The sequence below is a fragment of the Rhyacophila brunnea genome, unplaced genomic scaffold (genome assembly GCF_057557595.1).
Source record: "Rhyacophila brunnea isolate RB1 unplaced genomic scaffold, BYU_Rbru_1.0 scaffold_1, whole genome shotgun sequence".
Classification (NCBI taxonomy): domain Eukaryota; kingdom Metazoa; phylum Arthropoda; class Insecta; order Trichoptera; family Rhyacophilidae; genus Rhyacophila; species Rhyacophila brunnea.
In genome coordinates, this window is record NW_028232751.1 from 20,120,520 (window position 1) to 20,264,698 (window position 144,179).

At 32.6% G+C, this 144,179-nt stretch overlaps 5 protein-coding genes across 8 annotated transcripts; 2 read left to right on the forward strand and 3 right to left on the reverse strand.

The window, feature by feature from the left end:
* Positions 1 to 442: 442 nt before the first annotated feature.
* LOC147079560 (D-2-hydroxyglutarate dehydrogenase, mitochondrial-like) lies at positions 443 to 21,841 on the forward strand. Its single transcript, XM_085941975.1, has 10 exons — positions 443 to 521; positions 1,182 to 1,311; positions 3,332 to 3,479; positions 3,954 to 4,151; positions 5,114 to 5,307; positions 7,008 to 7,176; positions 9,642 to 9,771; positions 12,541 to 12,697; positions 15,427 to 15,592; positions 20,689 to 21,841. Coding segments are annotated over exons 1-10 (1,572 nt in total). The 5' UTR covers positions 443 to 519; the 3' UTR covers positions 20,967 to 21,841.
* A 5,634-nt stretch (positions 21,842 to 27,475) lies between these two features.
* LOC147079561 (D-2-hydroxyglutarate dehydrogenase, mitochondrial-like) lies at positions 27,476 to 47,262 on the forward strand. 4 transcript variants are annotated; one of them, XR_015069953.1, is made up of 11 exons: positions 27,476 to 27,561; positions 28,855 to 28,984; positions 30,945 to 31,092; positions 32,843 to 33,040; positions 33,918 to 34,111; positions 35,815 to 35,983; positions 36,726 to 36,855; positions 39,522 to 39,678; positions 41,867 to 42,032; positions 45,582 to 46,340; positions 46,680 to 47,260. XR_015069953.1 is itself a non-coding variant. In XM_085941988.1 (10 exons), exons 2-10 carry the CDS (start codon positions 28,865 to 28,867, stop codon positions 45,839 to 45,841), a joined length of 1,542 nt encoding a protein of 513 aa, XP_085798114.1. In that variant the 5' UTR covers positions 27,476 to 27,561; positions 28,855 to 28,864; the 3' UTR covers positions 45,842 to 47,262. The 4 variants fall into 4 exon arrangements, 3 of the variants coding, with proteins under 3 accessions (XP_085798114.1, XP_085798121.1, XP_085798130.1); XM_085941988.1 differs by having other exon boundaries at positions 45,582 to 47,262; XM_085941995.1 differs by having other exon boundaries at positions 27,526 to 27,715; positions 45,582 to 47,262.
* A 3,677-nt stretch (positions 47,263 to 50,939) lies between these two features.
* LOC147079562 (transcription factor HES-1-like) lies at positions 50,940 to 52,232 on the reverse strand. The gene is made up of 2 exons (XM_085960982.1): positions 51,914 to 52,232; positions 50,940 to 50,974 (listed from the first exon to the last, which is right to left on the reverse strand). Exons 1-2 carry the CDS (start codon positions 52,224 to 52,226, stop codon positions 50,940 to 50,942), a joined length of 348 nt encoding a protein of 115 aa, XP_085817108.1. The 5' UTR covers positions 52,227 to 52,232.
* A 52,774-nt stretch (positions 52,233 to 105,006) lies between these two features.
* On the reverse strand, positions 105,007 to 117,686 carry Pink1 (PTEN-induced putative kinase 1). Its single transcript, XM_085942057.1, has 10 exons — positions 117,243 to 117,686; positions 114,964 to 115,078; positions 113,330 to 113,787; positions 111,038 to 111,217; positions 109,439 to 109,561; positions 109,138 to 109,289; positions 107,568 to 107,741; positions 107,365 to 107,480; positions 105,555 to 105,650; positions 105,007 to 105,441 (listed from the first exon to the last, which is right to left on the reverse strand). The coding sequence occupies exons 1-10, from the start codon at positions 117,536 to 117,538 to the stop codon at positions 105,169 to 105,171; spliced, it is 1,983 nt and encodes a 660-aa protein (XP_085798183.1). The 5' UTR covers positions 117,539 to 117,686; the 3' UTR covers positions 105,007 to 105,168.
* Positions 117,687 to 129,945: 12,259 nt separating this feature from the next.
* On the reverse strand, positions 129,946 to 136,749 carry LOC147079564 (cyclic GMP-AMP synthase-like receptor). The gene is made up of 3 exons (XM_085960996.1): positions 136,570 to 136,749; positions 133,663 to 134,286; positions 129,946 to 130,329 (listed from the first exon to the last, which is right to left on the reverse strand). Exons 1-3 carry the CDS (start codon positions 136,747 to 136,749, stop codon positions 129,946 to 129,948), a joined length of 1,188 nt encoding a protein of 395 aa, XP_085817122.1.
* Between the last annotated feature and the right edge of the window lie 7,430 nt (positions 136,750 to 144,179).

Genomic DNA, 144,179 nt, shown 5'->3' on the forward strand with positions numbered 1-144,179 from the left:
TTTCTTTCATGTTGTCAAAAGCAAAGTCAGACTTCTTGATGGGTGAGAAGCAAATGCAGCCTTCTTGAAATTTATTATTAAGATATCTTAGTAATGTAATAAAATTAATGAGTTCTAAAAGTTAAATTGTCTTTGAAACACAATATTCTACTATAATGTATAGCTCACATAAATTAAATTAAATTGTAAGGGTTTTTATTAGTTTTTGACGTTTTTCTCAAAACCACTCCCGTGGTAGAAAGCTGCCTTTGCTTTAAAGCACCTCAAATAATATATCAACGATAGCAGCACGAATATTTATATTTATATTACTGCATTAAACATTACTTATGTTGACGCATGTGCGAATAATTTCCTCCCAAACATTACATGTTCAAATATTATTTTTCAATCTGTATATTACATTAATTTATTGTACTGGCTACATTATAAGTTTATACGTCATCGCACGTCTTGTCAGCTGATTTTAGTTGTCATTATTTTTCATATTGCTGGAATACAAAACACACAGTTACTGTCATGTAAGTTGTATATATTTTTCTTTTTAATAACGTACAAATAATATGTTGACTGATATTTAATAAAGGCCAAATAATTGTGACTACTTGTCATTTGAAATTGTTTGGTTTTCTACACATTATTGTAAATGTCAACAAAATTGTTGTTATATTTACTGGTACCTAGGTTATAATACACAGTGTTTTGTTTATAACCAATACCGGTAAAATAAATCCATTTCAAAATAAAAAAAAATACATTCAATATACGTTAAGGTAATTTTATTAATACAGTTATCTAAAATTAAAAAAAAACGTTACTTTTCGTTTCAATTAAATTCATGATGATAACTATTCTAACCTCAAACTGAATATGACATTTCAAGGTTAAATAATTTTTAAAATTAAGTTATTTTTACCGTGTTGTTTCGCATCTTTTTTTTTTATCTTGGTACTGATTTTGTCTCAAGCCGTTTATATAATGCCATGTTATTCGTGAACCATGCATACAATGTTGGAAATTGACAGATATATTAGCAGTCAGCAGCAATCTAACAGTTTTATTTATTTGTTGTTTTGTATGATCAGGAAGTTTTAATCTGTAATTCTCTCACGTAATATGTTTATTTACTAATAGCAAGGTTACAGATTCACGCTTTTATTGTAGTTCCATATTTTTTGCAGGTCTTTTACAATGGGAGTTCATACAATATTTAGTAATCATGCGTCAAAGATTTTGACTTTCAAACGTTTTCCCAATATTAGTTTTCAAACACGTCTTCAATCTTCAGCATCTCTACCGGAACTCTCCAAGGTTTGTTAATACCATTTATAATAATGTCATATCGGAATCTATATAATTGTGATGCATTAAAGCGGAGGTTGGCAAACATTTTTAATTGTCAAATAGAAAATGTTTTAGACTATGTAGGCCAAGAAGTAAATTCGAGGATATCCATGTATTTAAACCTACTCAAACAACAAAAATAAGCTTCACCAATTTATTCAACAGTCTAACGTCATAACAATAATTAGTAGACAGTTGGCTCTACTAATGAGAAAAATAGAATTGCTTTTTTGAGATAACATTTCATCAAATCGGGATTCAAAATTAGTATACCTTGTCATCAAAATAGATTACAAATATTAATACTCGGTTAATGTTGACTTGTATTGAGATTTCACATATTTCATCTTTGATAATTACTTTACATGCAGGTAGGCTGCCAAATAATAAATCCCCAAGCATAATTATCTTAAATTGATCATAGTCATTGCTTGGAAGACATTTATTGAAACAGTTAAGCGCAACCCACATTGAGGTGCATGTCACGGTGCATGTCGCCAACTGTCATGCTATTGCGGCGAAAATTTTGTCTATAGTTTCATCATTTTGCAAAATATTTTGAACGTGCACCATCTCGTAAATTCACTGAAGAATGACACCGATGAAGAGTGCCTACTATAATGTATCAATAATTTGAATTATTATTAATTATTCATGCTAATTTCAATTAAATTTATCAGTTTCTACATGTGCGTACGTTAAAATACATGCGGCATGACATCCATAGATATTATAACCCAACCTGCATACCATATATATAGACAACGGTCTTATCGAAAATACATAGTGCCAACCGCTAAAAACCAAAAAATCTGATTTGGACATGACATTCAAAAAGTGCAGGCATGTGGAATATGATAAAAACGTTCAAAACGTCATGCAGGTACCGATGCAGTGCAGTTCAACGTGGAGTGACCTCATTGTTGTTTTAGTGATTATGCAGATTTTGCCAACTGACAATGTTCGTTTAAAGGTTCAAAATGTGCTACGGGATGAGAGCATCAGTCTGATAACATTTGGAACACCAAGAACAACGACATTACACACTTTTTTTCCCGTAGCGGCAGCCCGTGACAGTAGGCGACAAGCACCGTGACATGCACCTCAATTAAGGTCGCACTTTAGAGAATTCGTTTAGCATTTTGCCATTTAGCATGTTATCACACTGCAGATTGATAACTTCTTCCAATTTGGCCCCTCGGGGTCAAAGAAATGTATCTTAATCTTTGGTGATTTTGAGTTATGTATGGTACTTGACATAAAATAACATATTACGTTAAGTGATAAAGAGACAAGTTTCAATGAATTCAAAGATAGTTCAAGACATATCTCCTGAAAATACTTTTATTTATATACTTTTTTGTTAATGTCAGTAGGATGTAATTTTCTCGTGTTTGGGTTGTCCTATAAACTAGAGAAAAATTTGATACTTTTCTTTGACCCTAAGGGGCTGAATTGAAGGTTAAATGGAAGGTCCTCAATATTACAGTCAAATAGATTTTGAAATACGGATATGGTTTCTCTACTTTCATCAAAATATTCTGCCTTGAAAACACAACATTCAAACTTAGATAAATTATGGAACTAAATGACTGCTACGTAGAAGGATTTAATTGAATTTTAAAAACTAACTAACACCATCAGAAATTTGTGTTCTTAGTTCAATGATAACAAATAAGTATGTCTGACTAAGTTTAGTGTGCACTATTTATGTCAAATCTCCAGAGCCTATATCCGGCCTCTGCGACACATATAATCTTTCTCGCAACTTCTCAAATTGGTAGTCAATCGTTCCGTTATAGCATGTACTTTAAAATTGAAAAGAATTCATAAATGTAAAATCCATTCTTAGCTTCCGGGTTAAACAAAAACTGGTGGGGAGTTTATTTTGTCCCACAGGCTGTAGTTTGTTGACCCCTATATTAAAGTATGTTACTAACTTTTGTAAATTAACAGTTTTCTGATAAATATTTTGATACATTTGCAGGATAAATACAATATTCAGCGAAAAAACTTTAACAATCTAAACAGTGATCATGTCACTTTCTTCAAAAATCTTCTGGGTGAAGACAGAATAATAACAGATAGCAATGAACTGCTCAATTTCAATATTGATTGGATAAAAAATTGCCGTGGTAAGTTATAGATTTTCATTGTGTCTTTGAAAGCAGTTATATAGTTCTTTGAAAAACATTGTAAATATAAAAGAACGTATCGTAGAATATTAAAAAAATTAATATGTTATATTAAAATACTACATAAAGTTCCAATTTATAAAGAATATATTCCTACCCAATCCTTTGTGGAAATTATCAATGATTCTGTAATGAATAAAGATTTTACTAAACCATACTGTTCTGGGAACAAACAAAACTCTAAAATAAAAAATTGGTGTGTGTACCTATGTACGCGCGTTAGAAGTCATACTTCTTTGGCGTAACAAAATAAAATAATCGCACACCGCGTTAGTCAAAATTCACATCAACCCAAAAATATTCAAACAGTTAGAAAAAAGTTTTCACATAAACTAAATATGTAATACCGAACAAAAGTAACATACTTAACATATAATAAGCCATATTACCTATATGTATTTTGAATATTTTCAGGACAATCGCAATTGGTACTAAAACCGAAGACAACCGAAGAAGTCTCTAGCTTGTTAGCATTTTGCAATGAAAACAATCTAGCTGTTTGTCCACAAGGCGGTAATACCGGCCTTGTCGGTGGATCAGTCCCGGTTTTTGATGAAATTGTAATTAGCACCGCACTCATGAATAAAATCATAAGTGTAGATGAATTTTCAGGTATGTACACTATAAAGAAAATAATAATATTTAGAATCTAATTTTCACATACTTGTAATTTTGAATATAATCATTCTACAGCGGCACCATAGGCGATTCACATGTGTATTAGTATTATTTGCTACAATGCCTGTTCCAATACTAGCAATCATTAACAATACAACTACGAGCCATACCAATGGTGCCATTGTAGAATGATTTACCTATATCAAAAATGATTTGTTTATCTTCAAAACATTGTGTTGTCATACCTATATCAGAAATAGTATCCAAACCTTCCATGTCTGTTTTATGTAAATATTCAGGAGAGAGTTAAAATGTCTTATTTAATACATATCTTTTATAAATAAAAAAGTTTTTTCTACGATATTATTTAAAGTACACTCTTTTGATACATCATAAATTTAAAACTTTTTTATTTATAAAAGAAATGTAATAAATAATATGTTTTAACTCTCTCCTGAACATTTACATAAAACAGACATAGAAGGTTTGCATAGTAAGCCGACGATAATATTAACTAATTTTTTTCCATTAATTTTTTTTAAAAATTTGTTTTAGATTCAGGTATGAATAATTTATAAATAGGTACTTTAATATCGAAGTTGCATGGTGCACAATTGTTTTTTGCCTGCATGCTGCACGTTTTCACTGATACGAATATATTGGCTGCTTTCAGTGATGACAATAATTGAAAGTGAATAATATAAATACTAAGCTAATACTATTTAACTAAATTAATAATGATTTTGCCTATTTTTTAACATAATCTTATTTATATCTTACCATTTTCACTTGGAACATACTTTCTATCAAAATCTTCTACATGTACCCATTATTTATCATAACCCTGGCGCGTATCTGCTCAGGTATATACCAGGACTATTCTGGTTTTATTACTGTTTGAAATGCGATATTTTCCATATTTATATCTATTGTGTAATTTAGAATTATTTTATTAGGTGTTCTAGTGAGCGAAGCCGGATGCATATTAGAAAATCTAGACTCTTATCTCCGCGAAAGAAATTTAATGATGCCACTAGATTTAGGAGCTAAGGGGTCATGCCACATAGGAGGAAACGTTAGCACAAACGCTGGAGGACTAAGATTGTTACGTTATGGAAATCTGCATGGGTCAGTTTTAGGTGTTGAAGCAGTAAGTTAAATCAATATTTCACGGGGTTTGGAGATGGTATTGTTCTTTTTAGAGATTGGGTATGGTATAGGTTGCTTAACTGGTAAAGCACGTTGGTTGGAATCCGATAGATGCAAGTTTGTGTCATAGTCGGTTCCAATATTTTTTCAAAATTAATTTCCAGTATGTTCTGAGTCTCTGAGTGTTCCAATTTATGCATACACCTGTTCCTTACAATTTATACATTGTTCAATATGTAACAGAAATCATATATTATACCGTTTACTGTTGTATGAGTAATGTCCATAAATATTATTTCGAGAAGACAATGTTCCACCCACACAATATATTCACAAACATATTGCGAGTATTTTATATGAATCTGCCTTACTTCTATAATCAATCATCAAAGGAGGAGGGCATTTATTGAATTACGCAACATTTAAAAAAAATTCTACAATTTAATTTTCAACGACACTGATTGATATCATTCATATCTTTATGAATCTTTTTTAAATGGCCAAAAATCCTTGAAAATGTCAACTGAAATACATGAAGGACGTCTTTGAAATTTAAGTATATTCCTATTCATAATATATTTTTTATTCTTCAAGGCTATTGAATTTTAATAATGTAATTATCTTTAACGAAGAACATAACTAATATGATTATTATTAGATTATGAGGCATCTATTTCCAAATACCAATAAGTCCACATTTTAATAATAATAAATTTTTGTGTTTCAAGTGTAAATGCTTGATTTTTATATCAGTTTCTATTTACTATCATATTAATCTCTTTTCAAATTAAAAGAATATGTACATATGTACAATAATTAATGTAATTGAGCTAATGAAAATTGGGTCCATTTTTAATCACCATTTATCGTTCATTACTTTTTTAACATTTCGAGTTTTGAATGTTATAGATAATTCATTACATACTTATATGTGAAATTACACATATTTAATTTTTGTTTGATTTTGACTATTTGTGGACTTACCAATTTTTGATAATAGGCGCCTCAATTTCACAAAGTATAATATATATATTGTAAATTTATACGTAATTATCTATGCTTGTTATACCTGCTGTAAATTAACAAAAATATCATCACCTCAATACTACAACTAGATAACTTGATTTTCACTGTTTTTGAGATAGCTATTGAATATGATTCTGGATTCTCTACAAAATAATAAAACTAGGAAGTCATGGGAACTGTATTAATTTTGTGTTTGAAAATATTAGATAACTTTAAAACCATAAATGCATTAAATAAATAAAATTATATATGTACAATATTTTTTCATACAATTGAACATTATTTAATTGTTCCCAATTAGACAAGCACAGTTATCCATTTTTATTTAAAATAATAATTACAGCATAGATTTATGTTAATCAAGTATAGTTTAAATTTCATTTTCCCAACAATGACCAAATCAGAGTTATCTAGTTGTAGTATTGAGGTGACAATATATTTCCAATAATCCCAACATAGATCTAATAATTTGACTTTGACCTCACTAGATAAGATAATAGAATGCTTGAATTGTTGTTATGTCATGAATTATGTCTGTAAACAATTTTTTTTATAATTTTAATATTGTTGAATTGAATAATGTGAAATGTGATATTATTCTTACTCAACATTAATTGAAAAATATTTGTGATTACTTCGATGTTTTCTAATTTTTTTCAAAATGTTATATTTCAGGTGAAAGCTAATGGTGAAATAATTGATTGCTTGAAGACGCTAAAGAAAGACAACACGGGATACCACTTAAAACACTTATTTATCGGTTCGGAAGGGACGTTGGGACTCGTTACGAAAGTGTCAATCCAATGCCCATCGGTATCTTCATCTGTGAATGTGGCGTTCTTAGGTCTGTGATTAATAATAACAAAAGTCATCAATAGAAAAAGTCTTTCTAAGCTAATGTAACCAATCTTATTAAAAATACTTGTATAAAGTAATATAACATGTAATAGTATTAAATAATTATGCCAGGTAAATATTTTCCCTTCTCTCTCTTTCTTTCTCTCTCTAGCAAAGATGCTAATTTCTTTCACTTTCCTTAATCCTTCACAGTTTTTACAGTTGGAGTTTTCCTTGAAGCATAAGCCCAGTCGCACATTGAAAATCGTCTCGACTGGGATAATAGTCATAAAACAAAACTGAGCGCAACATTCAACTTTCTTATCTGCGTATAGGCAAGGCCGTGCGAGGATAGTGACGTCACTCAGCGAGCCAAAATGAATGACAAAATGCGATATTTCGAGATTATACCTGCCCTGCACTGCATCCCGGGTGAAGATAGTTGCATGTGCCTCCAGATGTTTTTTTCAAACAAAAATGTTTTATTCCAGCAGTGTGCGATGGTCCATAAGACAATGTGTGTTTTGTAATAACGATGAAGTCACATTAATGTATTCGACACGTAGACGAGACGAGGTTAGATGTGAGAGTCATCTAAGAGATCCTCATTTAAACAGTACAACACAATTACTACATTTTAATGAACTAATTTATATTTTTATCATTCGGCGGCATTGCACAAGCTATATTTTGCAAGGGGTCTCCAAACTTGTCAAAAATACTAACAAAAATTACCTACATGGAATAGATGTACCTATGTTAATCTGGTTACGCAAATTAAGTAACTGCTTTAAAACTAACTTTATCAATTTTATATAAAATATATTTTTTTAAAAAACAAATTTATCGCTTGGATCCACCATATAAAAAGTTCTTGACCACATGAAGATTGGAGCCCAGACCGTTAGATTAATAACAAGAGTGAGACGAAAAGAAGAATTTTTTAAAAAATGAAACATTTTTCTGCAATTGAGAACTAGGTCTGGGCACTTGATCGAGAGCATCAAGTACTACATCATATCCGTACTAGTATATGGATTCGAAGCCTGGACATTAAAGGAACGGACAATAATAATACTGGAGGCTTTCGAAATGTGGCTGTATCGGCGTATCATGAAGATATCCTGCATGATTACAAAACAAACTAGGAGGTTCTATGATGAGCCAATAAGGCAAATGAACATTTATAGCTACTACCAATCGCAGAAAAGGTGCATACTTTGGCTATTTTTTCCGCAATGAGAAGTATGATTTATTCCATAATGTGGGGAAGGTAGAGGACAGCAGAAGTGTAAGTAGAAGAAGATTCTCTTGGCTTGACAACCTCCGTAAGTGCCTCAATGTCCAAAGCATTGGAGATCTGATATCATTGGCCCAGGATATCAGGATATGAAAGTGTACTGCAAATTAATATAATATTATATGTGGTCATTGTATTATATTTATTAATTATATCTGGTGAATACCAAGTGATAAACTCAATTTATAAATTATCGTGAATTACCACCATGTAAATGCGGAATCTTTGAAAATATTTTGAATTTATATTATATTCACTAAAAGCTAATTGGCTTAATTTTTATCGTAGGACACCTCAAAATCAGTCCGCGCCTGGGGTCTGCATGTACCTTAATCTTCCACTATCTCGCCAAGTATTTCAAATTATTTTATGACGACCTGTACTCGTGTAGTGCTTCTTGGATATCACTGTATGATGGAATTCGTTCAGCAGTTTTCGAATCGTCGGGCCACATGTACATTTCACCGTTTACTTACATGCTTATTTATAAGGTACAAGAAGGTCATCCATTTTTTTTGGTAATCACTTCCTGCCAAGTTACACACATCGCGCCAACATAGATTCTATAAAAAACACTTATCACAAGTATTTTTTGTCTACAAAATTGATTTTTTTTTATTTTTAAAGGTATTTTTTAATGATAGTTTTAACCATTGTTTTAATTGTCTTTATTCAAAAATAATAGTCATCTATTTTAACAATATTTTTACACACTTAAAAATTCATTCTTACATATTGCTGACAATTTTTTGTACTTGATACATAAACATAAAAAAATTCTTGCACACAGCGATTTATCTTATTTTATTTGACATCTGCTATTCTTGATTGAAAATGATTCGCATTAATATCCATGTCTTCACCTGCACTGAAATATTCATTATTTTTATTTCAAAGTCATACAAAAAAAATGCACCATTTTGTTATAAAAAATAACTTTTTCAATATATTATTACGATGGTTATGGTATTAATAATTTTTCATTGACAAGAAATATAATATGTATTTAACACAGTCATGGGATTCGAATCCATGGACCAATAGCAATCCTACTAATCTCCATGGCAGGCGATGTATTATACTTTTAAACAATGTTACTAATTACTCTACTGCGGTATATAAGTCATTGCTCATGTCATTGTCGTTTTATTTGGTTTTTCTTTTTCTTTCAGGAGTGAAAGACTTTGACAGTGTGCTTAGCCTCTATAGAAATGCCAAATCTTCCCTGGGTGAAATTTTATCAGCATTTGAAATGGCTGATGCTGCGTCCCTGAGCACAAGTATATCACATTTCAAACTAACGTAAGTACGACGCACACACATTTTTCAACCCAGATAAGATATTATCTAGACATACACTAATTCAGAATGTAATCCTTGGTTGCCCTTTCATTGATGATTTTGATTCCCCTTAACTATTGTATTTTTAGCCGATAGATTACAGATGAATATTAATTCTAGTTCTCTTAATTTTGCATTATATTTTATAATGTACAGGTAACCTTCATTGATCGCAGGGAATATGTTTTGGACACTGTCGGGATAAGTGAAATTTCGCAATGAATAACAGATTTAACAAAAATATGATAACACTTTATAAATAAACTTATACCAACGTAAATGTCACACATAAAATAAAAATAATATAACTTTTTTTTCTGCCTTTCAAAATAGGAATTTAATTTACCTTGCTTGGCCTGTCTGCAACATATCGGCTTTATTTTATTTCATTCGCGATCGTAACTTAATTAAATGTGAGCAAGCGTGAAAGATCATACATGCGTGATTCCACTCATTATGATGATTCCTGGCACGTGGCGCATATTGAAATAAGTGCGGGACAAAATAAATATTATTAACAATCAATGGCGATATAATGAATTCGCACTTGCCAGGGTCACAACGAATGAGTGTTACTTATATAATATTACTAGCTGACCCGGCAAACTTCGTACCGCCTCAGAATCAATAATCTTGTGTTAACTTATTAGCTGAATTAAATTCAGTTTTTTATTAAGTTAAAATGAATACTCAAAATGAATAAGTACAATAAATGTGCAAAAATCTAATCAAAATGAAAAGTATTTTAATTATATTGAACTGCACACACTGTACACAAACGATGACTGCGTGGATTAAGTGCCGGTCTATAGTGTCGAGGGTCCCATGTTCGAATCCTGGGTCTGGTAAGTTCACAAATTGTAATTCAATTTCAATTAAATGATAACTACCGAGCCAACCTTCAGTCGTAAATTGTGCGGTGGCAAGCCAGGCAGATACAATGAGTTTAAAAATTCAGTTGGATAGTTGGTTGCTTCGTCTTCATTGGTTACACAGTCGATAGATTTGAAGGAATGCAGTGGATCAACGATTTGATTTTGAATTGTGAAGTTTAAGTGATCCACATCTTTGTTCTTTACCGCAAGAATGCTCGTTCACTCAACCAATTGTCATGTTTGTGATTAGCAATGATGTTCGGTAACACTTTGTTGATGAGTTCGTCCTCAGTTGAGACGATATTGGAAAAATTCAGCGGAAACGAAATCAATCCGCTCGATTCATCGACAGGAACACGGCCGTTACCGATAGTCAGCAATTGCTTGGAGAAATCTTCGGCAGATGGATCGTTTAGCAATGCAACTCGCATGTTTGTCGTCAGCTGAAGTGTCTTCACATAGTACCACGGAGTCGATGATTTGAGGCAAGCATTTATTTTATCAGCAGCGGTCGATCTTGGAACGACTGGTAGTGTTTGGCGAAAATCGCCAGATAGTAGAATCATTGCGCCTCCAAAACTTCTTGAGTCATTGCGCAGATCTTTCATAGTTCGATTGAGTGCTTTCAATGTGCGTTTGTGCGCCATTGTGCATCCATCCCAGGTGATGATTTTACTTGCTAACAAAACTTTGGCCATTGCTGAGTACATAATATTTCGCAATGTTGCATGTCGGTTTTTCAGTCGGCAATTTCACCGTTGAATGAGGCGTTCGGCATCCTTCTAACAACGTGGCCGTTATCCCAGAAGAAGCAACTGCTACAGCATTTTCGGATCTCGCACGAACAGTAGCCAAAATCAATGACATGAGGAATGTCTTCCCAGTTCCATCGGGCGCGTCGAGGAAAAATAAGCCACCATTTCCATCATCAATTGGCTTGATTAACGTATCGTACACAGGTTCAACAGTGGTACATTCGTTCGAACTGATTGGTTCAATGCATCTCGATCATATTCACGATCACGTTCCAATTCTCGATTGAAAGCGTCGTTCATTCCACGATGTGGCGTTGGCATTCCTAATTGACTAAAAAACTGCCGCACATGAGGTAATACATGTATTCGATCAAAAGCAAAGCCTGGTTATGTATCTCCTCATTCACCTCGAGATCGGGATTCCCTGAACTGACACAAATTCGATGTAAAATGTCTTCTGACATGTCATCCTTTCACTTGTTCCATAGTTCAGGTGGATTCGATGGGAAGCATGTCGAAATAATGATATCAAATAATGTGCGTATCTGACTTGGAGATGCAGAAACAATTGCTTCAGCGATTGTCATATCCCAATCAAGCAAATTGAGCTGTTGAAATGAAGCACGAAATGTTGGGCACACTCCACCATTGACAGTTAGACATTTCGACTATCATTGAATCATTCATTCTTTTGTTTGTTTGTTTCTTCTTTATTGTTTCTGTCATGTATCAGAAATGGCGTTGTATACGGATTTAAATTTTTTGTGATTTTCTTTTATTTTCGAATGCGCGAGGTTTTCATCGTTCAAATTCATCGATGTCAGTCAAAAGTCTTTCCATACAAAATGTATGACAAAATTAATTTTCTTCATAATTTATTTTTTCCGTGATTTATCCAATGTTTTAATAGTTATTCTGCTATTCGGGGCGGAGACAAATCCAACAAATCAAAGATCATAAAAATCGGTCCAGCCGTTCTTGAGTTATAAATGGTGTAACTAACCCGACTTTGTTTTATATATATAGATATAATATATAAGTAACACTCGCAATATTATTGCAAAGAGATTTCATTATAAGTACCTTTTATTTCATTTTAGAAACCCCATTGGAGAATATCCATTTTACATATTGATTGAAACAAGTGGCTCCAATGAACGGCATGATGAAGAAAAACTGTCAATATTCCTCGAAAAGAATACTGAATCTGGTTTGATCCTCGATGGAACTTTATGTAGCGAGCCAAGTAAAATAAAGGTAATTGAATACTTTTTAATTCTGTATATGTATTTAAAAAATATTGATTATTAGGTATTTTATTAATAATACGAGGGTGGGTCAATAAGTCCTTAGAAAAGCCGACAGGTGGCGCGACTAGTACTGTAAGCGGTTTGTTTTCATGCAGCGGCACTACCGATTCAGTATGCTGCGAAGTTTCAATCAGATTGGTCGGGTTGTTGTGTGTTTCTCATACATTTTAAAAAAAAATTTGCTTGTGGAAAATGGAAAAATGGAAAATGGAGAAAATTGAGTTTAGAGCTGTTATTAAACATTTTAATATAAAAGGGTTAACAGCAAAGGAAATAAAAAATGAGTTGGATTTAGTTCACGGCATATCTGCTCCTTCACTTGCAACTATTTATAACTGGTTAAATGAATTTAAACGTGGTCGTACATCAACAAAGGATGAACCACGCTCAGGACGTCCTGTAGAGGTGCTACACCAGAAATGATCAATAAAATCCACGATATGGTGTTAAGTGACCGAAGATTAAAGTTGAGTGAGATAATTGAGGTTACAGGGATCTCAAAAGGTAGCGTCATTTCTATTTTACATGACAAATTGGGCATGAAAAAAATTTCTGCAAGATGGGTGCCGCGTTTGCTCACAGTCGACAATAAACGCAATAGGGTGGTGGCCTCTAAAGCCCTGTTGTCGCTCATGCAACGCAATCCGGATGAATTTTTTCGTCGCTTTGTGACTGTAGATGAAACATGGATACACCACTATACTCCCGAGACAAAAGAACAGTCAAAGCAGTGGATTGCGAAAGGCGAACCATGTCCAAAGAAGGCGAAAACCGTAAAATCAGCTGGTAAGGTTATGGCCACTGTATTTTGGGATGCACGTAGAATTATTTTCGTTGACTATTTGGAAAAAGGAAAAACAATAACAGGGGATTATTATGCATCTTTATTGGACCAGCTAAAAAACAAAATTGAAGAAAAACGGCCTCATTTAAACAGGAAAAAAATCTTCTTTCATCAGGACAATGCCCGTGTTCACACATGTTTACGATCAATGGCTAAAATTGAAGAATTGAAGTTCGAATTGGTCGACCACCCACCGTATTCGCCAGATTTAGCCCCCAGTGACTTTTTCCTTTTCCCAAACTTAAAAAAATGGCTAAGTGGACAACGTTTTTTTTCAAATGAAGAAGTCATCGATCGGACAAATGCTTATTTTGAGGACCTTCCGAAAACTTATTTTTCTGACGGTTTAAAAAAAATTGAGAAACGTCTAACCAAGTGTGATTATGTTGAGAAATAAAAAAAAAATACAAAAATAAAAACTGTTTTAATGCTTTTTTCTAAGGAATTATTGACCCACCCTCGTACAATATAAGGTAAATGTTCTAAATGTTCATTCAAGCCTTGGGGACCTCCACCACCATTTTCCTCTAGGTAAAAACAACTGATAATGCAGGGGAAGGTAGTAAGCAGCAAAAGCGTAGGTAGAGGAGGTACTCTTAACTTAATCACATATATATTATTATATATATATATATATATATTTATCACCAGCCTAAATCAATCCAGCGCTGGGTGAAGCCCTCTGCTCTGTGCATTGTATTACTGCGTACTTCCACAGAACGTAAATATTTCATCAATCAAACGTTTACCACCTCACCTCTTGGGTACCACTGGATGACTAAATTTGTCCATCAATTGTCTCTTTGTCGTGCCATGTTACTGCCCATTTACATTTAAGGTTTTTAGCAAACTTTCCATTTTTTGTCCTTTTTTGCTATATTTATATAAATTTAATAAATGATCGCTGCAATAATGTATGATAGATTCTATATGCGAAAGAAAAAGGTTGATAAGTCTAAAATATTTGAAAAATAAGTTGAAAATGCCAAATTAATCATAATGCATGTGTACATAAAGCAGAAAAGGGACATGACATACCGATGACGCTGAATTTGTAGATTTCACAAAGAAACAGACGAAGTTGTCTAATACTCAATCTCCCTTTGGCTCTTCCAATAAGTACATATGTGATCTTAGACTAATCACCCTTTTCATTGCGCACACAAAATTGTTTATTTACACTGACAGAAAATAATGTTATTACAGCTTTTCTAGAACGCTAGACTGCTGGCCTCATTGTAAAATTATTTTCTAGCAAATCAAAAAATAACTTTATAAAAATTCTTCATGTCAAAAAAAATTACCGCTTTCAGTTCTTATATCTAGGGCTCAAAACCGTTGATAAACCTCAATGTATAATATGAAAGAATTATTGGAAGTTATAAAAACACTCTTATAATTAATAAAAACGTATTAGACACTGCCTTCAAATCCGGTGGCATGCGGCTCGATTTTCGGTGTCAATACATTTATGTGATTTTCTCAAAACCTGTTTGTTTATGTGATAGTTTCACTTCTATTACTACACTACTGTCATTGGGACTCATGGCCAGTTGTAGTATTATATATATATAAATATATATATTTTAATCTAAATAAAAGGTCAGTCTTGTATTATATTAAAATATATATAGAATATTTTATTGTAAAGCATTCTGTTACTGTAATAATGATGAACCTTTTTATCAATTATCTACTTCTGATTGAAGGGAATGATGATTCATTTTAAACTATTTACATATTAATTCAGAAAAATGAGTTTGGGCATAACAGTGATTAGCCAATATGCCACAATACACAAATTGTAATATCTTCGTCAAATATGATTTCAGCCTATATGGGCATTGCGAGAAAGCATTCCGAGCGCAATATTACTCGACGGCTACGTCCTGAAATACGATGTTTCGTTGCCATTAAATGAATATTACAATATTGTCCCCGTAATGAGGGAGAGACTTGGGAAAGATGCAGTCAGAGTCTGTGGCTATGGACACATAGGTAGTACACACCTTTAATTTTTTTTTATATTTATTAATTGATGATAAGTTTATAAGTTTAATTAATACTATCGACTGAGAGTATTTGATGGAATTTGAATTTGAATTCTAATTAATTTACATTTTGTATCCATTCGAGTAATTTTATGGCAACTCGAGTTTTGCCTTTCGACATCTTCGAGCATTATGCACAATGACCCAGAATATAAGAACTAACTATATTATGTGTGCATTTGCCATTAGTGAGTGTGAAAGTGCCTGACGATGTCAAAAGGCGAAACTTGGGTCACAATAAATTACTCGTAGTACAAAACTTTAATCAATTAGATAATTAGATGATAAGTTTTGTATCAATTGTCGCACTAATTATTCAATATGTATAATACCATTTTAGAAGTGGGTATCTTCTGCGTATTGTCACACAACACACTAGCTATCCATACAGTGTTCACTGTGTTAATTTTTTTCCATGAATCAATGCAATGGGTGGATTTTACATTATACTACTAATAGTTAGCTGGATAAAGTATAGTAAAGTAGACATATCAAAAGATCGGCCATAAATAGTGCAAACTCTGTCTGTCATTCGTATTTGTTTTCATTGAAATAAGACTACAATTAACAGATAGTGATGGTTAGTTTTTAAAATTAAATTAAACCCGAAAACAACCCATAATAGATAATAGTCAGAAAATACTTGTCTATCTATAAAATATCTAAGATTATGCAATTAAATCATACATAACTTAGGATATTTTATAGATAGATTAATATTATTTATCTATGTTAGGCAGGGCTTAATGAATTCAAAAAAAATGAACCAACAATATATATAATAACATGTATTCTTAATCCAACGAAAACAAATAAGCATGAATGAAAAAGTATGGACAATTTTGTCGTATCGCCAATAGTAGGTATACAAAAACTATTATGGTTTGTAGTCTTAGTTCAATAAAAACGAATACGTATGACTAACAAAGTTTAATACATTGGACGTAACAATCAAGGTGGCCATTCGATATAATTAGCATGCTATTTAAATGTGGTAATTAAAAAGTAATTATCTAGTCAGCAGTCAATGTGTTGTGCACTATTTATGGCGGATCTTAACAGCCTATCTCCACCCTTCGTTACTGAGATTTACATGCTGCCATGTGCTGCATTGGATATCTGGCCACATACTAGAACGGGAATATAGGGGGAGATGAGGAAAGTTCTTCAAGGAGGCTAGGACTTGACCTAAGTTGTTAAGCCACAAATGATGATGATTATTCATGTATTGGGATAATAGTAAATTGCGCGGTTGTTACCATAGACACAATGGTCACACAGAATTATAGTATGAGAATTTTATATTAATGCTTTTTTGAATTTTTGCTTAGTGCCAAAAATCACCAATTTAACATCTTACTAGAAAACGCATTTAATATTTTGCCTAAGTTCATGGCTAGAAATCACCAAAATCCTTGAAAAAATAACACTACAGTTATTTTAATTATAGGAAGATCAATAACTTTGTAAATATCTCTATATATATAAAAATCTCGTGTCACGATGTTTGTGGTCACACTCCTCCGAAATGACTCGACCGATTTTTATGAATTTTTTTATGTATATTTGTTAGGTATGAGAATAGGTCAACAAGTATATTTCATACCGCTAGGTGATTAGGGTATCTCTATCCAGAAAAATTTTTCTTTTATTTTTTTGACAATTTTTTTGGGATTGGGATCAAAAAATACCTATAACCCCAAATTTTTGACCCTCCTACCCCCACCCTCTCATTTTTTAATCGCGATTTTATTATTTTTGTATGAACAAATTTAACCGTCGTTCGTATTTCAAACAGAACGAAATTATTTATGTTGTTGAATGACAGATGGCGCTACGTCCAAGAAGAATTCAAGAGAAGCGTCGCTCATTTTCACATTTCGACAATTCATTCGGCATATCACAACGCAGTGCATGCAAAATTTTGTATGATTTATTTTAATTTATCTATTTTTGTGTGCGTGTATTACAGTGCACAATGCCTGCAAGACGCAAGTGGGGCCATTTGGGCCGTCGAACGAGTAAAGCAACAAACATGCGAAATAGTAGAGCAGAAAGAACAGACGAACAAATCTAACAAGATAACTAAATCAAACGTGCGTGTGAGCATGTCGCAATTGCGTGCATCTCAATCACAAGAGGCACGAGCTGAACGAAATCAATAACGACAATTGGAACGAAGCCAAGCGCGCCGGTTCGTAGTTAACACACACAAAGCAAATGACCGACAACGCCAACAAGTACATCGAGCATTTACATCCGCTTCGTTCCTTCGCCTCGCATTCGAGTACGAGCCAGATATTGAATATTCCGCTCATCCGAAAGTGCTGATTGGTGCTATGGACAAAGAATGTCCCCATTGTCATGCGCTCAAATTCAAACATGAGTCAGCCGGGATATGTGCGCATCAGGAAAAGTGCAACTACCAGACATTGAGATATCACCAGAACCATTGACCGGCTTGCTCATCGGCACGATTCAGATTCAAACCTGTTCCTGAAGTCTATTCGCACATTCAATTCATGCTTCCAAATGACTTCGTTCGGTGCAACAGAAATAGTTCACAATACTGCGGCAAATGGTCAACAATTCCATTCTACGTTCAAAATCAAAGCCATGTACACCACAAAGTAGGCCTATTGCTGCCAATGCCAAACGAACCAGACAAATTTTTACAAATCTACTTCATGGGCGGTGAGGACATCAATCGTGTGGATGCACGTTGCGGCTACAATAACCTCAATTCGCCTAATGCCAGGCGCATCGTCGGTGAACTAGACGCCCTATTGAATGAGCACAATGAATTATTGAAATTCTTCAAAGCACACATGCACGAATTGCAGTGATAATCAAGCTATTGTCATCAATCCTGATAAAACACCAGCTGGAGAGCACGTGCGTCGATTCAATGCGCCTGTTGTTGACATTGCTGGAATCATGGTTGGGGACCGCACATCGACGCGAGAAATCGTGATACGAAGAAGAAACAATAATCTGGAGTTCATCGCTGACACACACCGTTCATACAACGCTCTCCAATATCCGCTAATTTTCTGGAAGGGACAAGATGGATATTGCATAAACATTAAACAACGAGATCCTGTCATAGGTAATTCATTCATTATGAACATCATTACTCATTTTGAATTGAGAAAATGAATGGTGGGTGTTTTTTTGTTTTTATCGGCGGTCATCGTCTACAGCGCTCCATTCCCCTTTCTGTCATAGATCCCATCCCCACACACTTACGATACATTCGTTATTTTTTATTTAACAACCAAAATATTCACTAGAAATAATTTATATGGCAGAACAACGTTTGCCGGGTCAGCTAGTAATATATATAATAATAATTATCAAGTTAATTAATTCCTGAATACTAAAGAAGAAAGGGGATAAATCTAAAATTGTTATTTTTCTAGAAGATTTTGAATGTGAATGTCTATGCTCCTGTGTGAAATTTCAAGATAAGGAAGCTCACGGTGAAATTTTTTACGCACAATTTACATGTAACTGTGAAACTTACAAATTCACAGTCATTGATTCAACTAATTTTTTTTTTAAATTCATTTCTCTTATTATTTCACTTAGGTACACATTTATTTTTATATGAACATTTATGTTATCTTAACTGCAACCCCAGGATGTTTTATTGAATCAATTTAGTATATTAATGTAAAAATGTTTATATACAAATACAGTAAGCGTTCGGTAATCCGGTGTTCACCAATCCGGTAGGTTTCACATTAAACTGCCGGATTACAGAGCAGAGAGCCGTTCGCTCGGCAGTTCGGTGCCCTACCTTGACAGATTTTTTTATTATTTCCTATAGAAATCCAATAATCCAGCATTTCCGACAATCCGGCATAGGTGAAAAAATGTGGGTGCCGGATTACCGAGCGCCTACTGTACGTTATAACGTACAAATATATATCAAAGAAAAATATGTTTTGTTTAATTACAACTTTGAAAGCCATTATCTTGATTGTTGAAAATTTGATTTTGATAATGTTCGATAAGTCAAGCCATCGATATAAACATTACACATAATAAAATCAGCAAAATTTTATAACAGTATAACATTTTAAAACAGCATTGATGATAAATCAAACAATTATTTCGTTCACAAATAATTATTATTATTAAACATAATTATGCGCTATTTTAAGTAATGCGAGAAAATAATAAAACTGCCAAATGCATATACTGTGACATAACTAAAGAGAGAAAGACGCTGATATTGCTGTCGATATTCCAGCTTAAGTTGTCCGCTAAGTGAGTGAGGTAGATGCCAATATTTGACATATCATTCAACATTTTTTACAACGTTTTTATTAGCTCGTATTCTTGTTTGTCCGGTGGTTGTTTTGTTTGTCCAGTACAAATCTTGCAATCAATTTTTAACTAACTTCCCAACTTTTACTTTACTAAACTTTTAGAATATATCAGAACACGATGCCAATGCATTCTTTTAATACTTTTAGCCATCTTTAAGCAGAATTTCAATAATTCATTCATTTCAGAATTAAGCAGAATTTCAATAATTCATTTTCAATAAATTCTGTTTTATATGGAAAGTTATTTCAGAAAAATCCGTAAAAAGTAAAAGACTATTATTGGTTGCTAAGGGGGTGGTCCTAGCAACAAAATTATTAATATATACGTGCGTTACTATGGAAATCAAAATGACATTTCAGTATTCTATATTTTTGTTTGTTTGTTTGTTTTTTTATTTACTTCATATCAAGTACAAGTTTGAGCATATTGAGCATAATAATTCAACAGAAAATTTAAAAACATTGTATATAAAAAGTTCTTTTAATCTTGTAATTATTATACTTGGGTTTAATTCCAAATTTGAATTTGTAATGTTTATTTTTCGTGATAATAAATAGTGTATATCTAAAAATGGTATTTTATTTGCGGCCCGCCGCTCATTTTGAATTCTTGAATTTGGCCCTCCATTCAAAAAGTTTGCCCCCCCCTGGCATAATGTAATGTCTCATCAATGTATGTGTACAAAATATTTTTTTTCTGTAACAGGAGATGGCAACATACATTTAAACATATCATTGAAGGAATACTCGTCAAAAATAATTGAAAAAATAGAACCGTACGTGTTTGAACACGTCGCCAAGCTTAACGGTTCAGTCAGTGCCGAACATGGAATCGGATTCAAGAAGACAAACTTCATCCACTACTCTAAAAACCAAGCATGTCTGAATCTAATGAAACAACTGAAGACAATGATGGACCCGAAGGGTATTTTGAACCCGTACAAGGTTTTACCAGACACTTTTGTGAGTCGTATTTCGCATTAGCAAAATATAATTATCGTTAAAATGACCATATAAAATGGTATGTCTATTGTTTTTTTTGTTTCATTTATCTACACTACATAATATGCTGACTTACACTTTATTTAAATAACCCGCAGCAAAGATATACAATCCCGTTGTTATCATGATGGCTAATAGAATGTCGTAAATACTTGCAGTTATCAATATGCCATAGAGCTGAGTTTCCCAACCAATGTACCTATAGGATAACTCAGATGTGTCACGAATTTTATTCGAAAACTGTAATAAGTATAAATGTGTTATTATTTCAAGCAAAACTTTTTACTTAGTAATCCTAATTAGTTTTAAAGTGTGGCACTAACTCAAAAAGGATGTAAAATACTAGCATAGAGGACATAATGTGCTTTTAGTTAACTAGCTTGATAAAGCTGAGCTATCTTAATCGAAATGAATTTAAAATGGTAAAAGAAGTTATTATAAAAATAATATATTTGTATCTGGCAGTTAGATTGAAAAGTATATAATATCGTCACTGTAACAGGTCAATTGTCTTAACCCTCACTTTTCACCGAAGTGACATTATGATGGCAATGGACTTATTGCATACTCTTACACAATCTGGCCAAGTATCAAAAATTTGTAATTTGACAAAAAATATTCCAGCCAAATGCTGTAACTGTCAATAAAAGAAAATTCTCAATTTGTATACTCTCAATTGGCCTGTACAGTGACGATATTGAATGAATTTATAATCATTTTTGTAACTTTTATAGTAATGTTGGTTAATTAATAATATTATCAGAAATCGGAAAAGTAAAATCTGGTCTTCAAATGAAAGCCAAAATGATATTTATAATCTTTTAAGTAATTATCCTTCGTAATTTATAATAAATAAATTGATGAATGGAAATAAAAAAAATGTTTACTATTGTACTATTGATACCTTAAAACCTCTAAATGCCATCAGACTCATGGCCCCCATAAGGGGGGGGCTGACAGGGCTCTAGCCTGGGGGCCCGGGCCCAGGAAGGGCCCGGCGTGACGAGTCGACCAGATAAGTGAGATAAACATAGATCACAAATTTGCTCTAATAGTAAAAAAGTCGCCTTAAGCGCTATTTTACTATAACGATATTAATAATTAAAAATATTTAATTGTACGATGCAATTTGTAACTGTATTTTAATGGTGTACATATTAAAAATACAGAAAATCGCTAAAAAATACACCTTAATTTTACCATGTACCTACACCATTTGGAAAACGCTACTGCAGCGCATCACACTGCCTTTACCCTTAGCGATACGTAGGGGGGCCCGCCAAACATCTTAGCCTGGGGGGCCGCTTCAGGATGTGGGGGCCATGATCAGACTACAATAATTGTGTCAGTTGGTCTTGAAAGTATAGTGTCAGTCAGCCATCTTGTTTAAATGTGCACATTTTATGAATTATTTTGTTTTTACAAATACTCTCCATATAATGTGTCTTCACTGGAAAGCATTCATAAGTTGTCATATACTCAAATATTAGATAAATTTCTTAACAGATATTCAGCAAAATTTAAATACACAATAACAGCTATCTGTGTACCCACAAACTTATACTTAAGAAATAATACTATAAGTACAAATAAATCTGTGTGCGAAATGAAAGAAGTGATAAGTCCTAAAGTAATATACCGAATAAGTTGAGTATACCGAATGAACCATAATGAGAAAAAGGATGACTTGATTTAACTCTGAATTACTGATTTCCACACAGAAGCATTAGAGTTCCCAAATAAAGTGGTCCAAAAATCAATCTTTTTTGGCTTTCCTGAAAAGTAGTGATTTTATACTTATCACCCTTTCCCACACAGTAAGATAATTTAGTGACATTAGATATTAATTATATAATAACATAAAGTAACAACAATATTAATTATCTATGCAATATAATGATACTCTTATCAAGAAAAATTATAATATAAATGATAGATGCCTGTTGTATAAGGCAATATGCAATATATTATATTATGTAATACACATTTAGTGTAAGTAAATATGAGCTTGACACCGACGGTGGCCGCGCGGCATAAGCGTTGGACTATCACGCCATGGATCCCAGGTTCGAATCCTGGGACTGGCACGTACACATATTGTTTTCAATTTGTGTGTGAGTCAGGGTATGGAGCAAGTAGACGACATCCATTTCTCGTAAAAAACAAAAATCTGTTAATACAAACCTCTACTCTGTGGATGCCCATTTATAATCCTATTAGGATCGGACATGGTTGGAAAAAAAAAATATGAGCTGGCGCACGGCAACTATACAAACTCAACACTAAAGCGCCAGCTTAATTCTCAGAGACTATAATATTCTTCTTCAATATTGAATAATAATTATTGTAATAATATTATATTAATTAGTTACAGTAAATAAATATATTTTTTTATTCAGATTTTTCTGATATTTTGTAATTTATATTTTTTTGCTTATTTTTACTTTATAAATTGTATAATGTTATTTTACAAGTATCAATAAATCATTTACAAAACTGTAAAATAAATGTTTCTTTTTTATACTTATATAAAAAGCATATTTTATATTAACATAATATTAAAACATTGAAAAAAATTAAAACAAAAAGTCTAAATCATAGAGTGCAATCAATCAATTGTAAAATTTAGGAATCAATAATATAAAATAATATATCCTTTATAATATTGTTACATAAATCGCCAAGCTGCAAAGGTTTGGTAAAAAAAAAGTGAAATCAAAAAAATAACAACATTTCAACAAAAAAGCAAATTTTATATTAACATAATATTCACTAATAACTAACAATAATATCAAATAATATTATAAGTATTTAAAAAGTGACGTTAATTAAAACTTAGGTACCTAATTGTGCCGCAGATCCCGCCATGAGCTTTTATATATTTTTTACGAAAACTGTTTATTCCATGTAGACAATTATAATAAATAATATCCTTTTCTGTCGGCGCATAGGTTTTTCGATCCAATAATTGTTAATTTAAAATTTGAAATTTTCATACATTTTGAAGCATCATTATCACAAACTAAGATTATATTAGGTACCTAATATAAGGTTAGGGTAGGTTAGGTTTGGTGTAAAAAGAAAGTTATAAAATCTCATGACGGCATCAGTGCGGCACATTTACCAAAACTTGGGTTTGGGTCGAAATCCCGAAGGCCGGATTCCCGAAGGCCGAAATCCCGAATGGCCGAAATCCTGAATACCGAAATCCCGAACGCTGAAATCCCGAATGGCCGGAATCCCGAAGGCCGAAATCCCGAAAAATAAAAAATACAAACATCAATATTTGCGCAATTTTTACAAGAATACAAAATACCCATTTTTTCTGGAAATATAAAAAACATAAACATCAATTTTTATAAGAGGGACATTTTTACGAAAAATGGGTTTTCCAGATTGCGCAATTTTTTGCAGGAGAGACAATTTTGTAGAACAAATGGATTTTGTCTCTCTTGCAAAAATTGCGCAACTTTGTTAATATAATTTTATTAATTACTAGCTGAAGTACCCGGCTTCGCACAGGGTCACTTCGTGGTTATATTTATCTTAGATATTTGAAAAATAATAAGAATTAATTATTTTTTTAATATTAAAATATCTGTGTAATACAATATGGCAACATGAAAATAATTCTAATAGGAGTAAAGGTCAAACATAAGAACACTAAATTAAAATCGAATCCAAAATATGAAAACGTTATTAATGTTATTAATATGTAGTAAAAAAAAATCAAAATTGGATGGAACAAACAAACAACAAACTTTGTATTTTATATAATAATAATTTAAAAACCTTTGCAAGTGTGCGCACAACAACTGACAAAAGTTTCATCGCAATCGGATGAATGGTATAGGAACGCATACGAATATTAGAAGATGATTTTCTAAATCAGAAATCTTCGTGGGCATGCGCATGACAACTCACCAAAGTTTCATTGCAATCGGATTAATGGTATAGGAACGCATACGAATAGAAGAAGAAGAAGATGGTTGTACTAATTCAAAAACCTTCGCGGGCGTGCGCACAACAACTGGTCAAAATTTCATCACAATCGGATGAATGGCATAAGAAAGCATACAAATAGAAGAAGAAAAAGATGATTGTACTAATTCAAAAACCTTTGCGGGCAAGGGCACAGCACTTGATCAAAATGTCATTGCAATCGGATGACTGGTATAGGAACGCATAAGAATAGAAGTAGAAGATGATTTTCTAATTCAGAAATCTTTGTGGGCATGCGCACGACAACTCACCAAAGTTTCATTGCAATCGGATGAATGGTGTAGGTACGCATTCGAATAGAAGAAGAAGATGATGGTTTTACTAATTCAGAAACCTTCGCAGGCGTGCGCACGACAACTCACCAAAGTTTCATTGCAATCGGATGAATGGTATAGGAACGCATACGAATAGAAGAAGATGGTTGTACTAATTCAGAAACCTTCGCGGGCTTGCGCACAACAACTGGTCAAATTTTCATCGCAATTGGATGAATGGTATAAGAACGCATACGAATAGAAGAAGATAGAATGAAGAAGAGGAAGAAGATGATGATTTTTCTAATTCAGAAACCTCATGGATGTGCATACAACCACTTACCAAAATTTCATTGCAATCGGATGAATGGTATAGGAACCAAGGAAGAAGAAGAAGATAGTTGTACTAATTCAAAAACCATTGCGGGTGTTACCACAATAACTGACGAAGGTTTCATCGCAATTGGATGAATGGTATAGGGACCATACGAATAAAAGAAGATAGAATGAAGAAGAAGAAGAAGAAGAAGAAGATGGTTGTACTAATTCAGAAACCTTCGCGGGTGTTGGCACAATTATTGACGAAAATTTTATTGCAATCGGATGAATGGAATAGGAACGCATACGAATAGAAGAAAAAGAAGAAGAAGAATATGGTTATACTAATTCAAAAACCATTGCGGGTGTTACCACAACAACTGACCAAAGTTTTATTGCAATCGGATGAATGGTATAGGGACCATACGAATAAAAGAAGATAAAATGAAGAAGAAGAAGAAGATGGTTGTACTATTTCAGAAACCTTTGCGGGTGTTAACACAACAACTGACGAAGGTTTTATTGCAATCGGATGAATGGTATAGGGACCATACGAATAAAAGAAGATAAAATGAAGAAGAAGAAGAAGATAGTTGTACTATTTCAGAAACCTTTGCGGGTGTTAACACAACAACTGACGAAGGTTTCATCGCAATCGGATGAATGGTATAGGTACCATACGAATAAAAGAAGATAGAATGAAGAAGAAGAAGAAAATGATAATTTTTCTAATTCAAAAACCTTTATGGATGTGCATACAACCACTTACCAAAATTTCATTGCAATCGGATGAATGGTATAGGAACCATACGAATAAAAGAAAATATAATGAAGAAGAAGAAGAAGATGAGAATTTTTCTAATTCAGAAACCTTCATGGGTGTGCATACAACCACTTACCAAAATTTCATTGCATTCGGATGAATGGTATAGGAACGCATACGGGACAGACACACAGACAGACAGACATTCATTTTTATATATTAGTATAGCCTATACTCTTCCCGCAAGTGCAAGCAATAAGTTTACAAAGTTTTATCGCAATCGGATGAACGGTATGGCTGCGCATTAAATACGAACAAACAAACACACAAATACACAAACACACAAATATTATTTTTTATATATTAGATTAGATTGGTGTTTGTATTTTTTATTTTTTTATATTTCCACAAAAAATGAGTTTTGTCTCTCTTGTAAAAATTGCGCAATTCAAGATTGCGCAAGTAATGGTGTTTGTATTTCTTTATTTTTCGGGATTTTGGTATTCGGGATTTCGGCTTTCGGGATTTCAGCATTCGGGATTTCGGCCTTCGGGATATCGTCCGGCACCCTCAAAACTTATATCGATGAACCAAAAAATATATACCTATCTAGGTGGTGTTATTTGGTTGTAGATCAAATAATATATCAACGATAGTAGCACGAATATTTATATTTATATTACTGCGTTAAGCCTCAATTACATTGAACTTCTTTACGAGCTGTTTATTGGCGAATTTACAATCTGCCTGTAAAGTCGCCCAGTGTAATCATCGAATAAGCTAATAAGCAGGTTGTAAACACTCTACCGAGAAAAGTTGAAAGCCGGTCAACTTTACACGCTGCACGCCGGCGTGTGGGCCTACTGCGTCTGCGCAGTACCAACCTCCTGGTAAAAAAACGAACTACGTTCTGTCAAAATAGTCGCTGGCTTGTGGCTTCTCAGCGAATGGAAAGTTTTGTGTGTAATCATCAAATCGCAGTAGCTGAATCGCCCGCTTTTAAATTCGCCAACAAACAGCTCGTAAAGAAGCTCAATGTAATTGACGCTTTTTAAACATTACTTATTTTGACGCATGTGCGATTAATAATTTCCACCCAAACTAAATTACATGTTCAAATATTATTTTTCAATCTGTAAACATTAATTTATTGTGCTGGCTACATTATAAGTTCATAGGTACATCATCTCACGTCTTGTCAGCTGATTTTAGGTGTCAATATTTAGACAGTTGCTGTCGTGTAAGTTGTATATTTTTTCTTCTTTTTAATAACGTACAAATAATATGTCGACTGATATTTAATAAAGGCCGGATAAATACTTTTCATTTGAAATTGTTTGGTTTTCTACACATTGTTGTAAATGTCAACAAAATAATTGTTTATGACCATGCCGGTAAAATAAACCCATTTCAAAATTTAAAAAAATACATTCATTATACGTTAATGTAATTTTATTAATACAGTTATCGGGTCTTTTTACTGGTTCTCCGCCACCGGCCGCTGTCATCTGTCAGTGAGCGCAGTGTTGCCAACCGAACTATAATTATAGTACATTTTGATTCGCGTACTATTCGAAAAGTTACATTTTCGTCCGCGTACTATTAAAAAAGTATAGTACGTCAAAAATACCACAATTAAAAAAATGCTATTTTTTTATAGTACTTATTCCACTTTAATTAATATATTAGGACCGGTTTCGTCCGCCTCAGTGGGACATTTTCAACGTTGAAAATGTCCCACTGAGGCGGACGAAACCGGTCCTAATATATTAATTAAAGTGGAATAAGTACTATAAAAAATAGCATAAATAAGATCTCAGTGTGCGATTTTAGTCAATGGACATGGTTTTGCGTTGTATACCTACTCTAAAAAAAACTAATGTGACAGTTAATGACGGCGGCCGGTGTTAGCATTTTTCGGTCGTAAGAGGTGTTATAATTAAGTAGGACATCGGAATTTCTCGAATTCTCCGTTATGTTTGTGACAAACAAAAAACTTTCATTTTCTCTACACGTACTATAATTTTTGCCGAAATACTATAATGGCTTGGAACGCGTACTATAATTCGATGACAAAAAGATAGCTAAAATTCAAAATGGCGACTGACAGATTACGATGACGGAGAACCAGTAAAAAGCACCCAGTTATCTAAAATTAAAAAAACGTTTCTTTTCGTTTCAATTAAATTCATGATGATAACTCTTCTAACCTCAAACTGAATATGACATTTCAAGGTTAAATAATTTTTAAAATTCAGTAAATTATTTTTACTGTGTCGCATATATTTTTTTTTATCTTGGTACTGATTTTATCTCAAGCAGTTTATATAATGCCATGTTATTCGTGAACCATGCGTAAAATGTTGGAAATTGACAGATAGATTAGCAGTCAGCAGCAATCTAACAGTTTTATGTATTTGTTGTTTTGTACGATAAGGAAGTTTTAATCTGTAATACTCTCACGTAATATACTTATTTACTAATAGCAAGGTTATAGATTCACGCCTTTATTGTAGTTCCATATTTTTTGCAGGTCTTTCACAATGGGAGTTCACACCATATTTAGTAATCATGCGTCAAAGATTTTGACTTTCAAACGTTTTCCCAATATTAGTTTTCAAACACGTCTTCAATCTTCAGCATCTCTACCGGAACTCTCCAAGGTTTGTTAATACCATTTATAATAATGTCATATCGGAATCTATATAATTGTGATGCATTAAAGCGGAGGTTGGCAAACGTTTTTAATAAAATGTCAAATAGAAAATGTTTTAGACCATGTAGGCCAAGAAGTAAATTCGAGGATATCTATGTATTTAAACCTACTCAAACAACAAAAATAAGCTTCACCAATTTATTCAACAGTCTAACGTCATAATAATAATTAGTAGACAGTTGGCTCTACTAATGTACAAATGAAAAAAATTGAATTGCTTTTTTGAGATAATATTTCATCAAATCGGGATTCAAAGTTAGTATACCTTGTCATAAAAATAGATTACAAATATTAATACTTGGTTAATGTTGACTTGTATTGAGATTTCACATATTTCATCTTTGATGATTACTTTATATGCAGGTAGGCTGCCAAATAATAAATCCCCAAGCATAATTATCTTAAATTGATCATAGTCATTGCTTGGAAGACATTTATTGATACAGTTAAGCGCAACCCACATTGAGGTGCACGTCGCCAACTGTCACGCTATCGCGGCGAAGATTTAGTCTTTAGTTTCATCATTTTGCAAAATATTTTGAACGTGCACCATCTTGTAAATTCACTGAAGAATGACACCGATGAAGAGTGCCTACTATAATGTATCAGTAATTTGAATTATCATTAATTATTCATGCTAATTTCAATTAAATTTAACAGTTTCTACATGTGCGTACGTTAAAATACATGCGGCATGACATCCATAGATATTATACCCCAACCTGCTAAAAACAAAATAACGTGATTTTGACATGACATTCGAAAAGTGCAGGCATGTGGAATATGATAAAAACGTTCAAAACGTCATGCAGGTACTGATGCAGTGCAGTTCAACGTGGAGTGACCTCATTGTTGTTTTAGTGATTACGCAAATTTTGCCAACTGACAGACAACTATAGGACCACTACGTAGAAGGATTTAATTGAATTTTAAAAACTTACCAACACCATCCGAAATTTGTGTTCTTAGTTCAATGATAACAAATAAGTATGTCTGACTAAGTTTTTAGTGTGCACTATTTATTTCAAATCTCCAGAGCCTACATCCGGCCTCTGCGACCAGTGTCGTCCCTAGACAAAAGGCCGCCCCTAGGCAGCGTCAAAATGCTACCCCATTTTTGTTATACAATATTTTTTATCATCCTTCCATGACTCCAATATCTAAAAAATGTGTTATATGGGTACATTACAAACACAATGTATAGCACTAACTAAATCTAATTTAAATGCCATCTCTACTTCAATAGACAATATTGCGAGTCCACGGTTTTAGATACATTTAAATAAACACCTGACAACTTTCAAAACTTGTGAGTGTCTGACAAAAATATTTTGATAAATTAATTAGGTAAGTATGTACCTACTTATAATTCAAATATAATTCTGACATCTGCACGTATCATTGCTGGTCATCAAGGCATGTGACGTCCAAAGACAACGGAAATAAACTAGACATCGCAAGCCCGACAAAAAAATACACTCTGGTTAAACATCACAAATGTTAATTAATACATTTTGTTTCCAACCAGTGAGCTGATTTTTTTAATAGAGAGATATTTCTGTGATTACTAAGTTTATGTACCTATTTCTATATATTCTTTCTTCTCAATCTGCCGCCCCCAAGCGACGCTTAATCTGCCTACCCCCATGGGACGTCATTGTCTGCGACACATATAATCTTTCTCGGAACTTCTCAAATTGGTAGTCAATCGTTCCGTTATAGCGTGTACTTTTAAATTGAAAGATTTTGTAAATGTAAAATCCATTCTTAGCTTCCGGGTTAAACAAAAACAGGTGGGGAGCTTTTTTTGTCCCGCAGGCCGTAGTTTGTTGACCCCCTATATTAAAGTATGTTACTAACTTTTGTAAATTAACAGTTTTCTGATAAACATTTTGATACATTTCCAGGATATATACAATATTCAGCGCAAAAACTTTAACAATCTAAACAGTGATCATGTCAATTTCTTCAAAAATCTTCTGGGCGAAGACAGAATAATAACAGATAGCAATGAACTGCTCAATTTCAATATTGATTGGATAAAAAATTGTCGTGGTAAGTTAGAGATTTTCATTGTGTCTTTGAAAGCAGTTATGTAGTTTTTTGAAATATATTGTAAATGTAAAAAAATGCATCGTAGAATATTTAAAAAATTAATAGGTTATGTTGAAATACTACATAAAGATCCAATTTATAAAGAATATATTCCTACCCTATCCTTTGTGGAAGTCAATGATTCTGTAATGAGTGAAAATTCTACAAAACCGTATTATTCTGGGAACAAACAAAACTCTAAAATAAAAAATATGTTAATTACATTTATGCAAGGTTCATTGTTCAAAGAATGAAAATAAACAATAAACATTTCTATTTAATGGGGTAATATAAAAATTTTACCCAAAACATGACAATGAAAATATTGAAAGCCATGCAATTATTATTATATATATTTTATTATATTTCATTTGTTGTAATTAATACCTAATCCAACAGATAGTTTTCACTACTGCAACCGGCAAACTCTAAAATCTGCAAACCGGCTGGCTAACTCCATTTGGGCAAATTGTTCAGGAAGGAGAAAAACTTAATAATTTAACTATCGAGCGGAATTTAACAATTTCAAAAATACACTTGGAAACAATTCCAAAAATATTTTAGCTTTCCTTTTATATATGTTACGCCGAATGTGCGAAATTGACTATTACATGAAATGGGCAAAATTTTGCTTAAATCATGAAAATGCAAGCCCATTGCCTTATTCATGAATTAGGCAAATTATCTGCCGAGTGCATGAATTCATCAGTAATTTTTCTGGCTAGTTCATGTATTGGGCAAATTAGATAGTAGCGCTTCGGTGGTTTTTTGCAACTAAACCAAATGTGTCAAATACTCATGCATTGGCCAAAATAGATAGTGGCGGCTCCGGTGGTGTTTTTTACAACTAATCAAACTAACCAAATGTGTCAAATGTCATTGATTATATAAAAATCAATAACTAAAATGACGTTCATTTCCATTTACTATGCCCAAAAAAAATCTAGAACTATAATATTATGATAACAGAAGAATTTTATTAAAAGGTATTTTCACGATTTGATTCGTGCTTGGGTATCAGGCAATGGTCGATTGTTTGTTTGTGATAGTATGATTTGATAGTTTGTTGACAGTTGTTTGCTAACCTCAAAATGGACATTCAGTTGAATTCAGAATTACAAAACCTAACCTAATCTAACCTCAAAATTGTATATCACAATTAATAATTATATTATATTAATAATAATAATATATATGATGTTATAATTATATGATGTCCAAATATAACTAATAATACCATCCGTATTAAATTTACTTTTTCTACTGTCATGTTGAAAGTTTAAGAATTCCATACCCTGACAAATTCACGCACTCGGCAGATAATTTACCTAATTCATGGATAAGGCAAGAGGCTTGACTATTACATGAATTAGGAAAAATTTTGCCCATTTCATGTAATAGTCAATTTTGCACATTCGGCGTAACATATACAAAGAAAATTTATATAAAGAGTGGAGTTGTTCCATTTACGATATTGGACATTTGGCACCTGCAGTTGACTATTTTGTGTGAAGAATGATAAACGTGTTTATTTATAGGTTTGGGAGTTTGAAATTTCGTGTGAGCATAGAAAACATGCTCTATAACAAAATGCAATTAAAATCTCATTTTTGGTCAAAAATGCAATTAGCTGGTTTGCAGATTAAGCAGTCGATATCTAATCTTTTATAGTAAGCCATATAATACCTATATGTATTTTGAATATTTTCAGGACAATCGCAATTGGTACTAAAACCAAAGACAACCGAAGAAGTCTCTAGTTTGTTAGCATTTTGTAATGAAAACAATCTAGCTGTTTGTCCACAAGGCGGTAATACCGGCGTTGTCGGTGGATCAGTCCCGGTTTTTGATGAAATTGTAATTAGCACCGCACTCATGAATAAAATCATAAGTGTAGATGAATTTTCAGGTATGTTCACTATAAAGAAAATATTATTATAGGCACAATATGCGATTCACATGTGTATTAGTATTATTTGCTACAATGCCTGTTCCAATGCTAGCAAACATTAACAATACAACTACGAGCTATACCCATGGTGCCACTGTAGAATGATTTACCTATATCAAAAATGATTTGTTTATCTTCAAAACATTGTGTTGTCATACCTATATCAGAAATAGTATAACGTCGGCTTACTATGCAAACCTTCTATGTCTGTTTTATGTAAATGTTCAGGAGAGAGTTAAAATGTCTTATTTAATACATATCTTTTATAAATAAAAACGTTTTTTTTTCTGCGATATTATTTAAAGTACACTCTTTTGATATAGAATAGAAGATATATATATTTGATACAGACATAGAAGGTTTGCATAGTAAACCGACAATAATAGTAACTACTTTTTTTCCATTCATTTTTTTTTTAATTTTGTTTTAGATTCAGGTATGAATAATTTATAAATAGGTACTTTAATATCGAAGTTGCATGGTGCACAATTGTTTTTTGCCTGCATGCTGCACGTTTTCACTGATACGAATATATTGGCTGCTTTCAGTGATGACAATAATTGAAAGTGAATAATATAAATACTAAGCTATTAATTACTATTTAACTAAATTAATAATGATTTTGCCTATTATTTAACATAATCTTATTTATATCTTACCATTTTCACTTGGAACATACTTTCTATCAAAATCTTCTACATGTACCCATTATTTATCATAACCCTGGCGCGTATCTGCTCAGGTATATACCAGGACTATTCTGGTTTTATTACTGTTTGAAATGCGATATTTTCCATAGTTATATCTATTGTGTAATTTAGAATTATTTTATTAGGTGTTCTAGTGAGCGAAGCCGGATGCATATTAGAAAATCTAGACTCTTATCTCCGCGAAAGAAATTTAATGATGCCACTAGATTTAGGAGCTAAAGGGTCATGCCACATAGGAGGAAACGTTAGCACAAATGCTGGAGGACTAAGATTGTTACGTTATGGAAATCTGCATGGGTCAGTTTTAGGTGTTGAAGCAGTAAGTTAAATCAATATTTCACGGGGTTTGGAGATGGTATTGTTCTTTTTAGAGATTGGGTATGGTATAGGTTGCTTAACTGGTAAAGCACGTTGGTTGGAATCCGATAGATGCAAGTTTGTGTCACAGTCGGTTCCAATATTTTTTCAAAATTAATTTCCAGTATGTTCTGAGTCTCTGAGTGTTCCAATTTATGCATACACCTGTTCCTTACAATTTATACATTGTTCAATATGTAACAGAAAACATATATTATACCGTTTACTGTTGTATGAGTAATGTCCATAAATATTATTTCGAGAAGACAATGTTCCACCCACACAATATATTCACAAACATATTGCGAGTTTTTTATATGAATCTGCCTTACTTTTATAATCAATCATCGGAGGAAGAGGGCATTTATTGAATTACGCAACATTTAAAAAAAATTCTACAATTTTATTTTCAACGACACTGATTGATATCATTCAAATTTTTATGAATCTTTTTTAAATGGCCAAAAATTCTTGAAAATGTCAACTAAAATACATGAAGGACGTTTTTGAAATTTAAGTATATTCCTATTCATAATATATTTTTTATTCTTCAAGGCTATTGAATTTTAATAATGTAATTATCTTTAACGAAGAACATAACTAATATGATTATTATTAGATTATGAGGCATCTATTTCCAAATACCAATAAGTCCACATTTTAATAATAATAAATTTTTGTGTTTCAAGTGTAAATGCTTGATTTTTACGCCAGTTTCTATTTACTATCATATTAATCTCTTTTCAAATTAAAAGAATATGTACATATGTACAATAATTAATGTAATTGAGCTAATGAAAATTGGGTCCATTTTTAATCACCATTTATCGTTCATTACTTTTTTAACATTTCGAGTTTTGAATGTTATAGATAATTCATTACATACTTATATGTGAAATTACACATATTTAATTTTTGTTTGATTTTGACTATTTGTGGACTTACCAATTTTTGATAATAGGCGCCTCAATTTCACAAAGTATAATATATATATTGTAAATTTATACGTAATTATCTATGCTTGTTATACCTGCTGTAAATTAACAAAAATATCATCACCTCAATACTACAACTACATAACTTGATTTTCACTGTTTTTGAGATAGCTATTGAATATGATTCTGGATTCTCTACAAAATAATAAAACTAGGAAGTCATGGGAACTGTATTAATTTTGTGTTTGAAAATATTAGATAACTTTAAAACCATAAATGCATTAAATAAATAAAATTATATATTATGTACAATATTTTTTCATACAATTGAACATTATTTAATTGTTCCCAATTAGACAAGCACAGTTATCCATTTTTATTTAAAATAATAATTACAGCATAGATTTATGTTAATCAAGTATAGTTTAAATTTCATTTTCCCAACAATGACCAAATCAGAGTTATCTAGTTGTAGTATTGAGGTGACAATATATTTCCAATAATCCCAACATAGATCTAATAATTTGACTTTGACCTCACTAGATAAGATAATAGAATGCTTGAATTGTTGTTATGTCATGAATTATGTCTGTAAACAATTTTTTTTATAATTTTAATATTGTTGAATTGAATAATGTGAAATGTGATATTATTCTTACTCAACATTAATTGAAAAATATTTGTGATTACTTCGATGTTTTCTAATTTTTTTCAAAATGTTATATTTCAGGTGAAAGCTAATGGTGAAATAATTGATTGCTTGAAGACGCTAAAGAAAGACAACACGGGATACCACTTAAAACACTTATTTATCGGTTCGGAAGGGACGTTGGGACTCGTTACGAAAGTGTCAATCCAATGCCCATCGGTATCTTCATCTATAAATGTAGCATTCTTAGGTCTGTGATTAAGCTGATATAACCGATCTTATTAAAAATACCTGTATAAAGTAATATAAAATGTAATAATATCAAATAATTATCCCAGGTAAGTATTTTCCCTTCTCTCTCTCTCTCTCTCTCTCTCTCTCTCTAGCAAAGATGCTAATTTCTTTCACTTCCCTTAATCCTTCTCAGTTTTTACAGTTGCACATTGAAAATCGTCTCAACTGGGATAATAGTCATAAAACAAAACTGAGTGCAACATGCAATTTTCTTATCTGCGTATAGGCAAGGCCGTGCGAGGATAGTGACGTCACTCAGCGAGCCAAAATGAATGACAAAATGCGACATTTCGAGATTATACCTGTTTATTGTTCTATTAGTAACAATAATAATATATTCATTGTCATGTTTTCTTTTTAAAGTAAATGGGTAACGTTTTTAGTCATCTTTACACGATTTTAGAATTAATTGACCCGTCGCCATCACGCAGCAAAGTGACGTGTTCCTGGCTCGACATTCTCTCACTGAATGGCAGCGAGTCCAAAATTTCGTCGCGCGTACAGTTGAAAATTATTTGGCGTTTCACTGATGCGTCACCTTAACACAGTCATGGAATTCGAATCCATGGACCAATAGCAATCCTACTAATCTCCATGGCAGGCGCTATATTATGTATTATACTTTTAAACAATGTTACTAATTACTCTACTGCGGTATATGTCATTGTCGTTTTATTTGGTTTTTCTTTTTCTTTCAGGAGTGAAAGACTTTGACAGTGTGCTTAGCCTCTATAGAAATGCCAAATCTTCCCTGGGTGAAATTTTATCAGCATTTGAAATGGCTGATGCTGCATCCCTGGACACAAGCATATCACATTTCAAACTAACGTAAGTATGACACACACACATTCTTCAAACCAGATAAGATATTATCTAGACATACACTAATTCAGAATGTAATCCTTGGTTGCCCTTTCATTGATGATTTTGATTCCCCATAACTATTGTATTTTTAGCCCATAGATTACAGATGAATATTAATTCTAGTTCTCTTAATTTTTTATTTTATTTTATAATGTACAGGTAACCCTCATTGATCGCAGGGGATATGTTTTGGACACTGTCAGGATATGTGAAATTTCACAATGAACAACAGATTTTTAAAAATATGATAACACGTATGTGATTAAATTTACAACGTAAATGTCACACATAAAATAAAAATAATATAATATTAACACATTTTGCGCGGGCTTCCGTACAAAGGCGCAGGTACACGCAGCGGGCGAAAACCAGCGGAAATTGAAATAAAATCGAATTTTACAAAAATCGCTCTATCTTCCAAACTATCGGTTATTTTTTAATGAAATTTCGAATTTACACTCACCATATATTGCTCCCCAGTGCTGTGTTTCTTTTTAGAACAAATTGTTTAAAATAACATAAGTACATGGTGCTAATCACATATTTACAGGAAGGTTTCGTAAAAAATATTCCATTCACTATAAATAAATTCCCGCACAAAAATTATTATTCTAACATTTGGATAAAGTATGATACTTATGAAAACACTAATCCCTGTGTAGGGGGACGTCACAAAATATACACATATAACTAGTCAAACTTTTCTTTTTGTGCACCGAACACACTCGACACTGTCTTTGAGGGTATTTTTTTTTTACCACCGGTAACAATTTTTATCATTCGATGCTTCTTCATATCAAGTGATAACCTCCCAGCACCGCGATTTCCTAACTATCGACTCGTGTGGCACCAGACGACATGACGTAATTGTGACGTCAGCCAATACACGCTCGAGGCATGTCGCCCTGCGCACAGTGCTCACATTAGATAATATTATGATGAAACACCTATATGTGTATGGTGACAATGAATAACGCCGCTGTCTGACCAGCGTTATTTTCTCGAGTGCTATTATCACTCCGGTAGTACGTCACAATGATGTCATATGACGTCATGTCGACCGGGCAGCTGGCACTCGCAAGTTCTAACATAGGGGGCCAGGATGATCACTTTTAACCACTCTTCTCGGTAATAGTGATGTAGATGGCCCCGCTTCTTCCAAAATTACGTCGGTTTCGACGATATGGTCGGCTGTCCAAAATTTGCTTATACTACGCAAAAACTGTTTGTAAGTTAGTCTTTTGGTCGGATTTAATACCTTATAAACTTTAAAAGAATTAAAAAATGAACAATTTAACAAATACATGACAACTCTCTCTGTCCATTTTTTTGTTCTTCGTATGATCGAGTAGTAAGAGAGATACTGATCCTCACGGTCAACCACTTTCATATATTTATTATATTCTATAACACACAGCGGTTTCTAAATGTGTAGTCACTATCGCTGCCTAATTCAGGTAAATCTTCGCCAGAATAGGCAGACAAATTATCGTCGAATATTTCGTCATCGCTTTTATAATTGTCTGAAGCCATTTTTGAAAGATTAAATAAAATATCGATTACTTAAATATATTTCACTTGTAAAAACATACCCGTTCTATAGCGCCTTATTTCAAAACTAAAAATTCAATACTGATATTCAATATAGATCGCAGTAGATTACAGACATCTAAATAACATTGGTTTCCACTCATGTAATAATTTATTGCTCCGCTCACATACCAGCGTTATCTTACCGCACAATATTACAACAAGTGCGAAGAATGCATTCTGTCGATCACGAATTGTCGTCTCTTCACTCGCTCACAAAGGATATTATTATAGTTGAGAAAGAGACATATGTATTTATCACACATCATAAAAATATTCAAATAATCGCATTCACAGTACAGCGAACAAACCATATTTAAAAAATACATCGATATTTCACAAAATGTTGTCTTCTGTTCACCCATCAAAAAATCAACAATTGTGAAAAGAAGACAGGTATAGTTTTATCATTCTTATCGTCTACAGAAATATAGTTCGCCGATTTATCGACTCTAAACAAATTTCTTTATTACGCACAAGCTCTCATATAGGCTGCGCAAGAGTATGTGTGTAAGTAAATGAAACGACGGTATATTATTTTTTTTTGTAGATGTGTGTGTAGTTTGAAACATTTTTAAGCCATTGACATAAAATATTCGTATGCAATAAACGGGTAGAAATACCTTTCCCGCACTTCAAGTGGAGCCGGCGTAAAAGGTATTTCTACCCGTCCCGCCGACAAGCACCGGTAAGGCGCGCGGGTAGAAATACCCTTCCCGCTCAAAATGTGTTAATACTATCAACCGAAGGTACTTGGTGGAACTTGAATTTAAATTCTAATGGATTTAAGTTTTGTACTCTTCCATTTGAGTCATTTTTTCCGACCCGGGTTTCGCCTTTCGGCATTTTCAGGCGCCGTGTACACTCACCAATGGCAAACACACACTGCCAATGAAAACTCTTAACTCTAGCTTAAATAATAAATCAATACAATAAAGTAGGTAAAAACTCCATTACCTATCTATCAAGTCAAGGTTCACAAAAAATTACTTATATATTGCAAAGAGATTTCATTATAAGTACCTTTTATTTCATTTTAGAAACCCCATTGGAGAATATCCATTTTACATATTGATTGAAACTAGTGGCTCCAATGAACGGCATGATGAAGAAAAACTGTCAATATTCCTCGAAAAGAATACTGAATCTGGTTTGATCCTCGATGGAACTATGAGTAGCGAGCCTAGTAAAATAAAGGTAAATGAATACTCCTTATTTCCGTATAGATATTAAAAAAATATTGATCATTAGGTATTTTATTAATAATACAATACATATAAGGTAAATGTTCATGCAAGCTTTGGGTTTTCCTCTAAGTAAAAGCCACAGTTTTCCTCTAAGTAAAAACAACTCATAATGCAGGGGAAGTTAGAGAGCAAAAGCGTAGGTAGAAGGAGGTAATCTTAACGTAATCACATATATATTATTATATATTGATACCAGATGGAAGTCTCCCACAGGAGACCACCTCAAAGGGCGGACCGAACCATCAACTTTCCCATACCCTACAGCCAACGTCCACTCTTCGCGGTTCTCACAACCCTTGGCCGAGCGAAGCCCGCCTCAAAGAATCAGAAATTCAAATTTGTCTGCGCTCCGCCAAAACAGACGCGGTCTACCGACAGCGCCGCCACTACTCAATTCGTCAGTAAAACAGAGAGCGCGTTAATGCTGGCAATCTGACAGTTGGACGCGCGCGAAAATCACTCTCTCGTATCAGACGTAGACCAGCCAGCATCTCTCTCTCGCCTCGGACCCCGAACAAGAAGGATCTCCAGATTCTCCAGCCAAGCCGCAAGCCCGATTCTCTCTTCAATTAGACGCCGGACAGCTAGCATCACCTCGGACGCGAAGCCTAGCCAGCCTCTCCACTTCTCCAGCCAAAAATACCGCGTCGGCGCCAAGCAAGCATCCCGGACAGCCCAGCCAGCATTTCCCGCCAAAAAGACTGCATCGCCAAGCCGCGAGCACTGACTCTCAACTCGGATGCCAAGCATCAGCAGCCCAGCCGCAACACCACGTTTACAGCCCGCCAATTACCGCCAATGACTACCCTGCATAGCGATATACTAAACTGCCAGTAACAACCTCAACGTGCGTTTCTCTCAATTCCACCCCGCTTCTGGCATGCTAATGAAATGGCCTTCACCATTCTCCTCGACGGAGAAAGGCTGGTATCAATGTATGTATATATCTATCATCAGCCTAAATCAATCCAGCACTAGGTGAAGCCTTCTGCTCTGTGCATTGTATTACCGCGTACTTCCACAGAACGTAACTATTTCATCAATCGAACGTTTCCCACCTCTTGGGTACCACTGGATGACTAAATTTGTTCATCGATTGTCTCTTTGTCATGCCATGTTTCTGCCCATTTACATTTCAGGTTTTTAGCAAACTTTCCATTTTTTGACCTGTGCTATATTTATATAAATAAATAAATTATCGCTGCAATAATGGATGATAGATTCTATGTGCGAAAGAAAAAGGTTGATAAGTCTAAAATATTAAAAAATAAGTTGAATATGCCAAATTAATCATAATGCATGTGTACATAAAGGAGTAAAGGGACATGACATACCGATGACACTGAATTTGTAGATTTCACAAAGAAACAGACGAAGTTGTCTAAAACTCAATCTCCCTTTGGCTCTTCCAATAAGTACATATGTGATCTTAGACTTATCACCCTTTTCTTTGTGCACACAAAATTGTTTATTTACACTGACAGAAAATAATGTTATTACGGCTTTTCTAGAACTCTAGACTGCTGGCCTCTTTGTGTAAAATTATTTTCAGGCAAATCAAAAAATATGTTTATAAAAATTCTTCATGTCAAAAAAAAATTACCGCTTTCAGTTCTTATATCTAGGGCTCAAAACCGTTGATAAACCTCAATGTGTAATATAGAAGAATTATTGGAGGTTATAAAAACACTCTTATAATTAATAGAAACGTATTAGACACTGCCTTCACATCCGGTGGCTTGCGGCTCGATTTTCGGTGTCAATACATTTATGTGATTTTCTCAAAACCTGCTTGTTTATGTGATAGTTTCACTTCTATTACTACACTACTGTCATTGGGACTCATGGCCAGTTGTAGTATTATATATATATAAATATATATATTTTAATCTAAATAAAATGTCAGTCTTGTATTATATTAAAATATATATAGAATATTTTATTGTAAAGCATTCTGTTACTGTAATAATGATGAGTATTTTTATCAATTATCTACTTCTGATTGAAGGGAATGTTGATTCATTTTAAATTGGTACCTATTTACATATTAATTCAGAAAAATGCATTCGGGCATAACAGTGATTAGCCAATATGCCACAATACACAAATTGTAATATCTTCGTCAAATATGATTTCAGTCTATATGGGCATTGCGAGAAAGCATTCCGAGCGCATTATTACTCGACGGCTACTTCCTGACATACGATGTTTCATTGCCATTAAAAGAATATTACAATATTGTCCCCGTAATGAGGGAGAGACTTGGGAAAGATGCAGTCAGAGTCTGCGGCTGTGGACACATAGGTAGTGCACACCTTTAATTTTTTTTTATATTTATTAATTGATGATAAGTTTATAAGTTTAATTAATACTATCAACTGAGAGTACTTGATGGGATTTGAATTTAAATTCTAATTAATTTACATTTTGTATCTATTCAAGTATTTTATGGCAACTCGAGTTTTGCCTTTCGGCATCTTCGAGCATTATACATAATGACACAGAATATAAAAAGTAACTATATTATGTGTGCATTTGCCATTAGTGAGTGTGAAAGTGCCTGACGATGTCAAAAGGCGAAACTTGGGTCACAATAAATTACTCGTAGTACAAAACTTAAATCAATTAGATAATTAGATGATAAGTTTTGTATCAATTGTCGCACTAATTATTCAATATGTATAATACCATTTTAGAAGTGGGTATCTTCTGCGTATTGTCACACAACACACTAACTATCCATACAGTGTTCACTGTGTTAATTTTTTTCCATGAATCAAAATCAATGCAATGGGTGGATTTTACATTATACTACTAATAGTTAGCTGGAAAAAGTATAGTAAAGTAGACATATCAATTATAGAATATTAGATTTATAGTAGAATTACCAGTGGTGAAGGGTGGAGATAAGCTGTTAAGATCCACCATAAATAGTGCAAATTAAACTCTGCCTGTCATTCTTATTTGTTTTCATTGAAATAAGACTACGATTAACAGATAGTGATGGTGAGTTTTTAAAATTCTATCAAACCCTGCGAAAAACAACCCATAATATAGTCAGAAAATACTTGTCTATCTATAAAATATCTAAGATTATGCAATTAAATCATACATAACTTTGGATATTTTATAAATAGATAAATATTATTTATCTAAGTTAGGCAGGGCTTAATGAATTTAAAAAAAATGAACCATTAATATATTTGTAATAACATGTATTCTTAATCCAACGAAAACAAATAAGCATGAGCGAAAAAGTGTAGACAATTTTATCGCCAAAATTAGGTATACAAAAACTATTAAGGTTTGTTTTATATAGGGTTTAATTGATTTTTAAAAACTAACCAACACCATCTGTAAAATATAGTCTTAGTTCAATAAAAACAAATACGTATTGATACCAGATGAAGGTATCCTTCGGGATACCACCGCGACGCAGCGGATCGTAACATCAGCTTTCCCAAAAGAAACCACAGCCTGCCGCAGCCTACTTCCACCCCGAAGTAGAAAACAAGCACCACTATTTCTGCTAATTTCATTAAATAATTACTACGAACAACCTACCGCAATCAATCCGCACAAGGCAGCCTGTCTATTGATCTATATGTGAATTCTTTTGCTATTAATAAATCTATTGTGCATAAAACTGTCATACCGTGTTTTTGACCACCACCCACTTTCCTGGCCTATCAATGTTAGTTGGCTAGCAATATTGCATATTGCGCAATATAGCCGGTGACAGTATGACTAACAAAGTTTGATACATTGGACGCTAAAGACGCGCCCAGCGCGTAACAATTAAGGTGGTCATTCGATATAATTAGCATGCTATTTAAATTTGGTAATTGAAATGTAATTATCTAGTCAGCAGTCAATGTGTTGTGCACTATTTATGGTGGATCTTAACAGCCTATCTCCACTCTTCGCTACTGAGAATTACATGCTGCCATATGCTGCATTGGATATATGGCCACATACTAGAATGGGAAGAATTGCTCATACAACATAACCGGTGCTCTATAACCTATTCCATGAAGAAAGTGTTTTCATATTCGATAAACTTGGTAAACTCGGATAGACGGGCCATGTAGCAAGAGAGAACAGTGCCCAACCACCAAAGGGCGTTCTGGATAACAAACCTGACGATTGGAGGTCGACTGATTTTCTCAAACTTCGCTGGTTGAATAGTGTCAACAAGGTTGTTAGAGCGGCCAGTGCTGATAGGACACTGGCCCATTATAGGGGGAGATGAGGAAAGTTGATATTTCATGACATTCTTTCGTGGCTAGAAATCACCAAAATCTTTGAAAAATTAACAGTACAGTTATTTTAATTATAGAAAGATCAATAACTTTGTAAATATAATATATATAATAATAATTATCAAGTTAATTAATTCCTGAATACTAAAGAAGAAAGGGGATAAGTCTAAAATTGTTATTTTTCCAGAAGATTTTGTATGTGAATTTCTATGCTCCTGTGTGAAATTTCAAGATAAGAAAGACCGTTCACCGTGAGGTGAAATGTTTTACGTACAATTTACATGTAACTGTGAAACTTACAAATTCACAATCATTGATTCAACTAATTTTTAATTTTTTTTTAATTCATTTCTCTTTTTATTTCACACATTTAGTACACATTTATATTTATATGAAAATTTATGTTATCTTAGTTGCAACCCCTGGATGTTTTATTGAATCAATTTAGTATATTAATGTAAAAAAAATTATATACAAATACAGTAAGCGCTCGGTAATCTGTCGTTCATCAATCCGACACGTCCAATAGTCTGGCATTTTGCAACTCAGTTCTCCTGATTTATAACCCGGCAGGTTTCACATTAAACTGCCGGATTACAGAGCAGAGAGCCGTTCACTCGGCAGTTCGGTGCCTGACCTTGACAGATTATTTTATTATTTCCTATAGAAATCCAATAATCCGGCATTTTTGACAATCCGGCATAGGTGAAAAAATATGGGTGCCGGATTACGGAGCGCCTCCTGTACGTTATATCAAAGAAAAATAGGTTTTGTTTAACAACAACTTTAAAAGCCATTATCTTTATTGTTGAAAATTTGAATTTGATAATGTTCGATAAGTCAAGCCATCGATATAAACATTACAAATAATAAAATCAGCAAAATTAAATAAAACGCAGCAATGACAATAAATCAAACATTTATTTCTTTCACAAATAATTAAAACTAATTAAACATAATTATGCGCTATTTAAAGTAATGCGAAAAAATAATAAAACTGCCAAATCCATGTACTGTGATATAACTTAAGAGAGAAAGACGCTGGTATTGCTGTAGATATTCCAGCTTAAGTTGTCCGCTAAGTGAGTGAGGTACATGCCAACATTTGACATATCATTCAACATTTTTTATACTTGGGTTTATTCCCAAATTTGATTTTTTCGCACAACTTATGTTGGTTTATCTATACTATAGTTACAATCAAGGACATATGGAATCTAAATTGTCAAATCGAAAGTGCGTGCGCAATAATAGTACTGTTAGAGCTGTTTTTCTACATAATCAATCTATTATATGTGGAATAATATGCCCATCTACGTGTGTTTAATTTTATGGATGAAAAAATCAAACATAACATTCAAATGTGTAATAATAATTTGTCATAATATATTGTAAGTGATAACACTGAGAAAAAATAAATCAAATCAAAAGTTTTAAGGTTGCATTTGGCAGACAAATAATATATAGTGCATTTTTGAAGATGGCAAACAACAATAATTATGTTGCATTTTTTGAGTTACAATATTTTCTGTATTGACATAATGTAATGTCTCATCAATGTATGTGTACAAAATATTTTTTTCTGTAACAGGAGATGGCAACATACATTTAAACATATCATTGAAGGAATACTCGTCAAAAATAATTGAAAAAATAGAACCGTACGTGTTTGAACACGTCGCCAAGCTTAACGGTTCAGTCAGTGCCGAACATGGAATCGGATTCAAGAAGACAAACTTCATCCACTACTCTAAAAACCAAGCATGTCTGAATCTAATGAAACAACTGAAGACAATGATGGACCCGAAGGGTATTTTGAACCCGTACAAGGTTTTGCCAGACACTTTGTGAGTCGTATTTCGCATTAGCAAAAATATAATTATCGTAAAAATGACCATATAAAATGGTATGTCTATTGTTTTTTTGTTTCATTTATCTACACTACATAATGTGCTGACTTACACTTTATTTAAATAACCCGCAACAAAGAAATACAATCCCGTTGTTATCATGATGGCTAATAGAATGTTGTAAATACTTGCAGTTATCAATATGCCATAGAGCTGAGTTTCCCAAACAATGTACCTATAGGATAACTCAGATGTGTCACGAATTTTATTCGAAAACTGTAATAGGTATAAATGTGTTATTATTTCAAGCAAAACTTTTTACTTAGTAATCCTAATTAGTTTTAAAGTGTGGCACTAACTCAAAAAGGTTGTAAAACACTGGCATAGAGGACATAATGTGCTTTTAGTTAACTAGCTTGATAAAGCTGAGCTATCATAATCGAAATGAATTTAAAATGGTAAAAGAAGTTATTATAAAAATAATATATTTTTATCTGGCAGTTAGATTGAAAAGTATATAATATCGTCACTGTAACAGGTCAATTGTCGTAACCCTCACTTTTCACCGAAGTGACATTTTGATGGCAATGGACTTATTGCATACTCTTACACAATCTGGCCCCAAGTATCAAAAATTTGTAATTTGACAAAAAATATTCCAGCCAAATGCTGTAACCCTCTAAACGCAAGCCACTGGTGTGTCAATAAAATAAAATTCTCAATCTGTAATAAAATAATATAGGTACTTATATAAAATAATAAGTAAATCCAATGCCCACAGTTTGTTTCACTTCCTGAACAATTCGATATTTGAGGGTAACGCCAATTGGCCTGTACAGTGACGATATTGAATGAACTTATAATCATTTTTGTAACTTTTATAGTAATGTTGCTTAATTAATAATATTATCAGAAATCGGAAAAGTAAAATCTGGTCTTCAAATGAAAGCCAAAATGATATTTATAATCTTTTAAGTAAGTATCCTTCGTAATGTATAATAAATAAATTGATGAATGGAAATAAAAAAAATGTTTACTAATAAATTGATACCTTAAAACCTCTAAATGCCATCGACTACAATAATTGTGTCAGTTGGTCTTGAAAGTATAGTGTCAGTCAGCCATCTTGTTTAAATGTGCACATTTTATGAATTATTTTGTTTTTACAAATACTCTCTATATAATGTGTCTTCATTGGAAAGCATTCATAAGTTGTCATAATACACTCAAATATTAGATAAATTTCTTAACAACAGATATTCAGCAAAATTTAAATACACAATAACAGCTATATATGTACCCACAAACTTATACTTAAGAAATAATACTATAAGTACAAATAAATCTGTGTGCGAAATGAAAGAAGTGATAAGTCCTAAAAATTGAAAAATAAGTTGAATATACCGAATGAACCATAATGAGAAAAAGGATGACTTGAATTAACTCTTCTGAATTACTGATTTCCACACAGAAGCATTAGAGTTCCCATACAAAGTGGTCCAAAAATCAATCTTTTTTGGCCTTCCTGAAAAGTAGTGATTTTAAACTTATCACCCTTTTCCCACACAGTAATATAATGTTAGTGACATTAAATATTAATTATATAATAACATCGAAGTAACAACAATATTATTTATCTACGCAATATAATGATACTCTTATCGAGAAAAATTATAACATAAATGATAGATGCCTGTTGTATAAGGCAATATGCAATATATATTACGTAATAAACATTCAGTGTAGTAAATATGAGCTGGCGCACGGCAACTATTCAAACTCAACACTAAAGCGCCAGCTTAATTCTCAGAGACTATAATATTTTTCCTCAACATTGAACAATAATTATTGTGATAATATTATATTAATTAGTTACAGTAAACAAATATATTTTTTTATTCAGATTTTTCTGATATTTTGTAATATATTTTTTTTTGCTTTTTTTTACTTTATAAATTGTATAATGTTATTATATCAATAAATCATTTACAAAACTGTAAAATAAATGTTTCTTTTTTATACTTATATAAAAAGCATATTTTATATTAACATAATATTAAAACATTGAAAAAAATTAAAACAAAAAGTCTAAATCATAGAGTGCAATCAATCAATTGTAAAATTTAGGAATCAATAATATAAAATAATATATCCTTTATAATATTGTTACATAAATCGCCAAGCTGCAAAGGTTTGGTAAAAAAAAAGTGAAATCAAAAAAATAACAACATTTCATAATTGAAAAAGTTAGCTTATATTTATTTTCATCACATAAATATTTCAAATAAAATGTATCAACTTTAAAACAAGACTACAATGTTACTATACATAATCATGTAGGTACCTAAATATGTATTTTTTATCTTTGGTAAAATATTTTCCTCTCTATTGAACTAAAAATATTACACTCATCTTAAATACAATAATCTGTAATAAAATAAATAATATATCATTACATAGTAGGCATTAATTACACTACATAGTAATTAAAGAAAATAAATAAGTAAGCAAGTACTTTTGCTCGAAGAACAAGCATAATATTTACCTCCACAAAGTGGCAGTTTTCTTAAGAGACTTTTTGAGAGTAATGGGCTTTCAGACTTTTGCTCCACCAAGCTGCCCCATTCTTTGGAGCCAGAAACATATTGAAAAAATTGAGTGTGTGTGACGAGTATACGCGATATAAGTGAGGCTTTTTATTTTTATCTCAATTTTCGGACACGTAACTAGTCATAGTAAGTAACATAATATATTATATTTTGTGTTTTAATGCAATTGATTTTTTTTAAATTAATTTAAAGTAATTAAAAAACTATTTTCTACCTATAATATATTTTTAAGTTTTTATGTCAATCGTTATGGTTTTTCAACTCGTATCAGCAAGATTCACTGTACTGGCGATTTTCCTTTACCACATGTAAAAAAATTTCACTTCAAAGACAGTGAATTTACTCTAACCGCAGGAATCTTTATCTCTATCTTTCGCAGCTTTATCTCCACTAGTTCACTTAAAAAAATCATAAAACTAAATTGAACCTTACACTGGTTTTTTTCTCTCTTGGTCACAATGTTTAATTATATAAGTATCTTATTTGAAAAATATTTAAAGTACCTCTGTCTTAAGCACTTACGGTTAGGTATTCAAAATAAAATATGTCAACTTGGAAACATCCGCCTATAACTATGTAAATTATATGTAGGTACTTTTGAATTGAAATCAATATATTTTTTTATATAAGTAACAAAATTGAGAATTGACAAGCTCTCTATTAAATGTATTTGTTTTTATTAAAATATCAAATTTCTTTATCTTATACTCATTTCATAATAAAGTAAATGAAATAATAGTGACTGATTAAATTAATTAACTAGTAGATTCACATATTATGATAATACACCTATAACTAAATCAATTTCATTGAATAATATCTGATGTCAACCAAATAAATTATATAACAGATATGTAGTTAGTTAGCCTTTGGAATTTTTATTATGTTCAAAACATATAACTATCAATTCAAACTTAATTAAATAATAAGTCCCAATTTAATGAAAACAATGAGTATTTGGTATTCACTAAAAAAAAATGCATAATTTAGTGACTTAATAAAATGATACATATGTCAGTGAAAAATGTTAACTTTCATATGTATTTAAAATGATAATTTCCAATACTTAGCTACCATGGTCTCCACATGGGATCATTTTGTGCCATATCTGAACTCATACTAAAGTCTAACGGTTCCTCGATATCTTCATTATCCCTGCTATTAGTCGGCAGCTTAGAGAAATCATATGTAGCCACATCGTTTTCTCCTTGCATATAATTAACGTCGTTATTTTTTTCGACAGGTTTAACATTTTTCACGATCTTTGCTGTGTTATTATCGCAATTCAACGGTTCGGTCATGCGTTTGTCTTCTTCTGGCATGTTTGACAAAAACGGCGTCAAGAAGTGTGGTGTGTTGCCAATGTTGTTAATGCCAAACACATTCGCCGGCACCAAGAATACAACCTGGCCTGGCATGTTGACCGAAGGCATCATAGATAGCATTGTGTTATCTTGAAAAGCGTTCACTTTAAAAGCGGACTCTGACACCATTTTCTGACTACTTTGCGAAGTATCTGCATCATGACTTGAGGCTTCTTCGGAAAGAGTAATAGTGTCAAGTGGTTCTTCTTTCACCATAGTATCATTTAAATCCATATTGAAGTCAATCTCAGTTTCATCAGTCTCCACGAATAGGTTTTCTTGTTCACTCAGTTTTTGATTACTCATACTTATCACAAGTTCTTTAGTCATTTGCTCTTGGAACGAATTTATATCGCTGATACCGGAAGGTTTCAGCCCGTAGATGCTTCTCTCTGTGTTATCAGTCATCTGTTGAGATAATTCATTAGAAGATGTCTTCTTAGACTCAATTTCCACAATGCAACTTTCCAGGTGTCTCATAAGTTTTATCTTAATGTCCAGATCTGCCAGCTCTGGCAAAATTCTCGTATGGATATCTGGAGTGTTAAAAAAGCGTTCCACCTCCCTGACACAATCGCCGAATCCAAATCGGTATTTATCCACATCTGAAAATAAAAATATTCAATACATTCAAATTAATTTAACAGTAATATATTTTGATCTCTTGCAAATGGATTTTATTTACGAAAAAATTTCACTTTTCTTTATCAACTATAGATACTTGATGAAAATTGAATTTAAATTCTAATTGATGAGAATTATGTACCCATATGAATCATTTCCTTCAATACTTAATTCAAGTAAAATTTTAGACAATCCTTGCAAGTAACTGATAAATTGGTTTTAATAAGATACCCAATTTGGAAGCCTCAGATATAATAAATATTTGTACCAAATGAGACTTGAACCGACAACTACTGTAATCTGGGTGCGTTCTTTATCAATTAAGCTATCAATGCAATCACTGTTTTAGAACTTCTGATGCACAACCTTTTTATCATCAGGACCAATATAGGATCCATTGTCTAATTGTTTGCATAAGTGTCACGGGAACCATATTATATTATCTCCTGTGTAATATTGTGATTTAAATTGAATAGGATTTTGATATATTTTTTATTTAAGTCTACACTACACCATTTACACCATTATCAATGATATCTATTACAGTTCAATAAATTTTAAATTTATAATTAACAGATGAAAGCATGTTACCATGTTTTTTCTGAAAACTTAGTCTAGGTCTATCTAGGAAAGAAATTACATCTTTCATTTAGTCGTCGCGTTTATAGGAACCGCAGGTTGTATACCTCTGTTTTAGAGGATGGTATATTAAATTTCTTTCACTACAGGTTACAGTCCCACAATACATACATACTGAGTACAACAACGCCATATTAAATATGTCATTCAATTCAATAAGTTGATACACTGGATTGAATGTGGCTCCTTCATCAATTGTATAGATAAGTTTGTGGCACTGTACTCTATATTTCGTCACTCGAGAACTGTAGTAGGATATCTAAAAAAGTATATATTTTTTTATCTGCTTATAAAATTCGTTATTTTTCATAGTATTGAGTGCTGTACTATGATATTTGGTGTTACTAGTAAAATTTCTTTGTATGAGAAATATACCACTACATCATTGAATAAAAAATTCCACTATGGTAAATGTTAAACTGGGCTAAGATACATGTCTTACTATAGTACTCAAACAATTTAATAAAAATATGTTACAAACTAAATATATGGTCGTATGCCTTCGGATTTTCTTTAAATATTTCCTTTATAAATATATGAGATGATTAACAAGTTTTAATTTTACTAAGAATATAAAATAATGAATTTCTTTAAACCTCAATATCTCAATACTATGTTTCTTAGATGTCCCACTACAGTTCTGAGGCAACGATTTTCTAATTAAAAATACCAATGATGTATGTATATATTGTCAACAAGTTAGCTTAGCTAATCTGAGGTTAGGGTTTACCTTATCTACTCAGGGGTGATAATGGGTCTAACCAAACTGATATTATGTAACCCATCCCTGTGTGCACCTGTACTCTATCACAATATAATATTAAAAAAGAAAGTCACCTTTACCGTTCTTATCAAAAGCGCGCGTCATCTGAAAGTGGCGCACGGTCATCTCCAGAATATCGGCTTTCTCCAGTTTAGTCTGCTTCTGCGGTTTTTCGCCGACGATGTCCTGACGACTGGCCAGTAAAATATTCTTGAGCAGCGCCACGCTCTGGTTGATCCTTGCTCTGCGTCTCTTCTCCATCAACGGTTTGTTGCTCCTTCTTGTCTCCGTCGCCGGCTTGGTGGACGATGTGCTCGTCCACGGAAGAACTGGGGTGGACCGCTTCATGTCCCCTGCGTTGCGAACATTACCCTGTGCATCCATCATGTTTTTTTACCTGGAATGTATTAGTATGCCTGATTAGAAAAAATACCAGTAAAATTTTGGGAGAGACCTAAATCCAGCAAATCCTGAAAGGATAGTAGCTTATTTAAAATGCTGATGTACCTACATAAGTTACACCCCTAGGCAAGGTGCCGCAGACTCAAAATGTCACCTCTTCTTAAGGATGGTCTCTCTAAAGAGCTCAGAACAAATTCACAAAAGCCCAAACAAAATACAATACCTACAATATTTTATCGATTTTTCGTCACTTTGTTGAACAGATAAATGCATGAACATACTTAAAATTCTGATATACACATCCACTGGGGTTTAAAATAGGTAAGTTAGGATGACGCCTACGATGGCCGAGCAGCTTAAGCGTCGGCCTATAACATCGTGGGTCCCAGGTTCGAATCCTGTGTCTGGCAAATACACATATTGGTTTTCAATTTTGTGTTTGAGTCAGTATGGACCTAATAAGTTGAGCAAGTGGCCAACATCTATTAATCATAAAATCACAAGTCTGCTAATAAAAACCTCCATTCAGTGGAGGCCCATATGATCTTATTAGGATCGGATATGGTAAAAAAAACATAGTGTTCGCACCATAGATAAAATAATTACAAGATAAAAAGAACTTTTTAAATACAACGTTTTCAAATTTTCTGTTGAATTATTATGCTCAATATGCTCAAACGTGTACTTGATGTGAAGTAAATAAAAAAACAACTACAAATATAGAATACTGACATTTTGACTTCCATAGAAACGCACGTATATATTAATAATTTAGTTGTTAGGACCACCCACTTAGCAACCAATAATAGTGGATTGGATTACGGATTTCTTCCGAAATAACTTTTCATACAAAACAGAATTAACTGAAAATGAATTCAATTCTACTTAAAGATGGCTAAAAGTATTAAAAGAATGCATTGGCATCGTGTTCTGATATATTCTAAAAGTTTCAAATGTCTAGCTAGTCGGGAAGTTAGTTAAAAATCGATTGCAAGATTTGTACTGGATAAACAACCACCCGACAAATAAGAATACGAGCTAAGAAAAACATTGTAAAATGATCTCTACTTTTGTAGATTATTATTATAATTTAAATCTCTTATTTTAAGCTCAGTGAAGACTTCGCCTTAATTCTGTCAATTTGATCAGAATATAAAAACAAGATTCATTTACCGATTTACACAAAACATTACTTCTTCAGATTGTAAAACTGGCCATAGGCTTCTCCGATTTATCTTCACTGCGTCCAGCTACGTGATTTCCGCATCTGATCTGCTTCATTGCTTGCTATGCCACTCGTAACTTTTGTACCAGGCCTGCTGTTAAGTTCCAGGCATTGTTGTTAATAAGCGAAGATAATATATTATTATATTAGGTACAATGTTTTTCAGCTTACTGAAAGCAACAACCTGATATGTTTTTTAAAGTACGTTAATTGTTTTTTGTATAAGTAGATATTTTACTTGTATTGAAACTATATAAATTCATCCCTAGATGTTGTTACACGTAAAATAAATCCAATAAAAAAAATATCAAAACCTATAAGTATGTACATTTTCATTTTTTATAAATCGACGTATTTTTTTAAAATATAAAGTACATTAAAACAATGAGTCTTTAAAAAATATTTTCACTGTATAAGAGAAAACTTAATAAACTAAATTTTAATGAAAGACAACCATAAAATTCGTTTAAAAAAATAATTTGTTTGACTGTAAATAATAAAAATATTTTTCATTTTAATGTTTTTACAAACATATTAATTAGTTTTTAACATTTTAAATAATGTAAATTATCAATAAAGTCGTATCGTATTTTTCCGCTAGGTGCCCCTGTTAGACGATTCCCCCAATCAGATACAAACACACTTGTGTTCCCAATTTGAAGACTTTCCCGCGAAACTCGTGTTTTTTTATTTCTTCAAGATCAGTATTTTCCAAGATGGTTGGTATTTGTGTTGTCCCGATGTACATATACCTTTATTTTTTTCTATATTATTATACACATTAGACATAATTATTTCCTGGATATCCTAGTTAAATTCATTCTTTCAAGAGCTTGATAAAAATAAATAAAGTCTAGAACGGAAGTTCACAGAGTGATCTTTACATCTCCGTGCTGGTAGTTTATATCTCAGACGAGTATTCCTCGGGGACACGTCACTGAACAAAGGATTACAAAAACGATAGTATCGAAAGATAGCACAGATACAGTTTAACTGTGGGCGATATAATATTATAATCTAATAGTGGCGTATTGGTGAATTAACCAATTAATTTGTATCCGTGTTTGATGTGTAAATATCTTAGTTCGTCACCACATCACTTTCGTACGGTTATCTGAGTGAAGGCGCTTTTTTACAGGGTCGCTTATATGGCTACATATAGACACGGTGTTTTTACTTCATTTCTACGTTATTGACTGCACACAAGATCATGAGATATCCTAACGGGTGATAATTTTTAATTATTAAGCCCTAAAATAATGTGACATTACTTAGATACATAATCATATCACACACGTGATTTTTGTACATAAACATGAGAATACTAATTAAACTTTTCACTAATTTCACCGGGGTGCTAGGAGAGTGAAAGGAGCTAGGCGGAGCCTTCGTTCAACAGTAGATTTATAGATCGACCCGAGCTCATGATGGTTTTTTTTCAAGATTCAGATTTATGAAACTACCCGAAAGGACAGTGAAAAATATTTTAATAGAAATAAACCACTAAAACAACAAGATATGATAACTCTATAGTTTAAAATAAAAACAATCCATAATCATTAACTCCAGAACAACGATAAATTGAAAACAACGCGTGAGTTTTGCGGACGCTGGATTCGAATGCGCGATTCTTGTCTTCAGAGGCGGACACTCCACCAATGCTCCACAGTAGTTATAAATAAATTAAAGGTTCTTTCAATAATTTGTAACTAATAGTTATTAAAACTAATCTTCCCAAAAATTCTAAAAACAAACATTTTATATTTGAAGTTGATTTAAAGTTTATTTTCACATATGATACTTTTACAAGCTCCAAATATTCACTGCACCATTGCATACGCACGCTTGACGACATTTTTAAGTCTACACAAAATGCAGCTTCGCCAATTTAGCGTTTTTCTTGCCAGATTTTGCACCTTTGAATAGGCGTTTGGGTTGCAAAATACACATCTGGCATATAGCGTTAAATCTATTATTTTTCGCTTAAAATTTGTCAAATATTTTTTTTAATAGTAGGTAAGTACACAAGATTTTATCGGAAATCAACATGCAGGCCTTTTGTACATTGTATACGTTAATACGTATCTTAACAAGAAATTAAATGTAATACACGATACGTAAGTAGGTACACTATTTTTTTAATTGTATGACTTATATATTAGTGGCGAAACAATAAATTATCCGCCAATTATTTATGTTTTTCTGAAAACAATGTTCATAATACATAAATAATTACAAGATAAAGAGAACTTTTTATATACCACGTTTTCAAATTTTCTGTTGAATCATATAAACTTGACAATTCTATGTATTAATAAAAACTTTTTATTGTACTTGATAGAAATACTGAATAAATATTATTGAATACTGAAATGTCGTTTGGACATTTCATATTGATTACCATAGTAACGCACGTATATATTATTAATTTAGTTGATAGGACCCACATAGCAACCAATAATAAAATAATAGTGAGTAGTAAATATTACTTTTAACGATTTTTTTTCCGAAACATACAAAACAGAATTAACTGAAAATGAATTCAATTCTGTTTAAAGATGGTCAAGAATATTAAAAGAATGCATTGTCATCGTGTTCTGATATATTCTAAAAGTTTCAAATGTAGCTAGTCGGGAATTTAGTTAAAAAATTTGTACTGCACAAGAAAAAATCTGTACCGGAAAAACAAGAATACGAGGTAATAAAAACGGGGTAATATGACGTATTTTTTATATTCTGGTGTGTGGTCATTTTTTGAATTCTTGAAAATATCTAGATTTGTTCTGTCAACTAGCTTTTAATGAACGACTTTTGTCAACACTATGTAATATGCTCAAAATAAAATCACTCCATGTAATTGGTCACTCTTTCGATAAGCATCTAGATCAGGGGCGGGCAAACTTTTTGGATGGAGGGCCAAATTCAAGAATTCAAAATGAGCGGCGGGCCGCAAGTAAAATACCATTTTTAGATATACACTATTTATTATCACGAAAAATAGACAATACAAAAAAAATAATGAGAAGAATGAAACTGTTGTACATTTTTGAACATTTTTTTAAATTTAGGTGAATTTTGTAGTTGATATTCTCAAAACTGCTAGTAAATGGGCATCGGAGATATATTTTGATCGTAAAGATTTTTTATTGAGGTTCATGATCGAAAATGTTTGTTCACATATATAGGTTGATCCAAAAATAACGAACATTTTTCTTGCATACCTACTCTTTAAGTTGGTCGAATTTGTCTGAATTAAGGGCATTGTAAAATTTGGAGATTTCTTCACGACGATGCAATTCTCTTAAATCAGTGTCACACTGCAGATTAATAATCTCAAGTTGTAGCTCTGTCGGTACACTATCAATATCTATTGAAATCGATGTTCAACGTAGAAAATCGTGGCTACATAGTGTGAGACGAGACGCAAGGAATACGTACTGAGATAATACATTTACGAAACAACAAATTCTTCAAATTATGATCTATTATCAATATTTTTTTAAAAATTATAAAAAAGTTATTCGTAATCACAAGTACAATTATCGATGGCGGGCCGCGAAAAAATACCCGGCGGGCCACATGCGGCCCGCGGGCCGCAGTTTGCCCTCCCCTGATCTAGATTAATTTATAATTCAACCAATAGTGTTCGACATAGCTCTTTGTTGCGCACATTTACTGCACGGTTAATCAAGGGTGGTTTATCCTGAATGAAATTAATTCAGTTAGGTACATGTTATATTATGGTCCTAAAAACTTTACATATAACAATACCGAGTTGTTTGAATGGCCTTAAGTGGTAGAAGGCAATTCTGCTTTATAAATATATGTGCATGCATGCTGCAGTTTGTCAACGACACGTAAAAATAATTCACACCACACAACACTGTGTTACACTGAAGTTAACTACCTCACTAAACCACAGCCGCCCGCACCACACCCGGTATTAATCGGGCGTGTTAACGGAAAAGTCTGTGTTACAGTTTGCATTCTCACTTATAATTTTGCATTCCTGCTGCACGCATTGCTGAAACCGGAAAATAATTTCTTTGATTCCATTACCGTTCTTTTGAGTTATCTGCATGACCAATTTGATAGCCACTATCAAATCCAGGTAACACAAAAAAGAGCGTACGGGGGGTGGTTGTAACAAAGTACAATTTTCAAGTGTGGAAAAATATGGTGTTAAATAATATTATATTGATGTTCAGTATTTACGTCTGTATCGTAATAGGAATTAAAGTGTGTCACGGAAACGAAATGCGCATTGGTAATATTTGAAGACATTCAGCTGATATTATATTCTATACACAAGGCTGCTATCGGCAGCCTTTGGCGGCTATCGAGGGTAGTTTAACATATTTATGTATTGAGGTGGTTAATTGTTACAATAAGTTAACCGTCTGAACTGTCAAAAAGTGCTATGTTTTAACAACAACTCTCTTGGCTGTGTTAACTTTTAGAACGAGATAGACAGTTTTGACAGTTTAGACGGCTAACTTATTGTAACAAGTATAATACTTCAATACATAAATATAATAAACTACCTTCGATAACCGCCGACAGCAGCCTTGTGTATAGAATATATGCAAGGGGAGCTTTTTATTTCTTTCTTTTAATAGATTTTCTCTCTTAGTCATAAACCAAAACTGCTGTCAATGTCTTGGTCTATGGCGACTAGCTCTCGCACTACTAGCTTCATAAATAATATTATATTAATAACATTAATACTATCGACCGAAGGTACTTGATGTAATTTGAATTTACGGCTTTTGGTGCACGAAGATGCCGAAAGGCGAAACTAGGGTCGCAAAAAACGACTCAAATGGAATAGTACAAACTTAAACCCATTAGAATAATATTATAATATGTCTATATGTAGCTGCCCATAAACATACTGCCTTATATCATTTACCAATCTTATATAAATTCATTATCTATAATATTTTATTATTATCTTAAATACAATAAAAATGTCAAAAATTCTAATGCGCACAATATCTACTGAGATTTCTATGACGTCTTGGAACAAGCAAGTAAAAAAAAACTTTTCTCTACGTGAAACCGGTCTCAACACTTAGGAGGTAGTATTACTTGCGTTCATTTATTAATTTGCAGTCAATGTGCATATCATAATATTATGAATACCACTAATTATTCGTATAACATCGTAAAAAACCAACTGTAACAAGATCATTCAATCATATTTATTTTTAAGTTTTATAAAATACATGAACTTACTAATAGGCACACATGCTTAAAACTACAATGAGTTTATTGCTTTTTACATACGGGTCGTAGTATTGTTACAAATATAAATACGACAGCGAATCGGTAAACAATAAAAATCTCGTTCCAACTGACAAACAAAGTAGTAGTGAAAATATTCCGCACAATTTTTGAGCGTTGCATATTTGCTCGCCTCGGCTGCGTAGGGGTTGGGGGTGGGGGTGGGGGTGGTCGTGGCAAAACCGAGAGACAGGTAGGCGCGTGCCCGACGTGCCTTTACGGTAATCCCCTACCTACTGATTACGGACCATACTGTGACACGCTCCCGTCGACCTGTTCGACCCTATCAATTGATACCAAATTATACTGAACAATATTTACAAAGAAACAATATGTTTACCTTTAATATTGTATAAATCAAATCGGTATTTTATATTCTCTATATATTATTACGAAGCCGTTTGGGGTATTGATACTTAGATAGTCATATTTTTGTGGTAATTCATAAACCCGTTTGGGGTATTGATACTTAGATAGTCATATGTTTGTGGTACCTAATTCATAAAATGATATAAATTAATTAAATGCAAAAGAACTACTCTCCATTTTTTAAACAGCCACTTACGTAAATATTCAAATTAGACCAATAATAACGATGTATTTTTTTTTAAATTTAAACAGTGGTTTAAGTATCACAGTAAACTCTATAAAACTTTAAAACAATGTAATTGTTTTTTTTATCCTGAATAACCATTTTTGCTCCAAATAACTAAAGACTATGTTCAACACCAGTGGCGAAGGGTGGAGGTAGGCTGTTAAGATTCAACATAAATAGTGAACATTACATTTTGTCAGTCATATTTATTTGTTTTCATTATACTAAGAATACAATTTGCAAATAATTTGTTTTTAAAATTCAGTTAAACAATGCCTAAACCGAACCCTAGTTAATGTATGCTATAGGCAATTCGACAAAACTAGTTTTGTTTTTGTTTAATTAAGAATACATAGTACAGGTGTTGTTGGAAAGATTTTTAAATTCATCAAGGCGATGTCTTTACCTACCAGAGGCACTTAGCGGAAAAAAACAAAGCTTGCAATTTGAGACATGTTATTGATAATTTACAATTTCAACTGTGTTAATTGATAAATATGTAGGTATATAAAAACATTAAAGACAAAAATATTTTCTATTTGAAGTCAAAGATTACTTACAATTGTTTAAAAAAAAATGAAATAAAATGTGAATTTGTTGCAGGACCCGATCATATTATTATGTACATATATTATTTTTATGGTCATATTTATTATTAAAATTTAGTTTATTAAGTTTTCTAAGCTTCGCCTAAGAGATTTTTGACGAATTCATAGTTATAATATTTATTATAAAAATATAAATGTGCATAAATTGAAATCCTTTTTATTTATATCAAATTTTTGTCCCAATATTGAAGCTCGATTTGATATAAATAGAAATCTGGATCGATGAAATCGTCAAGTCCTGCGGAAGTACGTGGCAACGCAACGCACAGGACCGAAATAAGTAGAATCGGCTTGGACAGGCGTCCATCCAGCAGTAGATAGATTCAGGCTGATTATGATATTTATTTGATTGTACGAAGTAAAATTGTCAACAACACCCTCGACTGTACCTAAATACATAACATTGAGATATTTGTTGTTTTTATTTAATTAAACGCATTTTTAGGACCGGTTTCGTCCGCCTCAGAGGGACATTTTCAACTGAATACATTTTTTTAAAAAACAATATTTATCAAACAAAAACCAAATAATATAACAATAGGTACATAAATAATTATCCGTCCAATAATACCTTCCCAATAACAGACTAATTTAAAACTAATGAGGTTGGACATTAATATTTCATACTAGGTCAGGGGCATTAAACAAATTATTTTAAATATTAACAAACCACAAAATATGAAACAATCTACACTTACAATAACATTAATAATGAATAAGTACTACAAAAAAAAATGCGTTTTATTAAATAAAAACAACAATACAATGCAGTTCCACCATGAATTGACAGTTAACAAAATAAAAGAAATTGAGATATTTAAAACATGCTAATTTTAGGTGGGTAAACATTAGATGCGATTTGATGCATATAACACGTGTATTGGTTGTAGATTCGACGATTTGCCGAAACGATATAAATGTAATCGAGTCTACGTCGTACGAATAGTAGGTATATCATGTTGCATGGTCAGTATCCGTAGAAGGCAATTAGCGTAGCGCTACGCTGCGAACGTCAGCATTAATTACACCGGTCTTCAGAATTTTATTTGTTAAACGTTCCAGTTTTATAGCACAAATAACTTATGAGTAATTAATGTCATAATGACACTGGAATTTGCAATTTCTTTAAGTGGCAAATGAGAGAAAATACAATTTGAATCTTGATAGTTCTTACGTCTTAAATCATTAATATGTTTTTAAACACATTGACTGCTGACTAGATAATTACTACTTAATTACCATATATAAATAGCATGCTAATTATATCTAATGGTCATCTAATCGTTACGCGCCTAGCGCGTCTTTAACACTGAAAGACTCAATTTCTGACGTGGTTTAAATAATACCTTTAACCATTTAAAACACAATCCAGATCGAAAAACGTAATATAATGGTATATAAAGTTTTTCGGTTACGGTTAAGATAAAATTATTAATTGTACAAAACGTAACACCAAAATTTCTATCAAATTTGACGTAGTTTGTAGAGTTCAAATCATATAAATTCACAAACCCTGCACAAAAATCGCTACGTTCGATAAAACAGAAAATAATCCTTCAAATGCTTGGTTCTCAGTACGTTTGCACATTTTCCATCCGCCTTAGAATGAAAACTAACAAAATAATATTTCGTATAAAAACTTTTAAAAGTTTTTTTTTTATTTATAAACATCGGTAAACAGTTTTTGCACTATGTTTATTTTTTGTACAACTGGGCGCTGGACGCTGGACGCTTATGCGTTAGTTGTAGTTCTACGTATTTTGTAATTGAAAAAGTTCCGTTCATCAAGTATTCGATTTCAGCTGGAAAATGCCGGAACAAATATCAATTTATCAAAGATGTCGAAAACTTACGTAACGTAATTAAAGTAGGTTAAAGAAAAAATATGATAAAAACTTAAAAACGTGCTAAAATTTCATTACATGTGTATCATAATTATGTTTACAGCGAACTCACTCTTGGTCTGTACTATACAAATAAAAATATTAAACGCCAAATATATGTCATATATAATATGTTCGAAGTTATTATATATTATTTACCTGTTTAACCCCATTTAATATGCAATATACTGCATGCGTATTTACAAAGATAAAGCTATGCAACAATGAAGTACTTCTATTGATAGTCTTCATCCAAACTACGAGTATGCCAGCGTAGAGCTTTTATTGAATCAGCCGTAGGAGATTGTTCAAGCGTAGAGGGTCGGTATTGCTACATTAAACACGTAGCTACGCGTTTATCATATCTTTAGTTACATATTCCAGGTACATATTCCCAACTCCTGACTGCAAATTGGTTCTATTATGTGTAAACGATGCTTTATTACTTTATAAAATATGTAGAAATAAAAAGGCTACATTTACCTTGTAATGCAAATAGGACATTCGGTCAAGAACGGTATTTACAGACAATTAATAATGTGAATTTTTCATGTGAAGGCGTGAAACTTCATTGCATTGAGTTTAAGGTCAATATGTGCAATTTTAAACTCAATTATAATGTAAATAATTCAACAACTACTATCGATGAAGTATTTGAAGGATATTTAGATGTTTTACTTGCAAAAGATTATTTTCACATCATTTCATCAATGTCACATACATATCATTTATTATTACTTTTTTTTTGTATATTGAATACTGAATATACACAATTTTACAACGTTTTTCTTAGGTCGTATTCTTATTTGTCCGGTGGTTGTTTGTCCGGTACAAATCTTACAATCGATTTTTAACTAACTTTCCGACTAGCTAGACATTTAAAACCTTTATAATATATCAGAACACGATGCCAATGCATTCTTTTAATACTTTCAGCCATCTTTAAGTATAATTGAATTCATTTTCAGTTAATTCTGTTTTGTATGAAAAGTTATTTCGGAAGAAATCCGTACTACAATAGACTATTATTGGTTGCTAAGTAGGTGGGCCTAGCAACTAAATTATTAATATATACGTGCGTTACTATGGAAATCAAAATGACATTTCAGTATTATATATTTGTTTGTTTTTTATTTACTTCATATCAAGTACAAGTTTGAGCATATTGAGCATAATAATTCAACAGAAAATTTAAAAACGTTGTATATAAAAAGTTCTTTTTATCTTGTAATTATTTATAATGTAAAATTTCAATTATTTCTAATAACTATGTACTATGTATTATTTAGAATTATCTTCAAATGTGTTAATCTTGCCCATTTTTTGAATAATAAAATGCCTAATTCTTGTCAAATTTGAGATCACAGAAATTAACAATATATTTTTTTATCGTAAATATTTCACTATAATAATGTCGATATAAATTATACTGATGGTTTTATAAATGCGTTTAAAAATTAATAAATGTAAAAAATCATAACACCGCTGCACATTTATGTAAGTACTGAAATATGACTATATTCTAAAACATTAGAGCGAGAGGTTTAAAAGAATACTATTTTATGTAATAAAAATACTTGATGCAGTCATCAAATGTTTAAAATAAATATAACGGATAATAAGGCTTCAAAATTATATCAATAGATTATCTACAACGTTTAAGGTATGTCCAGGATCATGCTTTGAAAATAGAAAAAAAGCTCCATTTGACCTACGCTGAGCATGTCCTCCCTTAATTGTTTATTTTTTTACAGTTTTATTAATTTCCATTCGTTCATAAATAAAAAAAAAATACAAATATGTACTTAATTAAACTATACTATAAACTACATTGTGGCGCATCTATAAAATTTGCAGTCATCAAAACAGTGTTCAATAAACTTTTAGTCAGTGGGGGTCTATTTATCTAATATTTTAAGGTCGTGGATATTGATATAATCAGTTCAGAGACAAGACATGTTGGTTTTAATTAAATATATGCATACCAGATACTCCGGTAAATAACAATGTGATGCATTTCCGCCGTTATATAAAAGGCTTTTCAAAGAAAATTCGTTGTATTTTTGAGTCTCCTCTTCAAAATTTAAAATATATAATAAGTAAATTCGCAATTTAGCTCCACCAAACGTAGTGATTATTTCGGAAGTAAGTTCTATCTGTCGAGTTGGTAGAGTGCCTGTGTATCAAGCCACGGGTCGAGGATTTAATCTCACGGCTGGACACAAAAAAATCAATTCACTTTTGTTAACGTGCTATCTGTAAATTTGTATTAAAGTTTAGTTACGCCATTGGTTTGTGATCGTAGAAAGTTTTCAATTTTTTTCATTAAGTAAACTAAAATTATCTTTTTCTTTCGTTTACACTCTTGAGGTTGATTACAACATTCATTATTATGTAAAACCATGAGATTTGTTATATTCATTGCGAATAACTTATGTAAGTATATAATATATATTATAGTTTAATAATAGATTTGAACACAATAGACATGTGGATGGCATGGCAACCCCCTCTCTGATATGGCCTGGTTATATGTGCCACGTATAAAACTATACGTAAGATAATATAAGATTAATTATATATCAATGATAATATTATTAGTTGCAGTATAAAATGCTTTAAACTGGGATGGGATAGTTAAAAAGGGTAGACTGCACTAAAAGGTACCACGGATCTCAGATTCCGCAACCTTTCATTAGACTTTAAATACGGAACCTTCCATATTTTTCTCAAATGTTATTTAAATTCACAAATTACCATATTTTATTATTTATTCTTGGCTATCTTAAAACTATTATTAAAATCAAGAAAAATCTTTTAAAATTCTGACATATACATACATCCACTGAATTTAAGGGGGAGAGGCATGTCAACAGAGAACCTAGCGGAAAAATACGAAGCTTGCAATTTGAGATTTTTTTTGGTAATTTACAATTTCAACTGTATTAATTAATAAATATGTATCAGAAAACATTAAAAAAAAATGTTTTTAATTTAAAGATAAACTTAGAATTGTAAAAAAAATGTGAATTCGTTGCAGGGTCACATCTTATTATTACATTATATTTTATGGTCATATTTATTATTAAAATTTAGTTTATTAAGTTTTCAATTTTTCGTCGTTTAGATTTTTGACTAATTCATCCTTTTAATATTTTTTATATTTATTTAAAAAAACATCGATTTTTATAAAAAATATAAATGTGTAGGTATAACTTGAAATCCTTTTTATTTATATCAAATTTTATTTTAGGTATGGTCCCAATATTGAAGCTCGATTTGATATAAATAAAAAAAAATCAGTTATACACATTTTTTTTATAAAAATCGATCTTTTTAAAATAAATATAAGAAATATTAAAATGATGAATTAGTCAAAAATCTAAACGACGAAAATTGAAAACTTAATAAACTAAATTTTAAAAATAAATATGACCATAAAATATAATGTAATAATAAGATGTGACCCTGCAACGAATTCAAATTTTATTACATTTTTTTAGAATTGTAAGTTTATCTTTAAATTAAAAAAAAATTAAAAATCTTTTTAATGTTTTCAGATACATAGTTATTAATTAATACAGTTTAAATTGTAAATTATTGGAAAAAAATCTCAAATTGCAAGCTTCGAATTTTTCCGCTAGGTTCTCTGCTGGCGTGCCTCTCCCCCTTAAAGCATACGCATATCCAGTCAGAACAAAATGGCAAAAAAAATCGAAATCTATTTCTAATAAATTATAATATTAGTATTTATTTTTTATTTTCCAATCCTCATAAGCCTCCTCTGTTCGGCACATCATTTTCATATCCCACAGAACGTCACTGAAACTACGTACTACACGTACGTAGTATCAGTGACTACACATGAATGTGTCTATAAACTAAACAAACATTATGTACTTTTACATTACAACATATTGTTATATTACCGGTTCATGCGTTTTATTTTACTATTACACCTGTCATAGTTACTACGTATAAAGGTATGCATTAAATTCGTTTAGCTCACACGCGAAATCTGATTGAAAACATCCAGTTTGAATTATATAAATGGCAGATAAGGAATGTGAAACGTAATGGTAGAAAGATGTGTTAATAAATGATTATTAAAAAAAGAAAACACATATTTACACCCCTGCAACTAAACTACCACAATTTAAAATGCAGCTGCCTTCATTTGAGTGATTAATTGACTGTAAATAAAATATTTGCAGAAGTTGCATGTGACCTAGGGACAAAAACTCCACGATATAAATCAATCAATAAGAATGCATACAAGAGTGTGCGATACTATAAAGGTCACCAAGATGATGAAATTATAATGTGCTGGACTGGATAAATGCAGTCATACAGTGGCAGACCGAAGGACTACTGCAAAACTGGCTACGAGTATATCGACAAATTCACTTAGTTTGGTGGGTATACGTGCAGTGACGATCCACGGACCAAGAACAGTGAAAGGAGGTAGGGAAGGCTTGCATCGCATAGCGAGTTTATCCCGGTGGATATGTAGATAAAATGACTAATCTCAAATTCGTTCATAATATGTTTCTGTAGAAAAAAGCAGGATATTTCTTTTAGATTAGACTTGTAATATCAATATAATTACAATAAATAATGTGTTGCAATCAGTTTCTCACTCTGTCATTATATTCACTGTATTATTGAAGAAAATTATTAACCATCTTAGCTTTTTTATTGGCTCTACAACAAAACAACATGTAAATATTCCAGATGCGGGACTCGATTCAACATCATATCTGAGAAGCGAACACTTTCTCTAAATATTCTGAAATATAAATATATTTTTTGCGGCCAATTACGAGTAATTGTCTGCACGTTAAATGTTACATGTCTTGACTTTATAGAGTTATTCGATAGGAGTTTTTAATGGTAATTTATTTTCCGGGGAAGTAGAAAACATAGCGAATGAGAGTGTAGTATAGTTGATTGGAAAAAATGTAAGCGAATTATTATGTCTAGCATGAGTTTATACCTGTGGCCACATCGTAGCCAGCAAACTATAAAAGGGTTTGTGAAATCTCGGATATGTCACTCCCCTCAGAATGGAGTCACACTTGACCGCATACGTCGCGAAGATAAGCGTTAATGCGATCATGGGGTCGCGCCTTACATCTATAGCATATAAACAACATGTCGTCATAGAAAAAATGCTGCCCATCCATTGGAATTTTGCGTAATGTATCTAAATATACGAAATCATTTTTATTCAAAAAAATAAACCATAATAACTTAGGTACAAAGTAAAATTGGCAATCAGAATACTGAAGACTTTCGGTATGTACCTGAACAAGTATAGTTGAGAAAACAGTAGAGGGCAGCAGGTCAGAAGAAGATAACCTTGGCTATGCAGCCTTCGTAAGTGTAAGTATTCAAGGCGTAAGTGATCGACTGACCCAAGATAAGGCAAGTCCGGAAACTTGTAAGTATGCAGTTCGCCGTATCACACTTCACCGTGAAATGTTGTATCGGAAATATAATATGACCGTATATTGAAGACGGTCCAACCTCTTTAGGTCGTATAGTACTGACATAAAATTCTTGTCTAGATAAAACAAGGTTCTTGTCGGTTTACACTTTACAGGAAGCCAGCAGCAAACAATTTTTTGAAAATAGCTGATATACTGGATTATTTGTTAGGTAAGGTTAGGTTTTCATTCTTGAATTTTGCCAAAATCAGCTATGAAAATTGAATTAATGTTCATATTGAATCTAATAAAATTGAAGACCGTATAGTATACGGTCATCTCTTTTCGATAAGAAAGCTCACGGCGAACTGTCCCACGGTGAAATGTTTTACATACAATGTACATGTAACCAATATAAGGTGATAAACTTCAACTTGGTCGTCCACTTTCTATAGAAGATGACTAAAAAATAAGAGTAGTTCTATAATAGCAATGATGATCCCGATATCTTAGGATTGAATGTACTTAAATCCCTTTTGAAAAAGTTTTTTTAAAGTGATTTTTGTCAAATATATTGCATTGTATTTAAGAGGCATCTTTACTTTTCGTATCTATAAAAGTAAGTTTTAAATATTGTTTGAAGATTTAACTAAAACTTCCAAAAGCTCAAAATGTAATTTTTATTTGGCACAATTACAATTTAGTCAAATCCTGGAATTTTAAGATTTATAAAATAGTGATTCCCAATTCGCGAAATGGTAAATTGTATTCTTGATAACTATCCTATACTAATCGGTATCATTTATTCAGAGATAGTGTACCAAACCTACATATTTTTTTATAATTAATGATTGTTAAAAGATTTTGTTGTTTTAATTTAATAACAGATTTTTTTACGAGAAATGGATGTCAGCTACTTGCTCAATCTATTAGGTCCATACTTTGTTTCATACACAAATTGAAAAACAAAATGTGTTCTTGTCAGACCCAGGTTTCGAAACTGGGACCCACGACGCTATAAACCAACCCTTAAGCCGCGCGGCCCTATGATCTTACTAGGATCGGACATGTTCGAAAAAATTTAATAACATATTTTAAATGGTTGAAAGAAGCATTGAAGAGGACCATTTTATAAACTAAAGAAAACTACGTTTGCTTTAATCATGCTTAAAAGTTGCAAATTTCCACCAAGACAGCGACAACCAGCAACAATTGTCTTGGCACAAAAGGTGGATTTGTGACACACCTGAGCCGAACATTATCGATACTAATTTTGCATAAAATTTTATAAGCCACATATTAAGTTCAGACCAAATTTAATTACTAATAACGCACGTGCCTTATTCTAGATTGCGTGATCCTTAAATGAGATATCGTATAAATGCCGGACTTGGTTTCAAAGTTTGAAAATTAACATCTTACGCACGGTGACTTGTTTTTGCATTGTTTTCCGGCAACATGTAAATAAAAGTTTCATCGGAGACTTCTTTTCAATCTTTACGCAATCTACCAAGAAAATTTTATCGTATTATTTCCACCTGACATACGGTGTGTATGAAATCAGATTTTCGCGAAAAATTAGTTGATTACAGATTTTATACGTACTGGAGCGAATCCACCTTTTGAATATGTTCATAACAAATTTCATTAACATTACGCGTAATATTAATTAATTTAATCGAAAACAGTCTTAAAAGAAAATAGCTACAGGTAACAACATGTTTTTGTAATACGATACTCGTAATTAAATCGAATTTATATGCTTTTATTAATTTTTCATTTTCATGTATCTTTTATTATATAAAAAAATATTATACAACAATAAAAATATCTGCTCCTTATATTATTTAAAATGGCTACAAAAATCTTTATTACAACGTTTTTCTTAGCTCGTATTCTTATTTGTCCGGTGGTTCTTTGTCCGGTACAAATCTTGCAATCGATTTTTAACTAACTTCCCGACTAGCTAGAAGTTTTAAACTTTTAGAATATACCAGAACACGATGCCAATGCATTTTTTTAATACTTTTAGCCATCTTTAAGTAGAATTGAATTCATTTTCAGTTAATTCTGTTTTATATGAAAAGTTATTTCGACACCATTGTCGGTTGCTAGGGGTCTGGGGTCCTAGCAACTAAATTATTAATATATACGTGCGTTACTATGGAAATCAATATGACATGTCAAGTACAATTTTTTTTGATCGTTTAAGCTAGTCAAGTCAAGTTTATATGGTTCAACAGAATTTAAAAACGTTGTATATAAAAAGTTCTTTTTGTAATTATTTTTTCATATATCATAAAGGAATGCATATGAATCGATTGGTTATAATATTATTTACCACACTTCTTCTCTACTATCAATTATCTCTAAAACAAATGAATGGTAAGCAGAAAGAAAGATCATCGTCACAATATTAATTCAGTTTTGAGATGAAGTAAAAAAACTTAATAACTTCCTTGTTATAGTATTTATTAAACTTAAATTAAAATCTTAATATTAATTACAATCACAACTCACTCTAGTTACATATATAGTTTTGGAAAGAAAGAAAAATATATAAATATTAATATTCTTTGTCAAATGTTGGTGATAATGATCTTTCTTTTGAATTTCAATGATTTCTTTCTGAAGTCAGGGTTTGGATAATGATTTTTATTATTTTTTCTAAGTATGACCATCTAATAGCTTACAAAATATTCCACAAGATAGCATTATTAACTCATTTTACGATTTTTGTGGACAATGATCTTTCTTTCCGCTTCACCTTAAATTATTTAGTCTTACAGTGAAGGTGGCTCGAACGCTGTTTTTGATAAAATTTAAAACAGATAAGATTGTTTATCGTGTATTTTAAAAAAGTTACATAATTTCAAAATTTTGAATGCTAAAAATAACCTATATATGTAAAGTAAGATATTATTCATTTTTATTTCCCGAGAAAACTAAGTTCAAATCCCAAAAAAATATGATTAACAATAAATTTAGTAAAATAGGCCTCATTTAATAACTTTACAAAGTTTCTACCTTAATTCTGAATTTTACCAAAAGGTTCAAAAATTTACGATATCGATTACGATACCCCCTCATATTTGATATTCAACATTTTTGAAAGGGGAGAGTTAAAATGTAATAGAAAATTTTTTAAATGAAATTAAATAAAAACAAAAATACGTTTAGTGCAAAAAAAAAGTTTTTTTTTTAAGTTCAGTGTATTTTTGTTTTTTGTTTAATTTGATTACCTGATTTTTATAACATCTTAATTCTCCCTATCTAAAATATTGAATGTCAGATATGAGGTGTCAACTTCTGAGCATCGATGTTATTCTTTCACTTAAATAATCATAATTACATTAATACGGAGAACGTAATATTATGATAATGCAGGACACTGGAGAACTAGGAGCGGGTGTCTTTATAGTATATTGGTAGAAAAAACTATCCAACCGTAGATACATAGATATTACACTATTTTCAAAAATCGAACATGATATGAATGCAGTCCTTAAATGCTTATGGAAGAAATACAGAGACGTATGTTTTAAGATACACGGGTATAATATAATAAAAAACGGTGAAAATAAATCGAAACGGTTACTTTCTCAATATTAACGAACTTCAAAAATTAAGGATTCTTTTTATTAATGATCTTGCATTATTAAAAAAAAAGATTAATAATTACAAGATAAAAAGAACTTTTTAGATACAAGGTTTTTAAATTTTCTGTTGAATCATATAAACTTGACTTTACTAGCTTAAACGATCAAAAAAAAATGTACTTGATAGAAATAATACTGAAATGTCATTTTGATTTCCATAGTAATGCACGTATATATTAATAACTTAGTTGCTAGGACCCCAGACCCCAAAGCAACCAATAATAGTGGATTGGATTACGGATTTCTTCCGATATAACTTTTCATACAAAACAGAATTAACTGAAAATGAATTCAATTCTACTTAAATGTGGCTAAAAGTATCAAAAGAATGCATTGGCATCGTGTTCTGATATATTCTAAAAGTTTCAAATGTCTAGCTAGTCGGAAAGTTAGTTAAAAATCGATTGCAAGATTTGTACCGGACAAATAAGAATACGAGCTAATAAAAACGTTGTAAAAAATAAACATAGCAAAGAGAATGATAGGTTTGAACAAAATATGATAAAAATTATTACCTTAAAGATTTGGTATTAGAAGTGCACGCTCAGGATTCTGTGGACGCCAAGAGGATGAATATCTCCGTTCTGCAAGAAACAAAGTGAAAATCGGCGCATTAAAATTAGTATCAAAATAGTTTTCATTTTGACCATAATATATCCAGAAAGATAAAAAATAATTATTTGTCTTTCAATAACTTTCAGACTATGGAAAGTGAGAATCACTGCAGATAAATATTATAAATATATAGTTATTATAAAAAATAAGTATGATCAACAGTTAAGGACACAAAGACATAAAGATAGTTATAATGAATCGATACGAGTATTTCGGGATAAATTCTCGGACAATTTAGTTATTTTTACGGACTTCATATCCAATGACAGCACTCGTACAAAAAATTGTTTACTCTGTGTCACAATAAAAATAGTTATTTATAATGTCAAACTGTTACCGCGCAAAATTTTATTGTGTCTTATCATTGTATAAGTACCCTTTTTAACTGAATATGTTATAATATACATACGTATATCATTTTCCATAGTTAAAGTAGATTTATAGGTACCAAATTGGTTTTTATTTTAATTAATATAAAAACAATTAATTATTTTTAAAGCAGGTTTTTAAGATTAATTTTTGTTATTCCCATTCAACTTTTACAATTTATTACTGCCTACAAAAGGAACAATATTATCACATAGGTGTCTAACACTTTTTATAGTGATTATCTAATTGTAGTAGAATTAAACATATATTAAAATTAGTAATTTGAATTCATTAATTCATATTAATAAAGAATATTTTGGATTACTGTGTTTTTTGTACGTTTTAGGAGAACTATTTTATTATATTTTAAGGTATTATGTCTATAATATAAAAACAGGTACGTATATATTATTTTTAACTAAAAAATATTATTAATATGTATTCTTTATGCACTGTATAAGTTGTTTTCAAACTAATGATGTCAATACAAACTAAAAGTACATTTTTTCTAAAGTACAAGTTTACATGAAAATATAATAATAACTATATTTACTAAGCATAATACTTATAAAATTACTTGTGCAGTTAAGTATATGAAAGTTTTTCAGTTTTCGAAACAGGGAATCCCCGCAACTCATGCAACAATAACAATAATTTTTAAATCAAGTGATATAGTTCAGTACGTACTTGTGTGGCAGTCAAATCTATTCCAAGGTAATAAAATACGCCTCTCGTTTATTTGAAAATTGGCGCCTTCGATTCGTATCGACCTCACGTTAACAATAATGGATCAACCAGCCGTCAGAAAGTACCGTGATCGACTGGGCGCACGCACACCGGAACAGATATATGTAAATAGCATCCACAATCACGCACACATAGACGGTTGATATTATTGAGGGGGTGTGGGGGGCACAAACCTGAGAGGTGGCCGTAAGAAGAGGGTAGCTGATCGCGCGAGAGTCGCCGGTAGACTGGCGAAAGTATTTAGCGGCGCGTTAACCAGCGGGTGACGCGGCGCCGCGCGGAGCCGTGTCAGGGTTCAGAACCCACCCCAACCCCGTCGCACCCACGGACCGCCCAGACCGCTACCCCTGCCGCCGATCCGACAAACACGTACACCCACATGTACTGCACACACGTATATAACCCTTACAGCGAGAGGTAATGGCTGATCGGAAAACTCATTGTATAATCAAACCTCACAACAATATTCAAGGTTTTTACGTAATTTTCTTCAATAATTAACAAACATCCAAGGATTTTAGGACGAAAATAATTAAAATGCATAACTGATCAAGTTCGTCTTTTTCAGACTTTTTTCCAGAAACAGTTTTATACAGTACCGATGCTTATAATTTTTTACCCAAAGCAATTACATCGGTAACGTGTCACGTGCAAATAGTTACGTGGTGATTTAAAACCTGCTCCTAACTTATTTTTTATTTATACGATACCTACATACCCCATTAATCATCATCCCCTTAAGAGAAAGTGTGATAAGTGTTATTATAACGTTTTTATTAGCTCGTTTTCTTATTTGTCCGGTGGTTGTTTGTCCGGTACAAATCTTGCAATCGATTTTTAACTAACTTTCCAACTATCTAGACATTTGAAACTTTTAGAATATAGCAGAACACGGTGCCAATTCATTTTTAATACTTTTAGCCATCTTTAAGTAGAATTGATTTCATTTTCAGTTAATTCTGTTGTATATGAAAAGTTTTTTTCGGAAGAAATCCGTAAAAAGTAAAACTATTATTGGTTGCTAAGTGGGTAGTAGCAACTAAATTATTAATATATACGTGCGTTACTATGGAAATCAATATGACATTTCAGTATTATTTCTATCAAGTACAAATTTTTTTGATCGTTTAAGCTAGTCAAGTCAAGTTTATATGATTCAACAGAAAATTTAAAAACGTTGTATATAAAAAGTTCTTTTTATCTTGTAATTATTAATCTTTATTATATTTTGATTAAATAATTAGTTTTCTCTCATTGGTGAACAACCCCCGGTATATGTGTATAAAATATATTTCAATATTAACCAGGGAAATTATATACGTTAAGATAACAATTAATGACCATCTTCTAGATTCTTGAACTACCACAGAGCAATAAAGATACCATATTCACAATTGTTTACACATTGTAATATTCCCAGTCTATTACTAGATTATGGAAAACTCATAATTTCTTCTTGATCCTACTCTATCTTATAATATGTACCATTTAATCCAATGGTAGCAAAACCATGAAAATTCCTCTGGTACGCGAAATAATTGTATTTAAGTGAGATCGTCCTGGAAAACCTGTTGCCCGATAATATATAACTCAGTACGGTAAGGGGGAATTGTGGATAAGTAAAAAGATCTTACAAATAAAATATTTAAAGAGTTTGAATGAATCTGTTAAAAAAAATGATATGGGAAAAATCCACTCTATACAAAAATTAAATTTGAGAGAAAATCTGAAAGAATGGACACATACCTACATAATTTTGGATGAAATCCACTGGGTCGAATGATTTTTTTGTAATAAATTTAATAACAACCATACATTTGGATTCTAGTCTCAAATCTGCTCCGACAAAAAATATATTTGAAAACGAAAGCAAACGCCTTATTAATATTTTTTCTTCGGCACCTAAGTATAAAAAGATTTACCGTCGCCGACTTAAGTATCTTGATGAGGTATTCTTAATAAATGCGATGAATATCTTCAAATTTATTATCGTTACCAATATCATGTCAAATATATCAATAGAATGTCTTAGGCCTACGGTAATAAGAACCAAACCTTATCAAGACTATATAGTAGAAACTATATACAACTAAGCAATCTAAAAACATCCTCGTTTTTAATATAAACTTAAATAATATATGAATAATAGTTAAATACATTTCATTGTGCCACGGATGAATTCAGTTAAGCCTACGACCTAGCTACGGCATAAGGTCTACGGCGTAGAGCACCGGCAATAGTTGAACGGAACATACGTCTATGTTTACATTTACGTTATATTAACAGACTAAACTATTATTCTTCATTATAATGCATTATCATACATCAAAGTAAAATTGATTAACCCTTAAATGCATACCGTACTGTGTACTACGTATAGTCCAAACTTTAGATTCGGTTTCTTGAGCAAAACAGAAATCGGTTTTACCATAAATATTATATCCAATGGTAAAAAAAGAATCTTTATTTCAATTTCATTGTAAGTAGTGGTTGTTGGATATAAATTTTAATCAAATGAAGCTACCCGGAGATGATTATTTTAACCCGATAGAGCATAATTTTCAAATATATCTTAAAATATTTGTTGGGATTGTATTTTGTATAAAAAATGCATAATATAATAATTCTAAAAAAAAAAATATACGCTTTTTGAAATTTAAATAATGATATATTTCTAAAAAAACGAATCTACTTGAAACGTTAACTGATTTTTCCACGAAGTTTACTAACACGGCTTTCACACATAGAGCAAATCTTGTAACACAACATTGGTGCAAATATAACGAAATTGTAAATGTATACTACTTACTAAATTTTATTATGTACCTATGTATGTACGAGATTTCTATAAACTTTGATAATTTGATCTATTCGCAGCTATATGGCAGCAGAGGCGTAGGAAGAAGTATATATCATCTTATTTGCTTCAGAACTTGGCTCGTTGGGGGTGAAGGAGAATATAAGCTACCAACATAAGATATGGAGTATACTGAATTAAGATAAAGCTTTTGCAAAAATTTACTAAACTATGTACACATTTTAGGTTTATATTTAATTTTCAGCTCGAAACTTTTTTTTTTAAATTTATCTACCCCTGCCCCCCCCCCCTCAGCTACCTGGTAAATTCGTGAATCGCAGGCTATTGTCCGATAGTGATTTAATGTGATAACATACACAGTTGTTTAATATAATATATATCGCATACAAAAACTTATATTAGGAAAATGTCTCTATTCTCCTTTCGTCAGTCATCTTATATCCTGTAATGAGATTGTGTGCTCGGAAAAACTACCCACGATTTTTGCGGGCGAACTGGGCGAGAAAATAGGAAACATATTTTTTTACAACTCGTACCCATCAAAATTAGATACTTGTTTTTTTTAATGAGAAATTATATTAAAATAAGATATTTAAATTATATATAAATAATTTTGATTACATGACCGTGACCTACCATTATGTCTTAAGCGTAGGGTGTTCAACTAATGTGTGCTACCCGTGCTCACGTATGGCTGCGAGACGTGGACCTTCAACACGAGATATGTCCAAAGGCTAAGAGTCACACAGCGAGGCATGGAGAGGTGTATGTTGGGCATCAGGCGAAAGGACCGTAAGAGAAACGAATGGGTTAGGAAGCAGACAGGAGTACGCGATGTAATAGACGTTGCCAAACAGCTAAAATGGAGATGGGCGGGGCACATTGCTCGCCGAAAGGACGGCCGCTGGACAAATGCCGTCATCCAGTGGTACCCAAGGGGCACGAAACGGCCACAGGATCGCCCTAAAAGCCGCTAGATTGACGAACTGGTAAAGGACCGAGAGAGTTGGAGAAAGCTTGGGGAGGCCTTCATCCAGCAGTGGATTGACCTCGGCTGATGATGATGACATAATAATAACAATATAATAATAATATTAATATTACCAATCTATATAAAACCATTTGGGGTAAAAAGTTTTCGTCAGTTGCGTCTGCCAAATAATGCACCCACACATTGTACAATACGATGCTGTTTTTTATGCATCCATAATCTCGGATGATACTAGTCAATATTTTGTAATAATAATTAGAATCAGTAGGCTTGCAGTGGTCAATGCCCATTCCGGGCACAACTACTCTGATAAGGAGTACATCATCTCTAAGACTTCCGACCCTGTTGATTCAAGCCCCGCCCGTCGAAGACGTTGAAATTCGCAGAATACGCCCTTAAGATTTTGCCAATTTGAATCCGGTAGTGATACTGCGTAATATTCTGTTTATGATATTTTCTTTGTTTTTCGATTTTGTGTATAATTCTGTTGTAATTTTATTTAGTGTTTAGTCATGTATTTATCAATTGTACTTGTGATTTAATTTGATTAGATATATGTGGATACGTATTTTCTCAACAACAACAAGTCATTGGCGGCTCTCGTGGTGCAGTGGGTAAGGCGCTCGCCTTCCACCCGAGAGTTCCTGGGTTCGATTCCCGGTCATGACAAAAACATTTATGTGTTTTTCTCAAAGCCTGGGTGTTTGTGATTGTTCAAAATTACTAACAAACCACCTTGTACGAAAAAGCAAGGACATGGTTATTAATAATTCTAAAAAAAAAAAAAAAACAAGTCCTTTTCATATATTGATATTTTCGTCAAATGCTGAATTTTTCACACCCGAGCTGTCCCAAATATTGATAAAATGACTTTAAAATCAGTTTATTCATTCATATCATTTTCAGAATTGATCAAGGACGTCTAGCCAAAATTTACAATATACACCTGTATTTCTATTTAGAATTCTAAGACGCGATAGTAGAATAAACTTAAACGTATATCCATGTGAAGCATCCGCAGTTTTTTACGCCGGGGAGCAGATACCCAAGTACTGACGTCGCCACGCACTAAAGTGTGCTTTTTTAACTGTGTTTACAGAGACTTTCTAATGAGAGAGAGAAAAGCACGGCTAACTAAAATAAATGATTATAAATAATAAATATATAGTACAAAAATAGTAAGACACAGAACAGAATAAGAGAACAATGCTGCAAAACAAACATCTGGGTTTTCATCTGTTATAATTACACATATTTCAGTATATATTATGCAGTTCTATACATTGGCCGGAATCCAATGTATGCAGGATCGAGTTCCGCAAAAGACCAAATTTATTTCAAGACTGCTTCTATTATATATGTTTCTGAAGTGTTTCAGAATTATGTAATTTTAACACAATATCTTAAATTTGCTTAGTTCACTATATTCTATCATAACAGGATCATATTAGCCTCCACAGAGCGGATATTGTTAATAGATTTTGTTTTGGCAATAAATTTATAATAGCCACTTACTCAACCTATTAGATTCATACTCTGGATCCAAAAACACATTGAAAAATAGCATCTGAATTTGCCAGATCCGGGATTCAGGTCCGGGACTCACTACATTATAAGCCAGCACGTTACCGCTAGGCGCTATTCCATCGAGGCCATTATGATCTTAAATTTACTATAAGTATTATGTATTATTATATTCCAAATTGAGTTTGCACATATTATATTGCCAAAATATACCATGCAAATTGAATTATAAATGGGTGCATTGTTTTCTTAATTACAACTTACAACATTGGTACTCGACTCTGTTCTTTAATTTAAAACATATTGAAAATAATTGTTATTATATCAAAAAATCTATTTGAAAACACTCTGATTTCTTATCTAAGCACCACTCCGATTTATACACTCCTGAATTAATACCTTAAATTTTGAGTCAAGCTAATTTTACAGCAATTTAACATTTTTCAAAATCGAGTTTCATATTCGATACTATACTTCTTTATCCGTTTCTCTCAATCTGTCATAAATTAATAATTTAATTTCATTTAATACTTTCTGTATCATCGATATATCACAATTTAAAATTATTATTATTCTCGCAAACCATTTAAATCTTAAAACAGAGCACTAGTGATCAATAAGTTTTAACCATAAAAAATCATACGAAAATATAATAAATAATACGTACTGGTGATTAATTATCTGATGAAGAAATATATAAATAGTGAATTAGGATCATAAATAATATAATATATAATCAAAAGTTGTTGCCGGTATTCAGTTGTCAGTAACTTTTCATGTTAACAAAATAATCTAAGAGGTGTACATTATTTTTGTTATAAAATAATATCTTTAATTTTCTCTTGGATGCTCATGATATGGTTAATGTAGTTACTCACCCATGCAGTCCAAGGGATTTTGAGAATATGCTTAATCCGCTATATTATATCGATATGTAGGTAAAGTAAATTAGTGTGACATTTCTGGGTCATTTACATTATTTATTTTAATTAATAATAACCAAATTATGGACAATTAAATTGTAATAAAATTGCTAGTCAATAATAAAATGCGCAACTACATTAATATATTATAACGTTTTTTTCACTTAATTGTGTTATCATCTTCCGTATAAAATGCTTGTTTATCCACAAATATAATCATTATTAATTTAGCAATGATACAGTGATGAGAATAACACCTACATTTTATATTAATTGTTGACTACCTTTTCATGACTTTCAAAATGAACCATGATTTAAAAAATAGCATATTGTTTTCGCTCATATGCCTCATAAACCCCTCACAGAACGGAAGTTTACGAGAAATAGTTGTAAGCTATTTGACTAATCCAGTTGGTCCATGCTTAATGCGTAATGCACAATATGAATAATCTTAATATCCGAAAAAATAATTTAAAAAATTAGTGACAAATTATTTTTTTGAAGTTTATACTTCTTTTGGGGCGTTTGGTAGAGAGTGAAATTGAGAGTCGCGCGCTTAAACCGTTAACTGCGAATCAGTAAGCTGTATACAAACACAAGTTTGATAGTAGACTGAATTTGCTCGTGATAAGCATTACTCGTTATATAACATTTTTCTTGCCACGTTCTATTTAAGCATAAAACATAAAAAATCTGAAAACCATCGAAAATCCCCGAAACAAGCATGGCCTTCATAAACTACAAAACTAAAGTTGTTTAATGTAATGAACGCTGATAGGTACCTACGGACTTCACAAACCTTGGATTTTTCAACCATGTGCGTGGATACTTTTTCATTATTGTCGGCGAAAATAACAATTAGAAACTAAACTTAACTAGTGACATAAACGTAATCTGTCCTCGGCGGCATCCTGTCCGATCGGATTTTATTGCTTAGAGCCGAAATGTTTTTAAACGATCGACACATTAACAGTATTTTAGGTCGGTATATCCGATAAGTTGCTCGTTATAAGCAGCGAGTATCGTATCGATATCGTAATAACCGAGTTCGACTGTATATAAAATATGCAATATAATAGAGTATTTGCCCATTACGGGCCATAAGTCCGGATAGACCGCAACGACCGCCTCACGCAGACAGTGACAGGCGTGAACACACGGAGCAGTCGCGGGCAGCGTCGCCACACGCCTCTTGCCGCCCGGCGCACGCCACTCACCACCCCACTTCGGACGTTTTCCCGACGCTTTGCGCCAACTCTTTCCCCGGCGGCGCGGGGGGCAGGGGGGACCGCCGCGGCACGCGACCGACGACGGGAAGCGTGCTTACTTCGCCGCGCCTGACGCAGCTCACTCTACTCCAACAACCATCACCAAAAGCAGCGTGAGCGATAATTCTATTTCCTCTACGGCCTACGACGTAGACGGCACGGCGTAGACGCTAGTTTTAGTCTCACTTCCTATCTACGGTAATGTCAATTCAATGCATGCCATATCCTGATGTTCAAATTAAAATACAAATTGTTTTACATTAAAAAATGATTCATAAGAAAAAATGATTTACATTACAAATTACAAATTTAAGACGTTCACAACATGACATTTAAAAACAAAGAAACAGCGTAAAAATGAAATAAATATATGCATTATCACAAAACAGTATGAAAGCAAAGCAAAAGGTACAAAATTGTTACATAAGTTACAAAATAGGTGCGTTTGGGAAATCAGATCAGAGTGTATTTTTGGCGTGTGACATGTAACACATAATTAATTTTTCCACAGAAAAAAAACGCACTTGATTGGATTCGAACCACCGATTGTTCGGTTATCAGCCGAACGCACTACCTTTACGCCACAGTATGACACTGCAAATGTGACGATTATACAGTATAATGTTATAGATTAGAATTGTTCCGTTGCCCAGGCAGCGAATTTATTCTTTTCGGTCATTTGCAATTCCTTACGTAGATAAACTATTAAACGTCATAGTGGCAGTTGTTACTTTAAAAATAAAAACAACGATAAATCTCTATATATATAAAAATCTCGTGTCACGATGTTTGTGGTCGAACTCCTCCGAAATGGCTCGACCGATTTTTATGATTTTTTTTATGTATATTTTTTAGGTATGAGAATAGGTCAACAAATATATTTCATACCGCTAGGTGATTAGGGTATCTCTATCCAGAAAATTTTTCTTTTATTTTTTTGACAATTTTTTTTTGTATTTTTTTTATTATTTGGCATAAAAAAATACCTATAACCTCAAATTTTCACTTTCCTACCCCCATCCTCCCATTTTTTAATCGCGATTTTATTATTTTTGTATGAACAAATTTAAGCGTCGTTCGTATTTCAAACATAACGAAATTATTTATGTTGTTGAATGACAGATGGCACTACGTCCGAGAAGAATTCAAGAGAAGCGTCGCGTCATTTTGACATTTCATTCGGCAAATCACAACGCAGTGCATGCAAAATTTTGTACGATTAATTTTAATTTATCTATTTTTATGTGCGTGTATTACAGTGCACAATGCCAGCAAGACGCAAGGGGGGCCATTTGGGTCGTCGAACAAATAAAGCAACAAACGTGCGAAATAGTAGAGTAGAAAGAACAGACGAACAAATCCAACAAGATAACAAAAACGTGCGTGTAAGCATGTCGCAATTGCGTGCATCTCAATCACAAGAGGCACGAGCTGAACGAAATCAACAACGACAATTGGAACGCAGCCAAACGCGCCGGTTCGTAGTTAACACACGCAGAGCAAATGACCGACAACGCCAACAAGTACATCGAACATTTACATCCGCTTCGTTCCTTCGTCTCGCATTCGAGTACGAGCCAGATATTGAATATTCCGCTCATCCAAAAGTGCTGTGCAAAAATGGACAAAGAATGTCCCCATTGTCATGCGCTCAAATTCAAACATGAGTCAGCCGGGATGTGTTGCGCATCAGGAAAAGTGCAACTACCAGAAATTGAGATACCACCAGAACCATTGAACAGCTTGCTCATTGGCACGGTTCCGGATTCAAACCTGTTCCTGAAGTCCATTCGCATATTCAATTCATGCTTCCAAATGACTTCGTCCGGAGCAACAGAAATAGTTCACAATACTGCGGCAAATGGTCAACAATTCCATTCTACGTTCAAAATCAAAGGTCAAGTATACCACAAAGTAGGCTCATTGCTGCTAATGCCAAACGAACCACATACATTTTTACAAATCTACTTCATGGGCGCGTCAGTGAGGACATCAATCATGTGGATGCACGTTGCGGCTTCAATAGCCTCAATTCGCCTAATGCCAGGCGCATCGTCGGTGAACTGGACGCCCTGTTGAATGAGCACAATGAATTATTGAAATTCTTCAAAGCACACATGCACGAATTGCAGTGACAATCACGCTATTGTCATCAATCCTGATAAAACACCAGCTGGAGAGCACGTACGTCGATTCAATGCGACTGTTGTTGACGACATTGTTGGAATCATGGTTGGCGACCGCACATCGACGCGAGAAATCGTGATTCGAAGAAGAAACAATAATCTGGAGTTCATCGCTGACACACACCGTTCATACGACGCTCTCCAATATCCGCTAATTTTCTGGAAGGGACAAGACGGATATTGCATAAACATTAATACTTTGGACGCGGAAGACGCACACGGCGCGTAATGACCAGGCGGCCGATCGATGTAATTAACCTGCCTTTTAAAGGGGGCAATTAAAATCTCATTATCTCTTCAGCAGCGAAAGCGTTAAACAACGAGATCCTGTCACAGGTAATTCATTCATTATGAACATCATTACTCATTTTGAATTGAGAAAATGAATGGTTGATGTTTTTTTGTTTTTATCGGTGGCCATCGTCTACAGTGCTCTATTTCTCTTTCTGTCATAGATCCCATCCCCACACACTTACGATACATTCGTTACTTTTTATTTAACAACCAAAATATTCACTAGAAATAATTTATATGGCAGAACAACGTTTGCCTGGTCAGCTAGTAATTATATAATATAATAATATAAGTTAAAATTTATAGAAATAAACCAACGGCGCTTCAATAAGCGGCCCGTTTTCTTACGCGTGTAATTTAACAAGATAATTAAGAGCTAGTCGAAAAATCTAGGTTATCACAAGTTTTGTTTTTGTTTTGTTACGCCAAAGAAGAGCACCTTATTATCAAAAGATACCTAACGACCATTTTCGAGTTTTTTCAAATTTTGATGCCAAACTGTTCTCTATGGCAATACCTATAGAATAAATATTCATTCGCTTGCGTAACTGCTTTAAATACAGAGATAATTCATGTTGAAAATCATGTTCAGTATCAAATCGTGCTCAAATCCTTAATGGTTTAGTTTCAAAATAGACTCATATCCATACAACCAATGACATCAGAGATAAAAACCGCCATTTTGATTTTTCGTCCAATTAAGACCGTAGAAGGAAAGGTCACTGCCTTCAGTCTAACCTTCAGGATTTTTGTGACAGTAATTTTCTCCGTATTTTCATTGAATTCTTATTACATTTTTGAGATTTTTAAGACTATGAGTGGTTCAGTGTGTTCAACAATTCTACTAGCACATATTGGTGAAGCTAGAAAACGCACAGAGGAATCCGGAAAGATGAAAAAGTCGATTACAAAAAAATGACAGGCAAGTTATCTTGAAGTTTTAACCAACATGGGTGTATTCTTATTTGTATCAATTTATCTGATTTTATTTTTAAAAAGTCACTTGCTCAACCTATTAGGTCGATACCCTGACACACACAAATTGAAAAACAATATGTGTACTTGCCAGACCCAGGATTCGAACCTGGAACCCACGGCTTTATAGTCCAACTCTTATGCCGCGCGGCCACCGTGGTCACTATCATACTATCATACTTCTTATGAAATTTTATGATAGTCATTGATAAAAACAAACATATTCATTACCTACACCGTATTCATGAATAGGTACTGTGGGTATTTATACCTAGTATTATTTTTTATTATTGAGTGTCAGGCTAGCTATCATTAGCTGCTGCGTCGTAAAGATATTTAGCCATATTAGTTTAAATACTCGTACCATTGGTGAACACGTGTAAATAATTATATTTCGCAACCTAAAATAATCGAAATACATGGAATTTTTATACACATTATACCTACAATACATAATAATATAATATAGGTATAATAAAGTATAAATAATGGAATGTAATGTGTAAAATTTAATGTGATAAGTGATAACCATATGAATTAGACATATAAAGAAAAAAAAATACTTATTTTTTTAAATTACGTTTACCCATTTGTTCTACAAAAAAATGGTTTTTGTCTCTCGTGTAAAATTTGCGCAATTCAATATAAGTGTTAAGATTGCGCAATTATTAGTGTTTGTATTTTTTTTATTTTTCGGGATTTCGGCCTTCGGTATTCCGGCCATTCAGGATTTCGACCGTTCGGGATTTCAGCATTCGGGATTTCGGCATTCGGGATTTCGGCATTCGGGATTTCGGCCTTCGGGATTTCGGCTTTATGAATTTAGGCTTTCGGGATATCGGCCATTCGGGATTTCGGCCATTCGGGATTTCAGCATTCGGGATTTCGGCCTTCGGGATTTCGGCCTTCGGGATTTCGGCTTTCGGGATTTCGGCCTTCGGGATTTAGGCTTTCGGGATTTCGGCCTTCGAGATTTCGTCCGGCACCCGGTATATTGTATTATCGTTTTATATTGCAAGTATGTAATGAAGACGTATAGTGTAAAGTTTTAATGTCGAAATTATTTTTTTAATTATCACTAATATTAATTATTGTATTTCAAAAATTTTAGTTAGGTTAGGTACATATCTCTAAATTTTACATTTTTCATTTATTTGCTAGTTTTAATCATTATATTACATATACTATAATCACGATTACTATATTGTATTATCGTTTTATATTGCAAGTATGTAATGAAAACGTATAATTTAAGTTGTAATGTCAAAATTATTTTACGCCCAATATTATTTTTTCTTTGATAAAATAATAATTTTCCAAAATAAATAATATAACACATCTTTCATTATTGCTTACTCCGTCATACACCCCTGGCATAAATTTTTAGTTCAATCGACTTTATTTCCTTCAAAAAAGCCTATATCCATATGATTGACTTTCAAAACCTACTCAAATCCAATGTTAAGTATCAAAACCTACCTAAGTGGATTTTTAAACACTAAATAACTTTTTAAATGTTGCTTTTACATTAGTAACCCGGCAGGTGACGTGTTATTATCTACTTCTTTATTCATTAATTTTATCTTTTCTTATATTTTGCAATAATTAAGCCCACAGCAGTTTTTTCGCTTTTGCCAACAATTGTGTTCGTGGAGTTAAGCAGGTTTTGATAATATACGTCTCATTAGTATAACTTTTAATGCGCGTACATAAGTATACACACCGATTTTCTAAAATATAAAATAATATATATTGGAATGCAACAGTGGCATTTTGGCAATTGTAACACTTTTTCGGAAACTGTTCATAGTTTAGGAAACATTATATAGTTACATAATATTTACGATAAAAAATTATATTTTATAATCTTTGTGATCCCAAATATGACAAGAATTAGACATTTTATTATGCAAAAAATGGACACGATTAACACATTTGAAGATAATTCTAAAGATACTGATTATAAGCTAAGTTTTTGATCATTCAAATATGATAAACATCCTACGAATAATGATTGCTTTATAATAAAATTATTGAACTAAGAATAAGGTAGCATTTGTTTGAAATACGCCATTTCTTTTGGTAGGTTAAACGGTACATGTTCAAACACGCACGTTAACATCATTTTACTCCCTACTTCAATTATAGTTTGTCAATTTATGGCTACGGCCGTATGTTGTAGCTTAACCACTGGGGAATGCTAAAAGAAATGGCGTATTTCAAAAAAACACTACCCTATTCTTAGATCAATAATTATTATAAAACAATCATTATTCGTAGAATTTTTATCACATTTGAATGATCAAGACATAGTTTATAATGAGTATCTTTAGAATTATCTTCAAATGTGTTAATCTTGCCCATTTTTTGAATAATAAAATGCATAATTCTTGTCAAATTTGGGATCACAGAGATTATCAATATATTTTTTTATTGTAAATATTTCACTATAATAATGTCAGCATAAATTATACTAATGGCTTTATAAATGCGTTTAAAAATTAATAAATGTAAAAAATCTTAACACCACTGCACATGGATGTACTGAAGTAGGACTATATTCTAGAACATTAGAGCGAGAGGTTTAAAATAACACTATTTTATGTAATAAAAATACTTTATGCAGTCATCAAATGTTTAAAATAAATATAAAGGTTAATAAGGCTTCAAAATTATATAAATAGTTTATCTACAACGTTTAAGGGATGTCCAGGATCATGATTTGAAAATACAATAAAAGCTCCATTTTTACCTACGCTGAGCATGTCCGCCCTTAACACTATGGATTATTTCTCCACGGCACAACGCATACAAATCGCACAATCAGAATACTAAAATGGAAAATCTTTGACGGTCGTACTGAGAAAATTAAGGTCAGAATTCGATAGAAATCTTTGCCCAACTGAAAGCTGTATTCGCAAACTGATTAAAAAATGAATAGAACTGGTTGTTTTTCGGATCACCTAGCACCTGTATTTGTTCGTCCAGCCCATTCACGTGAAAATACTTATGATGTGTGCAAAAATATAGCGAAGAACCTGAGATGTCGATTCCAAGAAGATCGCAACAACTAGACCTCGTTTACGGCTCTTTATTGCGTATTTTGCATACAAACAATAAGATGCAGCTCACGCATGAACTAAAGCTACCGGACTGTAGACAGCGTCGCAGATTCACCGATTGGCCCATGGAATAGCAGGCAAATGATGATGATTTTTCAAAGAAACTTATCTTCAGTGATGAGGCATGTTTTCAGGGAGATTCAGGAAAAGTCATTACGTGGTTTGAAAGTTAGTGTTTTGTGCGGTTTTTTGTGCTGGAGGCGTCATCGGGTCCGTATTTATTCGACAATTATAAAAGAGCGAACGATACGGTCAATGGCGTCCGATATAGGTAAATAAACACAGACTTTTTGTGACCGGAATTGGAAAAGTTCGATTTGCAAAACACTTAATTCTAACAGGGTGGGGCCACGCGCCGTACAGTTCGTGAAACACTGACTTTATTACGTATCAATGGATTTGACACTATTGGACTTCTTTTTGTATGGTTAATCGAAAGAAAACGTCTATGCCAATAATCCGCAAACTCTTGAGTCTACTTAAGGATACCATTCGTAGCGTTGTGGCCGAATAGAACCTGTAATGTGTTAAAAAATCATCCAAAATTAGCGTAAGCTGATCGTGACTTGCAAGATGGCCCAAGGAGGTAATTTGAATGAAATTGTGTTACATGTGTAAGTAATTGCAATGATCAAAGTATGAATTGAAATAAATGTATTCGCAAAAAGTTAAGGCTATACCCCAGCTGCGACACGGTCTAAAACGATCGTGACTACGCGACGCGAAGATTGTGCAAACGACGCCTGCACAACAAAACATAATTTGTCATAAAAATTCAACATGCGTCTATTTACTGTTACGTTTATTGTTCTATTAGTAACAATAATAATATATTCATTAACATGTTTTCTTTTTCAAGTAAACGGGTAACGTTTTTTAGTCATCTTTACACGATTTAAGAATTAATACCCCCGTCGCCATCACGAAACAATTTGACGTGTTCACAGCTCGACTTTTGCTCTCCGATTGCCAGCGAGTCCAAAATTTCGTCGCACCGTTTCACTGAAGTATGCTCTCAAGGATATGTGTGTTTTATTTAAAAAACCAAATTCATACCATATCTTGGATATCCCTTTATATGCAGAGACTGTTCTGGTTGTGTAATGTTAATATATTTGAAAGATTATCATATAAAATTTAGAAAGATTTTTATCCTAATTATTATAGATATAACAGTGGTCGACAACCTACTACCCGCGGGTGTTTGAATTACCTACCACAACCTTTTAGTTCCCGCCAAGAAAATACGAGTATGATAATATTTTTTTCAAATTATTATTTTTATTAAATTATTTATTTATTGAAAATACAGATAGGCAATTAAAAAGGGTTAAAATGAATGAATAATAATATTTTATCCCTTATTAATACAATCACAACATGCTGGGCGTCATTACCACAATATTTGTCTTGCTTAAAAATTGCATTTGCTCTATTATCAGCATTTGGTTCAACACTTACTTGTAAGAAAACATTTTCTCAAATGAAATGTGTCCAGAATACTCTGTAAAATCGATTAGGACAAGAGAATCTTGATTCCTGTGTTTGACTTACGATAACTACGTATTTGCCAAATGTTGAAAAACTTGCAAAAAAAAATGAATAAAAGCCACTAATAAAAATATTACATTAAATGTCTGTTTTTATGGAATAAATTTGTTTTTACACATACATTTACAAATATACGTATATTACATTATTTTATATTCAAACTTTTCAAAATTGTTTTTTACCTGTCTCTCAAAAGGTTGTCGACCACTGAATTATAAACTATTTTATATTTGAAAATGCAGAAATGTAGTAAACTAGTGTTATCTTTACCATGGCATTAAAAGAAACAATTTAACTAAACTTAAGGGGGGACATGCTCGTCGAAGGTCAAAATTGAGTTTTTATTGTATTTTCAAACCATGATCCTGGACACTCCTTAAACGTTGTAGATAATCTATTTATATAATTTTGAAGCCTTATTATCCTTTATAGTTATTTTAAACATTTGATGACTGCATGAAGTATTTTTGTTACATAAAATAGTATTCTTTTAAACCTCTCGCTCTAATGTTTTAGAATATAGTCATATTTCAGTACATAACTGTGCAGTGGTGTTAAGATTTTTTACATTTATTATTTTTTAAACGCATTTATAAAACCATTAGTATAATTTATTACGAGATAATTTTTGTAAAATATTCACGATAAAAAATTATTTTGATAATCTCTGTGATCCCAAATTTGACAAGAATTAGGCATTTTATTATTCAAAAAATCGGCAAGATTAACACATTTGAAGATAATTCTAAAGATACTTATTATAAGCTACGTCTTTGATAATTCAAGTGTGATAAACATCTTATGAATAATGATTGCTTTATAATAATTATTGACCTAATAATAAGGTAGTGTTTTTTTGAAATACGCCATTTCTTTTGTCATTCCCCAGTGGTTAAGCTACAACATACGGCCGTAGCCATAAATTGACAAACTATAATTGAAGTAGGGAGTAAAATGATATTGACGCGCGTGTTTGAACATGTACCGTTTAAAAAAAATAAAAAAAAATTCGGTTAGGTACATATAAATCAAAACTATATTTTCGTAGCAATTATTGAGGAAATATCCTTTTTTATCGTTAAAACTTACTGTACACCAGTGTGACAGAATAATTATTGTGATTTTAAACGAAATTACAATAATTAATTTGTGACAGATTGTTGAAAAAATATGACAAAGTATGTTGTCGCATAGATGACAAGATTTTGAAAATGGTGTATTTATTTAATAATTTGCTCCATTCAAATTGAAGAGATTCGGGCGTGCATGAATAATCGAAGTGAAAATGTTGTGAAACGAATAAAATTACATTTAAATAAGAAATCGGTGATTTTATAACGTTTTTCTTAGCTCGTATTCTTATTTGTCCGGTGGTTCTTTGTCCGGTACAAATCTTGCAATCGATTTTTAACTAACTTCCCGACTAGCTAGACATTTGAAACTTTTAGAATATATCAAAACACGATGCCAATGCATTTTTTAGATACTTTTAGCCGTCTTTAAGTAGAACTGATTTCATTTTCAGTTAATTCTGTTTTCTATGAAAAGTTATTTCGACACCATTGTTGGTTGCTAGGGGTCTGGAGTCCTAACAACTAAATTATTAATATATACGTGCGTTATTATGGAAATCAATATGACATGTCAAATACAATTTTTTTGATCGTTTAAGCTAGTCAAGTCAAGTTTATATGATTCAGCAGAAAATTTAAAAGCGTTGTATATAAAAAGTTCTTTTTATCTTGTAATTATTAGTGATAGATATTATCTAAAAACATAAAACAGTCATACAATAAAGAAATTATAACTCAGTTACTGTTGAACAAGGACTTCTTGTCCACGTGTTAAAACTGTGAACTATCACTCACCTCCAGTGCAGCTAATCGCACTTCCGTTTTCAAATGAGGAACGCTCCCAAATTCATCACTTCATTATACGCTCTCGTGGTGTACGGATCTGTCAATTTACGTAATTTAGTTTTAAATAAAAATATGTCTAAAACGATTACGAGTGATGTTAGAATTACTATTAGTAAATTGTTGGTTTATTTTTAAGAAAAAAGGGAGTCGCATCTAAAGGAAGAGCCGATACATTATTTAAATACGCCTCTAGCATGCGTTGCCGCCATAACAAGTGCGTCACTAGAAATCTTTTACATGCGACTACAGCGACTCCCTGTTATCGCCGATTTCTTATTGTCGGACAATAGTTTTTTAATATTACAGTCCGTGTTAGATAAAAATGTAATACATGTTAGTTTAACACACATCCGGAAAATATAACTTTTAACATTCTTAAATATCTCAAAAATAACAAGCCATTTTATATATTCATATAAATCGCTCAACATCAAAAAATTCACCAAACTCCGACCAATAAAGTCGCTGCATCCAATGGCACTGCGTGGGGCAAGTTACGATAAGCGAATCTCCTGAAGACAGGGTGGTTTACACCGCGTGGCGGGTAGGGGTAGTGGGGGCGAGGGAATCCCGGGCGGCATGGCTATTGGCAGCGGGTCGCGTGGGCTATCGCACACCATATTGGCAGCACTCGAATCTAATCACTTCCGGGCGGCGCAGACACAAAATCCCGTATTTTCTACAACACAGCACGTCAAGCCTCTTGCACTAACTTTGAATAAGAATAATACACACTGATACAACTATCACGTTAAGACGGTTATAAATTATAATTGACTAAGTTTCGCACTACTAGTCATTTTTTCGAACGGGGTTTCACCTTCCGGTATCTTCAGGCACTTTGCGCATTACGCCCTCACTAACGGCAATAATACATACTCTCAACTTTTGTTTATATAAAAAAAATACTGGTAATTATACACGGTTGTGGAATTGATTTGTATATTATTGGCGGGGCTCGAGATTACAACACGCAAAAATCAAGCCTGGTAAAGTTGCATTTTAAATGGAATCTTGTTCGTATTAGCAACGGTAAATTATTTACTTTCGCCGTGGCAGAGCGTCTTGTTAAAATGGCGCGAAAAGAATGTGAAAATTCAGACTAGAGTTCCTAATAACTTTACCTGGTCCCATTGTTTATGAGTAATAACATATTTAATACTCTTGGGCATGGGCCCCACATCGTGAAGCGGGCCCCCAGGCTAGGATCTTTGGCGGCCCCCCTACCTATCGTTAAGGATAAAGGCAGTGTAACGCTCTACAGAAGCGTTTTCCAAATGGTGTATGCGGTAAAACTAATGTGTATATTAAATTTAGTGTTTTATTGTATATACATCCATTTGAATTATGGAGATGTTGAGTATTGTTGCACAATTAAAAATTATATCGTACAACCACATAATTCTAAATAATATTATTATTGAAGGAAAATAGCGCCACAGGCGACTTTTTTTACTATTAAAGCAAATTTGTGATATGTGTTTATCTCACTTATCTGGTTGACTCGCCACGCCGGGCCCCTCTTGATCCCGGGCCCCTAGGCTAGAGCCCTGTCAGCCCCCCCTTGTGGGGGGCATGCTCTTGGGTATCTAGTGTATCTACTATGGTATTTACCAGTGGAGAAGGGTGGAGGTAGGCTCTTAAGATCTGACATAAATAGTCCACAATAAACTGTATCAGTCATACGTATTTGTTTTTATTGACATAATACTACAATATGTATTTATTATAGTATTTGTTAATTTTAAAAATTTGATCAAAGCCAAGTCGATAGTAATCAAAAATATTCGTTTATCTATGAAATATCTAAAATTATGCTATTAAACCATATTATATAATTTTGGATAATTTATAGATATCATAATATTTTTATATACTATGGTTTAGTTTAGGCGGGGCTTATTGAATTTTAAAAAAACTAACCAACAACGTGTGTAATATGTATTCTTAATAATTCAACGAAAACAAAGAATTCAAAGAAAAAAATTAAAATAATCGGCACGTGTAAGTAATCGGGCCGCGGGCGGGCTGCGCGTCTATAGTTATTCTACGTCTATTTTTCGTAACGTTTTTGCGTCGGAGATCATGAGTATTAAAAATATATAAAATAGCGTCCCAATTAGATCCTCACGTAAATAGATATATTTATATTATTATAACAACTGTTGCTGAATAACGTGTTTCACGTAGACTTTAAATATTTTTATAGAATATTGGGCAATATCTAAAAGATTTTTCAGACATGGATCCCAATCTGGGAACTCAGAAATAATGGGAACTGAAATACACAATGGGTAAGGCGATAGCAGGTAACCGACTCGAGTAAGGATGAATCCGGGTTAAACTTACACACGTGTCTAGAATACGTTTAACGTCGAATACTGAAAACTGCTCTCGGTTTATGCATTTACGCTCATTTAATGTTGGTGTATTACACACACTATTGCACGTGCATAATGCGTGCTTCATTTTCGTAGGACACTCACACATTCAAAAGCCTGCTTCACCATGCGGCGTATTGAATATAGCCTATTGGTATTCTATTTATTATCTGTTCTGTGATCCCAATACTAAAAATGCGTGATTCTGAAATATAACAATTTGACAATAAATTACTACTACGACGTAATAAAGTCATTGTTCTACAGGATTGCAATTTATTTTGGTTGTAAGTAACTATATAATATGTAGTAAATAAAGTCAAGTTTTAACATTTACAATATTCAAAAAAATCTAAATCTAACAGGGACGTCCCGTGGGTAGGCAAGTCACGCGTTGTGTAATGGCGGCACATTATAAAGGAACGGATACAAAAATGACGTGTATGAGAGCAGTAACAATGTTCCATGAAGTAGAGTATGGACCAGTGGTCGGCAACCTACTACCGGGTAATTGAATTACCCACTACAACATTTAGAGTTATTCGCCAAGAAAATATTATGATAATATTTTTTTCAAATTATTATTTATATATTGAAAATAATAATAATTAAAAAAAGTTAAAATGAATAAATAATAATGTTTTTTATCACTTATTATTTTTTCTCACATGAAATGTGTACAGAATACTCTGCGAAATCGATTAACACCAGAAAATCTTGATTCCTGTGCTCGATTTACAACAACTACGTAGGTATTTGCCAAAAATGTTAAAAATCAATATTAAAAATATTAAATTTTATGTATGTTTTTATGAAATAAATTTGTATTTACACACACATATGCAGATATACGTATTATTTTTAAAAATTTAAAGTTTTTTTTGTATTGAAAAATTGTTTCAAACTTTTACCCACTAACCAAATAAATTTTTCAAAATTGAAATTTTTTACCCAATCTCACAAAAGGTTGTAGACGACTGGTATAGACGATGCTGTCACTTCATTAGAAAGTGTCCACCTATGTAGAACCTACCTAGTAGTTTGTATAATTGAAGGAAGGTAAGTATACTGTTTTGTTTAAAGATCCAGAACTGAACCATGGAACCGGGATTAATATTTTTAATTTGATGGGAGTGAATTACATCACTTTTTCTCCACTGGAACGAACTATGGAGCTGGAACATTTAAAAATGGGGCTCGTAACCAATTTTGTTATAATATGTTATAAAACAAATTTGTCGATTTGCCGCTTGCTGTATCGATGCCATAATTACGTTTCAGAGAACTAATTGAAAGCGAAAGACTGAGGATCGAAACGAGTGGGATTTGAATGGAAAGCCTTTATTCAATAATATCTGGAGACAGACAAGATCAATATAAATAAAATTGTAGAGCCAATAGATGAACATCATACACCTACACCCCTAGACGAAAAAGTACTGTTATGAAATTAATCTGTCTTACACACACCTTCTCCAGGAATTTATTCTCAGCCAGACTGGTGGGATTTTCCATGAACACAATGAACTTTTGGTTTTCAAAAGCTTATCAATCTCTTTGATTCGACGCATTTTATTTATATGGTATATTATAAAATAAATCCACGGCAAGATATTTATTCACCCTTGAGACTAAATTCAAACAATACAGCAAAATATCGGTAGGAATAATAAGTAAATAATTACAAGGTAAAAAGAACTTTTTATATACAACGTTTTTAAATTTTCTGTTGAGTCATATAAACTTGACTTAGCTAGACTAGCTTAAACGATCAAAAAAATTTGTACTTGATAGAAATACTGAATAATGAAACGTCATTTCATATTGATTTCTATAGTAAAGCACGTATATATTAATAATTTAGTTGCTAGGACCCCAGACCCCTAGCAACCAATAATGGTATCGAAATAACTTTTCATACAAAAAAGAATTAACTGAAAATGAATTAAATTCTACTTAAAGATGGCTAAAAGTATTTAAAAATGGATTGGCATCGTGTTCTCGTATATTCTAAAAGTTTCAAATGTCTAGCTAGTCGGGAAGTTAGTTAAACATCGATTGCAAGATTTGTACCGGACAAACATCATATCAAACTTAGGGTAGGTTTGTATCTAATATTAGCACTTATTGTAACAATTACAATACGTTGTTGTAATTGTTGCAATAAGCGCTACATTTTAACAGCACCTCTCTTGCTGCTGTTAAAATATAGCAGTTATTGCAACAATTACAAGTATTACAACCGACTTATTATAATTGTTACAATAAGTGCTAATACTTTGATACAAACCTACCCTAAGTTTGATATCATCTATCACTATATCACTTTAGAGGTCGATAATTATAGAATAGACCCACTGATGGTATTTATTGAGAATCTGTTTGTTCGCGTTAATTCCAAGCGATTTGCCTATATTTTCAAGGGACATATTCTCGATTTGCATTGCTTTCACCATATCAAATAAAATGTCAATCGTTCAATGCAACAAGAAATATTTTATATTAAAATTACATATTGACTGATATGTAAAATCACACTGCTAAAATGAAATCTGCAAAGTGATACCAGTGCTCAAATTAGATATAAACGAAACAAAGATAATTTCTGGATAAATAGTTAAGTCCCACATCTGGATAAGTAGGTACATCTCCATAAAAGGGTTAATTTATATTTTATTCCATTACCCACGTCTTATCTGGTTGAATCTGTTTTTTTTCGGGTTATTTATTATTAATCTGCCCTCAAAAGTTCGTAACCATATTGGTATTGTCAATAGATGCTTTGTCGGTGACAATATTACAACCAAATTATTAGTAATTAATAGCAATTGTTTTAAACATTTTCATTGATTAATTTGTTAATTTACAGATTAGAAAATGAGAGATTTATCAATCATTTTTCTATTTGTATTTATTAAATTCATAAAATAAAACGTAAAACTTGTGTTGTTTACACTGCTATATTATTTTATGCAAGTCTACATATAAATAACACAAACTTATAGGATTATCGGAAGACATTACGATAATCGCAACTTTTGACTTTTGACAGCTCGACTTTTCTATTCGTTCGATGATCAGTTTGCAGAGCATAGACAAATCGGGCGATTTATTGTCCTCGGACTTTTAGCTCGCCAATGGAGCGCTGGCATTCTAGTTTCTATTTAGTCACAAGGAGCACGCCAATCAAAAGAAGCGTAAATCTATTACATTAATATATACCTATATATGTACGAGTATATCAATCCGACAAAAAAATTGCACATTTTTTCAGGCATACTTATTTGTTTTCGTTGAATTAAGAATACATAATACAGATAGTGTTTGTTAGCTTTTAAAATTCAATTAAACCCTGCCTAATCCAACGCATGGTAGATAATAGACAAAAAATGTCCGTGTATCTAAAATTATGTATATTTTAATGACATATTTTATGGATAGAAGAATATTTTTTATCGATTATGGTTTGGTTAGGGCAGAGCTAAGTGAATTAAAAAATGTAACCTACACCATCTGTAATATTATGTATTCTTAATTCAACGATAACAAATAAGTATGCATGAAAAAGTGTCCACTATGTTTGTCGGACCGTCCATAGCATAACTTAACTATTATGGGTTGGTTTAGGCAGGGCTTAATTGAAATTTAAAAATTAATCAGCACCATCTGCAAATTGTATTATCAGTTCAATGAAAACAAATAATTATGACTGACAATGTTTAGTGTGCACTATTTATGTCAAATTTTAACAGCCTACTTCCACCCCTCGTCAGTGATATATATAATTTTCAATTTGTTGTCCCAAATAATTTATTATAGGCGGTGAGGCAGTGGCCTGTTATATGGGAGCTCCGGGTTCGATCCCGTGAGGTCGCAATGAATTTATGTGATTTTCTCAAAGCTTGAGTGTTTAATTGTTTCACTTTTTCTATTAACCATATTACTGTTTCACTACACCACTGCCATTGAGCCTCATGGCATGTTGTAGTCTTAAAAATAATATGGAATAAATAGAAAAATATTAGACTCGTAAGGGGAGCAAGGGAGGGGGGAAATGTTGAGAACGACTGGTCCTCTACCGTCGCCTCGACCCTGTCTGTATCTTTCTACACTGTCTGATCATCACTTTTAGTCCGTAGTTTGCAATAGATTGTTCCGGATATGTGTGTATATACTATACATAATATATATTATATTATATCCAGTACCTATCACATATTCAAAAATAATTGTAGAATTTATAAACAATTCGGTTCAAAACTATTTAAAAAGTATTTAGTAAGTGTTTATACGACATTTTACTTCTTTATTAATTATTGATTACGTATATTAATTAGGTGTTTGCGGTGTGATAGAGTTCATTAAAAGCCTCAAATGGAGATGGGCTGGACACATTGCTAGAAGAAGACACAATCGTTGGACGAATTTAGTCATCCAGTGGTATCCAAAAGGTACAAAACGTCCTCAAGGTAGACCTAGAGGACACTGGATCGTGGCAAGTACGTGTCAACACAACGCACACGACCGAGAGAAGTGGAAGCAGCGTGAAGAGGCCTTTATCCAGCAGTGGATAGATTCAGGCTGATGATGATGATGATGATGATGAATTGTAGTAATTAAAAAAAACTTGAATATAATGTTTACCACATTCATAGTTTAATAAACTATTTTATTCATTCAACGAATACAAGATTTGAGAATGTAACATTCTATAAATATTGAATATACATATTTTGAAAACATCTCATGCATATACAATTAAGCTTGTTTCTGCTGGACCTGCCAGTATGCTTTTCCAAATTAAGCTACGGGCATCTTATTAAATTACGACGATTTTAACTAGTAGTTGTTACATGAAATGCTTAACGAATTTCGTTATAATGCTATCGGTTTTAGTATATTAAATTAAGGTAGGTATCAATTAATTCTTCAATTACTAACCGACGTCGCGGATTACTCCATTATTTAGTTTTTATATCGTACTTAGACTTGCTAATAATTTAATTAACTATGTTTTTAATATTATTCAACGAATAAGACACAAGATTTGAGAATTTAACATTCTATATATTGAATATATACAATTTTAAAACATCGCATGCATATACACACTAGAAAAAATCAATTTGTTGAAAAAAAATACGACACCCGACGGGAATTGAACCTTGGCGCGAATCGAACCTTGGCGCGAATCCACCAGGTTCAAGTCCCGTCAGGTGTCGTGTCTTTTCATACAAAATGATTCTTTCTATGTGTACATGCATGAGATGTTTTCAAATAATGTACATTCATAGTTATTTGATTAGTAACTTAAGTCAATTATTGGCCACCACAGAGTGGATCAGAATAGATGTTAGCCCAACCTATTAGATCTACCTATACGCCGAGTCCAAACACACATTTAAAAACAACATGTGAATCTGCCAGATATAGAGTTCTAACCCCGGACCCACGACCAGTGACGTCGCGTGGGGGTAGGCAGATTGAGCGTCGCTTGGGGGCGGCAGTTACTCGAAGGGCGGCAAATCGAGGAGAATCATTTCGTACATATAGAAATAGTTACCTAAATTTAGTAGTAACGAAAATATCTTTCTATTAAAAAATCAGCTCATTGGTTGGAAACATAAAATGTTTAACAGGACTGTATGGTTTTTTGCCGGGTTGGCGATATGTAAGAAGCCACTATATTACCAACGTCAAAAAAAACCCAGTTTTGATCCCACGTTTCATTGGTACATATTTTGTAAGTACCTAATTGATCAAAACAACATATTTCTTAGATATTGGAGTTATGAAAGGATGATAAAAAAATTCTGGATAAGAAATGAAGAGGCATTTTGGCGCTGCCCAGGGGGGCATTTTGTCTAGGGACGTCACCGCCCACGACATTATATACCCGAGGTGTAACCACTCGACTGTCGTGGGCGTATGTACGTATCGTTATACTCAAAATAATATTTAAAAATAATTTCAAGATAAAAAGAACTTTTTATATACTTACAACGTTTTTAAATTTTCTGTTGAATCATATAAACTTGACTTGACTTGCTTAAACGATCAAAAAAAATTGTACTTGATAGAAATTATACTTAAATATTAATTTGACATATCATATTGATTTCCATAGTAACGCGCGTGTATATTAATACTTTAGTTGCTAGGACCTCAGACCCCTAGCAACCGATAATGGTGTCGAAATAACTTTTCATACAAAACAGAATTAACTGAAAATGAATTTAATTCTACTTAAAAATGGCTAAAAGTATTTAAAAAATGCATTGGCATCGTGTTCTGATATATTCTAAAAGTTTCAAATGTCTAGCTAGTCGGGAAGTTAGTTAAGAATCGATTGCAAGATTTGTACCGGACAAATAAGAATACGAGCTAAGAAAAACGTTGTAAAAAATAAACATAGCAAAGAGAATGATAGGCTTGAACGAAATATGATAAAAAATATTACCTTATTAGAAGTGCACGCTCAGGATGCTGTGGACGCCAAGAGGATGAATATCTCCGTTCTGCAAGAAACAAAGTGAAAATGGGCGCATTAAAATTAATAGTATCCAAATAGTTTTCATTTTGACCATATAGCCAGAAAGATACTACTGCCGATTAATATATACGTCATATAAGATTATTTTTTTCATAAAGTTCTAGAACCCAATATGGCGTAGATATAATAATTATATTGTAAAATACATCTTTGTATATAACATGAATAACGGTAAAATATCAAAATATAGTTAAATTTCCGTAATGCTACCCATTTTTCACACTACAACTTCATAAGGACGTGACTAATCGTTTCTACATTTAAAAAAAAAACAAACCTAAACGTAAAGTATAATCCACACCTATACCCGCAAATTATAGAATTAATGTTTGTAAATTTATACCCCTACACAAAAACCAATAAACAAAAAATTGTCTGAAATTCAACACATGTCCACACCTGCAAATATTGTTATCAAATGATACATAGTTTGGACTGTCCGCTGCATCAAATATGTCTGACAAATTTGCAACAATAATATCCACTTGAAAGAGTATGTGGGTTCGATTTATAATTTTTTCTAAATTCTTTACCTGGTGTGACGTCACACAGGCAATCAAAGACACATATTTTTATTGAACATACATAACTTTAGAACACCTCAGCGCATCTATTCTATACACAAGGCTGCTATAGGCCGCTATCGAGGGTAGTTTTTCATTTTTTTGTATCGAAGTATTAGCACTTATTGTAACAATTACAATAAGTTAGCCGTCCAAATAATCAAAACTGTCAATCTCGCTCTAAAATTTAACATAGCCAAGAGAGGCGCTGTTAAAACATAGCACGTATTGTAACAATACAACTAACTTATTGTAATTTTTACAATAAGTGCTAATACTTCGATACAAAAAAATGAAAAACTACCATAGATAGCTTCCCATAGCGGCCTATAATAGTCTTGTGTATAGAATAGATGCGCTGAATTAATATACCTACAAGAAAAAAATCCGAACCGGCGTCTATCGGAAAATTCTAATCCCGTCGAGCGTCGTGTTTTTTTCAAAGTTGTTTTATATTGGGTATGTTTCCGAGATGTTTTCCAATATGTACCTACCTACCCATATTCAAATTAAGAATATTACATTCTCAAATCTTCGAATAAAAAAAATAGTTAATTTAATGTACACTTAGTAAAAAGCATTTCCGTTTACAATAATTTAGTAGAAACACAACTGTTCTCGTAATAATAAATGTACAATATTTTCGATTAGAGTGGGTAGTTAATAAATTTAAGTGAAATATTATAATATTATTGTTAAGACAATCTACTCAAATTTAATTGAAACTTCAACAACCTTGCAACCAGTCAATATTAAGTAATTATTATGAGATATTAAAAAAATCCTTACCTTAAAATGTTCCCCTGACGGCGAATACAATTTGTTGTCGACGTAGAATGCTGAACTTGACACAACAAAACTTTATAATATTAATTGATAAACAACTATGCAATTTAAATCGTAATGTTATATTAATGATTTAATTGTGATCCATCGGCGACCGTTTTTGACGAAGGCTTTGCACAACTTCAACAGTTGAAAGCGGGAGACAAAGTGATCATAGATAATATAAATGTTGATATCCCAAAAGGAGTAGAGTCGGAAAAGTATCAATACTTTCTAACCAATACTTTTCTTTCGATATCGATATTTAACGATCATTTTCGGCAACAAATCTCTCGCAGATAAGCGAGCATCATTCGAAACCGATACTTGCAAGAATCGATACGTTTTGATCGATACTATTTCTTTTGATATGAGTGTAATCTGCGAACTGGTAAAGCGTTGTCATGAGAAAAAAACCCTGTGTATCACCTTTCATTTTTATATCTCAATTATATTTTTAAATAAGATGCATTTAGAGGTTTAAATCTCCGATCATTCATCAGTGTTATACAAAAAAATAACAAAACCCATTTTCTCAATAATGGCCGCGTCCTAATCATGATTAAAGCATAGACACACGAAAGGCAAAAGAAGGTAAACGACAGCTTTGATGAAATTGCGTTATTTATATATCATTGGAATCGCCTGATTTTTCTGCGTCGATTGGGCTATAGGTATTTCGTGTTCTACATATACTTACTATCGGTCATATAAATGCCGAAAACCCCGTTTCTTACGTTGGCGTCCTGTGTCACAGAGTGTAAATACGATGTCATAGCTGTCATACAATATGTATGTATAATATGTCGGAATGAGATAGATATGATCATAGACACTAAATCGCTCTTAGCATATATGTGCCCGATCGTCATAATATAGTCTATTTGAACCTTTAGTAAGCCAATGGAAATTAATGTAACCAAATGATTAGATTTACGGAAGTTAATAAAGATGGCTTATTTTCTATCCATAATACATAGTTGTATTTGCTATCACTACTGCCACAAAGTACTAATACTAATACTATGTAATAAAAATACTATGTAAAGAAGAAACTATTACATTTCCCCCTTCTAAAAAGATCTTTCATAATTATTAGTAGAGCGAGTTGAACCATTCATCCTAACTTAAACAGCTGGAAACATGACGGTTGTATCTTTTTAGCCACTAGTAAATTGTGATAGGTACCATCATTTTTAGTAACCACCTTTTTCCTGATTTTATTTTCGTAAAAAATTGATTAAGCTCTTTTCTTCATTTCTCTTTTTACATTCCAAATTAAAATATTTTTATATTTGGGTGGTGGCAGTTTTGGTCGCTTCGTTGCTTCTTTGCTCGTATACAACATGTATCAAGTATTTATGAAAAAAAGAATTTTTATTTTTTAACACCACTGGCCATGCGGCCCAATGACAGTGGTGAAGTGAAATAATATTGAAATAGTAGCAGTGAAACAATCAGTGACGTCCCTAGACAAAATGCCGCCCCCAGACAGCGCCAAAATGCTGCCACATTTTTTTTAAATGTGTACAGTACTTTTTATCATCCTTTCATGACTCCAATATCTAAGAAATGTGTTATATGGATACATTACTAACAAGAAATATACCACTAAATCTAATTTAAGTGGCATCTCTGCTTTAATAGACAATATTGCGGAGTCTACGGTTTCAGATAGGTATGTACATTTAAAAATACACCTGACAACTTCCAAAACTCGCGAATGACATATGTGGATACTTACATTTTAAATTAGGTATGCACGTGTCATTGCTGTTCACAAAGAACGTGACATCCAATGACAACGGAAGTAAACTAGGCATCACGAACCCGACAAAAAAAATAAAGTCCTGTTAAAACGTTTCCAACCAGTGAGTTGATTTTTTTAATGGAAAGATATTTCCGTTATTACCAAGTTAAGGTAGCTATTTCTATATATACCTAATGATTCTCCTTGATTTGCCGCCCTTTGGGTAACTACCGCCCCCAAGCGACGCTCAATCTGCCCACCCCCACGGGACGTCACTGGAAACAATTAAATAAACACCCAGGTTTTGAGAAATTCACATAAATGTATTGTGACCTCACCGTGAATCGGACCCAGTGCCTTACGCACTAGATACAGAGACCGTCATTTATGTATGCAATGGGTCTATAAATATTATAGACTCTATAGTCTATAACATGGCGTACATATTGGATCGCACTGAATACAGTTTGAAAACCGCTGCCCTAGAAAATAAATTTATTTGCGACATCTGTTAAAATATGCGTCAACTATTTATATTTTATAAACAGTTTCCTGTAGATAGATTTAATCAGTGATTTCAACCAAACAATATAAAAACAGAATAACACTATATTATTATATACCTACTGCAATATTTTTAAATTACATACCTATCCAAATAAAGATTATTTATTAGAATAAATGCTGACAAACATTCTGCATTTTAATATTTACAGTCAGTACAATAACTATTATTATATTGTAATAATATGACACTTGGCAGTCAGACTTGAACACTTGGTAATAACTGATTATTTGTTGTTTATCTAAACTTATAAGAAAATATTTTACTACTATTCAGCAATCACAAATCACAGTGCAAGCAAACTATGTAGTGACACAATAAAGTCCTTCGGCAAAGTGCCACTATTAAGCATACGTAAAATTCAGACTCACTCTGTGTCAAGGAGGTATACGATTCAGTTAACGGCAATCGTAATGCTTTTATTTATAATGTTCTATATTTATTATAATATCTCTTTCATTTCTAATATATCAAAAATCTATTTAACATAATTATCACATACAAAAAAATACACACCTTCAATGTTTCAATTTTTCGTGACCGGAAATTTGTACGTATGCAGTTTGCCTTATCACACTTCACCGTGAAATGTTGCATTGGAAATATATGGTTGTACATTAAAGACTGTCCAACCTCTTTGGATTGTATAGTATTGAGATAAAATTCATGTCTAAATAAAACATGATTCTTGTCGGTTTACAGGAAGCCAGCAGCAAACAAATTTCGAAAATAGTTGATATTCTGGATTATTTGTTAGGTTAGGTTTAAATTGGAACATTATTGTCTGCAATGCTCCACGAACAATGCGTAATATTTTCATCTCGGTGCTATAGAGATGACCGTATAGTATACGGTCATTTTTTTCCGATAAGAAAGCTCACGGCGAACTGTGCTACAGTGAAATGTAATACGTACAATTGCAATATAAAAGAGGGAGACATAAAAAATTTAATAAATAAAAGTAAATAAAATAAAAGTATAAGTGGGATGTCAAATAATATCACGTTCATTTTAAAATTCAGTTTAATATTTATTAATTGTTGTAGTTGTTACTTTGAAGGAAAACACAAAAAATCTAGTTCCCGCTTAACAGCAAACATGCCCAACATAGGTCAAAATGGAGTTTTATGGTATTTTCAAAGTGTTAGCCTGAACATTCCTAAAATGCTGTAGATATTTAATTTATTTAATAGTTCATTATTACATATATACAGATTAATTTTACTAATGGTTTTGTAAATGCGTTTAAAATTAATAAACCTAAAAAATCTCAACACCACTGCACATGGATGTACTGAAATGACTATATTCTAAAACATTAGAGGGAGAGGTTTAAAAAAACACTATTTTATGTAATAAAAATTCTTTATGCAGTCATCAAATGTTTAAAATAAATATAAAGGGTAATAAGGCTTCATAATTATATAAATAGATTAACTACAACGTTTAAGGAATGTCCAGGGTTATGCTTTGAAAATACCATAAAAGCTACATTTTGACATACGCTGAGCATGTGGGCCCTTAATGAGTGCAAAGGGTTAATAATTAAAACACAATGGTAGCATAATATAATAATTTTTATTTACAATTATCATTACATATTATTACTAAATAGAAAAATATATGTTGGAATCAAAACTGAAACCTAATTCAAAACTATATTCTAAAGAAAATCTATAAAATGTTATTGATACATAAATTTTTTTTATTTATTATAATAATGACACTTGAAATAGTATAAATGTATTTTCATTTAAAGATTATATTAAAACTTTTAATAAATATATTAGCACTGCTGGATTCGCCTGCCAAAAAACGACTTTCTTGTAATATGTGTAACTAAATTTAATGGACGATTGGGCATTTATCCGTTAGGCAAGGCATACACTACAATTATTGTATTATTTGGTGACAACGCATTAATTAAGGTTATAAACCAATGATGCCACACATGCATAACACAATTAAATGTGTATACTAATATACACGTGCATCTCAGCACCAGGCTACACACGTCGTGCTGCTACTATCGTACATATAACTTTACTATATGTAATAACATAATATATACGACTTTCATAATATATATATGTAAAATTGTATTGACACAACCTTTGACATACTAAATTAAAATTATTATTGCTGTCATGAAAATATTAATTAAGTACATAAATGTGTTACCAAAAAATGTTTCTTTTTGTAAGAGCTAATAACAAATTTTAATTTATAAAGAATATTACCCCCTGGTAATAATGTATATTTAATAATGTATCTCAACAAAATTGTGTGAAATCATACATTCTTCAGTTGTTATGATTTTGAATCCAAAATATGGCCTGTTTAATTTGAGATAAGCGGGCTCTGGATAGGAAGCTTGATATAAGAATGTATTCAGGGTGTGTACGTCTAACTGATTTCTTAGTTATAAGTTCTTTTCCTGTCTTGGTTTGTGGTATAAAACGTGATGTGATTTTTTGCGGGAGAGCGTTTCCTTCTCCCATTGACTTAAGAAGATCGTTGGATAAGCGACCTTCGCACAGCACTTTAGTTGTAAGACAAAGCAGCCATTGAAGAATCTAAAAAAAATACAGAGATTAGGTGACATATTAAGAGATTAATTAATTCCTGTCAACTGGACAATTAACCAAATGATTTATTTTTCATAAAGACTAAGTTAAATAATATAAACCTCTTGACTGCCAGGAATTTGCTCTGATTTAATCCACGAAGAAGGGGCCCAAAGGAATAACTGGCAAACATTCGCCGCAACTTCTGCTGAGAGACGCTAGAAAAAGATTTTTTTAAATATAAATTACATTATGTTCTTACAAGTAAGAACACTATATTGTCATTGAGCTGTTAAAACCTCCGATGAGATAGTATTAATATTTTATATGTGACACAAAACTATTTTCTAGTCTATAATTAAATTTATCTAAATAGCAAATAATGATGGGCTCATCATCATAGATGCTTGTATTAGATCTGATTTGATGACTACGTGCATTTCGGGTTTTGCAGTTTTATTAAAATGGGGCGTATTACATTGCAAGTTTCTATAATTCTTAATATTAGTCCATGTCCGCCCCGTAATTGGAGGATATGGACACCATGCAGTACTTCCAAAAATCCCAGTCACTCAGAAGTCTTCTTGCATTTTCTTAGAATAATTATTAACCCAGAGATTACTATAAACGAGTAACTTGCCAAAGTTTCTATGTACTGTCAAGCAACAAGCGAGTTAACTTATGACTACAGTGTCAACGTTATGTAGATTTCTTGTCAGGTACCTACAGGTATATCTTCAAAAAAAATTTAATATGATAATGTTCATGAAAACCCTGAGAAACATAAATTTTATTATTCTATGCATATTTAATTTAAAGTGATTTATTTTATTCCAAAAATAGCTGGTCTACACACGTACCGCACAGTAAAATTGGCCGGCAATGAAAAGATTAACATACTATAATTTTGATATTTGAATGTTCGACTAAACTATGTGGTCTAAAAATATAAAAATACCATTTGACAAAATTTACATATCTGAGGTTCAAACAGCTAACGACAATTATGTCATTGGGTAAAATTTTCAGTAAATGCAAAAATACGATTGCTAAACCTATGTGATACCTATGTGATAGCCAATGTTTTTCCACATACTAAACTGAGCTTATAGTAGAAAAACTCTATACAAAAAGGTTAATGGAGCCTAAATGAAATTGAAGCAAAACAAGGACCTCTGGTCAACTGATTAAGATAGCCACAAGTGATTTCGCATTGCAAGTTCATTTGGGAACTTCACATTACTGCTATTTTGTCAATGTATAAATGTCAGTCGTATAAAAAGACAATCCGTCATGAAGAGTATAATATAAACAGCCAATAATCCTACACTTCTGCGTTATTATTTAGTTGAAAAATCGTGTACAACTGTTTATAACTGCACTCAAGTAAGTATTCACAATGAACATAAAAAACTGACCACAAAAATCGGAATACCAACTGAGCGATGTTAATATTTGTGGAGTTTACCAACTTAGCCATACTCTACACAAATACAAAATAATTTCAAATGTCATAACAAAAATAACATATGCAGCTTTTATTATACAATTAATTATTAATTGCAACAACTAAAAGAAAATAACCATAGATATAATTTGAGGCCACAAAGTTCTCCACAGATATCATATCAGTATTTCTTGAATGTCTGATTGGTAGCCTGATACTTTATTTACTTGCCAAATTAGCTTGCATATACATAGTAAAAGTAAGTTACCATTTTCGCCCCAAGTGGAGCACATGGTCCATAGTACAGGTAATTTTAACACTTTTTCTACAAAGAATGCTTGTTAGCCCTGCCATTTCCAACACATTGGCACACATGCATTTTTGACAACCAGTCTCGAACCGTTGAGCTCTACCAAGTAAACTACTCCAACTTCGACTGTATGTATAAATTATTAATAAAAGTAATTAATGTCTTGTATAATTACCGAGTTTGGATTTCTGCTAAGCAAATTTTTAACAAGATTCATTATTAGCTTCGGCGCCTTATCATCCATACTTGGTAATTGACTTTCTTCATAATCAATATTACGTAGAGCAGGACCTAGAAACAATAATAATAAAGTATTATTTTCAGGCGAAATTTTCAGAAATTTCTGGAATAAAATTATTGGTAATAAGATTATTATACCTTGTTTTTCTGAATTTCTGCGTTTGTCACCCTTGTAAAATGGATTGTGGCATCCAAAAATTTCATAAGCAATAGCACCGGCAGCCCACAGATCCGACTTGGTATAATTTAAGTATGAAAAATTTCCAGGAGTTTGTAATATAATTTCTGGTGCCATGAGAGCCATATTTCCACCTGGAAGAAAAAATATTTGAAATACAATTTTAGAACCTACATACTTGGCTTTAATAATTGAGTAAAGTTTATGTTACTCAATGAATGCGGTAACTGACTTTAGTCAACCTGCACACATGAATCATTCGACGGCTGATCAAAGTAATTTTGAATTTTGTTTGTCTAGGACCGGGGTGGAAAAAAATCAAGTATTTATTGATTTTATTTAATTATTCCAAAATCATCTTTCTGGTGACATTAGTCAGTGGCATTTTACTGGCACATTTTTAAATAAAAGTGCGTATGGGCACTTATAGTGGAACTAGGGAATCCAATCCCGAGCCAAAATTCTGATCCCGGGATTTCGGGATTACAATTTAACAATACCGGGATCCCGGGACTGGTCCCGGGATTGGCATTTTTTTCCATTGTTAAAGTAAAATTTGTATATTTACAAATAACATTGATAAAATCGGTCAAAAATAAATCTAGTATAATTTTTTCTATTTAAGACATTTATTGTTAATATCGTATACGTTAAGTCTTGGAAATACACAAGTTTAATGGAGTAAATAATATTGTAATATAAATAATAATGTGAATTTAATATGAGATTGCTGTTTCTGATAGTAAAGACATAATGAATGGATTAGCGAGATTTAAAATAGTAAAGCAAATAATCATGGCGTACTTATGGCCTTTCCGCTTCATAAATCTAATTAGTCAGCCAAATAAGAAACTGCCGTAAAACGTATGATATCATGGTGGAATTACTTTGTTAAAAGTGCGAAGCATTGTTTTTTTCCAATCTTTCTCATTTTAATAATTCATGTGAAAAAATAAAATGAATCGGCTACCTACACATGGGTATAAATCAAACTTCATTCAAACTCAGTTTATTTCTAATGTAGTTATTTTTTATTAAAAGTATTTTTTCTGTTATTTTTTCGCTTTAATTTATTTTCCATAAAAATTGATAAAAAAATCAATCCCGAAATCCCCGGATTATGTTTATCAATCCCGGGATTCATAGGTATAGAAAATAGCTCGGGATCCCGGGATTGGAATCCCTAAGTGGAACAAATTAACCTTGAACTTGCACAGATTCTAGTGCACACAAATTACATAGGTGAATTTAATTATTGTTAGGTACCGATACTATCGATGAAAGCTTATTGAATCGTTTTCTCTCACTCGAAGTCACTCCAACTACTAGAAACTATTGAACTTCATGCTTATATAGTATGTTTATATCACAGAGTTTAAATTCTCTCACATAAAATTTTATTGGTCAAAGTTTTACTAAAGGTACCTGTTGTGATTATTTGTAGATACATATTGTTTAAGTGATTTAAGTTTTTGTATTGTTTTAAAATAGATATCCCTAGCAATTTAGGTGATAACGCTATATACATACCTTTATCGATGAGGTCTGTTTTATAGGGAACTTTCAGGCCATTCAGACTATCAGCAAGGCAACATCCGAAATCAGTTATGACTAACACAGGGACGGTACTGTCATCATCAGCAAACACTCTATCCACCAGTATGTTGTCGGATTTCAGGTCTCTGAAAATAATAATACATAACGAAATTGTGAAAACAATTTGCAACTTTAGAGCAATTTAAATATAAATATGATAGTAAGGAATCATTTTCCATTTTGAACCATAAATAGGCAAAAAGTAGGAAATAATGACGGTTCAAGTAATATTTACCTGTGGGCAACTCCATGCCTATTCAGATGAGTTATTCCTTCCAGCAGCTGAGTGATAAGTAAAACTGAATCCCTTTGAGCAGGTGGATGCCTATGTAAGTATTCCGCTAAGGAGTAATGATATCTGAAAAAATTTCATCAGGTTTAATAAATAGGTACTGTCACCAAATATACCCCCCCCCCCCCCAAAAATTGCCTCAAATCACACATCAGAATTCTATATCAAATCATAAATGACCAGCCCTGCAAAAGTTTGCAATCCCCAATAAATATTTCGCAAATGAACATGAGGTTTCTCAGCGTCCCCTGACATAAAGCAAACTACCAGTCAGAAATTCACCCCCGTGGTAGAAAGATAATCGCGAAGCTGGTAGGCACCACGCGAGTATCCGCTGCCCACGCAAGTATCCGCTGCCCACGCAGCGGATGCACCATCACAAAGTAAGCCCCATCCGACTCGATGTAATAAAAGTGAATACTATGAAATGTGATAAAAATAAATCAACCCTTAAATTGGCAGTGTCGTGCAAAAGTGAAAGTTCCCGGCGAACCATTTTAAAATCAATGTTTGTCCTAATGTAATAAAACCAATGCTTGCCCAATTGTAATAAATTATAACTCTGCGCAGGGTTAACAAATCCAAGTTCGCGTTAATCATTTTTATACTTTTTGCCGACCCCTAAAATGTCTCTCTGAACATCAAAATGCCCGAATGAAAGACTCCGCAACACACACTTGAGTTCTAAAAGGTATTAGGACTTATAATATGATTTTTAAACGTAACCAAACATTTCTGTATTATAATTTATTTTTACAATTTTGCTCGTAAAATTTGGTACATTCAAAATATGTAAATGTGCCATTTTTTAGTGTAAACTTTGGTTACTTTGAAACTTTTAATTAAATCTGAATAACTTTTGTCTGCATTGCTTACATGCAATTATTTTCCAATATATAACATAAATAAAAATCGTTTCCCAAAGCAAAACATTGCCTTTTGTCAAAGATTCAAAATTACTAAACTTTTACAACTTCATTTTAAAGATAGTTCATTATCAAAGGATTCATCATTATGTAATTGAGGTATCATTCTATATACAATCATACGCAATGACTTATAGGGTCATCAATTTTTAATGAATTGATTGATTGAAATATTTGGTATAATACTACCAACAAAGTTTAGTTACACTCAGCAACTAAAACTCAATATACATAATATAAATGATATGATTATCATTGGCCGAGGTCTCCCCAACGCTCGTTCCCACTCTTCTCGATCCATAATTCTTAGCTGACACGTAGATCCACCAAACTTTATGAGTTTGTCTATCCACCAGGTTTTCGGGTGTACCTGTGATCATCTAGTGCCCCTTGTGTGCCCCATGATACAATTTATCCAACGGTTGTCCACTCCAAGCAATATAGCCAGCCCACTGCTATTTCACCTGATAAGCAACCTCTATCACATTGCATATTTCCAAGCTCCTGCATCCTGTTCTGAAGGAATTTATGAAGTTTTTCCTTTGATGCAACGGTATTATGTCAAACTACATCATAAAACCTAAAAAATATGTAATGCTGAGAATGTGCTATGTACCTTTTCATAAGTAAGAAAAGTGTCATATTCCTTCCAGACCCTTCAGGATTAAAGCTAGCTGGTAAGGCATCAGGATACATCTGCATTGATCCACTCAATTTCGGCATATAATCGGCAAACACGCTGTACATAGCAACAATGTTCGGATGTGGTGAAAGACTCACTTTACCATGACTGAATCTATAATCAAATAAGAGCAATAATTATATAATTTTCTACACGCTACTCAAATGTAATATAATAATATGTAACATAATTATTATGAATTTTTTAAAACATCGCAACGCAATCGCCTGCTTGCTAAAAGGTTAAAAAAAGGAACGATAGTTCATGTTGCATATTACCATTATTTGCGACCAAGCGACAGTATGTATATTATATTATACTTGCTTGTCTGAATGACTATATAAATACCTGTGTGCAAAAGGAAAAGGGCGATAAGTCTTAAAAACCAAAAAATTGGTTAAATATGCCAAATGAGCCATAATATTATATATGCACAAATGAGAACACCTCTATTTTACTAAATTTCACACAGAACCAATGGAGTTCCCATGACACATTCCACAGAGTGGTCGAAAACTCAATATTCTATTGGCATCTCTCAATAGTAGTGACCACCTTTATACTTCCGCACAAAGAATATACCATATCAAAATGCAATATTATAGTTAGTAACGCACATTAGCAGCAAAATATGTTAACATCTCCCATATGGTGGGTATTATCAGGTAGGTATAAATTCACAGTAAGTATGATTCTTCACCAGCCGTAGTACTCACAAAAGTGATCATAATATTATGTATATAATATATACATAGAACAGTAGCGAAGACTCTTTACTAAGCAATTATTTAGCACATACCCACTGGTGAGGACTCAATGGCAAACGATTATTTATCATTTAAAATTTACCTTGTACAGAAATGTGTTTGGGTAGTGCTAGAAATAATTCAAATCAACATTTATTAGCATATTTAAATTGCGCAGTTACATATATTTCTATCGACGGAATCTGGATTATTACAAGCACAATTATTGACAAATAGAAAACAGCACTGACATCATACAAAAAATATCTGCGCTATATGGAAAAATAAGAATGCCATAGAAACCAGAAAAATGTAACTGTATATTTGCAATTACAGAATTCAATTGATATAACAATCTGCTGACAACGGTCTTGTTCTAATACAAACTGTAATGAAGAAATGAAATTAGGCAGTAAATATCTCTAATTAAAATCATTATTAAAATATATTTGAATTGATATAAACACATTATTTTTTTTTTATTAGTAAATAAACATCATTAGTCAGCAAAATACTATAGATGAAACTATATTTTACCTCCCTCCGACAGGAACTCTAACTAACATAAGTTGACATTAAACGCAGAACCTGCCAGTTTCAATAACTATGTAGGGGTCAATACCCTACCATCCACATGACTCGGCAGGAAACCGTTAATTTATAATTACAATGTATCTTGCAACATAACACTGTTGAAATAGCAGCACAAGCGATTTATGTGAATAAATCAATTTTTAACAGAAAGCTAATTTAGCAAAATAATTATATCAATCAATTATTTATAATTTACAAAACATCTTGATATGCACAAAATTGTTTATATGAAAATCAATCGTGCCTAATAATTAAAAAGTGCTTAATTGTCTAAAATTAAAATCAATTATTTATAATTTACAAACAAGCTATGCATTGCACAACAAAGCATGATTATCAAAATATTTAAGTAGCGATAACAGCATTTTCTATTGTATCGAATCACTATAAAAACACCCAGTACATGAAAACAATATAGTCAGTCAGTTATCAAAGATTTAACCGTAAGGTTATAGTTCCGCTCCGCCCGATCGACTTCGCAATTTCTTATAACGCATACACGTACTTCCACTAGCTAAATTATAAATCTGTAAACTTACCTGTAATAATTAAATTAATATTTATTTGGAAGGAGATAATAAAACCAGGGTTCATTTCATTCACGCATCACTCTTCTTATTATTGGAGTCAAACAAACCTACCCTCCCGTTCCTTATACCATCTCACTTCCGATAACTACAATAATCATAACTTTCAGCGATCGCAATAGACCCTTTAAGAGTCTCATATGTATCCGATATGACATTTTTTTTAAATATTACCATAGGAGTAATGTATTCCAAATAATTTGGCCAATAGCAACTAATATTTAATAAATTTCAATGAAAAATAGTACACATTTTGTTTCACTGAAATAGGTTGGTGTCATAAAGATTAAATTACTTACGATGACTCCCAGACTGAGGTCTCATCATTGTGGAAAAACCTTCTAGCAGGAATAGTTTCTTGGTACATTCCTCTTAAAATGGCCAAGGAACTGCTTTGGATCTCATAATTGAACATCATTTTCAAAGCCAGCGGGTAGTTCGACAAAGATTTGTTCCTCGATATCATGTTATCTAATTTCAATTCAGACTGCTGTGTCGAAGAGGATGCATTTTCAAAGGAGGGCAGTGGATTTGCTTCAACACTGTGATTTGAAGAAGTGTTGACAAAGTTAAGGTCAAATTTGGTGATGCCAGATATGGTGTTCTCATCGATTCTTGCGGCATGCACAACAGCCGAGCATCCTTTGGCAAGTGGCTCTGCGATTTCCAAATTTTTCAAACTTATAGACTCCTTTGAAAATACTGGTTCGGTTCCATCATCAGCCAGCAAATTCCACTGGAATCTTGAAACAGCATCCTAAAATTTAAAAACAAACAAACGGTTTATAAGAAAGATTTTGTGCTTCAATGTATAAATGCATTTGTATTTAACCCTTTAAATCTCCAAAGTATCAGAAATAAAAGTTGCAAAGTATTTGGAATTATGTTTGTATTTAGAGAATTTTAAGTTATACCTATTTTAATCTATATTTATATATATAAAAATTAATGTTTGTTTGTTTGTTTGTTTGTCTGTCTGTCTGTCCCGTATGCATTCCTATACGATTCATCCGATTGAGATGAAACTTGAGTGAGTTGTTGTATGCACACCCACGAAGGTTTCTGAATTAAAACAAACCATCTTCTTCTTTTTCATTCTATCTTCTTTTATTTGTATGCGTTCCTACACCATTTATCCCATTGCAATAAAATTTTGGTGAGTTATGCGCATGCCTGAGGTTTTTGAATTAGTACAACCATTTTACAATAGAAGGCGCGCGACTCTAGCTTAGCGGCAGTTCTTTTGTTTTCGTTGTCAGTGACATTTCAGTTTGAATGTGACATAACAAGTGGTGTTAATTGTTAAATTCCAATTGCCGGTCGACATTAGATAATAAATATCACGCGCATTTTCTTTTCTTTTTCCAAGTGAATTTGTAATAGTCGTCGCAAAGCATTATTTACGCTGTCAAATCAATTATGCCACCTAAACGACAAGCGGTTGGACGATCTACACCTCAAGCATGATAGAAAAGGGTGACATGGGCTTCAGAAACAAACGAGCAACGGGAAATAAGACTGAAAACCGATTGAGTAAGTACTGCTCAAGTCCGTTCATCTGAAACAGATGAACAACGGGAAATAAGACTGGAAAATCCATTGATACTGTAATGAATCAAGACGAAGACGTTTTGACATTTTCAAGGTACCTAATTGAGATCTCTCGATACTTCCATATAGTAGTAAGATGTGTAATGTCTTATGCTTTTTCCACCAATAGTCAATCCGAGGTACAAACTCACACATTGTTTCTATATTATGTCACTGAATTTGCTCCGGGTAAGAGATTGACTCAAACGTTAATCATTAGAATATTAGATGTTTAGCAATTTCATAATATTATATTTAACATGTTTTGCATATTTATTCACTTTTAAATACGCAAAAAACTTTAAAAAGACTATTAATAACCATGAAGAAATATTATATATACCCTAATTTCCCAGCAGAGACCCTCGAGTTCATCATCTCGGCTCAAAATTCCAGTACCAGTTGCCAAAGACACACCAACTAAAGCAAACAGTGGAGCAGCATCCCCATAAAACAATCTGTAGAAGGGCAAACATATAAACACACATCGATAAAAATATAAATCTATAAACGGATTAAACATAGTGTAAGCAACATTGCACTAATACATTAAAACTACTTATAATTAAAAATACTTGAATTAAAATTAATAATAAATTTGAAAAACCGTAAAGATAAAGTCAACAAATTGTAGATGCACATGTAATGACAAAAAAAGCTCTGTGAAAAAGTATTATTATTATATGCATAGTTTATTTTATTTATTTAATGCATTAATGATTTTAAAATTATCTAATATTTTCAAACACAAAATTAAAACAGTACCCATTAACTTCTGAGTTATCTAGTTATAGCCAACTAAAAGATAGTGGAAAATCAAGTTATCTTGTACTTAGTATTGAGGTGACGATATATACGAGGGTGGGTCAATAAGTCCTTAGAAAAGCCGACAAGTGGCGCGACTAGTACTGTAAGCGGTTTGTTTTCATGCAGCGGCACTACCGATTCAGTATGCTGCGAAGTTTCAATCAGATTGGTCGGGTTGTTGTGTTTCTCGTACATTTAAAAAAAAAATTTGCTTGTGGAAAATGGAGAAAATTGAGTTTAGAGCTGTTATTAAACATTTTAATATAAAAGGGTTAACAGCAAAGGAAATAAAAAATGAGTTGGATTTAGTTCACGGCATATCTGCTCCTTCACTTGCAACTATTTATAACTGGTTAAATGAATTTAAACGTGGTCGTACATCAACAAAGGATGAACCACGCTCAGGACGTCCTGTAGAGGTGACTACACCAGAAATGATCAATAAAATCCACGATATGGTGTTAAGTGACCGAAGATTAAAGTTGAGTGAGATAATTGAGGTTACAGGGATCTCAAAAGGTAGCGTCATTTCTATTTTACATGACAAATTGGGCATGAAAAATATTTCTGCAAGATGGGTGCCGCGTTTGCTCACAGTCGACAATAAACGCAATAGGGTGGTGGCCTCTAAAGCCCTGTTGTCGCTCATGCAACGCAATCCGGATGAATTTTTTCGCCGCTTTGTGACTGTAGATGAAACATAGATACACCACTATACTCCCGAGACGAAAGAACAGTCAAAGCAGTGGATTGCGAAGACAAACCATGTCCAAAGAAGGCGAAAACCGTAAAATCAGCTGGTAAGGTTATGGCTACTGTATTTTGGGATGCACGTGAAATTATTTTCGTTGACTATTTGGAAAAAGGAAAAACAATAACAGGGGATTATTATGCATCTTTATTGGACCAGCTAAAAAACCAAATTGAAGAAAAATGGCCTCATTTAAACAGGAAAAAAATCCTCTTTCATCAGAACAATGCCCGTGTTCACACATGTTTACGATCAATGGCTAAAATTGAAGAATTGAAGTTCGAATTGGTCGACCACCCACCGTATTCGCCAGATTTAGCCCCCAGTGACTTTTTCCTTTTCCCAAACTTAAAAAAATGGCTAAGTGGACAAGGTTTTTTTGCAAATGAAGAAGTCATCGATCGGACAAATGCTTATTTTGAGGACCTTCCGAAAACTTATTTTTCTGACGGTTTAAAAAAAATTGAGAAACGTCTAACCAAGTGTATTGAGCTCCAAGGAGATTATGTTGAGAAATAAAAAAAAAATACAAAAATAAAAACTGTTTTAATGCTTTTTTCTAAGGAATTATTGACCCACCCTCGTATAAAAGATAATAAATGAAAATCTAATTATCCACTCTATTCAATCTATTATAATAAATATAAATATTAGGTATCGATACATACTGTAACCCAAAATCAAACGAAAACCTGTGGGGCAAACCCTGTCGCTTACAGTGGGCTTTGTGCCACAGATTTTCGTTTATTTCTGGGTTTCACTAGGTTGGTAGGACACTGGAGCAAGATTATTTATGGATTACCTACTGCCATTTGCCATTACCAAATATTAGTCCAGGGGGTCCAATTTGATAATTTGCTTATACCTAATATTGACTAATAAAACAACCTGTAGAATTTATTTAATACAATTTATAATATTATAAATTTGTAAGTACTATTATTGGCTTGGGTTACTACGTTTAACATTATCTGTCGACTGAATGAGATTAAAGGATTATATTTAGTACTCTCAAATGATTGATGTCTTGTATCTTTGTGGTACAATATGTAATATAAATTTACCTTTTAGTGGCTTGCAGTCTAGCATTTGAAGAAAGACCGTGGCTAATCTTGCACAGGACATTGTCGATAAATAGCTTCCTTGCTTGTAAGCCAACTTGCACACCGACACTCCTTATTGCTGATAATCGAGGTATCGATTGTCCCGCTCCGACGTTATAATTCTTCAAAGCTAAATTCGCAGTTTTCGATGCTCGGTCGTCCGAAATGTTTACGTTGTATTTGCGCACATAAATACATTTTTGAAGAAAATATCGACCATGTTTATAAAGGCGGACCGAAAAATATCTAAGCGACATATTTTAACTAATCTGATATGCGATAAAGCAATGAGATTGTTATTCTATGCAAGTATTATGTATTTATTGCGTCGGAAAATAAAAAGTCAGAATCATTTCTATTTCCAATTATTTGACACTACGTTACAGTGTTGCCATATTATCATCGATGATCAGTGCTGCCAAGTCAAAATTTAAAATTTCAGTAGAATGCAAAGCCATTTCACGGTGCCTAATCTGTTTAGTAGATTGTGACAACAAATATGAAGGCTAGCACAAACCAACGCGAATATTCGCAGCGAATTCGCAACGTAGCCGCTATCGCTGTCGCTACCGCTTGCATTTCATGCGAATTTCGCGTTTGGCATCACACTGCGACAGCGACGCAGACATAGACTAAATAATTTTATTTCCGCGCCAGATTTAAAATTGTAAATAATATTAATATTTTACGCAAAATATTCCATAATTTCTATAAATTAAATACCTATGAAAAATATACGTACACTATAGCGCTTTCAGAATTGCTATATTTCCATAGCAGGAGCCATAGACTAAATACATCAGAAATTTGATTTTGAGCGGCCGTCAAGTTTTAACACAAAACATTTTTTTCCACATTTTTTAAATGCATACCTTTAATTATAGTGCATATTTTTTCATGTTTTTTTTATGGGTTTCCATTGATATTACGAGAAAATTCGCATTTCTGTATTTTCACTAAGTACCCCGTCAAAATATCCCAAAAAAAGCACCCTCCATCGGTACGGAAGGTCCGGTCGAAAGAGTCTCGAAAAAAGCCAACGCCGCTGTAACACTCCCTACCTACCTGTTGTTAATGAACAAACAAAACATTTATGAAAGCAGGAGATCTAAATATACAATGAAAGCCATAAATTTGTCATATATTCGGCTATTTTTGACCGGACCTTCCATACCGATGCGGGTGCTTTTTTCGGGATATTTTGACGGGGTAAATGCGAATGGATGGCAGTGTTGGAGACAAATTGCATCAATGATAATAATTATAAAATTATTGATATATTTGAATGCTCGATACCGAAATGTCAAATAATCGCAGCGCTCCATATTGAACTTTGTAAGATAATAACTTAATTCCCTTCCGAAATCTATGCGTCGCGAATAATTCGCTGTCGACAGGGTTCCCGAAAATCGCAGCGATTATTCGCTGCAAATTCGCACTCAAGACGCAAGGCGGTCGCGCAAGCGTGCTATTTCCCGTAAGCCAATACGAGCTTGATTGGCGACTATTCGCTTTGGTGTGTGGACTACATTATGCCGGCGCTCCATTGGCACGCAAGTCAGACGATTTATCTTCGGACTTTTTTTTCGCGTGGAGCACCCCAGATCTGCGGATTTTTTAATCCACAGACTAGGCAGGCTCGTTGGATTTCAAATTTTACTCTCCGACTTGCCAGACTTCGTCCGTCGATCACTATGCAAATTCGATTAGAGATTAATACGCGATGATTCAGACCGAAAAAAATCTGTAAATATTTTAAACATTTTCATTGATTAATTTGTTAATTTACACATTAGAAAATGAGAGATTTATCAAATATTTTTTTTATTTGTATTTATGAAATTTATAAAAAAAACGTAAAACTTGTGTTGTTTTCACTGATATATTATTTTATAGAAGTCTACATATAAATAACACAAAATTATAGGATTATCGGAACACATTACGATAATCGCAACTTTTGACAGCTCGACTTTTTATTCGTTCGTTGATTAGAAACAGAGAATTGACAAATCGGACGAATTGTCCTCGTACTCTTGGTTTGACAATGGAGCGCTGGCATAGGGATTCGACAAAATATCAGTAGATTTTTTTAGAAAAAAATCCGCTTAGCATATTATTACTTATTAACATCTCGTTTCTTTCAGACAAAAATTCCGCGAAAGGTGATTAACGTCTCGTTTTTTTAGAGAAAATTCATAAAGTTCAAAAGTAATTATTAGTGAGGGCTTCTTTTAGGTATCTACCTAGTTATTTTTATAGCACTGGTTTCACGATTACTACAATATTTTGTTTGTATAACGATATTTTGTTGCTATTGTTGTATTGTATTTTATATGTAATCTTAAAAAACATTGATTTTCCTAATGAATAAGAACGTGTAAGTATAAGTTCGACTATTTTTGTTAGTTATATCGAACGATATTTTGTATTGAGATTAAATTAGGTGCTGTTTATTTATTGCAAAATGGAGTTTCCTGCTGGAGGGTTAAAACACAAGCCGTGCCTCGCCTTTGATTTAAACACTTTTATTCGACTATCAAAATATCATTCAGCAGAACGACAATAGTTCTCGATTATTTTTAGATTCGCAGCTGGTTCAATTCACCAGCAATTTCATTCATTAATCATTAGGGTAACTGCATTAGTCCCCGGACAGCTTCAGTATACGGACAGTTTTGTACAAATATAACGAAAATAAGCAAAGTATGAGAGTTTCATATGAAGGATGACTCACATATTGTGCCTGTATTGTTCCTTGACCAATAAAATTATATTTGTCACGCACAAATGAATTCATTCTATAGTATTACATTAGTAGTGGTGCACATGCTGACTCAACAAAAAAAATATTCGATTTCTTAAAAAATAATTAGTGAACGAAGGATACAAAAAGTACGTTAAAACTATGATTATTTCATTTATTCGCTTCAAAGGTGTTTCACATTATTCAGTAATATGTTCTTGTATATTATTCAATGATAAAAATAATGTATTTTGTTAAATTTAATTGGCACTGAATTTATAAGAGACATTGAGTATTTGTGTGTGTACAGTATCACATCGAGGCTTGCTTGGTTTTATACAAGTTAGAAAAGGACAAACATAGAATTGTAAATATTTTTAGTTTTCGGACACGATTTTATAATTTTGATCCTGCTGTCCGGCGACTAAAATTCAATATTAAATGACCGGACAAAGCTATTTTCTAATTAATAATTATTATGTATTTACACAATTATCTCCAATAGCTGGTACGAGTACGTCAAATGCAAGCACCAGTTCATCAAGTGTGAGCAATTTAACATTAAAATCTCATCTTTTTTACCTCAAACCTACTCAATTTGGGAGTAAAAATAGAATAATAAGACACTGTCAAAGCACCAAGCGCCATTTCTTCGGAAGCGTGGAGGAAGATCATAGAAGAAAAAGTGAAGGATGACAACAGTACAGCAATTCATAAAAGATGAAAGTTCTTCATTAGAAAAGAGAAGACAAATAAAAAAATAAAAAAAAGGAAAGCGAAAAAGGCGATTTGCCAAAATTGTTCTGATGAATTAGAAAGTGATGTTGAGGATGGTTTATTAAAGAACATTGGCTGTGATGGATGTGTTCGTTGGTTTCACCTTAAATGCAGGACAATGTCTATGTTATCTTATAGTGAAGCATCACTAAAAGATTTTGTATGTAATTTTTGTTTAAACTTAGACCTAAATTAATATGTTTATCACCCGTATAATCACTCAGACACCCATAGACTATAGATACCCGTATTACGTTGAACCCCGGTTCCGGGTTTGTAGGTGTTTAGACATTAATAGGGTGTTCATCCAAAATTTTCGAATGCGATTTTACGCCAGGTATATAATACGCCCGTATAATTGCGTTCATCCAAATTTTGTATATAAGCATCTCGCCGAATCCGTACACCGAATGCCCCTCTACCATAAGTTGAGCGAACCGATTGCTAAATTTGTCAGAGTCGATGTTTGACAGATCAACTGACAGCCCGCGTTTGTTGATAATTGTCATACCTAGGTACTTGTTTTCTTCCGTATTTCATTATGATTCAGTGAATTATTTTGATTATTGTCTAATGGTATTATTTATTTTACAATTGATCCTATAATTGGTGCTTCATTTTATTCAATCATGAATGCTTTATTTATAGGTACTAAACTTTGCTTTCGTAGATGAAGCTAATCTAGCGCAGATTCATGAAAATCAAATAAATATAATACAATATTTTTAACAACACAATTCACATCATGCTGGAATCGATTTATGCATAATAATTATAGGGTAGGTAGGCATACTATCACGATAGGTAACCATTTCCTTTCATTTGTTTATATTGTAATGATTATATTTATTTTTAATAACGTTTATTCGGCATTCGGATTATCCGGCCATAATGTACATAGTATTAATCGAAAAATAAAAGAAATAATATAAAATTATGTAATAGCGACAATGACATTAATGTCATTGAATAGCGAGTTCAAAATATGTGGACTACTAGGGCTACCTAGCGGCAAAATGTGAAAAAATATCGTTTGTTTGACAGTTAAGTGCACATAGACATCAAAAACTGACCATAGAGAAAAAATATGTTTCTGTTTTAATATAAGGAATACTTGTTTTACATAGACGTGCATATACAAACACCGTTATTTGAATGCAGCATACTGTGAGCATAATAGAACACCGCGGCAACCGAGTATACAAAGCCGAAGACAAGTCAGTGAACACTCGACAAGTTTTATTGCGGCAATAAACGGTTCCGGCGTAAGGTGAGACCGTCATAAACCATTCGGTTTTGCTAATTCCATGGATAGCCTATAAGTCACATATCCAGGCTATTGGGTTGGGGGTATAGCACTGAAGCATTTTTTTCTCTGTAAAACTACTGAAGAGTGCTTGATTCAAGCATGGATTTTTTACACTTAGTTCTCTTTTATATTTATGATTGAAAATAGCACTTTAAAACATTTTTTTTTCGTCAGAGAAGGGATTAGGATTAGTATTGAAATTTATTTTAGTGTGTTTGGAAATATAATTATGGTGACTGAAGTGTTGAACCTTTTTAAAATTATCAATGGCAATAATTTAGTTGCCAGCAGCTCTCAAGTATGTTTTTTTTTTGTAAGCCTGCTTTGCATATTATAGAACACAAACAAAAGTTACACAGTTTTAGAATTTTTGGATGTAATAAAAATTAATGTCAAAATTTGGTCAACTCACTTGAGATGTTTATTAGTTTTACCATTTGATTTATGAAGTTCAGTTTTTTATTTCATTTTGCTTTGCTCAATTTGCACTCAAAATTACTTCGACAGAACTATATGAAAGAAACACATTGAATCTTAGACAATAGATACAGATAAAAATATGTTTTTTTTTTCAAGTTAGCAGTTGCTTGAGTGCTCATTGTGAACTATTTCTGCTTTTATTGCATCACTGTATTAACTAAAATTGTTTAAACGTGAAAAAATATTTTTTTAACACCAAAACTTGTCTTATTTTCTATACGAAATAATCTGTCCGACCACTAAAAATAGTACGTCCGGAAACTAAGATTGTGTGTCCGGAGACTAAAAAAACCAACCATTTTTCTTAACATGAGAAATATGATAGTAATTTACCTAAATATAGATTTTTAAAATATTTATAAACCAAAAGAATATATATGTAAACATTTATAAATCATAACATATTTTGTTTTCTTCTAAAAATGGAAAAGATAATCGAAAATAAGGTGAGAAAATAGTTAACTGTCCGGATACCAGTGCATTTACCCTACGAGTATTAATAATTTTAATAATATAAGTCTTAGTAGGTAGGTACTATGTGAAATTACGGGTGAAATTATTGCTATCGGGAATGCTAGAATAAAACTGATGAAAATTAAGGGCACGGTATAAATCATTTTCAACACTGTCTAAACAATCTGATGAAAAAAAAATATAAAAAGTACCTACCTACCTATCATTGTTCCTTGTTCGAGTTTCGAGATCCATTGTTTGGTGTAATCAAAATTAATTTCTTGTTATAGAAAGGAAATCTCTCCATTTGCGATGTTTTATTCAGTATTATTTTCCATCTAAATTTCACGTTAATAATCATGAGAAAGTTTTAGTTAGGTACCTATAGTGATATGCCACCATAAATTGTCGGTTTTCGAATTTCGAACTAAGCTCACCACAGTATAAAAAGTATTGAATGATATAATATCAACAATCAGCATGTTGCGCTCTCACTAATCGAAAGACTTATGAATTGTTGGAACTAGGTACCTATATCATAATTATAATTATGTACCTTCATCTTTACTTACTGAAAGGTTCTTGAGAAACCGGACCTAATTTGAAAGTGCTATTCAGTAATCAATAAGGAACCAAAATTAAATGCTCAAATTAACTTTATGAATCTCTGAAGCCGGATCCAAAAAGAATTATTCATTCGAACATAAGTGCATAAGAAAAATATTTGAACCCTGAAGAAAAAGTTTTTCTGCATCCTAAAAAAAAACAATTCGTGGACAAAGGCCCTGTGTACCTACAATGATTGAAATGTTTGACTAATGTCTCTTGTTCTTTGGTTTTATATTATTAATATATTTATACATAGGTGAGGTCTGGCAGGTTTATAAATGAAATAGTTATGTTTTCAGGAGATTTTGGAAATACTTTCATTGAAAACTGCCACTGGTAGTGTGTTTATATAGTCTGTTTTATTTTAATATTAAGACTGACATACTCTATTTAATCAATTTTTATTTTATAAAATCATTGATATACTACTGGATGAATCATATTATGCTTCTTAAAATGACGCCCGATTTTCAGCGACTCGGCCAATGTTAAAACTTACTGTTTATTATGAGTAAGCCCGATCTAGCTTGCATCTTACTCTAACTAATAGTCAGCGCATGACGACTTGCTCTGTCTGCTTTGGGTTGCAGCACCCTTAGGTTCACTATTCCAAGAACGCAAATTTAGTTTTATAGCCAGGGCAATACGGGTGAAATTCGAGAATCCATGTCAACGGCCTTAACGCATTATACCTACAAGGAAATATTATAAGACGATATTCGTAATATCTTTTGTGGTACATTTTTAAAATGACACTTGTATGGGAACTCCTCATCTAGTAGTATATCAATGTATAAAATAATCACACATAAAAATTGTTTTATTAAATCCTATTATAATAACGCCTGATTTATTCTCAACGTAACGGGTTTAAATAAATTTTAAAAACTAACCATCACCATCCGTAAATTGTAATCTTAATTTAATGAAAACAAATACATTAATTTGACTAACAAAGTACCTATAGTGTGCACTATTTATGTCGGATCTTAACAGCCTACCTCCACCCTTCGCCGCTGATGTATAGTAGGTAAAGTACAGTAAAGAAGTGGCAAATAACTTCTAAGACTGTTTTAAACAAATATTTGTACGGAGTAATCATGAATGACTGTATTGTTTCCATGTTCATATTAAAAAAAAATCTCACAAGAATAGAAGTATAGCAATAATTTAGCATAAAACTTTTAATAAACCAAATGTTTGTTACAATGTTAAGTAGATGTTAATAATTGTTTCATATAATTACTACAAAACTGATTCTTGAAAATAATAAATATAAGGTAAATGTACCAGTGACCATGTAGGTACCAGTAGTTGACCTTTTTTCTATAAAGTGCCCAAAATAAGAAACTTAGACGCGGGATTGCTCTAAATTGTAAAGTTTAGACAAGTGAAGCCATCTGTGGTCGGATTGAGGAACTAATACATCACCATATGTCATAGGAGCGTCATAGCAGTTATTTAAAAACAACACCTCACGCAGTAGGTAAGTATTTTATTTTTAATTTACTAAGTAAATTGTTAAGGATATCAATGGATGTAAGCATATGGCAATTTAATGTTTTTGACTTCATAATATATCAAGTTAATGCATTACGGGCAGTCATAATATTGAAGAATCGAGATCATTTTTAATTTTTAAGTTATATTTACAAGGAAGCAAGTTTGTGGGGGTTCAACTACTCAAACATTTTTTAATACTTTTTCAGTAGTTGACCGAGGGCGGTCAACTACTCAATAAATTAATTAATATTATATCACTTAGTTTTGAACAATTTTTACACAAGTGTGGAACGATGATTAATTATTAATTAGAAGTGTCAAGGGTAGTTCTATCCAGTAGTCGACCTAGGGGTCAACTACTGATACATCATATGGCCAATTACTGGATTTTTTGTGTTTTTTACCATTTTTTCTTTGAAAAACAAAAATTTCTTGAATTATAGTCCTGAGGCCTGAGGCTGGCCGCAGTAGAAGACATCCGATTACACAAAGCTGTCAAGGGCGGCGGCCAAGAAGTATGGTGTGCCGAGAATTACCTTGAAGTACAAGTACAAGGTTGAGAGAAAACATCCGATTGAAAGGAACGAAGTGGGTTCTCTTACATTAATTTACATAAACAGAGACAAATTTCTTTGAATGCAATAAAATATAATAGAGACTAAGTACTTACTACATTAAAACAGATATACATCTGACCAGTATGAACGAGTACCAGGATATCGAAAGACAGACACGAAAATAATTATACCTAAATACTGCCTTATATCAATACTAGAAACTCCCACGGGCTTACTCGTGTCTTTTTCAATGGAAAACAAAATCGTTTGAGCAACTATTTCTTCAACTATATCATCGGTAAAAACATAATTGAAGAATTGGTAAGGTGTTTTGAGCTCTAATGTTTCCTGAAGAAGTGATGTGCTGCCTAAGAAAGATAAGCAGATTTCATCCAGTGTTATATTTTTCCTTTTCCATAATAGTTTTAGGGGATTAGTTTTTGAAGGTGGAAGTCTTGAAGTTGAAGGTATTGGTTGATCATAGGACTCATCCATTTGCAATGGTGGGTCGTCATTTGGATCATAAGTGGAAACTTCCGCTTCGTCATCTTGCATCCTCCATCTATCTCTGGTCAAAATTCTGGATCCTCAATACTGTCATCATCACTGAAATCCATTCCATCCTCACTGTCAGATAAGTTGTTAGAATACTCTTCAAGTTCCTGAAAAGACCTAAAAAGGCCAAAATATGTTCACAAACATAAGCTTCCTATGTGGTAAATATTACCCGTTAATGCACGGTGTATTCGAATGAATACAGACGTAAATATCACAGTATTCTATAAAGTTACAAAAAAATCTGAAATATTTTATAAAACTTTGCTTGACTGACCTTTATTCAGTATAAAATGATTTTTTATAGGACTGGGAAGATGTATTATTTCATAAATATAGCACTGCGAACATAGAGAAACGTCACGATCCGATGAAATGTCAGATTGGTGTGATTAATTCGTAATAAAAAATAAACTTGAGTTATCTGGTGGTCAAACGTGAAACTAAATGGAAGCAAGTTTACGTCAACATTAAATCTTGGAAGATTTGGACAATAAATGTCATATTATGCTGTGTATTCGTATGAATACATCATGCATTTAAGGGTTAAGTTACCACATACGAAATTATAAGCACTTCAATTAATATTTTCTGGAAGATGGGTTGGCGTCCTGACGAAAGCAGAAGAGGACGTCATTCGAGACTGGATTCTGAAAATGGCCTCTGCAGGGTTTCCAGTGACCATGGATGAGGTCACTTTCAGCGTTTAAAGTCTAATAAAAGATATTACCAGAGAGACACAACACCCTGGCAGAAGCTGGATAAGAGCGTTTATGAAACGAACCTCAGAAATTTCACATAGGATTTCTCAAAATTTTACATCAAGTAAGGCTAAAGTAACAAACCAAAATATCCTTACTTGGTTCAAAGAAGTTGAAGAATATATAACAGCTGATAATGTCGGCCAAATCCTCAATGATCCCAACAGATTATTTAATTGTGACGAAACAGCTTCTTTCCTTAACCCCAAGGGGAGAAGGGTCTTTGCCAAAAACAAGACAGTGTACCAGCAGGTAAATGCCTATGAAAAAGAATGAATAACCGCCATGGTAACAGGGAGTGCCGGTGGGGCTGTCACACCAAGGAAAATCCTCTACAAGTACAAAAGAATTTCTCAAGAAATTTCCGAAAATGTGGACTTTGTCCATGGAACCCTAAAGCTGGTACTATACCAGGAGAATCTGAAAAGGTGCCTTCAATGGTTACATCAGAGGAACGCAAGCTGTATTTAGAGAGAGGACTGCAGTTCCTGAGTAAAAACATTGATGAGGAAAAACTTGAATCATTCCGCAAAAACAACGAACTTGATTAAGATGACAAGTTACTGTTTGTACTGTGGCGAAAAGTAAAAAATGAGTTGAAAAAAATATCACTACACCTGAGCCGGTCAGATTCATCGATGAGGCATTGCAAGAAGAGGAATCCGATGATATGATGTCTTTGGCCACCTGGAATACTATGAATTGTTATGATGATTCGTCTCCAATCACCAGTGCACCTGAGGCTGGTCTAACGATATGTAATGATGCTTCGTTTCCAATCGCCAGTGAACCGGTGGCTGGTCCATCAAATGTTTCTAGTCCATTCAAGAGACATTTTTCTTCCCCGGTAATGGAGAAGAAAAATTCAAGAAAAGGGCAAAAGGGAAAAAATCCCCACCGTTGTTTGCAATAAACTGTGCCAGGAGTATTTCCTAAACAAAAAGAGGAAGAAAGAAGAAATGGAACGGTTGAAAAAAGAACGAGCTGCAGAGAGTCAAAGAAAGAAAGAACTGAAAGAAAAAAAATGGGGTAATTCAAAACGCATTTTCTTCAGAGTCTTCTAACCCAAGTGTTGGCATTTCAGAGAGTGAATGGCATGAGTCTAGTGATGAAAGCTTTAAGCGAAAAACACGATGGCTGCCCATTGTGAAAGTCATTATGAACATTATATGAAGGAATGTAACCGTGGCAAAAAAACTGCCACCAGCATGAGGCCAAAGCATGTAAAAGTGATTCTCGTTTAGTTATTTAATATTGATAATAAACTCTTAATATTAATTTTATTATATCCACCTATCAAATAATGTATAATACTGATAGTGAAAATTACAATCGTTTAAACAAACCGATACAACTCTAGTAATAATACTCTACACCCACGATAGCCGATCAGCTAACGCTTCGTGGATCCTAAGTTCGAATGTTCGATCTGGGGAATATATTATAATAATATGTGTTTGGAGTCAGAGTACCTATAGACCTAATAGGTTGAGCAAGTGGCTGACATCCATTTCTCGTAAAAAGAAAATCTGTTAATACAAACCTCCACTCTGTGGAGGCCTATATGATCTAATTAGGATCGGACATGATCGAAAGAATATGAAGGAGAATACTTCCCGGGGAAAATCGTCCATATTTCTAAAGTAGAAGCTACTATTTCATCGATGCAAAAGTGCAGAAGACTATGGAAATGGCCAAAGCGGCCCGATGTACTTAGTTATGAACAGGGAATCCAATCCCGAGCCAAAATTCTGATCCCGGGATTTCGGGATTACAATTTAACAATCCCGGGATCCCGGGACTGGTCCCAGGATTGGCATTTTTTCCATTGTTAATATAAAATTTTTATATTTACAAATAACATTGATAAAATCGGTCAAAAATAAATCTAGTATAATAAATATACTATTTAAGACATTTATTGTTAATATTGTATACGTTCAATCTTGGAAATACATAAGTTTAATGGAGTAAATAATATTGTTATATAAATAATAATGTGAATTTAATATGAGATTGCTGTTTCTGATAGTAAAGCAAATCATGGTGTACGTATGGCCTTTCCGCGTTATAAAATCTAATTAGTCAGCCAATTATTAAACTGCCGTAAAACGTATGATATCATGGTGGAATTACTTTGTCAATAGTGCGAAGCATTCTTTTTTCCCAATCTTTCTCATTTTTATTAATTTATGTGAAAAAATTAAATGAATCGGCCACTTACACATGGGTATAAATCAAACTTCATTGAAACTCAGTTTATTTATAATGTAGTTATTTGTTATTAAAAGTATTTTTTCTGTTATATTTTCGTTTTTATTTTATTTTTTATACAAATTGATAAAAAAATCAATCCCGAAAGTTTAGGATTATGTTTATCAATCCCGGGATTCATAGGTATCGAAAATAGCTCGGGATCCCGGGATTGGAATCCCTATTTATGAATGAAAGGCGGTAGTAGGTATCCCACATAAATGACTCGAAACAAGTAAGCAAAACTCGTAATGTTTATTCAGTTCCGGAATTGGACTTTATTTGGAATATCTAAGGATTTTTATGTTTAGTAGTTCCTATGTAGTATGTATGTACTTAGTGGCTAAAATAAATTAATTTTTTATTTTTACTTTGATGAAGTGACTAACTTTGTACCTTTTGTTACCAGAACAAATCTGATGATTGGCTGACAAACAAAATCCTCTCCTATGTAACTTGTTCCTGAACCGCCCATTTCTACTTGATTATTACATTATTTGATCCATTACGAGTAGACTTGCTTTGCCATCATTCGGTCTAATGCTAAACGTTAATCATTATTTTTCTACCAGGTACGTTTACCTACTGTCTTTCAAGCGCTATAATTTAAAGTAAACTAAACTGAAATATTATTGTACTGGTTAACTAGCATATCGGAAAATCATCCGATTACACACCAGTTTTCATTCGGAGGATTTCGGAGGACGAGCTCACTCGGAGGCATCAGAAGTTCCAAAATTTTCTGTTCATCTTTGTAGTGATTCCTGATAAACTTGATCGATCCGTGCAGACTATTTTTACAGTGGCTGAGTTGATTCGGAGTCAAGGCCGACAGTATGTTGTAACTGCGGTCCCAAAAGAACGGAATGGTTTCATCACAAATTTTCTCATATAGGTCTGTCAACATGAACATGAAGATATAGCTCACACTTTTCTGCCAAAATTGACTATCATCCTTCTTCTTTTCGACCATCAACATAAAAACGGTCTTTATGAAGTAGCTTCTCAAGAATGTGCATTCACGATTTTCCCTCAACTGTTTGATCTGTAAGAAGAAATAATTTATTTATACGGGAGCCGGACTATTTTTCAGCATCCTTGTAAAGATACATTTGAATGTGAGCATTACTTTCAGCGATTGCAAAATCGAAGAAGTGAACTTCCCTTTACATCCCTTTTACACATACGTAAATTTACTGCCAGCAGTATGTGTTGTTGTGACAATAAAAATAAAAGGTAAATGTAAATACTAAATGCATGCACTTGGCGCATTGCGAATATAAGAGAGGTTTGATTTAAATTTGTTATTTTTCTGCAATGAGCAGATTTACTTCAAGCGATTGATTCTGCATAATTTATATTGATTGATTGAGACCACTTTGATTATTCCGAAAATACGTATCGATTCAATGGTCTTTTTAACATTTTATAATTAATATATTCAATCTACTATATCTAATATATTAACAGCCCACGATGGCCGCGCGACTGAAGCGTTATGGGTCCCAGGTTCGTATCCTGGATCTGGCAAATACATATATTGTTTTTCAATTTGTGTTTGACTCGGGGGGTATGGATCCAATAGGTTGACCAAGTGGCTGACATCCTTTTCTCGTAAAAACAAAATCTGTTAATACAAACCTCCACTCTGTGGAAACCCATTCTGATCTTATTAGGATCGGACATGATCGAAAAAAAAATATTCTTATTAGGTAGTTACCTATATTGAAAATACCACTATATATTTTGTCAATATCAACGTGTAAATTCAGTTTAAACAGTAAGTAGTATGTAATTGCAAATGATTACCAGTAGGTACCTTGCTAAATGTTTTAACTAACGATAAATTTAAGTTTCGCAGATAAAACATTCCTCATTCGAGTGTTTATTTTCTCAATGTTGGTAGGCACAATGTAAATCAAAACATTATTTTATCATTCACAATTTTCACGAATTTTTCAGAATTGTCATCAATCAATCATTATTATTTGTGACAAAAACGCACATAAAGAAGCAACGCCTTCCGTTTGTACTTGAAAAATGAGATTGGCGACACAATCAGCATTTGGTGCGTTAACCAGGGCTCTAAATGGACCGTAGCGCCGTTCCGGTTCATGAAATCGGTAAAATTATCGCTCCGTCTCGTGGAAAAAATATGTCGACAGTCTGAGGTAGATAGCCCATAAAAAATATAACACTTATATTATAAAATATACATAAATTTAGATAATTGTGTAAATATCTTCAAAAAACTAACTAACTTAACTTAAACTTTTCCATTTCGAGCGCTGGCGTTAACAGTAATAATTGTTGCGACTTGCGACATTTTAATTTGCACAAAATTGCTGGCAATAAACCCGTGCATGTTTACAAGAGGCTATAATGTCAAGAAAAATTAAATAGTGCCTCTCTTCGAATTAAGTTTGACATTTTGTTTATTCAAATTTATTGAATATATTGTTTAAAAAAAAGGCTCACTAGCAAGTGTTGCCAGCTGCCATTCATAAAAATGTGCCAGATAGAATAAAAATAATAAGATAGATAGTAGAAAAATTGCTAGGTTTTCTCAAAATAAAAAAGTAGCATTTCAAAGAAATTATAGGTAAAGTAATCCGCATTGTTTTCAAGAGAACATACAATGAATGAATAAATAAATCGTAGTATAACTAAAAATGAATGCAGGTACGAAATCACTTAAATATAACATATTAATACAACAATGTGGTTGGGCCGATTGTAGTGGCCCTCATCCCTTATTTCCCCATCTCATATCCTTATTTATTATTGACGCAAGACAAGACAGCAATTACAGGTCATAAGTCGACCGTGATTGCGAATAACGTTCACTCAGCTCAAGAGAACCTCCGCGCCGCGATATACAGAATGATTCAAAACATATCTGTTCGACCTTCGTTGAACTAAGTCTGTTATGGTTTGAGTGAACGTCGTGTCCATCAATCATACAACCTATCATCATCATTCATCAACCTCAGATAACATTCATCAAAGTATATCGTCCGTTTACCAGTGCGTGAGTGCGTGAACACTGAACCGGCTCCAGCACACGCCAGCCCTCTATACATAAAGGTCAGTTTCTGGCATCCTGTGTAACCCCCCCCCTAGATCCGTAATCCACCAATCCAGCACAACCTTCAAAAAATTACAGTCCACTGCCAAAAGCACCACCACAATGATTGTATGGGATATTAAAGGCGTTAGTGCTAGTACGTTGATTTTAAATAAAATCTAATACTTATAATATTCTATTATTGTCTTGAGACATTTAAAGCCACTTGCAGTATCAAAAGACACTAAATTTAAAGTCATAAACCAGATGATAATTTCGCAAGCTAGATGATTATTCAAACATTATAGATCTGGCAAGAAAGTTATAGGCTAAACAACCTAAAAACGGACCTGCGCAGAAGCACACATACTTTCGTGCGCATATAGTATGTGTGTGAAAAGTCTGTTTTACACGATACAATAGTATATTTACAGTTTACAATGAATACCCACCCCATCTCGATCGGGGTATTACAAATTTAAGCATGAGAAATTATTGTTTTTAATGTGATCGAATATTTAAAAGTGATGAAAAATCAGTAAGCACAATAACTATAATGATAGGTAGATAATATTATATATTATATGACGTATTTTTATAGAAAATGATTTTCACAGTATACTTTTTATAAAAACTTTACTAAAAACAATGATTAAAAGACATTATTTGAAAATTATGAAAATATGTGATTGGGTCATCGATATATTTAATATATAGGTATACTGTTCACTTCTACTAATTAAGTCATAATTTGTGTTATCCTAACTATTTAATTAATAATACATACCTGCAGCAATATAATCAGTCAGTGGATTTAATGATTAATTTCCTTCCAAACTCAATCATTACCTAGTATTAATTAACCTAACTATCATAATAGGTACTAATAATTAAGAGGTGAAATTATCCTAATTTATTTTCCTATTGTTAATAATTATCGAATAATAATTGGGGTTCTAAGTAAATTGCTGAGAATAGAATTATTGTTAGAATTTAAAAACCTAATTTCGCCGGATTGGTTTTTTCAAAAAATAACAACAAAATCTTCTCCACGCAACTAAAGCGACTTTCGGTTATTGCCGAGATCTTGTTGTGGACAGTAGTTTAATAATGTATTCTTCCTGAAAGTAACTTTGACGATTTTCTACGTATAATATAGGCTGTTTCCTTATTAGACGCTCGTGTACTGGCTGACAATAGCCGAACACAACCGAAGATCGAAAGGTTCAGTTTTATGTTGTCGGACTATAGCAATCAATAATGCTGTCCAAGAGATGCTCTTGCTTAATAGAAACATTTCAAAGAACTCACCAATCGCTGGGCGACCCTCAGTTGGTTCTTTCGTTTGAGCATATCGCACTCTTGTTGAGGGAAGGAAATCCTCCACATCCTTGCGGTCTCGTCAAGACTACCCGTCTTTAATTGCTTAGGCACCGCGTACCATTCGTCAGTTGTGAACTCTGAAGCGTATTTTTCATTAACGTTGCTCGGCCAAATCGGGTACTTAAATTCCAGAACGGGGACAAAATCCACTGAAAATTTTATGCCTTTTTGACGGTGTTCAGCCCACAAGCCGATACTCGGACCCGACGTCTTAATAGTGACTTTGTACTTTGACCAAATCTCGTTTGACGAACTATCCAAGCTATTGCTGGCCTTTACGCAGACACCATGCATCCAAAGCCTAAGCTTGTCCTGGAATATGTTGCCTTCCTTATCCATCCATTTGTCGATCGACTTATAGTTGACCCACTGCGGTGACTTTTTCAATATTTCTAGCTGGCCGGGGAATTTAATCGTGACGAATCCCCCCGTTGGTCCGTTCTGCAAGACCACATGGCTGTAGTCGAAGGGGAGTTTCATGCATATGTTCACGTCGTATTCGTCAGCCAGACGGATTCTAGTCCTCTCGTACGAGCTTCCCATTCTTTGAGTCTGAAAATGTCCAATATGTTTTTATTTTTCTTCAGCGTAACATAGTGTCCTTCGGTTGAAGTATGAAATTAAAACTGAAATAACACAAATAATCACAGCGCCTAGCTTACAAAAACAATGAAAAGGTACAATACAAAAATAACCAATACTTAAGTTTTTTACCCTCATTTGTATTCCCATACATCAAATCTTTAGATCAGGTGTAGGCAACCTTCAGCCAAAAGGGCCACATGCGGCCAAAATATACATTGTTTTGCGGCCCATAAATAGTTGACTATATTATACTAACATAACAATATCAATAATACATTATGCAAGGATGAAAAATATATAAAGAGTACTACAACTATTAGAAAAAATTGATTATGTCCAGTGGCGTGCAGTGACTTTTGATTGTAGGGATGCTTTCGAAAATAAAAGAAATAATAATATTAATTACCCACATTCAAATTTATGATATTCGACTTGATTGAATGTTTAAATCAGTGTTTCCCAACCTTATTTGTGCCATGCCCCCACTTCAAGGCTTCAAAAATCTCCTTTAACTTTATCCATGCCGTTCTAATCCTGTTCGATGCTGTTTGGCATGTAAAATGTATTTTAAATTCTGTTTAGTCATTGTTTTACACTTTATTTTGTATGTATAAGGTATAACACACAATTAACATGTAACCGTATAAGATAATCGGGCATTAAGGGGGGTCATGCTCAGCATAGGTCAAAATGGAGCTTTTGTTCTATTTTCAAAGCATGATCCTAGACATACCTTAATAAACGTTGTAGATAATCTATTTATATAATTTTGAAGCCTTATTATCCGTTATATTTATTTTAAACATTTGATGACTGCATAAAGTATTTTTATTACATAAAATAGTATTCTTTTAAACCTCTCGCTCTAATGTTTTAGAATATAGTCATATTTCAGTACATAAATGTGCAGTGGTGTTAAGATTTTTTACATTTATTAATTTTTAAACGCATTTATAAAACCATCAGTATAATTAATAATTTATATCGACATTATTATAGTGAAATATTTACGATAAAAAATTATATTGATAATCTCTGTGATCCCAAATTTGACAAGAATTAGGCATTTTATTATTTAAAAAATGGGCAAGATTAACACATTTGAAGATAATTCTAAAGACACTCATTATAAGCTATATCTTTGGCCATTCAAGTGTGATAAACATCTTACGAATAATGATTGCTTTATAATAATTATTGACCTAAGAAGAAGGTAGTGTTTTTTTTAAATAAACCATTTCTTTTGGAATTCCCCAGTGGTTAAGCTACAACATACGGCCGTAGTCATAAATTGACAAACTATAATTGAAGTAGGGAGTAAAATGATGTTAACGCGCGTGTACCTAAACGTTGCTCTTAAACGTTATTAATAACGTAATAACTAGGGAGTGGATTTATATGCAACAAAATACATGATTATATGCATGCACATATGCACTTAAAATCATTACAATATGCACTAAAACCAAAGAAATATGCAGTTAAAAATTGACATTTATTTTATGGAAAAATATTGTAAATACCCACTTCAGCCAAAATAACTGATAAAAAATCGAATAACAAAATAGTAATCTTAATCAATATAATATAATAACAAAAAAATACAAATCATCAATAAAGTTAATTAATTACAATTTTCAAAATAGTTTGTTTACCAAGTACAATTAATAATTGAACAAGAAACGAAAAATGTAAATGTAAACTATGTAAACCAAACACAATTTTAAAAAACAAAAACGACATCACGCATCGAGAAATTATAGCAATATCACCTTTATTGTTAGTTAGTTAGAACAGTGGCATGGACGATTACATAACCGGCCGGTAGCATACTTATGTGTCGGTGTGTATACTTATGTATATAGTACAATATTATTATAATATAAATAAAACGACAAAACTTGCTTTAGGCAGGGTTTAATTGAATTTTAAAACTAATTAATACAACCTGCAATTATTTGTACTCTTGGTTTAAAGAAAACGAATAAGTATGACTGACAGTTCAGTGTGCACTATGTATGTCGGATTTCCAAAGCGTACCTCCACCCTTCGCTACTGATGAAATGAAAATCGAGAGCTTCTTTTAGCCTATGGATCGATTTACATACACCGTGGATCAACTCGTCTACGTAATAGAACGTCGATTTAAACAATGATAGCATTCGTTTAGGTTTAGAAGATGGCACAAAAAGACTATATTATCATTTAAATCTGATTGAAGAATTTATAATAATAATAATTATCGCTTACCTTTTTATATGAATTGAATATCGGTTCTTCTTCTCTGAGAGCTGCGAGGAACTCTTGACTAACTTCAGTGGATCCATCGATGTAATCTTTCTTGTCGTCCCCAAGGGAGAGTTTTTTGCTTATTTTTTTAAGGACCGTCTCCATCTCATTAAACTCATTCTCTTCAATTAAATGCGCCATTATGTCAGGTATCAATTTAATACGTTACTACAAGTCACCTCCTAAACAACAGATGAAAATCATACTGAACGGCATTGTTTATTTATAGGTAGTCCTATCACTATATCGATATCAATATCGTAGAGGAGATAAGATTGGTGAAATTCATTACAAATTAATAATATTATCAATGTATTGTTAAAGAGATTTCTATTATGAGTGGGGAATACTATTCGGTGTCTTATACAGATTATGGTTTGATTAATACAAATAGATAATACTTAGAGTGATAAGTTATATTCAGCGCTCGAAATGGAAAAATTCACGAACCGGAGCGATCGACAATTTTCTGAAGATATTACATAGTTATCAAATGTTATGTGTAGGTACTTCATAAAAATAAATGTGTTACATTTTCTATTACATGACCTATCTAGCTCAGACGGTCAAAATATTTTTTCCACGAGACGGAGTGATAATTTTATCGATGTCACGAGCCGGAACGGCGCTCCATTGCGTTCCGGTCCATTTCGAGCCCTGATTATATGTCATATTATTAAAAATAAATTATTCAAGAGCCAATGTACTTATTTACTTTGGTGTGGTAGTGGTGTATTAACTTTTTCAAATGGTTGAACCCATTTTAAAACGTGGTTCAAATACGTAGTGTTAAGATTTTGGTAAGTTACTAGCTTTTATTTATCAGCTTATAGCGGATATTTATATATATATAGTCGATCGCAAGATTACTAACCGATAGCCAAACAAAACTGAAATGTCTCCACAGTTGATTACTGCTATAACACCGGCCCGCCAAAGAGGTTCAAACCAAAATCTGTATCTGGCTCAAATTTACACATTTCTTCAGTGTGTGTTTGATTCAGATTAACTAATCAAATGGGTTGAGCGAATGGTCAATAATTATTCCCGGGAAAAGGGTCAGTTAATATTACCTCTACTTTGTCTAGGCCAGTGGTTCTCATGTGCGGTTGTGGTGACCGCATGCGGTCACTAGAGAATTTTGCTGCAGCCACCAGCGCTTTACAGAATAATATTTCAATAATTTATTTATAAAATTATGAAATAAGTTGAATTCACATGACTTGTCTTAAAATTCTTTGGGCATAAACTATAAAGATTTAAGTGAAAAGCTTCAAAGTGATTATATAAAAGGGTCAATTTTATTGCTAAAGGATGTTTTGTCGCGTTTTAGTTCTATAAATAAACAACTGCAAAAAAGTACCTAACCTAACAATAATTGAAACCGTATTCATCATAGACAAATTAAAAAACACAATGAAAATTACGAACACGACTTCTAAATTTAAATTAAAGCTTAAAATAATAGTGTCTTCAATATATCAATGCTTCAATCTCTATATCTGGAACTTCATAAAAGTTCAAAGAATTGATTTTTTTTTATCTTTCTTTCGTAACTTCACCTTTTCAGGTGATGACAAATGAAAATTGCATAGGACTACAACGAGATTAACATCATTTTCAGTATTTTATTTAATTAACTAGGCTAATGTTAAATAATATACGTTATCGGACATGAGTCATGACCAAGTACTTACTTAAAAACCATTTTAATAATACCACGGTTGAAAAATTTTGGTCGAAGTTATACCTACATTGTATATTATATAATTGGCAACAGTTGCTTTATTAATATTGTCGATTTTTCCTACTACTGTATACTGTGAATGATCATTCAGTGAAATGCATTTCATAAAAAACAAATATCGAAACCAGTTGACAGATGTAAACTTAGAAGCATCCATGCGGCTCGCATTGAAAAAAGGAGTATTGAGGAATTTCCATTTGCATTATTTTTAAATAAATAGATAGGTATGTACTAAAATGTTCTAATGTCTTTTATTAAATGAACTTCTCTATAAAATAAATTGATAAATTTTTTTAGTAAATAAAATTTAGTTTTAATTTTTTCAACACAACGAAAGTGAAATTTGGTGCAGCCACCAGACGTTTCCATAGAACTGTCAATGTCAATTGTACGGCCACAGTTAAGTTTCACGTGAGAACCACTGGTACAGGCCCATAGGCTTAGGAATGAAAATGGTAATTTACTTTTTACTTTACAGCAGAAAATTGTTGAAAAATCTAATCAAAAAAAACAATAAAATTGTAAGTCAGAAATTGTTGATGGATTGGACTTAGTGGATTATAGTGTTGACAAAGCACTAAGGTGGTTGATATACCGTCGTCATACAAGTAAAAGTGTCCAACTAAACTTTTCATGAAAATGCACTAAATGACTACCTACTTATCTGACATCTTACTAACATGGCGGTTGGCTGGAAAAAATGCCCAGCTGATTTACAGCCTGGAAATGTACTAACCCAAATTTGACAAAATGACTATCGACACATTTTTTTAACTAGAAAAATTGACTATTGGACTTGATCGTTTTTTCTTGTAATCTTTTACAATAAAAAATGACCAAGTGACAGTTTGACAGGAAACGTTTGACGCATGAATTTTTATCTCGCAATAAAGTCACAAAAATTATTTATAAAATGAGTCATAGATGTAGATTAATAGTGGAAATGTATCAAAACCGAACAATAGGTGAGTTGAAATATATTTGTTTATTAAATTACTTTATATCTGATAACTACATAATAATTGTTGTAAAAAATGGGATCAATAAATAGAAAGTCAGTAGGTAAGTAGAGCATACTATCTTCCTGATACCTACCAATAATGAAGCCAAACGAGTTTGTAAGAGTTTTTTCTAATAATACTTTCTCCATTAGCCATGGTCCTACAGATAATGCGTTGAATTACAAAAGTTTTTCAGGAATGTATACTGGAGATGACTATCAGGGCAAGAAGACACTAGGAAACTAAACTCGAAGTGAGAAAATTGATCAGGTCATGGAACATATCAAAAGCTTCCCAACAATGGAGTCACATTAGTGTCGAAAGTCATCAAATAGACAATATTTGGATGCTAAACTCAGTATTGCGAAAATGTATGAACTCTTTCAAAAATTAATGAACAAACTGTTTCTAAAATAATGTATATTCGCATATTTAGTAGTGAGCTCAAATTTTCTTTTTTTCGACCCAAAAAGGATAAATGTTTAACATTCAACAATGCATCACTGGAAGACAAAGAAAATTTAGAAAGTCGCTATAGTCAGCACATAAAAAGACGCGATGAAGCTAATTTGGCAAAAGAAGCTGATAAATTACGTTCTTCCACAGGTGTGTCATTCAAGTCGACATCTTTTGATTTACAAAGTGTTCTACAAACCCCATGTTCAGAGATATCACAAATGTATTACAGCCGTAAACTTTGTGCCTATAACCTTACATTGTATGAAGCTGATTCTCCAAACAATGCTTCCTGTTATATTTGGATGAAGGTGAATGAGCAACGAGGTAGCTGTGAAATAGGATCGGCTGTACAACTGTGGCTAGAAAATTTGGATAAAAACGTTGAAGAAGTATCATTGTATTCGGATACTTGCTCAGATCAAAATCGAAATCAATATGTGGCAGCAGTTTTTTATATCTAGTTCAGACCACCAGACTGAAGGCAATTCAACACAACTTTATGGAGTCCGGGCATTCCTACATGGAGGTAGATTCCATGCAAAGCGCCATTGAGTCATGTAAATACGAGTAGTTTGTGAATGTGTATATTGTCAACGATTGGACAAACAGTTTTAAAACTGCGAGGTCGAAGAGAAACAAAAATAAGAAAAATAATCCTTACATCAGGAACTCAAATTCAGCGACTTCAAAAATTTAAGGGATCTTGCAAACGCTTTTATGAAGAATATGATTATAGAAGATGATAATAATGAAAAGGTTTCGTGAATGAATATTAAATTTATGCGGTATGAGAAAGACAAATCGGGTATCATACAATACAAATACAATAAATTATAGTGATTCGTTTAAAAACGTGTCTGTATTCAGTCGATTTCGAACACCATCTTTTCCACATCAGTTGTCACAATTGTACAATAAAGAGCTTCCCATTACATAACTTTAAAAACCAGATTTAGAAAAGTTGTATATTACTGGAGTTATTCCATTGGAATATCATGGGTAGTATAGGTCGCTTCCTATCAATACCGACATTGATAGGACACCTGAACCTAATATTAACTCTGATTCTGAATAACTTCATACTTATTTACATATAATATTTTCATCCTATAATTAATTATTATTTCTTGTATTTTGTCTACCTTTTATTTTGTATTATTTTTTGTAAAACCATGGTTGTTGATTATCTTGTCTTATAGTAATAATGCTTCTTTTCTTTGTTGCATTTTATATTATTATATTACTACTTAATGTTTACATTAATAGTTGAATGTTGTATATCTTTATTATTTTCGTATTTTTATGTGAAGCAATATACCATCACAAAATCAAGGCACAATTTTGTCTTATTTCTTATGATGATGTTTACTATGAGTACTTAACCAACTGCATATATTTTTTTGTTTCTATGACAAGTAAAATTGACCAACTGACTCTTTATTTTTTTTCTCATAGAGTAAATAAATTTCTTAAGTTCTGAAAATGAAAATTCAATGGTCTAAATCAGTGCTTATCAAACTTCGGCCCCCTAAACCAGAAAATAAAAATCCAAGCCTTCCTTCCCCAGAAAAAATAGTCTTTGTCAACTAACAGTAGGTACTTTATTTACCATTAATTATTATTATATGTACATGTTTATTAAAAATAATAGAACATTTCATTTACTTGCATGTAAAGCAAAAATTAAAAAGAAAACAAACAAAAAGAAAACAAACAAAAAGTAACTGCAAATTTATTACAGTTACTCCCTACAAAAACAATTTAATGAGAGGCGTGTGAATGCATATTTTTACATAATAAATCAATATCCGGTACAATGTTTGAAACAGGGCTCGAAATAGAGCGGAGCGCACCGGAGCGCCGTTCCGGTTCATTAAATCCCCAAAATTATCGCTCCGTCTCGAGGAAAAAATAATTTGAGCATCTCACCTAGATATGCCGTATAACAAAAAAATCTAACGCTCATTTTTATAAAATATACAGAAAATTAGATAACCATGTAAATATAATATCTGAAAATTATCAGCGTGCCGGTTCGTAAAATTTTCCATTTCGAGCGCTGGTTTGAAATGATAATTCGCAGGGTTTGCACCAAAGTTTCCGTTGAAAGACACGACCTGTATTTATTTTATATTACCAGTAAAGATGAAAATGCTGTGTCATATAGGTAGATATGTTGTCGCAAAAGGAATTATGATTAACAATGCTGCTTTTGCGCTTGACGGATATTCTTGCTGTCACCTTATCCAAAATTCAGCAAGACTTCTGTCATTCAATTCGACTTCAAGGAAATATCTGATCTAATATCAACCAATTCTTCTTGAGCTGCCCACGTAATATGGTCATATTTTAAGGATTTAGCAAATGGTGTTCTTATGCAATTATTATACTTTTGGTATTCATTTAAGTGTGGGAAATATATGTTGAAAAATCGTTGTGATTCGTCAATGCAATAAAGTATAACACTTTTAATTGGAGTCCAGAGTGGTATTTCATTGGTGTTAAGACACTCAAGCATGAAAACATGTCAGTGCATCCTTGATTAATAGGTACATTTCGAGCATGAACAAAGTTTTTTTTTAAGTTTGAAGTTTGATATTCAGAATTAAAATGTTGATATCTTTCCCCCGAAGAGAAATATTCAATTCATTTACCAATTCACCAAATATGAAGCAAAACACATCCATTTTTCATCAATAAAGTGAGTAGAAAGATCTGATTTTTTGTAATGAAGAAAATGGCGAAGTCCATTAATAAGTTCTATAATTCTTATCCATATCGGATAAAGTATTGTGATCGTGTAAAAATTCGACCTCGAGTTTCTGACTGATTTGTATCAGGTATCGTCCAGTGATCACGTTATGATTTTTGTTTTTTCAAATACTGAAATATTTCGCGGCTCCCTGGCAGGAGCTCCACGGCCCCCCAGTTTGAGAAGTACTGGTCTAAATCATATCTATTACATATAAAAAAAATAATTGTTATTATGTAAAAATTTGCATAATGGAACCATTTAAGTACCTTGCTAAACACAAAAATGGCTCTACTGTAAAATGGTGTTTTTGCAGTTGGCCACTTTTAATTGTATGGCAACGAATTACTTAATATAAAATTGTTTTTATAGTAAATATGAAAAATGTTAAAATAATCATCAAAATATTTATAGTTTTACAAAAATTTCCTCAATTTTTTTTTATAAGATGCCTATTAAAAAATATAACATTTCGAATTACAAATGCGTTTAAAAATTAATAAATCTAACAAATCTTAACACCACTGCACATGGATGTACTGAAATATGACCATATTCTAAAACATTAGATTAAGAGGTTTAAAAGAATACTATTTTATGTAAGTAATAAAAATACTTTATGCAGTCATCAAATGTTTAAAATAAATATAAAGGATAATAAGGCTTCAAAATTATATACTTAAAGAGAATATCTTCAACGTTTAAGGGGGGACATGCTCGTCGAAGGTCAAAATTGAGTTTTTATTGTATTTTCAAACCATGATCCTGGACACTCCTTAAACGTTGTAGATAATCTATTTATATAATTTTGAAGCCTTATTATCCTTTATAGTTATTTTAAACATTTGATGACTGCATGAAGTATTTTTGTTACATAAAATAGTGTTCTTTTAAACCTCTCGCTCTAATGTTTTAGAATATAGTCATATTTCGGTACAGAACTGTGCAGTGGTGTTAAGATTTTTTACATTTATTAATTTTTAAACGCATTTATAAAACCATTAGTATAATTTATTACGAGATAATTTTTGTAAAATATTCACGATAAAAAATTATTTTGATAATCTCTGTGATCCCAAATTTGACAAGAATTAGGCATTTTATTATTCAAAAAATCGGCAAGATTAACACATTTGAAGATGATTCTAAAGATATTTATTATAAGCTATGTCTTTGATCATTCAAGTGTGATAAAAATCTTATGAATAATGATTGCTTTATAATAATTATTGACCTAAGAATAAGGTAGTGTTTTTTTGAAATACGCCATTTCTTTTGTCATTCCCCAGTGGTTAAGCTACAACATACGGCCGTAGCCATAAAATGACAAACTATAATTAAAGTAGGGAGTAAAATTATGTTAACGCGCGTGTTTGAACATGTACCGTTTAAAAAAAAAACTTTTAAATATTCGGTCACATTAAGAACAATAGTTTTTCGTGCCTGCCTTTGTAAAGGTTATTTGTAATACCCCGATTGAGATGGGGTATTCATTGTAAAACTGTATAAAATATACTATTGTATCATGTAAAACAGACTTTTCACATACAGACGCACCGTTTACGTTACAGGCGCAGCATTTACACACCTACTATATGCGCACGAAAGTACG

What these genes read in the sequence shown, in the direction of transcription:
- LOC147079561 (XM_085941988.1), top strand. Translation starts at nt 28,865, where the DNA reads ATGGGAGTTCACACCATATTTAGTAATCATGCGTCAAAGATTTTGACT. An exon ending in CTCTACCGGAACTCTCCAAG is followed by an intron (nt 28,985 to 30,944) that starts GTTTGTTAATAC and finishes ATACATTTCCAG; the next exon opens with GATATATACAATATTCAGCG. An exon ending in CAGTTTTAGGTGTTGAAGCA is followed by an intron (nt 34,112 to 35,814) that starts GTAAGTTAAATC and finishes GTTATATTTCAG; the next exon opens with GTGAAAGCTAATGGTGAAAT.
- LOC147079564 (XM_085960996.1), bottom strand. Translation starts at nt 136,749, where the DNA reads ATGGCGCATTTAATTGAAGAGAATGAGTTTAATGAGATGGAGACGGTC. An exon ending in TATTCAATTCATATAAAAAG is followed by an intron (nt 134,287 to 136,569) that starts GTAAGCGATAAT and finishes GGACATTTTCAG; the next exon opens with ACTCAAAGAATGGGAAGCTC. An exon ending in TGAGGGTCGCCCAGCGATTG is followed by an intron (nt 130,330 to 133,662) that starts GTGAGTTCTTTG and finishes TTCTTCTTACAG; the next exon opens with ATCAAACAGTTGAGGGAAAA.
- Pink1 (XM_085942057.1), bottom strand. Translation starts at nt 117,538, where the DNA reads ATGTCGCTTAGATATTTTTCGGTCCGCCTTTATAAACATGGTCGATAT. An exon ending in ACCTCAGTCTGGGAGTCATC is followed by an intron (nt 111,218 to 113,329) that starts GTAAGTAATTTA and finishes ATTTGATTATAG; the next exon opens with ATTCAGTCATGGTAAAGTGA. An exon ending in AACAGACCTCATCGATAAAG is followed by an intron (nt 107,742 to 109,137) that starts GTATGTATATAG and finishes TTTTTCTTCCAG; the next exon opens with GTGGAAATATGGCTCTCATG.
- LOC147079562 (XM_085960982.1), bottom strand. Translation starts at nt 52,226, where the DNA reads ATGATGGATGCACAGGGTAATGTTCGCAACGCAGGGGACATGAAGCGG. An exon ending in TTTTGATAAGAACGGTAAAG is followed by an intron (nt 50,975 to 51,913) that starts GTGACTTTCTTT and finishes GAACTGTAATAG; the next exon opens with ATATCATTGATAATGGTGTA.
- LOC147079560 (XM_085941975.1), top strand. An exon ending in TTGGATAAAAAATTGCCGTG is followed by an intron (nt 3,480 to 3,953) that starts GTAAGTTATAGA and finishes GAATATTTTCAG; the next exon opens with GACAATCGCAATTGGTACTA. An exon ending in ATATCACATTTCAAACTAAC is followed by an intron (nt 9,772 to 12,540) that starts GTAAGTACGACG and finishes ATTTCATTTTAG; the next exon opens with AAACCCCATTGGAGAATATC.